Source organism: Saccopteryx leptura, chromosome 8, assembly GCF_036850995.1.
Source record: "Saccopteryx leptura isolate mSacLep1 chromosome 8, mSacLep1_pri_phased_curated, whole genome shotgun sequence".
Classification (NCBI taxonomy): Eukaryota; Metazoa; Chordata; class Mammalia; order Chiroptera; family Emballonuridae; genus Saccopteryx; species Saccopteryx leptura.
Window position 1 is genome coordinate 30697679 of NC_089510.1, and position 144179 is coordinate 30841857.

Here is a 144179-nt window from a genome sequence, read left to right on the forward strand (position 1 = left end):
GCCTCGGCCCGAGGTGTAGAGGTTGCTGGTTCAATTCCTGGTCAGGGCACGTGCAGGAATGGCTTGATGTTCCTGTCTCTCCCTTCTGTTCTCACTGAAATCAATTAAAAAAAAAAAAAGCCCTGTTTTCTACTGGTTCAGGTTGCTAGATGACAATATCCTCTTTGCTGGATTCCTTATTGCCAGTTCTTTCCCTTATAATCCATTTTATACATTCTGCCAGTCTGATTTGCAAAACCATAGATTTGATCACATCAACCTTTACTCAAAACTGAATGACTATCCATTGCTTATAAATCTAGACTAGTCTAGATTCAGTCTCCCATCCGAGCTCTAGCATTCTCTGGGTCTATCTTTGCAACATTTTTGTCCTTTCCTTTTACTTCAGTCAAACTCACTGTTAATTTCACCGTTTACACTTTCCTTAGGTCTATGCTTCTTGTTATTCCGTCTTAATTACCGGAATACTATTCTCTACACATTCAAATCCTGTCCATCCACTTCATTGAAATTAGTTTAAAAAAACCACAACTACTTCTTTATCAGATAGAATAATTTAAAGCTCATCTCAAATGTCATATTCTTTTGAATTCCTTTTAGCATGCTGGGTAGTATTTTGTGGTTTTTGTCACTTTTTACCTTATATAACTGATAATATGCACATCATTTTCACTACTAGAACTCACTGCCTACCTAATCTTTGTATCTCCTAACTTCTCCCACAATGCCTTGCAGAGAGTAGTCTCGGGAAATAAGAGAGAGGTTTCTGAATGTTAATCCTTGAAATTACTAGAAAGCCCCATTATAAAACAATATACTTGAAACAAGACTATCAAGGAAAGAATTAGAATTGATTGACAGGAGCCCAAGTTTCACACTGAGGGGGTGGGAAAGCTCTCTGATGTATTCTTGCAGATAACAATGAGATGAGTAAATGTAGTGTTCCTCCCACCTGGGCTGGAGGAGGAGTTGGGTTCAGTTCTCTGTCATTTGTGATGCCGCATACACAATTGAACACAGTCACTTAGATTTTTGCACATTTCATAATAACTGCTTTTACTAGAAAATGTTTAAATTTTTGTATTGACTTGGTTAGAATACACATTCAGAAATAAATACAGTTTAACAGTGTTGGAGAAGTTTGATGAAGTCAGTGTATTCCTATCTATCTTTAAACCATGATGTAAAGTTCTACGGTGAAATCAGAGAGTTATTAGTTACAAGTTTAATAAATGGAGGGGAGCATAAAGTACTTTAAAGGGTATAAAAATGAAGGTGTCTTTTATTTCGAAGGCATATTCATCAAGAAGTAACTTTTCATCAACAGGGAGTTTTACCATACATTTTCAATCAGGCCTTGTTCCCAAAGAACTCTGCTTAATATTATGCAATTCTCTCTTGATTACTAAAATAGTGTTTATTTTGATTATTAGATGTATGTGTAATAAGCAATTTATTTCTTTTGAAGAAAATAAGATTTCTGGTTTAATGAATAATTTTTATGTTTTACATTATTCTTAATAATTACTTATTTATCAAAAATCTTTAAATTTTGTCCCACTGCTCTTAGGATAGTTTACAAACTCTTTAAATGGCTTTACTCTTTCACTAGCAATTTCTATACTTCAGACACGCTGGCCTTTGAGTTTGTTTCAGTGAGCCATGCCTACGGTAGTTCAAAAACATGACCCTGTAATTCTTGGATCATCCTCTCATTGAAAAAGAGTTTCTCTGTCCTCTTCCCTTGAATCTAGGCTGGCTTGCCATTGCTTTGACCATTAGAGTTTGGTTGAAGTGATGCTATGAGGTCATATAAGTCTATATGCGACTTCAGATTGTTTCTCTTGGAACATTTGGTTTTAGAATACTCGCTTGTGGGATGGTTCACTTCATAACCCAGCTGCCATGCTATGAAGCCCAGGCCACATGGGGAGGCTATTTGTAATTGCTACAGTCACAATCCCAAGCTAAGCTCCTAGTTGACAGCCAAGATCCTCTTCCAACCATGTGCATCAACCATCTTGGATGTCTAGCCAGCTGAGCCTTCAGACGACCGGCCCGGCCACTATCTAGCAGGCGTCCCCAAACTACGGCCCTGCGGTTCCCTGAGGCCATTTATCTGGCCCTCGCTGCACTTCCGGAAGGGGCACCTCTTTCACTGGTGGTCAGTGAGAGGAGCACTGTATGTGGCGGCCCTCCAACGGTCTGAGGGACAGTGAACTGGCCCCCTGTGTAAAAAGTTTGGGGACCCCTGACTGTAACCCCATGAGACTGCAAGCAAGAACCATCCAGCTGAGCCCAATCACCCTACAGAACTGTAAAAGATAACACACTGTTGCCTTTTGCCACTACATTTTGGAGCCATTTATGATACAGTCACAGTATCTAGAACAATGCTCTTTCCTGCCACAGGCTTTCCAAAGGTTTCTCCTGTTTTTCTAATACCGCCCCCCCCAGTCTCCTCCCTACTTTTTAACCTAATTCCTATTTATTTTTCTTTATTGTTATTTTTTTTTTTGTATTTTTCTGAAGCTAGAAACGGGGAGAGACAGTCAGACAGACTCCCGCATGCGCCCGACCGGGATCCACCCGGCAGGCCCACCAGGGGGCGACGCTCTGCCCACCAGGGGGTGATGCTCTGCCCATCCGGGGCGCCGCTCTGTTGCGACCAGAGCCACTCCAGCGCCTGGGGCAGAGGCCAAGGAGCCATCCCCAGCGCCCGGGCCATCTTTGCTCCAATGGAGCCTTGGCTGCGGGAGGGGAAGAGAGAGACAGAGAGGAAGGAGAGGGGGAGGGGTGGAGAGGCAGATGGGCGCCTCTCCTGTGTGCCCTGGCTGGGAATCGAATCCGGGACCTCTGCATGCCAGGCCGACGCTCTACCACTGAGCCAACCGGCCAGGGCCCCTATTTATTTTTCTAATCAAACCTTAGTGTGTACTTCCTTAGCAAAGGTTTCCCTGGTCTTTTTTGGGGGTTAGCTCTCCCTCGTGTTTTCCACAGCACTCTGAAGTTCTTGAACACCATGCAGTCAGGTCCACGGTGGAGAGTGACTCTATTTGTCATCACTCCTTTTAAACTCCATGAATCCTCTCCTCGCAAATCATAATAAAATCTAAGGTAGGTGTTGGGGGTCACTTGATAATGAAGTTCAGTCTCATCTGATAATCACACTCCAGGCCAGTTAATGGAATATTAAAACTAAAACACCAAAGTTAAAGCTTCATCCTCCTGGCTTGGGCTTGCCTCTGGCTGGGAGGCCTCCAGTAGGGGCTGGGACTTGGTCAGCTTCTTCTTTCTGTTCTCAGTCACTCTGTTCCACACAGTTACTGTTTCTGACCCCTCTATGGTCAAACTCTGGGAAGAGTAGATTAGGGAAAAGTACTCATATCTGTGGCTGGTACAGTTGTCGTCTCTCCTTAAGGCTATAGCATGCCCACACACAATTGTAGACTCTCTTAAGGGACACTTTTGGGAGGTTCTCAGAGACCTTCTCTCTGTAGACTTTTAGACTGAAGTTCTTTTAACAAGTGAAATCTGTGTCTCTTCTTCAGCTCTCCCCTTGGAATCCCTGGGTTCCTGGCAGGCTGGTTCCTCTGTGTCAGGGTCATATTACACTCAGGCTGTTCAGGAGTTCTCTTTTACAGGGACCCTTGTTCAGCCCCTCCTATGGGAACGATACTTAGCCCCCAAGGAACGAGAGGAGCTAATGGACACCTGGACAGTAAGAATGTAGGTTTCTCCCAACTCGCCCTGGGGTATTGCTGCTCCTCTGCTTCAGGCCCATCTAGCTAAGTGATTTCATCTTTAGACTTTTCATAGTTGCTTTATTTTAGTTTATTGATTGCTTTTGATATGTGCCTTGACCAGGCAAGCCCAAGGTTTCGAACCAGCAACCTCAGCATTCCAGGTCGATGCTTTAGACTTTTTTTTAGAGATCAGGCATCTTTAGACTTTTCAAGAGAGACTCAGATTTTCTTCAATGGGTTTCTCAAACTCCAGGGTGTGTGTCAAGCTCTCTGAGTAAAGCCTCTCTCAACTGTCTTAGGCGACTAAGGGGGAGGCAAGCCCCCTCATCGCCACAGTAGGTGGCCCTAGGGGGAAGCCCATAACCCTCCAGCCTATCTCTCCAGAGAACGTCTGTCTTCCAAATCTCCAGCTCGGATCAGTTCCCAACGCATCCTTGAGGACAATGTTGAGCTAGTAAAAACAACAAGATCCATTTTTAGATAACCTTCTGCAAATCCTGCACAGAGGTCTAACATCTCAATTTGGAATGTGAAACTTCTGATAAAATTAAATTGAGATATCTAGAGGAATTATATTTAAATCCAGTTAAATATCAGATTGTAATAATTTTTGTTTAACATCTTTTTCCACTGGGCTACTTAAAACTCCTGATAGTAGAATCTTGTCTGGCTTCACCAATAGCACCCAGTGCTTATTTTATTATATAAGCCTCGTATATAATAAAATGCTCAGTGAGTATTAATTGAATGGTGCATGATACATTTTAGATTTAGATTATGAAGCTGACTTTTTGTTCTTTGTGAGCTAATCTTTTTTTTTTTTTTTTTTGACAGAGACAGAGAGAGAGTCAGAGAGAGGGACAGACAGACAGGAAGGGAGAGAGATAAGAAGCATCAGTTCTTCATTGCGGCACCTTAGTTGTTCACTGATTGCTTTCTCATATGTGCCTTGACTGGGGGCTACAGCAGACCGAGTGACCCCTTGCTCAAACCAGCAACCCTGGGCTCAAGCTGGTGAGCTATGCTCAAGCCAGATGAGCCCACGCTCAAGCTGCCGACCTCAGGGTTTTGATCCCGGGTCTTCCATGTCCCAGTCCAATGCTCTTTCCACTGCGCCACCCTCTGGTCAGGCTGAGCTAATCTTTAACTCTGGTTACCCACAATGCTCATTTTTCAGATGTAAGTACATGAACCTACACATAACTAATAAATTTTGAGCTTCCTTGTTTCCTCCCACCAGTCTTCAAACAAAAGTTATTTTCTTGTATCTTTCCTCAGGAGAGGAGTAATCCTTCTACCTCAAAAGTAACTATTTCCCTTTAAGCAGGGACTACATATTTAAATATGAAGTTAATTAAATAGACAATAATTAAGAGAATGGGGAGTATTGTGGTGAATAAAGTTCTGTTTAGTTTATTGTGTCAATTATATTGAATGCACTATAAATACCCTTTACCAGTGGCCCCCAACCTTTTTTGGGCCATGGACTGGTTTAATGTCAGAAAATATTTTCACAGACTGGCCTTTAGGGTGGGACGGATAAATGTATCACGTGACCGAGACAAGTATCAAGAGTGAGTTTTAGATGGATGTAACAGAGGGAATCTGGTCATTTTTTAAAAATAAAACATCGTTCAGACTTAAATATTTATATAAATAAAATGGAAATAATGTAAGTTATTTATTCTTTCTCTGCGGACTGGTACCAAATGGCCCACGGACTGGTACCGGTCTGTGGCCTGGGGGTTGGGGACCACTGCCCTATACCACTCACTCTCTTTCCTTTTTAATAGCCTGCATTAGATGAATTTCCAGGAAGCAAGGCCTCTGCCATTCTTCTTAGTGTGTGTCACCCCATGGCATTCCCCACACTAAGAAACTAAACTCAGCACATACTTTCCTGGAGATGACAGTAAGAAAGATAACTCGCTTCACAGGAGGGGACGAGGGGGACACATTGGAGAATATTAGAAAAGAGGACAGCCCTCAGGTTGCTGAGGAAATTAGGCCAAAGATTTCATCTCTTTGGTGCTCATTGCTTCTGCAAGAATTCTTATCATGAGAAGTTTCAGTCTTAATTTGTGTTTCTTGAGGTGCTATAAGACTAAGAGAGTGCCGGGCGATGCATTCTCTGGAGTGTGAACTCCCAGTTTAGTCAACATACAACTGAGAGGATAACTAGTTTCAGGGCCCTCTTCTCTCCCACTTTTATTTTAAGTGAGAGGAGGGGAGATAGTGAGACAGACTCTCACCTGCACCCCACCTGGGATCCACCTGGTAATCCTGTCTGGGGCTGATGTTTGAATCAACTGAGCTATTTTTAGCACCTAAGGCTGACACTTGGACCAACGGAGCTATCCTCAGCACCCGGGGCAACACTTGAACCAATTGGGCTCCTGGCTGTGAGAGAGAAAGAGGGAAAGAAGGGGGAGAGGGATGGGAAGAGAAGCCGATGGCTGCTTCTCCTGTGTGCCCTGACTGGCAATCAAACCCAGGACATCCACAAGCCAGGCTGCACTCTGTCCACTGAGCCAGCTGGCCACGACCTCTCCCACTTTTAGTTCTGCTTTCTGTACAGCCTAGGGTCACTCATGTCAGGCTGGCCCTGGCTTTCTAGGAGATTCACATTTGGAGCATTATCTAACCTCTGGTGTGTGAAAGTCATGGCTTCCTAGATTTGTGCCTCATTCCTGAGGGCTACTTTCTCCTGAATAGCTAGCAAAATAGCAACTGAATTGACTTGTACTACTGAGATAAGGAGTCACAGCTTTCAAGCAAGTTATTTTCATTCTAACTCCTGGACTTTCAAGACCTTAATCATAATATTTTATTCTTGTTATTCTCTCTTCCTTTCTGCTTTTCTTCCTTTCTCAATATAGTTTTTGAGCATCTCAGCTGGTGCGAGGCATTACAATAAAGCCCTGGGGATGCTCATCGGACCCCTGCCCTCATGATAGTCGTGGAACACGGGTTGCCGCTCAGAACAACAACACAAATCTCTTTCTTTAATGTGAAAGCATAACACATTTCATTTTTGAGTCCATGAATAATACTCCTAGTCATCAATCATGCTCTTACTTGCTCATTTGGCAAGAAAAGTAGAATCTAATAAATGTGTTTGTCATAACATTCTAATGGAGGAATATGCCATTGCTATAGAGATGAAGAAATATTTTAACCAAGAGAATAGTTTGGAGTCTCTCAAATTACATTACTTTGTTTACTCATAGAGCTAGTCTATATATAGGTAGCCTACAGGGACGAATAAATAAACCTTGTCCTGTTGTCCCCAATTGTGGTAACCTCAACTAGTTTATGTTCCAGATTTGTTGCAAACATGCTGAACGTCTGTGCTCCACACATCTGTGCAGGTGGCATACCAGCTTGGGTGTATACACTCCCCATGTCCTAACCTGCCTATCAGGGTGTCACAGCCAAAGGGGGTTCTTTTCTCATGTTCCCTCTCTGTTTATGATGAACTAGGTCAACATAGGTACATTTTTCTGCATAATATCAGGTTTAAAAAAATTCCCAGAAGTTTATTGTTATAATAGAAGGTTTGGGGTTTTTATCTCAGTCAATTTTCCTTTTTTCATATATGTTCTTTTATACTTATTTTCCAAAGGGGGTATTAAAGGAAAAATGCCTATAAATAATATCAATATATAATAACTCATTTTTTAAAAATTAACATACTGATTTGATAATATACTTTTTTCCACATTGGGATTTGGCTTTATGAAAGGTAATTAGCCTCTTGTTAATACAGTAAACAGGACTAACTAGTTTTGTGTTCTCTGTCTCTTGGGATTGAATTGATTCACCAAGGAAAACAAAACATAAAATTGTAATACAAAGAGATGAAGATAATTTAAAGTAAGTAAAATAGAAAGTTCACAGTTAATAAAAGGATAACATAATATTGTTTAAAATACTTACTGTTGTGTCACTGTATTTCTATGAAGTTCATACCTAAACCTCCTGCCCAATAAAACTGAAATAAAAAATTTAAAAGTATACAGCTCAATAGTCAACTATCTACTGCAGCAATTTTCAACTGGTATGCTGCAGAATTTTTAAAACATGCACTACCTGACCTCTTTTTCCTTAGACTGTCAAAGTAGAAAATGACAACAGCCTAAACAACCATAGCCATCCTTTGTGAATGAATCAAATTATACCTTTCTTTGGTCAGTTAAAAAAAAAAAAGTATTATTTTTTTTTTTTGGTGTGCTGCAGAATTTTAGAAATCAGTTTATGTATACCAAGAGATGAAAAAGTTTGAAAATTGATGGTCTACTGCAGGGGTCAGGAAACATTTTGGCTGAGAGAGCCATGAACGCGACGTATTTTAAAATGTAATTCCGTGAGAGACATACAACAACCCGTGTACCTTATGCATTATCCAATAAAAATTTGGTGTTGTCCTGGAGGACAGCTGTGATTGGCTCCAGCCACCGGCAACCGTGAACATGAGTGGTAGGAAATGAATGGATTGTAATACATGAGAATGTTTTATATTTTTAACATTATTTTTTTATTAAAGATTTGTCTGCGAGCCAGATGCAGCCATCAAAAGAGCCACATCTGGCTTGCGAGCCATAGGTTCCAGACCCCTGTTTTACTGTATACGGGTTTCCTTTCAAAACCTAAATTAATGAACTTAACTTATCTACTATTAGTTATTTCTGCTTTTTAAATAACCCACTCTATTTCTGACTGTAAATCAATGGGTTAATAATGATCCCTTCTGGGCATTTTTGGTCATTTCTCTCCTTTTTACTATTTTCACTATAAGAAGTGAGCTGAGGCAGTAAGATATTGTTCAAATCAGCATATTTTATAGTTTATAACATCAACTTGGTAAATGTTTTTTTATTTTTTTATTTTTTTACCGCAAGTAACTATTGAAATAGTGAAGAATGAGGAGAGGCAATATTTTGTAACACAAGGTTACACATTCTAATGCTCAGAGGGGCCAGACAGGTGGCATAGAAAAAAACTAATTGTGGCCAGATCTTCTTACTTTTCAAGAGAAGTTAAAACTGGCTTTTATAAATATTCTTCTGATTTTAAATCTTGGAAATTAATTTTTTTAAAAGTACTATGCTGTTCTACCTTGCATGAGCGAAACTAAATTCTATGCGATAATTGGATGATCGTTTGTGACTTCTCACGTGATAACTGAGACTATCTATGGGTTTTGTACTTAGCCTGGGGTGAAATCACAACAAATATTACTGTGGGACATTGAGAAACTGCCTCAACCATAAAGGGCTTAATTTTCTTACCTGACACATGGAGACAACAATAGTACCTCTCTCACAGTATTTTGGCTTATTGGGGGGGGGGGGTGGTAGTTAAGGATTTCAGAAACTGAAGAGCCAACCAAACTTGCAGTCTACTGCTTTATTTTTTTCTTTTTCTGAAGCTGGAAACGGGGAGAGACAGTCAGACAGACTCCCGCATGTGCCCGACCAGGATCCACCCGGCACGCCCACCAGGGGCGACGCTCTGCCCACCAGGAGGCGATGCTCTGCCCCTCTGGGGGGTCGCTCTGTTGCGACCAGAGCCACTCTAGCGCCTGGGGCAGAGGCCAAGGAGCCATCCCCATTGCCCGGACCATCTTTGCTCCAATGGAGCCTTGGCTGTGGGAGGGGAAGAGAGAGACAGAGAGGAAGGAGGGGGTGGGGGGTGGAGAAGCAAATGGGCGCTTCTCCTATGTGCCCTGGCTGGGAATCGAACCCGGGTCCCCCACACGCCAGGCCGACACTCTACCGCTGAGCCAACCGGCCAGGTCTACTGCTTTACTTTTTTTCACAACGTTTATTCAGGGGAAACAAATTTTACAAAGAACAAGTGAAGCATTCCTTAACCTTCTTTCCTCAAACCTAGCCTCTGATGTACCCTCTCCCCTTGCCTTCTCATTTTGCTCAATTCTTCCTATCCTCTTGGAAGTTGTGATGATCAGCACAGTATATTTCATTTCACATGCTCTTCTAGAGTGTGATGTTGACACCCTTCCCCTTCAGAGGTCTATGTCCCCTCTCCTTGAATGTGAATAAAATGTTGTGACTGCCTCTATGATTGAGGTATGATAAAAGTGTAAGTGCTGTTATGTAACTTCCAAAACTGACCTTCAAAATGCGGTGCCCTCTGCCTTGTTCTCTTGGTACCTTGTTAACCACACTGTAGGGCAGGGATCCCCAAACTATGGCCCGTGGGCCGCATGCGGCCCCTGAGGCCATTTATCCGCCCCTGCCACACTTCCAGAAGGGGCACCTCTTTCATTGGTGATCAGTGAAAGCGCGGCATCGCTCACGTACAGTACTACTTCTGGTGACGCCGGGTGCACGCATCACGGCTCCGGAAGCGCATCATATCACTTGTTACGGCTAGCAGTGACAAATATGGAACCAGACATTGACCATCTCATTAGCCAAAAGCAGGCCCATAGTTCCCATTGGAATACTGGTCAGTTTGTTGATTTAAATTTACTTGTTCTTTATTTTAAATATTGTATTTGTTCCCGTTTTGTTTTTTTTACTTTAAAATAAGATATGTGCAGTGTGCATAGGGATTTGTTCATAGTTGTTTTGTTTTTTTTTATAGTTCGGCCCTCCAACGGTCTGAGGGACAGTGAACTGGCCCCCTGTGTAAAAAGTTTGGGAACCTCTGCTGTAGGGAAACCCAGGTGTATTTGTTTCCTTGGGCTGCCGTAACAAACCATCACAAAGCGAGTGGCTTTTCTCCCAGCATCTCCCTTAGTGCTTCGCATGTTGTGACCCTCAAAAAAAGGTTTACCAAATGGAAGGACAGGTTCTTGTACATCTGGAAAAAATGAACATTTATTAAACTGGAGAACAAACAGGGAAATGGATAGAAAAATGAGGAAGAGGCTATGTTTTATAGTCAGTTGTAGGTGAAAATTAAAATTGCCATTATTATTTTCTAAAGAAGGTGAGACGAGACACATGGAAGAGATTGTACCATAAAATAATCTGAAGTTAATTTTTTAAAAGTACTATAATAAGTATAGATGGCAAGAAAAAAAAAAAGAGTCATAAGCCAGAGGGAGATCATGAGGGAATACAAAGAAACTGATCTTTGCTGATAAACCACAGAGTGCTTGGTTAGACAGAGCTATAGTTAAAAGCTACAAGTGGTGATTAATATTTTTTTATGTTTAATGTTATTTTTAATTAGATTTATTGGAGTGACATTTGTTAATAAAATTATATAGGTTTCAAGTGTAAGATTCTATAACACATTGTATTGTGTGTTCACCACCCCAAATCAAGTCTCCTTCTGTCACCGTTTGTCACCCCAGTACCCTCTTCTACCTCCCCCACCCCCTTTTCCTTTCGGTATCTATCACACTATTGTTTGTATCTATGAACTTTTGTTGTTTATCTTGTTTGTTTTTTTATTGCTTTCCGTTTTATAGCCCACATATGAATGAAATAATATGGTTCCTGACCTTTTCTGTCTAAATTATTTCACTTAGCATGATATTCTCAAGACCCATCCATGCAATTGCAAATTGCAGTATTTTACCTTTTCTTATGGCTATTACAGGTATTTCATTGTATACGTGTACCACGTTTTCTTTATCCAGTCATTTATCAAAGGATACTTCAGTTGTTTCCATATCCGGGCCACCGTGAATAATACTGCAGTAAACATAGGGGTACATATATCTTTGAGAATGAATGCTTTCAAAATTTAGGGTTAGATACCCAGAAGAGGCGTTCATTGCTGGGTCATATGGTAACTCTATGCTTAATTTTTTGAGGAACCTCTATACTGTTTTCCATAGTGGCTATACCAATTTATATTCCCACCAGCAGTGAACGAGGGTTCCTTTTTCTCCACAAACTCTCCAACACTTGTTATTGCTTGTCTTGTTGATAACAACCATTTTGACAAGTATGAGACGGTATCTCATTGTATTTTTTTTAAAGCAGTTTTAGCTTCACAGCAAAATTGGGCAGAAGGTACAGAGGTTTCCCATTTATCCCCTTCTTCCCACATATGGATTGCCTCCCCCATTATCAACCATCCCTAACCAGAGTGGTAACATTCATTACATTTGTTGACATATTATTATTACCCAAAGTCCATAGTTTACATTAGAGTTCACTCTTGATGAGGTATTTTCTTTGGGTTGTGACAAGTTTATAATGGCATGTATCTGCCTGACCAGGCGATGGCGCAGTGGATAATGCTCCAACCTAGGACACTGAGGACCTAGGTTCAAAACCCCAAGGTCGCTGCTTGAGCGCAGGTTCATCTGGCTTGAACACAAGTTCACCGGCTTGAGTGCAGGGTCGCTGGCTTGAGCATGGGATCATAGACATGACCCAATGGTTGCTGGCCTAAGTCCAAAGATTGCTAGCTTGAGCCCAATGGCTTGAATCCCAAGGTTGCTGACTTGAAGCCCAAGGTCACTGGCTTGAGCAAAGGTTCACTGGCTCTGCTGTAGCCCCCGTCCCTGGTCAAGGCACATATGAAAAAGTAATCACTGACCAACTAACATGCTGTAACTATGAGTTGATGCTTCTCATCTCTCTCCTTTCCTGTCTGTCCCTGCTGGTCTCTCTCATAAAATATATATATTTTTTATTATATATAAATTTATATTATATGTAATTTTTATATATAAATAATTTTATATATAATTTTATACATATAAATAATTTTATATAATTATATATACTATATAAATAAAAAATATAAAATATAAGCATATAATGTGTATATATATATATAAAGTGACATGTATCTACTAAAGTAGTATGATACATGAGTATTTTCACTGCATTAGAAGTCTTCTGTTACTCATATTCATCCATACTTTCCCCCAAACCCCTGACAAATACTATTTCATTCTCTTCAAGTTTTTTACGTTTTCCAGAATGTCAAAAAGTTGAAATTATACAGTATATAGCCTTTTCAGATTGGCTTCTTTCACTTCATAATATGCATGAAAGTTTCCTCCATATTTTTCATGGCATGATAGTTCATTTCCTTTTAGCACTGAATAATATTGCATTTTCTAGACATACCACAGCTTATTTATCCATTCATCTACTAAAGAACATCTTGGTTGCTTCCAAATTTTGGCAGTTATGCATAAAATTGTTATAGACATATGCAGGTTATATGTGGACATGTTTTCAGCTCCTTTGGGTAGGTAACGAGGAGTGTGATTAGGTATGGTAAGAGCATGTTTAGTTTTGGAAGAAACCAAACTGTCTTCCAAGGTAGCTGTACCATTTTGCATTCCCAGTAGAAATTAATGAGAATTCCTGTTATTTCACATCCTTGCCAACATTTGGTGGTGTCAGTATCACAGATTTTGGCCATTCTAATAGGTTTGTGGTTACATAAGATGTGGAGCATCTTTTTATATGATTATTTGCTATTTGTATATCTTCTTTGGTGAGGTTTCTGTTACGGTAATTGGCCTATTTTTAAATGGGGTTCTTTGTTTTCTTTTTTTAGATTTTATTTATTGATTTTACAGAGAGAAGAGGTAAGGGGTGGTGGAAAGAAAACGATCAACTCATAATTGTTTCACTTTAGTTGTTCATTTGTTGCTTGTTATATGTGCCTTGATCTAGCAAGCCTGGGTTTCAAACTGGCGACCTCAGCATTCCAAGCCAACACTCTATCCACTGTGCCACTACAGGCCAGGCAATAAAACGATTTATTAAGGGAACTACTATTGTAAACAAAATAGCAGCTGCAATATCTTTTTCTCCTTCTTCAAGCAAATTTGGTCTAATGCACAGGAAAAAAAAAATCCATAGAATAACCAAACAGACAAAAGTGGGATGCACAGGTAAAAAAGGCTTTGACCCTTCCCTCTTTGGATTTCATTTTGAAAACAGTAAAGAGAACATTGAGATAAGATATTAAAACACTACCTATGGTGAAGATTTGAATTGGGCCTGAAACGATAAACAATACTAGTTCATTGACATAAAGGTCAACACAGGAGAGTCTGTATAAAGGAAGAACATCACAGTAAAAGTGGTTGATATGAGTGGATCCTAAAGAAAACTAACCTAAAGAAAGACCCTATAGGAATCATGGAATTCATATTTCCAGCTATTTAGTTCCTCTGTGGACATCTAAGTTAGAGTTGCTTAGACATCATGGTGTGGTACCGCAGTGGTCTGCATGTGGCCACATAGTGATCATAGGCCATTGCTGCCAGGGAAAAGCAGACTGCAGTTTCAACAGTGCGAATGAAATAAAATTGTGCCATACATTCATAGAGGAAAACCATTCTGTTCTCAGAAAAGAAGTCCCCTAACATCTTAAGAGTAATAGCACAGGCACAGCAAGAATCCAAAAACGTGAGGTTGTCCAGAAAGATGTATACTGGGGTGTGAAGATGATGCTCTTTTGAAATGAATATCATCAGGCCAAGATTTCCCAGCACAGTGATCGGATAGATGACAAAGAACACCACAAAGAGAAGGGTGGTCTATAAATCTAGTGAGGATAAACTCATTGTTCATGGTATGATTTTCTTTAGCCATTCCTGACCTCTCTGTTGATAAAAAAAAATTGTGGAGAAATGAGATACTAATTTATAATATGCTCAATTCAACTATATATCTCTTTCTAGCCCAGAAAGATGACGAGAATCTTCCATAATGTTTTCACGGGTCACATGGATTTTGGTGTATAACCAATTCTGGGAAAGTTTCAATTTTCTGAAGCTATTACCTTTTTAGCTACTTATTTAACATTTTTTCCCTCATAGTTTCAAGAAAAACATCAGATTAGATGCACAAAGATGACTTTTGAGGTCTTGAGAGAAGTATGTATTTTTCTATATGGGTTCTTCTATATGGTTTAGGTAAAGCTGATTTATAATTTAAGTATCAGCAGTTGATATCAGTGTTTCTAAACAATTTCAATAACTGTATATACATTCTGATTAACAGTGTTGTTTAGGGTGCACAATGTGGTGTGCCAATGGTACTATATTGAATTGTATACTTGAAACTTATATGGTTTTATGAACCAATGTCATGCCAATAATTCCAATTAATTTATAAAAAACAATTTTCATACACCCATGTTCATAGCAGCATTATTCACACTAGCCAACTGAAATGTCCACTGATGGATGAACAGTTGAACAAAATGTGGTATATACACACAAAGGAATATTATTCAGCCATAAAAAAGAATAAAATTCTGATACATGTTAAAAGATAGATTAACTTTAGTGACATTATACTAAGTGAAATAAACTAGACGCAAAAGGACAAATATTGTATGGTTGCACTTACATGGATTAAATTAGTCAAATTCATAGAGACAGAAAGTAGAATGGTGGTTGTCAGGGAGGGAGGGAATGGTAGTTATTGTTTGGTGAATATGGAGTTTCGGTTTGGGAAACTGAAAAACTTCTGGATGTAAATAATGATAATGGTTGCACAATCTGAAGGTACTTAATGCCACTGAACTATATATTTAACTATGGTTAAAGTGGTAAATTATATGTTACATATATATTACCATAAGAAAAAATGTTTTTTAAAGATTAGATTCATTTGCATATTCTTAGAAGTTTCTATTTCCAATGCTAGATAAGTATACATTTTAAAATGATTAGGAACAAATGAGGACTATTTATATTAAGGGGGTGGGTTTGGGGAGAGGGGGAGAGATGTGGATGGAAATAGGGAGGAGAAAGAGAAAGGAGAGGAGAGAAAAAACGAAAAAGCTACATTAACAACCTTCCAGGTTATTTATAATACTATCTATGCATGCAATATAAAGTTATTCATGTGTATAAAAAAAGTTAAAGGCCTGACCAGGTGGTGGCACAGTGGATAGAGCGTCGGACTGGGATGCAGAGAACCCAGGTTCGAGACTTTGAGGTCACCAGCTTGAGCGCAGGCTCATCTGGTTTGATTAAAAAATAGTGTTTATTTAGAATATGTAATGCAATAGCAAGGTTGCTGGCTTGAGCAAGGGGTTACTCAGTCTGCTGTAGCTCCATAGTTAAGGCACATATGAGAAAGCAATCAATGAACAACTAAAGTGCCACAATGAGAAACTGATGATTGATGCTTCTTATCTTTCTCTGTTCCTGTCTGTCCATATCTATCCCTCTCTCTGATTCTGTCTCTGTAAAAAAAAAAAAAAAAAAGTTAAAGAAATTTAAATGCTACCAAAAGAATTTGGAGAAAGCACAAGGGTTAAATATTGGTAAATTTCATTATTTGTCAAAAACACCATGAATTTCAAACATGAAACAGAATTATTATAATAAATATGATAATATTTCTATAGTTTTATTCTATATAGAGCTTATATGAATTAGAATAATCACTAAAAATAAAAGACAGGAATAATAAAATATCAAAAATACAATTTTTTAACAAATTAAAAGTGTTTGACTTTATTACTAATTAGAGAGGCATCATTTGAAACACTTATGAGGAAAAATTTATTTTTCCCATCAAAATAGCAAAGAAATGATATATAGTCTTGTCTAAAAGACTAAAATTGAAACCCAAATGCATTCCTGTCAGAAGTATAAATTGGTGAAATTATTGGAAAGTAATTTGGTAATAGATTAAGGAAATTTTTACATGTTCATACCCTGTGACCAGTAACCATGAATCCAGCAGAAGAAAGTAATTAGAACCTCAAAGAAAGATTTACATATAATAATGTTCATTGTAATGTCATTTATAATAGTGAAAATTTAAAAACACCTACATGGTAAACATTTGGTATAATCATTAAAAATAGTTTTAATTTAGAATATGTAATATAATGGCAAACTAGACATAATTAAACATTATGTAAAAAATATAAAGTTTTATGTACACAATCATTCTAATTTCCTGAATAAATATTTATATATAAATGTAAAGAAAAGGAAGCACAGAAACCCATCAAATGTTAATACTATTTTTCTCTGTGCAATGGAAATTATAGATCACTTTTTTCCTTTGTATTTTCTCTATTTCAAATTCTCTACAATGAGTATTACTTTTACAATCAGAAAATAATTTTTTATTTAAATAGGTAAAATTACATGCTCTTTGGTCTGCTATGTTTTATAACTTGATAACTCCACAATAACCATTGGGGATTCAACTAACAATTAATATATTCTGCACTTTACAATTTTATAGTAAATAACATTACATTTGATTTATCAAGGAGGTGTCATCCCTATGATAATGGCATTTATTCACAGTTATAAATCATAATAGTCTGCTGACAATCTTGCATACATCTTAAATCACTTAGGAACACAATCACATCTTGTGGCAAGGCATTTTTTTTTTTTTCAGAGACAGAGAGAGTCAGAGAGAGGGATAAATAGGGTCAGACAGACAGGAACGGAGAGAGATGAGAAGCATCATCAGTTTTTTGTTGTGACATCTTAGTTGTTCATTGATTGCTTTATCATATGTGCCTTGGCCGTGGCCCTTCAGCAGGCCGAGTAACCCCTTGCTCAAACCAGCGACCGTGGGTCCACGCTGGTGAGCTTTTGCTCAAACCAGATGAGCCCGTGCTCAAACTGGCGACCTTAGGGTCTTGAACCTGGGTCTTTCTGCATCCCAGTCTAATGCTCTATCCACTGCGCCACCGCCTGGTCAGGCATGGCAAGGCATTCTTAAAGCCACTTATCTCTATGTAAAACAATAACTCTTTGGTGTCTAGTTTTACTCTTTTGAATGTTGTGTTTCCATGATATTTTAAGATGCTATGATGCTCAACTCACATTTATTAAATTTTCAGTTTTTTTTAAACTTTAATTATGTATCTCTTATATTTTTCTTTAAAGCTGGAATTCTAATTTATTGGGGAATGCTATATTTCAACCTACCTTGTTGTAGTTAATTCAAGAATCATTTATTTATTGACCTGGTATTTATTAAATGCCTGCTCTGTGCTAAATACTTTCTCAAAAAACCAGTTGACCCTCCTAGACATTCCCCCCTTGATAGTTTCCTGAATATTCATTGCCCACAACTACTCCATATTCCAGGAACGGAGGAAAAACATTTTAGAGAGCTATGGAATGATCTCTTCCCTTTTGGCTTCATTACTGACTTTAAATCTTAGACTATTTGGGACTGATTCTTTTAGGAACAGTACTTTAAAATGAACATTTGAAATCTATATAAGTATAATTTGAATAATTTTTTTCATTAAATGCCTTACAGTTACCAGCTTGAAGTTAAATTACATGGAAAGATTTCTTTCAGTTTTCCTAGTTGATCATAATCAAACAGAAGTAAGTTTACATTGATATTTAATTTCTCTAAAAATCAAGAGAGAAACTAGAAAGCTCCCTAAAATTACTTCAGGAGTTTAAAAGAATGGTTTGAAATTATATTTCTTCCTCATATAATTTGTTTAATACATAGGGAATCTCCAACACATAAGTTTTAAACACCATTTCAACATAGAGGTTAATAAACTATTTCATCTGTTAATATGTAAACTATATGGTAAACATTATTCAAAGAGGTTTCCAAAACCTCACTAGTGTCTTCTGTTATTACTACAAAAATATGCCTTTACTTATTTGTTTCTGGTAAATTTAAGCTTCCTTTGAATTCAGAAGCAATACAAATGCATTATAATAATTTGACTAGTGCTTACACAATAGACTTTAGGTTAAAGGAAAGAATTAAAGGAACTCAAAAAGTTGAAAACTAAGAATTGTAAGGTGCAAAAAAACTCCCCAAATATTGTAAGGAAATAAATGTTCTTGAAGTTTAATAAATATTTTAAATATTTTCTCACCTGGATTTCCCTGTTAAGTTTTAAAGTCTGGTTGGTTGCCTCACGTTGGTTTTTAAAGTAAATCCAGCAACAAGTCTTTACTTTCTTGATAGTTTTGGAGAATATTTCTACCAACAGGTCAGTGATAATATTTATGTCATTGGTAGAGAATGGTTGAAATATTTTTAAATATTCTAAGGGGATTTACTTGGCATTGACATCAGAGTCTAGCCTGAGAGACCTAATTTTCTAAACATTACAAACATACTAAATTGGAATAATTAAATGTATCCTTTGAGACCTAAGGAGTAAGGCAAATGCCCACATCTAAGCAAATTTTAAGGGCCATGTTTTGACTTTAATTCATTTGAGTTAATATCATTTGTCTTTCTCAGCAATCTGAATATAAAGTCTTAAGTGGGAATAAAACAATTCCCACTAGTTTGGCTAGCAAAGGCTTTGTAGAGGAACCGGGAACTGAGCTAGGATTTGTTTCCTCAGAGGAGAGGTGTGATGTGAACAGAGCTCATAAAGTAGCACCTGTCTCACCTTTTAAAAAAAGTCATTATAGTCTGACTGGGTGGTAGCGCAGTGAATAGAGCATTAGACTGGGATGTGGAGGATGCAGGTTCAAGACCCTGAGGTTGCCAGCTTGAGCTCGGGCTCATCTGGTTTGAGCAAGGCTCACCAGCTTGAGCCCAAGGTCACTGGCTAGAGCAAGCGGTCACTCAGTCTGCTGAAGGCCCACGGTCAAGGCACATATGAGAAAGCAATCAATGAGCAACTAAGGTGCCACAATGAAGAATTGATGCTTCTCATTTCTCTCCCTTCCTGTCTGTCCCTCTCTCTGTTTCTGCCACAAAGTAAATAAAATTAAAATGCTTTAAAAAAAGTCATTATACAATTTCTAGGATCTTCCTTTGAAATTACATTTATAATGCCTTTAATGTGATACTGTACATACCTTTACATTTTTCTTGCTTCTCAAAAGACTTCTTTTCTCAAAATACTTTTTTTTTTTTTTGTATTTTTCTGAAGTTGGAAACGGGGAGGCAGTCAGACAGACTCCTGCATGCGCCTGACTGGTATCCACCCGGTACGCCCACCAGGGGGCGATGCTCTGCCCATCCGGGGCGTCGCTCTGTTGCGACCAGAGCCATTCTAGCGCCTGAGGCAGAGGCCACAGAGCCATCCTCAGCGCTCGGGCCAACTTTGCTTCAATGGAGCCTTGGCTGAGGGAGGGGAAGAGAGAGACAGAGAGGAAGGAGAGGGGGAGGGGTGGAGAAGCAGATGGGCGCTTCTCCTGTGTGCCCTGGCCAGGAATCAAACCCGGGACTCCTGCATGCCAGGGAGACACTCTACCACTGAGCAAACCAGCCAGGGCCTTCAAAATACTTTTTTATTTAGGGCTCCTCCATAACTTAGAGTGTTATACATTAACATTGCTCATCAATTTCAGGTTTCAATTTGTTTTGCTAATTATCTTGACTTTTCTAACTTTACATCATTTGAGTTCACTTTATTTCATCATGTTCTGCATTCACCATATACCACCCTTAAGCCAAGTCCTTCTGTTCACAGTTCTCTGAATAAGTCACTTTCTTGTTCCATTTGGTGTCTTTTACCTTATCTGTATTACCTTTAACATGTCCCTCCATTTACTCAAATCCTTCTTTAATGCTCTAAGGTCTGTCCAACTTCCTTAGGACAAACACATGGGTCTACTACCCAAATTCCCAAGCTGTTATTACCCATATAACACTTTTAGGGTTTCAATCTTTGCCTTGTATGGTCCGCTAGCATTTCATGGATGTAAGTCTTATTCTCCAAATATCAGGATTATGCATATTTCTGAGATGTACTCTGAGGACTCAACAAAGAACAAAGCAGAAAAAAAAAATCCCTGCCCTCAGAATTAAACTCTAGACCAATGTGGCTATTTCAGGAGAGGAACACAGTCCCATGATAATGCAGACAGGACTAGGTCTGTGCTGATATGGCACCATGGGGAAACTTTCTCCCATAATGAGAATTTGTGAAGACTTGTTGGGAAAAGGGTCCACCAAAGGAACTGTGAAAAAATGATGAGTGTGCTCCTGGCTCACCTCTTATCCATGAAACCATGTGGGATCAGTGAAAGAATTATAGAGTTGTGAAAAATATCATGTGGCTCATTTCTTTTTATTCTAAATTTCTTACATATTTATGAACATTTTTATTCTTTCTTAAAATATTTTAAAAGTCCTATGCTCAGTACTACAAAACAGCTTCCATTTATTGCACCACTTATTCACACATTCACACAGTAAATACTTTACAGTGCCCACTGTTGGAGGAGGTCAGAGGATGTCACACACCCCTGCCCGGGTGAATCTACAAGCTGGACCTGACTTCTCACCTCTTCCCCTGTCTTTGGAATGTGTATTCTGCCCACTGTTCTCACAGTGAGAGATTTTCTCAAGGATGGATCTGAACACATGACTGAACGGAGATAAGGCCTCTATAAAACTTGGAAGATTCTGGCAGGCAGGTGTGGAGATTACTCGCCTTGCAGCTACTCAGGACAAGCCTGGTAAGTAAGTTCCTTTACTTATTAAAACTTCCACCTGCCAGGTTGGAGCAGTCAGCCTCTTTTTTTGGTTTCTTTTTGTCTTTCGTGTGTGGGAGCCTGTTTGAGAACCAACAACTTGAGTGTCATCATATTTATAGATTCTGTTTCTATGGACCTTACATTCTTAGAGGAGCTTGGGGAAGCAGATAATCAGTCCATATATAAGAAAAATAGCCAAAACTAGCAAGTGTATATACTAATGATCAAATTGAACAAAGTGATAAAGAACACCTGAGTTACTCTAATTCAGATGGTTAGAAAAAGTCTATAAGAAAAGGTGAGCAGTCAAGCCGAGACGTGAGTAGCAAGAAGCCACACGTGGCAGTTTGGAAAAGAATGCAGTCAAGACAAAGGAGAGGTAGTGAAAATTCCTTAAGGCAGAAATAAGCTTTGCTTGTTCGAGAAACCCATAAAAGGCAGTAAAAGTAGTGGGTGATGAAATTGAAAAGTTGATCTTGTAGGGTTTGTAACATAGAGTATGGAGTTTGCATTTTATTTTCCACGCAATGAGAAGTGTTGAAAGGGGGCATTACTTTTTTACTGCTATTGTAACAAAGTGCCACAAACTCTGTAGTTTAAAACAACATGAATTTTACTTGCTCATAGTTCTTGAGGTGAGAAGTCCGAAATAAGCCTCTTTTGGGCAAACATTAAGTTTGTCAACATTCCTTTTGGAGGCTGTAGGGGAAAATCTATATCCTTGCCTCTTCCAGTTTCTGGAGTCTGGTCTAATGATCACCTTCTATCGCCAAATGCTGGAGTGGCCAGTTAAATCTTTCTCACTCTGATTCCAGCTCTTTTGCTTCCATTTTCAACATTTAAAAAAATGACTTTGGGCCCACTGAACAATCAAGGATTCTTTCATTCCCCCTTGCCATGTAACATAGCATATGAAGAACCGAGAATTTAGGAGAACATCTTTGAGGGGGAACATTATTCTGCCAACCAAATAACATTACTTTATTTACATTTTAAAAAGGAACACACTTCCAATTGTTTAGAAAATACACCATGAAAGGCAAGGGTGGAAGTGGGGAGACCAGCAGGGAGGATATTGCAGTGGTACAGAATTAGGGGATAGTAGTGGACATAAAGAAGGGCAGATGGAGTTGGGATGATTTTGGAGGATGAACCAATGGAATTTGCTGATGATTTACATTTGAGAGGGAGATGTGAGAGGATAAAGACAGCTAGCAGGAAAACTGCCTAGATTTTTAGCTGTGAGCATATGAGGAGAAGATGTTAGCATTTATTGAGTTGAAGGAGACTAGAGGAGGAATGCTTTCTTGTGTGGGAGAAAGGTCTGGATTTAGAGATATGTTTTAATTTATCCATGTTGTGTTTGTGATGCTTATCAGTTATCTAAGTTGAGGTGTCAAACAAATAATTAAATATAAAAGACAAAGCTAAATATTAGGAAACATTTGTGCATATATAATATATATATATGTATTATATATACATATATACACACATATATATTTAAAAACTGGGAACTGAGTAAAATAATCTAGGGAGAACAGGAAGGCAGAAAAGAAGAAGGTACAGGAGAGAAGCCTATAGGACTCTGGTTTATATTAGGCCATATTATCTAGCATACAAATGCCTGATGGGAGTAGAATATAGTACTGTAAGAATTATAGAAAGTATCCTAAAAAGATGTGGTCAGAATGCCAAATCAAAGAGCTTAAATTTTATTTAGTAGGCCCTGAATAAATCGTCAAGGGCTGATGTTATCAAATCTGAGTTTCAGAAAAACAATTCTGTCACTCATTGCTTTATTCTCTATGTTACATTTTTGCATGATGGTATGATGATAAGTTACTTAACAAATGTTTGCCCCTTATGTACCATGTATGATTAAATATATGGAATGAAGAATAACATCCTAAACTGAGATTGTTACAGAAAAAATAACAACCAATAAACAAGACCATCACCCAAAGTCAAATAATTTTCAGTCGCCATATATTTGTTGTTGTGTGGTGAGCACATTTGTGGTTTTTATTTGTTTTGTTCTTTGTATCTGGTCAGATAACCCCGTTGAGTATTCCCCTGCAGTGGAGGTTTTCTTATGATAAATTCTCTCAGCCTCTGTATGTCTGCAAAAAGTTTTATTTCTCCTTTATATTTGAAGGATAACTTTGATGGATATAGTGTTCTTCGTTGGTAATTCCTCTCTTTCAGAACTTTGAATGTTTGGGTCTACCCTCTTCTGCTTGTAGAATTTCTGCTGAGAAGTGTGATGATAACCTAATGGCCTTCCTTTATATGTTATATTCTTCTTTTCCCTAGCTGCCTTGAGGATTCTTTCTTCATCATTGATTTTTGACAATTTTATTATGATGTGCTTTGCAGTAGGTCTGTTTAGGTTGAGGTAACTCAGCATTCTGTTTGCTTTTTAGATTCGAGGCTCTAACTCTTTCCATAGGGTTAAAAATTCTCATCAATTTTTTGTTTGATTAGGCTCTCCATTTCCTTCTTCCTCTCTTCTTCTTCTCATATACCTCTTATTTGTATATTGCTCTTTCTGATAGAGTCAGACAATTCTTGTAGAGTTCTATCATTTTTAAAAAATTTTCAAGTCTCTCTCCTTTTCTGTCTGTGGTATTTCTAGTTGCCTGTCTTCAATGTCACTGATTCTTTCCTTTATCTGGCTTTTTCTATTAGTTAAACTTGCTACCCCAGTCTTCAACTCATGTATTGAGTTTTTAATCTCTGTTTTTAAAGTTTCAGTTTCCTTGGTGAGGTATTTGTTTTGTGTTCTGAGCTCATTAAGTTGCCTATTGTTGTTTCTTCACATCTTCTTGAGTATTTTCAGAACTTCAATTTTGAATTCTCTATCATTTAACTCCAAAGTTTCCATGTGATTAAAACTTTTTTTTGGAGATTTTTTATTTTCATTGTGAACTACATCTCTGTCTTTTGTAGTGATGGCATTCAACTTCCTCTTCCTTGATGGCATTTGAAAGTGATATTGTTAGGAACTTAAAAAAAAAACTAAAAAAATGAAAATTAAAAATTAAAAAAATACAATAAAAATTAAAAAAATAACAAGTAAAAAATAAAAACCACAGAAAACAAAGATTGAAAACCAAACACCCTCAAAAAAGAAAAATAAAAAACAAAAACACCCATAAAAAATTTAAAAATATAAAAATTAAAGAAAAGGAAATTTTAAAAGAGAAAAAAGGAATAAGGAAAAAAGGAGAAAAAGGAAAAATAAATTTTGGTTTTAAGAGATTACTGTTTTCTTCTAATAGTTGTTGCTGTACTACATGTTTTAGCTCTGTGAAATTTCTGGGATGTCCTCTGCTGAGATGTTGCTGTTGCAATGATGTAGGTGGGGCATGTTGTGAGGGCTTTATGGCTTCAGCTTTATGGCTTTGGCTTTTCAGCTTTAGCAATGGCAATCTCAGGCCTCTGGGTGCTCCTTCCCATGTCTCAACAGACCTGGGGACCAGTTTCAGAGCACTTCTGTTCTTCAACGGAGAGAGTGGCTCTGGAGAGATAGCTGTGGGAGTCTGTGTCTGCCACTCTCCATACTGCAAGGTGAGGAAGGCAGGATCTAGAAGGTGGGGGGAGGGTGCTGCACTTTAGTTTTCTTTATCTCTGCCAAGTGGGGCTTCAGGCAGACCACGGGAACACTGGCTGTGACCTAGGCTGCTTTGTTTTAGTTTCTCCCCCTCTGCCCCTCTATCTCACCTTTTCTTCCAGCTAAAGAAGACTCAGGCACTCCAGGTTTCTCTCTCTATCCCCTTAGACCAGTGCTTGGAAAACTCATTAGTCAACAGAGCCAAATATCAACAGTACAATGATTGAAATTTCTTTTGAGAGCCAAATTTTTTAAACTTAAACTATATAGGTAGGTACATTGTTATTATAACCTGTGTACCCACACATGGTATTTTGTGGAAGAGCCACACTCAAGGGGTCAAAGGGCTTCATGTGGCTCACGAGCCATGGTTTGTTGACCCCTGACTTAGACAAAATCCAGAGAGCCCAATCTTCCCTCCTCCCCATAGACTGGTAGAGAGAGAGAAAAAAAAACAGTCATTCTGGGTTTGTCTCCCCTCCAGAGCCCACTATGAATGCGTTTTACCTTCCACCCCCCTTTTCAACCCATCCCACCTTCAGTTTCTTCAATGTGCAGATCTTTCAGGCATGCCTGTGAGCCCAGCTGGAGTTCCTTTGCTGCATCATTGTTGCTCAATTTGTTGAAATTTTAAGGGGAGAGATCAGGAGTATCTCTCACACTGCCATTACTCTTACATCCATGTGATGGGTACACAACACAATCAACAGCTCAAATGCTATAGAGACGTTCACCTGAAGCCTATGCACTCTTATTAATCAACTTCACCCAGTAAATTTAATTTCTAAATAAAAAATAGAAAAATAAGTAAAGCTGATAATAAAAATAAAACATTTTAGTAAAAAAATACCCATTTTACCTAGAACTGGTTGAAAGAAGTAAAGGGATTAAGTAGAAATTGGCAGTTACAAAATAGTCATAGTGATATAAGCACAGCACAGGGAATACAGTCAATAATACTGTAAAAATTCTGTATGGTGTCAGGTGGGTACATGAAATAATGGGGCAGACATTTTATAAAGTATATGTTGTACACCTGAAACCAATACAGAATAATACTGAAAGTAAACTGCGATTGAAATATGAAAAATAAATAAAATAAATTCACTCATTTTCTTTCAAATTAGGGTAAAATATGAACTATATTTATATGCAGATTTACTGCTATGTACAATCATGGTTCATTAAACAAACAAGACAAAAATCCTTGCCCACATGAAGCTTATAATTTTGTTGCTGTACATCCTATTAAAGAATATATCAAAAATAGAATCCCAGTAACATTAACACCATATTCCACTAAGACAATTTTTAATGATGGATATTTTCACTTACCTCAGAGATTTCAGATGATCTTCATATTTAAAAAAAAAACACTAATGAATTTGAACATCTACAAACTGAAACATAGTGCTCACAATAATTATGGTAGACAGAAAACCAGGAGACTACAATGGGTCACTTAAAATTGTATTTCAACACCATCAGGACAGCCCATTTCAACTTGCAACGCAAAAGCCTAACAATTCAGGGAGTGGTTCCACAAAATTTGTTGAGGGAGAAGTCATTGCAGGAAATCCCAAAAGTAGGTATCAGTCTCCAATGATATAAAGACCAGTAGGATGGACACCAAAGTATATAGTTTTCCTATGGATCACAATAATTTAGGTCTATGATATGGGACTCCCATAGCTCAGTGATACCAGGCAACACTCAAAGATCAAATTAACACTTATAACATGGCATTTGTTATGTCAACTTTTGCTCAGTTAAAGATGATGTCTTAGGATATGTTCTAACTTGAAAGAAGGCAAATATGATATAACTAACCCCTGAGGAGTGGAAGCACTAATATTGCTTGAGTACCTACTGTGTACCAGGAACTGTGGTAGGCACTGAGTATATAAGATACAGTGTGAGAAATTCTGTAACAGCAAACACTGAACCATAGCAATAGCTCTTAGCTTGAACACTGCTAGAAGTCTTTTTTGTATACTAATCTTTCCTAAGATATCCATATGAGGCCACAGCCCATTTTATAAATGATAAATCTGTTTCAAACAGCTAGGAAAGACCCCTGAGAATGAGTGGCACTGGATGGAGGCTAGGGTTTTCTGATTGTAGACCAGTGTTCTAAGACCTTAAACTGCCTCCTACTCTAGGAAAACAAACTCAGAGTCACATTTGAATTGCCAGCAAATGGTAGCTTGTAACTTCAAGATGTTAACAGTGATGAAGTTTATACAGCATTTTCTGTGTGAGCAAAGTATCTTTACAAGCATTAATTTTATGTCCTTCGCAACCACACTATAAGGTTGTTTCCTCTTTTAAAAAGTAGAAAAGTCTGTAATGGGGTTACGTTGACATTAATATGCTATCAGACCCAGGTATACAAAATATTTTTCTTGCAAAGATATTTATATTCTACTCACAACCTTATTGTAAAATGAATTCTGGATTCAATTAAACACCAGCCTTGAAAACAAAAGTGTAAGTGAAAATTAGAACTACCTTATGACCCAGCAATCCCTCTACTGGGTATATACCCCAAAACCTCAGAAACATTGATACGTGAAGACACATGTAGCCCCATGTTCATTGCAGCACTGTTCACAGTGGCCAAGACATGGAAACAACCAAAAAGCCCTTCAATAGAAGACTGGATAAAGAAGATGTGGCACATATACACTATGGAATACTACTCAGCCATAAGAAATGATGACATCAGATCATTTACAGCAAAATGGTGGGATCTTGATAACATTATAAGGAGTGAAATAAGTAAATCAGAAAAAAACAAGAACTACATGATTCCATACATTGGTGGAACATAAAAATGAGACTAAGAGACATGGACAAGAGTGTGGTGGTTACCAAGGGTGGGGGGAGGGAGGACAGGGGGAGAGTTAGGGGGAGGGGGAGGGGCACAGAGAACTAGATAGAGGGTGGCGAAGGACAATCTGACTTTGGGCGAGGGGTATGCAACATAATTTAATGACAAAATAACCTAGACATGTTTTCTTTGAATATATGTACCCTGATTTATTAATGTCATCCCATTACCATTAATAAAAATTTATTTAAAAAAAAAAGAAAATTCCACACTGGAATTCATGCAAATAAATGAAGTAACAGTGTTAGACATGCATCTAATCTCTTGTTGTATATACAGGGGTCCTCAGATTACGACACAGTTCCATTCCTATGCGTGATGCAACCCGAATTTTGGTGTAAGTCGAAACACCCTAGCTTAAGTCACTGACCTATCCTAACACAGTTGTAAAACCATAATCTAGAACATAAAAACACAACTAAGCCACAGAAAAAGGAAAAGGACATTAATATACTGTACTGTACTGTACACCATACTGTAGTAACAGAAAAAATGACTCATGTCTCATTTTTTAAAAGTCTTTATGGAAGTGAGCATTATAAACTCAAAACATTGTATGTCAAAACTGTCTGCTATAAGCATTATGAAAGTTATACATTCATAATAAAAAACCATGAAATAAATGTTTTTATTTGTACCAGCAAAACAACAACAACAAAGACCCTAAATTTAATATGATAAATGTTGATTTGCTTTTCTGGCCATACTGGACTCATTGATCAAAAGTTGATAGTCCTTATTACAATGCCAAGCATACTGTTAACAAGCAATAGTAAATTAAAGCAGTATAAGTCTTCATCCATGTTTGCTGTGTCTTCTCAATATACTGGGAAGCAGTCATGTAAACAAGTAATTAAAATGCAAAGTGATAGAATCTTAGAGTAGAAACAGGCACTCAAAGCAGATGGGAATGACTTAATTTGCTTGGAGGTGTTAGAAAAGCTTCTGTAACAAAACTGCCTTTTCCATAATAAAATAACACTCTAATTTGTAAGTGGAGAACAAATCTTGTGGGCCAAGCAAATCTCCACAGCCTACAAATCTGTCCCCAAATACTTATTTTTCCCCTGGGGAAGTAGTCCGCCGCTGCCAAAGCCGTGGGGACTGCAAGAAAGCATTGCTCTCCCATTCACTCTGGGCCAGACGATTCCCTGAAGCACAGAGAAGATTAAGAGGGATCATCTGTACATTCCTTTTCCAGACATGGAGATTACTACAGGAAACAAAAATATGTAGTGCTATGCAACTAGAAGAGCAGTTCTCAACCCTTTCTGTCCATTGAGAAAGCAAATTGACAGACGATGTTGACTGTGACACATGTAATGAACAAGAAATTTTCTGCTGGCTTAGTTATGATTCTTCTTCATTTTCTTCCCATTCAAGATAGCATATCATTAATGTGAAGGAGTGAGAAAGGTATTATTAAGATAATCTGTAATCTACTCTAGTTACATAAAAAAGTAAATCACATTAAATTATGGTACTTTATTATTAGGACTGCATTAATTACCAAGTATCTCATAACTGATTGTGACAGATCAAGGTGCTGAATAGTTTGAAGGCTGCTGATCTTGACAATCTGGTTCACATGAATGCATTGCTCGTATTGTCTTTATGATTCCCTGTAGCAAGGCTATCCCTACCTATCTCCAAATCTACCTCTGAGAAGCAGATGCTGTCTTTTCCCAGTCACCTAGAAATCTAGGCAGGGCTCAGCCCAAGGAAATCCGTTTCCAAGAGTGTGAAAGACAGAAGACTGGATTCTTATCTGAAAGCTTCTGTCTGCCTCCTGATTCATCCTAGGAATGCTTACTCCTTCCGGGGAGCTTCCAACCTTAACTACAAGGATATGATATAGCCATATTCTCAATAGAGCAAGCATATTAAAACATTCTACAATTAGGCCCAGCATATATGTGTGTGTGTGTGTGTGTGTGTGTGTGTGTGTGTGTGTGTGTGTGTATCCCCTCACAAACATTAGGGGATATTTCAAAATGAATATAAAGGGATAAAATATCCCCCAGTGTTTGTGAGCAGTATAAATATAAGAACCATGTGTGCGCATGCACACACAAGAATTAAAAAACAATAAAGGGTGTTTTATTATAGATTACTCAGGGGAAGACATTTAACCCCAACATTAAAAGATATGTACTCAGCTTGACCAGTGCTGGCACAGTGGATAGAACATCAGCCTGGTGCACTGAGTTTCGAGGTTTGAAACCTCGGGCTTTCAGGCTTGAGTACAGGCTCATCCAATTTGAGCATGGGGTTGTCAGCTTAAGCATGAGATCACTGACATGACCCCACGATCTCTGGCTTGAGCCCAAAGGTCACTGGCTTGAATCCTAAGGTTGCTGGTTTAGGCCCAAGGTCCCTGGCTTGAGCCCCCCCCACCCCCCCCCCCGGGCCAAGGCACATAGGAGAAGCAATCAATAAACAACTAAAGTGAAGCAACTCTGAGTTGATGCTTCTCATCTCTTTCCCCTACTTCCTGTCTCTGTCTTTCTCTAAAGATAAAAAAGAGAGAGAGCATTTATTATGGAAAGGTGAAGTGGGTGAGCTGTAAGAACATATATAAAAGGGTCGGCCCATTTCTGGAGGAAATACGACAAGTTCAAGGTACTGAAAGAGGGTCAGCATGGCAAAGCGAGTTAGGGAGACAATGGTAAAAGGAAGGGTAGAGAGGTGGGCAGGGGACAAGTAATGTGGAGGTATTGTAAACAATATTACAAAGTTGGGTTTTCATTCAAACAGCAATAAGAATCCATAGAAAGTTTTTATAAAGAAGCTGACATGATCAGATTTACATTTTATAACTTAATCCTTGCTAGAAGCATGAAGAATAGATTGGAAGCTGGCCTAATTGGATGTAGATTAACTATTGAAATTGCCCAGGAAAGTGATCATAGTGACCCAGACTAGGTGGTACAATGAGTGAAGGGACAGATTGGAGAAATCTTTAGGAGGTAAACTGAGAAGAACTTCATGATAAATTGAATAGAAGGTTCAGAGAAGGGTCTAAAAGTCTGGCTTAGTCAACAGGGTGATGATGGCAATCATTGAGACTGGAAATATTAAATAAGGATAGGGAAATTAAATAAGGGAAAGGGGAGAGAAGAAGATAAGTTTAATTTCACATGTGCTTCATATGAGGTGCCTTAGAGACTTCTAAAAGAAGATGTCTAATTGGCAATTGTATATAAGGATCTGTGGCTCAGAGGAGAGGTCTGAACAAACAATTATATAAAGATAGATATTTATGTGTCAATTGTAGAGGTACTTTGTGAAGCCAAGAGAGAGGATATAGGTGATTAAGTCTAGAGCAAGATTGCCAATAAAAATATAATATAAGCCACATATGTAACAGAGAATTTTCTATTAACCACATGAAAAGTTTAAAAAGCATATAAATTTAATTTTAATAATGTATATTTTATTTAATAAAATATATCTAAAATATTGTTTTAAACATATAATCAATATAAAATTATACATAAGATACTTACTTTTTCATACTAAGTCTTCAAAATCTGGTGGTTTTTTTTTTTTAATACTTATAGTCCCTGTAATTCAGACTAATTTAAGTACTTAATAGCCATGTGCTTTGTGGCTAGCAGTTGAATAGCACAAGTCAGGAGAAGGGCGGAGTGAGGGAAGAGAGGAGATGGAGCAAAGGGGAAAGGAAGAGAGCTAGCATGATGTAGTAAAGGCCAAAGGGCTAGTATTTCTAAAAAAAATTCTTTTTAAATAAAAATTAGTGGTCAAAAGATTCAACTGACTTCAGACTTTGCCACTGTAAAGGTGTTTTTTCCTAAAGGAGAAAAGTTCTGTCTTATTTTGGAAAACTTTAATTGACCTCACAACTCTTTAGTTGCTATCTGTTTTTTTTTTTTAATTTTTAGCATCAAACTTCTTAAAAAGCATTCTGTACTTGCTGTTTTCATTAACTCTCTCTAATTGCCTGCAACCTACATTTTGTAAAAGCTGCTCTCCCCAGTGATCTGTCCACCAACCCCAATTATCCTCCCAGAACATCTGTTCTCTTTGACCTAGCTAAAATATTGAAAAGTTTAATCATTCTTTCGTTCTTAAAACTGCTTCTTTGCATCTCAACGTAGGCATTTTTTTCTTGGCCATCTCTGATCATTTCTGCTCTCTTAGAAATTAGTAACGCACAACTGGATGCAACGTGGCCCCCAAGTTTTCCTAATCACTCCACATAACTGATGTCTGTGGGGTTATTTTCACAGTAGCTAATCATCTCCTCAGACTAGCCATACACGAAAGGGAAATCACCTCGTCTTTAAAGAAACTTTTCCTCCTCGCTCCCTTAGGCTGTCACAGCATGTGAAAGAGACTGGTGAGGAACAGCATCCCTGAGAAAACAATACATAAATGGAGCCCTGGAGGTACATAGAGTTAACCAGATAACAGGGGCAGAAGAAAGGGAACAGTATTTCAGCTTACAGATGCCATTTGCTTACTCAAATATCCTCCCACGTTTTATGAACAGAATGTCAACTGTCTACTAAATGACATCTTCTGAGCTTGTCTCTTGGAATAGGCAGTGAGCAAGTCAAACATGATCCCTGCCCTCGTGGAGCTTATCCAGTGGCGAAGAGAGACATATTAAACAAATCATTACAACTATATTAAGTGCGGTGAAGAAAAGTACAGTAAACTATGAGTACCTACAATAGGGGTCTTACCCTAGTCTAGGCATGGGCAGAGAAAACAGCACATACAAGGGGTCCTCAGATTACAACATAATTCCGTTCCTACGACAGTGACATAACCCAAATTTTGGTATAAATTGAAACACACCCTAAGTCACTTACCTATCCTAACACAGTTGTAAAATCATGATCTAGAACATAAAAACACAACTAAGTCACAGGAAAAGGACATAAATATACAATACTTTACACTGTACTGTAGTAACAGAAATAATGACAAAAAATGAATGTAAACAAAAATTCTTTATCTTTATTCTTGTGGTGGGCGTGCACACTGGAAGGGGCATTGCAAGATGGGAGAGAGTGATCTATTGGGAGGAGGAAGCTGGAGAGGCAGGAGAACCTGCAGAAGGTGCTGGAGATACTGGGTCAGGTGAATCAGGATTGTCTAAGGAACATGCAGGAGACGCTGGAGATGATTCTACCCATAATGAGGAGGGAGCAAGCCTCCCTTCTGCTTTGAGAGAGGAGAAAGCAGAATACAGGGAAAGAAGCCAGTAGGGATAACTGAGTCAGCCAGTTATAAATTAACTACATCCCATAGTTCTCTAAATGGTTGCTTAGAGCCGCTTGCAACACAAGAAAAGCAGGATCTGTATGTAGCTATGACCAGTGATCTGGAAACCCTTTCCTCTTTACTGACCCCACTGAAACTCCCCCTCCTCTCTCCCTGAGTCCTGGGAAACCTTAAACAAAGGAATAACACACCCATTGTTTAGATACTGTAAAGGTATATAACTTGTAAGAAAATCTAATTCAAGGAGCTTGTGCTTTGGTGCTACTAACCCCACCCACATGCTTCACTGGCTACTAATAAATTCTCCTTCCTCCATTAATTTAAATAATTCTCCTTCCTCTCAGTGTGTCCTCCATCAGGGTCGTTTTCCTGCAGCAGTGCTACATATAGGTGTTTCATCTTGAGAAGCAGCTGATGTAAAGGTACAGGAACAGTTGCATGCTTCTACCTTCTTAAAGAATTGTTCCTGGCTAGTGTGGAAGGTTGATAACTTCTTCTCTTCCAAAACCAGCCTATAGCATTGCAAGGCATTCATAACAGCTCTGTAGACCTTACTGAATCTGTCATCTCTGGGGTCCTCAGTCTGAAATTTTGCCAACTGATCCTCTACCATAGAAAAACTTTCTGCCCAACCCTTGGTAGTAAATCTCTTGGGTTCTAAAGTTTTGAGAGTATACAAATTACCCAGATAACAGGGGAAGAAGTGACAAATGGCATTTATGCCATAGCATTTGCAGTCTCTGAGTTGGAAAGTAGCCTAGTGGGTTCTGGAAACTATAGCAGAATAAGTTAGGGGAATAGTGGTTGTCAGTGAGGCTAGAATTGGATCAGCGTTCAGCTGTTATAGGAACAAGATTCACAAGTATAACCTAAGAGCAATGAGGAGAGTTTTCATATCCCCAGATTCAAACCTTCAGGGCTATGCAGAACACCTGACATTACCTCACTCCTCATATCCATCTTGTCATCGAGTTGCCATCAAGTTCCATGACTTCTTCTCTTACAACACTTCTCATGTTGGTTCCTTCTACTACTCTAAGGGCTGTAGTCTGTGATTCTCAGCTCGTGTTTTACACTCTGCACGAGGGTTCCACAAACTTAGTTCAATAAGATCAATTTTGATCAAATTACTTTTCCATATTTTGATTCATATGTAAATTTGACTTTTTCTGCATCTAACCATTCTGAGATGGTACTATCCATCAGATGCAATATTAACTGAGAGGGTCTTGTGGAAGTGTAGATCAGGATATTGTTTGCAGGAAATAGATGGTTAAAAGTGTACCATTAATTCTGAACTGGAACCACAGAAAATGTAAAAATTTTGTCTCATGAATATGAAGAGAGCTTGGTCAAACCAGTGGAAGCTCTTACACAATTTTACAAGAGAAGAAGGCAAGAAATATTTGTTGACTAAATTTTTGTGCTTTGATGGTTGTAGGAGGAATTTAGGCCCAAAGTATTTCAAGGTTCTTCAGTAGAGAAGCCATTTGGCTGTGGACTTTTATTTTAGGGGAAGTTTTTAATGGTTGTTTCTACTTTCTCTCTGCTTATGATTCTATTTAGGTTTTCCACTTCTTCGTGACTCAGTCTAGGAAGACTGTATAGTTCTAGGAATTTATTCATTTCATCTAGATTGTTGAATTTGGTGGCATACAATTTTTAATAGCATTCTACTATAATCCTTTGTATATTTATGATATCTGTGGTAATTTCTCTTCTTTCATTTTGGATTTTGTTTATATGGTCCTTTCCCTTTTTTTACTTAGTGGGTATAGCCAGGTGTTTGTCCATTTTATAGATCTTTTCAAAGAATCAGCTCTTCATGTGATTATAGACATGACCCCATGGTCACTGTTTGAAGCCCAAGGTTGCTGGATTGAGCAAGGGTCACTGGCTCAGCAAGGCACATATGAGAAAGCAATCAATGAACAACTAAAGTGCTGGAACAAATAATTGATGCTTCTCATCAATCTCCCTTCCTGTCTGTCTGTCCTTGTCTGTCCTCCTCCTCTCAAAAAAAGAGAAAAGAACCAGCTCTTTGTTATATTAATTTTCTCTATAGTTTTTTTGTTCTCTATTTTATTTAGTTCTACTCTAACTTTTACTATGTTCTTTCTTCTATTGTATATGGGTTTCCTTTGTTCTTTGTTTTCTAGTTTTTCAGATATGATGTTAGGTTGTTTCTTGATATATGCATGTAATGATATCAACTTCCCTCTGATTACTGCTTTTGCTAAATTGCAAAAGTTTTGATATTTCATGTCATCTCATTTGTCTGTATATATCTTTTGATCTCTGCTTTTATTTCTTCTTTGACCCAGTCAATTTTTAGAAATATGTTGTTTAATTTCCACATTTTTGTGGTTTACTTTACCTCCTTTTTCCAGTTGAATTTTAACTTCAGAGCATTGTGGTTTGAGAATATGCTTGGTATAATTCAGTCTTCTTAAATTTGTTGAGATTAGTTGTATGGCCCAATATATGGTTTATTCTTGATACTGTTCCATGCACATTAGAAAAGAATGTATAAACTGATGTTCAGGGATAAAATAGTCTATAAATATTTATTATTATGTCCATTTGGTTTCATGTGTTGTTTAAGACTGATATTTCTTTATTGATTTTCTTTTTGGATGATCTATCTAAAGCCTTCAAAGGTGTGTTGAGATCTCCAACTATGATTGCATTTTTGTGTTTTTATTTTTAGATCTGTAGTAGATGCCTTATATAGTTTGGTGCTCCCTGATTTGGTACATATAGATTATAAAGTGATATATTTCTTGATATAATGTTTCCTTTACCATTATGAAATGTCTGTGTTTGTCTATTGTTACCTTTACTGTCTTGAAGTTGATATTGTCAGATATCAGTATGGCCACACCTGCTTTTCTTTGGGTATTATTTGCTTGGAGAATCCTTTTCCCATCTTTTACTTTGAATCTACCTCTGTCCTTGCAGCTTAAATGTGTCTCTTGAAGGCAGCATATGATTTGGTTTTGCTTTTTGATCTAATCTGCTGTTCTGTGTTTTTTTATTGGTGAGTTATCCATTTACATTTAGAGTAATTATTGATACTTGAGGATTTTCTATAGCCATTTTACATTTTGTTCTCTGGTAGCACTGTGTCTCCTCTGGTTCTTTTCCATTATGTTTCTGTCAGTTGTTTCTGTTTGGTGGTATTCTATTCTTTTTTCCCTTTCTTTCTTTTTTTTAAGCCATATGTTTCAGTTTTTTTTTCATGAGTGGTTATTGTTAGGTTATTGAGAATAAAAATTTCTTATATACAAGAGCCCTCTGTCTTATTAGTGCTTCTGCACTCTATCTTCCTTTTTTACTTCAGATATTTATCATTTCTTCTTTTATTTTTTGTTGCCACAGATTATCCTTGCTCATATTGTAACCTTGTTGGAGCTTTTACTTATAGTTTTGACTTGTTTTATTCTTTGTATCTGATCAAATAACCTCCTTGAGTGTTTCCTGCAGTGGGGTTTTCTGATGACAAATTTCCTCAGCTTCTATAAGTCTATGAAAGTTTTTATTTCTCCATCTTTGAAGGGAAATTTTGATGCATATCATATTCTTGGCTGGTAATTTCTCTCTTTCAGTACTTTGAATGTTTGGGTCAACTCTTCTCTGGTTTGTAGGGTTTCTGCTGTGAAGTCTGATAATAACCTGATGGGCCTTCCTTTATATGGTAAGTTCTTTTTTTCCCTAGCTGCCATGAAAATTCTACCTTTGTCATTAATTTTTGACATTTTTATTACAATGTGCCTTAAGAAAGTCTGTTTGGGTTGAGGTAAATCAACATTCTATTTGCTTCTTTGAGTCCAGGATCTAACTCTCCATAAGCATGGAAATTCTCATGAATTATTTGTTTGACTAGGCTCTCCATTCTCTTTTCCCTCTCTTCTTTTTCTAAAATATCCATTATTCTTTTTAATTTTTTTAATTAATTTTTAGAAAGGGAGGGAGAGAGAGAGATAGAGAGAGAAAAAAGAGGAATAGTGAAGCATCAACTCTTATTAGTTGCATCCTATATATGCCTTGACTGGGCAAGCCCAGGGATATTCATTATTTTTATATTGTTCTTTCTGATAGATTCAGAGAATAATTGAAAAGTTCTCTTTCTCTCCCTTCCTTAATTCTTGAGTCTCTCTCTTCTTTCCTCTGTATCATCTCTAGTTGCCTGACATTGATGTCATGGATTTTCTCCTCTATATGGCCTGTTCTGTTAACTAAAATTGCTAGCTCATTTTTCAATTTATGTATTGAGTTTTTCAGCTCTTTTTTTTTTTGTTATCTTTCTGAAGCTGGAAACGGGGAGGCAGTCAGACAGACTCCTGCATGCGCCCAACCGGGATCCACCCGGCACACCCACCAGGGGGCGATGCTCTGCCCATCCGGGGCATCACTCTGTCGTGACCAGAGCCACTCTAGCACCTGGGGCAGAGGCCAAGGAGCCATCCCCAGTGCCCGAGCCATCTTTTGCTCCAATGGATCTTCGGCTGCGGGAGGGGAAGAGAGAGACAGAGAGGAAGGAGAGGGGGAGGGGTGGAGAAGCAGATGGGCGCCTCTCCTATGTGCCCTGGCTGGGAATCGAACCCGGGACTTCCACATGCCAGGCCGACGCTCTACCACTGAGCAAACCAGCCAGGGCCTTTCAGCTCTGTTTTTAAAGTTTAAATCTCCTTGGTGAAATATTTATTGATTTTCAGAGCTCATTATGTTGCCTATCAGTGTTTTCTCATGTGTTATGCTGAGTATTTTAAGAACTTCAATTTTGGAACAGTGGATTACAAACAACAGCTGATACCAATCCCAGAAGACTTAGAAATAACACAACTGAAAATTGGAGGCAGACAACACCAACCCTAGACTCAACCAGCTCTACAAACAACACACCCAAACACACAGACATAATGGGAAGACAGAGAAGTGCAATCCAAATGAATCAACAAGAGAAACCTCCAGAAAATGAACTAAGTGATATGGAAATAACCAAACTACCAGATGCAGAGTTTAAAATAAGGATTATTAGAATGCTGAAAAATCTTAGAACAACAATAGATGGATACAATGAGCACAGAAATAAAGAGATTACAAGCATTAAAAAAACATTGAAATAATAAAGAAGAACCAGTTGGAAATAACAAATACAATATCAGAAATGAAGACTACACTAGAAGCAATTAATAGCAGGCTGGATGAAGCAGAGGATCAAATCAGCGACTTATAAGACAAGATAAATGAAAACACAGAAGTGAAGCAGCAAAAAGAAAAGAGGTTGAAAAAAATCTGAGGAAACTCTAAGAGAACTCTGTGACAACCTAAAGAGAAACAACATTTGCATCAGAGGGGTTCCTGAAGAAGAAGAGACAGAACAAGGAACAGAGACCATGTTCAATCAAATCATAGGCCAAAACTTCCCTAAACTGATGCAGGAAAAAGTCACACAAGTTCAAGAGGCACAGAGAACTCCATTAAAGAGAAACTCAAAGAAATTTATACCAAGACACATCATAATTAAAATACCAAAGCTAAGAAATAAAGAAAAATATTAAAAGCTGCTAGAGAAAAAAGGTTATTACCTACAAAGGAGCCCCCTTATGGATAACATCTGACTTCTCAACAGAAACCATTGAGGCCAGAACAGAATGGCAAGAAATATTCAAACTAATGCAGAACAAGAGCCTACAACCAAAACTTCTTTATCCGGCAAGGCTATCATTTAAAATTGAAGGAGAAATAAAACACTTCCCAGACAAAAAAAACAAACATTAAATTCAAGGAATTCATTACAACCAAACTAATGCTGCAAGAAATGTTAAGGGGCCTCTTGTGAACAGAACAAAAAGGGAAACAAATATAGTAAAAGAGGAATAAAGCTTTAAAGAATAAAATGGCAATAAACAATTACATATCAATAATAACCTTAAATTTAAATGAATTAAATGATCTGATCAAAAGACATAGGGTAGCTGCGTGGATAAGAAAACAGGACCCATACATATGCTGTCTACAGGAGATAAATCTCAAAACAAAAGATGCACATAGACTGAAGGTAAAAGGATGGAAAAAATATTTCATGCAAATAGAAATGAAAAAATAGCTGGGGTAGCAATACTTATATCAGACAAAATGGACTTTAGAACAAAGGCTATAGTAAGAGATAAAAACGGTCACTACATAATGGTAAAGGGAGCAATCCAACAGGAAGATATAATCATTATAAATACCTACACACCTAACATAGAAGCACCTAAATATATAAAGCAGGCTTTGATGGATATAAAGGGCAAAATCAACAGCAATCCTATAATAGAAGGGAATTTTAATACCCCACTAACATCACTAGATAGATCCTCAAGACAGAAAATTAAAGAAACAGCAGGCTTAAAGGACACACTAGATCAACTGGATTTAATAGATATCTTCTGAACCTTTCACCCTAAAGCAGCAGAATATATATTCTTTTCAAGTGCTTATGGTACATTCTCTAGGATAGACCACATATTAGGGCACAGAAGTGGTCTCAATAAATTTAAGAAGATTGAAATCATATCAAGCACTTTCTCTGATCAGAACTGCATGAAACTAGAAATCAACACAACAGAAAAACTGAAAAATTCTCAAACACATGAAAACTAAATAGCATGTTATTAAATAACAAATGGATTAACAATGAGATCAAAGAAAAAATAAAAAAATTCCTAGAAAAGAACGGTAATGAGCATACAGCAACTCAATATTTATGGGGCACAGAAAAAGCAGTACTGAGAGGGAAGTTCATAGCATTACAGGCACACCTTAAGAAGCTAGAAAAAGCTCAAATAAACAACTTAACCTTGCATCTAAAAGAACTAGTAAAAGAACAGCAAGTAAAACCCAGAGCTAGTAGAAGGAAGGAAATAATAAAGATCAGAGTGGAAATAAATGACATAGAGGCTAAAGAAACAATACAGAGGATCAATGAAACCAAGAGCTGGTTCTTTGAAAGGGTAAACAAGATTGATGAACCCTTAACCAGACTCACCAAGAAAAAAAAGAGAGTAGACTCAATTAAATAAAATTAGAAATGAGAGTGGAGAGATAACAACTGACACAACAGAAATACAAAATATTGTAAGAAAATGCTATGCCAAAAAATTAGACAACCTTGGTGTAATGGACAAATTCCTTGAAACATATAATCTTTCAAAAGTCAATCTAGAAGAAACAGAAAACCTAAACAAACTAATTACAACAAATGAGATAAAAACAGTTATCAAAAAGCTCCCAGCAAATAAAAGCCCTGGGCTGGATGGCTTCACAGGTGGATTCTACCAAATATTCAAAAAAGAACTAACTCCTATCCTTCTCAAGCTATTTCAAAATATTCAAGAGGAAGGAAGACTTCCAAGCTCCTTTTATGAGGTGAGCATAATTTTGATTCCAAAACCAAGCAAAGACAACACAAAAAAAGAAAATTGTAGGCCAATATCCCTGATGAACTTAGATGCTAAAATCCTCAACAAAATATTAGCAAGTCAGATCTAGCAATATATGAAAAAAATTATACATCATGATCAAGTGGGATTCATTCTGGGGAGGCAAGGTTGGTACAATATTCATAAATCAGTCAATGTGATTCATCACAAAAAAAAAGAAAGGAGAAAAACCACATGATGATTTCAATAGATGCAGAAAAAGCATTTAATAAAATCCAGCACCCATTTATGTTCAAAACTCTCAGCAAAGTGGGAATACAGAGAATATACCTCAACATGATAAAGGCCATCTATGACAAACCCACTGTCAACATCATAATCAATGGGCAAAAATTAAAAGCAATCCCCTTAAGATCAGGAACAAGACTGGGGTGCCTCCTTTCACCTCTCTTATTCAACATAGTACTGGAAGTCATAGCTACAGCAATCAGACAAGAAAAAGAAATAAAAGGCATCCAAATTGGAAAAGAAAAAGTAAAATCATCATTATTTGCAGATGATATGTTACTGTATATAAAAACCCTAAAGTCTCAGTCAAAAAATTACTCAACTTGATAAATAAATTTAGCAAACTGTCAGGGTAAAAAATAAATACACAGAAATCAGAGGCATTTTTATACACCAACAGCAAACTGTCAGAAAGAGAAATTAAGAAAACAATCCCCTTCACTATTGCAACCAAAAAATAAATTACCTAGGAGTAAATTTAACCAAGGAGGTTAAAGACTTGTACTTAGAAAATTATAAAACATTAATAAAAGAAATCAAGGAAGATACAATCAAGTGGAAGCATATACCGTGTTCATGTTTAGAAAGAATAAACATCATTAAAATGTCTATATTACCCAAAGCAATTTATAAATTCAATGCAATACCAATTAAAATACCAATGACATACTTCAAAGATATAGAACACATATTTCAAAAATTTATATGGAACCAAAAAAGAACACGAATAGCCTCAGCAATCTTGAAAAAGAAGAATAAAGTGGGAGGTATTACACTTCCTGATATCAAGTTATACTACAAGGCCATTGTACTCAAAACAACTTGGTGCTGGCATAAGAACAGGCATATAGATCAATGGAACAGAACAAAGAATGCAGAAATAAACCCACATCTTTATGAACAATTGATATTTGACAAAGGAGGTAAGAGCATACAATGGAGTAAAGATAGTCTCTTTAACAAATGGTGTTGGAAAAATTGGACAGTTACCTGCAAAAAAATGAATCTAGACCACCAACTTACACCATTCACAAAAATAAACTCAAAATGGATAAAAGACTTAAATGTAAGTCGTGAAACCATAGCATCTTAGAAGAAAACATAGCCTGATCTGTGGTGGCACAATGGGTAAAATATCAACCTGGAATGCTGAGGTTGCTGGTTCAAAACCCCGGGCTTGCCTAGTCAAGGCACATATGAGAGTTGGTGCTTTCTGCTTCTCTCTCTCTCTCTCTCTCTTCTCTCTAAAATGAATAAATAAAATCTTAAAAAAAAGAAAAAGAAAAGAAAACATAGGCAGTAAGCTCAGTGACATCTCTTGCAGTAATATATTTGCTGATTTATCTCCACGGGCAAGTGAAATAAAAGACAGGATAAACAAATGGGACTATATCAAACTAAAAAGTTTTTGTACAGCTAAAGACAATATGAACAGAAGAGAAAGACAAACCACACAATGGGAGAACATATTTGACAATATGTTTGATAAGGGGTTAATAACCAAAATTTATAAAGAACTTGTAAAACTCAACACCAGGAAGACAAACAACCCAATCCAAAAATGGGCAAAAGAGATGAATAGACACTTCTCCAAAGAGGACATACAGATGGCAAACAGACAGATGAAAAAATGTTCATTATAATCATTAGAGAAATCCAAATTAAAACCACAATGAGATATCATCTACACCAGTCAGAATGGTGCTCATTAACAAAACACACAATAGGTGCTGGTGAGGATGTGAAGAAAGGGGAATCCTCCTGCACTGCTGCTGGTGGGAATGCAGACAGGTGCATTTCCATACTGTGGAAAACAGTATGGAGATTTTTTAAAAAATTACAAAGGGATCTGCCTTTTGACCCAGCCATCTCATTTTTAGGAATATATCGCAAGAACACCATATCACCGACTAAAAAAAGGAAATGCACCCCCATGTTTATGGCAGCACTGTTCACAATAGTGAAGATCTGGAAACAGCCCAAGTGTCCATTAGTGGACAAGTGGATTAAAAATGGTGGTACATATATACAATGGAATACTATGGGGCCATGAAAAAGAAGGAAATATTACCTTTTGAAGCAACATGGATGGACTTGGAAACTATTATGTTAAGTGAAATAAGCCAGGAAGAGAAAGAAAAATATCATATGACCTCACTCATTTGAGGAATCCAAGGAGCAATGAGAACTGAGGAATGGAATTGAGACAGAGGAGGGATCAAAAAGAGCAGAGGAAAAGAGGACAGAGGGAAAGGGGATGATAGGATGGGATAATCCTGAAGGGAAGGGGGAGATTGCTGTAGGGAGGGGGGCAAGGGAGATGTTGAGGGGAATACAGAGGTGGGGGGATACATTCGGGGTGACTAGAATCTATGTAAACATAACTAATTAAAAAAAAGAAAAAAAGAACTTCAATTTTGAATTCTCTCATTTAACTCAACGTTTTTATGTGTTAAGATTGCTTTCTGTAGATATTTTTAATTCTCTTTTTGAACTGAATCTCTTGCTTGAGTGCCATGATATTCCTTTTATCTACCCTGAGGTCATTGGAGAGTGGTATTGTTAAGAAATCAAGCAAAAAAACAACAACCAAAAGGTAAAAACATATTTAAAAATACAATTATGTTAAAATTTTAAACTACAGAAAAAAATCTACAAAAAAAAAAACCCTCAAAAAAAACAATAATCAAAAGCAAACAAAACAAACAACAAAAAGCTAAAGAAATAAATTAGAAGAAAAACACTTCTGAGAGGTTTTTCTATCTTTTTCCAGTAGGTGGCACTGGATTACAAGTTTTAACTGTAAAATTCCAAGCTGAACTCTGCTTAGAAGTTGCTGTTGCAAAGATGCAGGTAGGACTACAGTCTCAATGATGAGTGGGACTTGTTGTGAGGGCTTTATAGTTTTAGCAATAGCATCTCAGGCTTTCTGTGTTTTCCCCTGCATTGCAATGAGCAGAGTACCAAACACAGAGCTCCTCTGTTCTTCAGCTGTGGGGTATATATCTGCCACTATCCATACCAGGAAGAGGAGAGAGGTGGTATCTGGGAAACTAGCAGCCCACACTTTGTATTTTTGTGTCTGTCCCAGTGCAGGCTGTGGTCAGATTGTGGTAACACTGGCAGTGAACCCATGCTCTGCTGCTTTGGTTCAATATCACACCAAATTCCCCCAATCTCTCTGCTCCTCCTGGCAGAAGAAGACTGAGTCACTCCAGGTTTCTCTCCTTTCCAGAACCCCAGCAGATGAAAGCTCAGATAGTTCAGGCCTCTCCCCTTTCTGAGTGCTTCTTATCTTCTGATTCCTGACTTTTATCCTTCCCAACTTTTATCAATTGGGTGCACTAATCTTTCAGGAAGACCTGCAAGCTCAGCTGTGGTTCCTCTTCTGAGTTATAGCAGTTTAATTTGTTGAAATTTCAAGGGGAGAGATCAACGGTATCTCTCATGCTGCCATTACTCCAACATCATCCCCCTATGTCTTTAGATGGGAGCATTTAATCCATTTATATTTAAGGTTATTATTGATGTGTACTTATTTATTGCCATTTTATTCTTTAAACCTAAAATCTTTTTCTCTCCATTTCTTTTTTTCTTTCCTCCTCCTCCTCCTCTTCTTCCCCTCCTCCTCCTCCTCCTCCATCTCCTCCTCCTCTTCCTCCTCCTCTTCTTCTTCTTCTTCTTCTTCTTTGTACTTTTCTTAAATGAGAATTGGGGAGGCAGAGAGACAGACTCCTACATGAGTCCTGCTGGGATCCATCTGGCAATCCCACTAGGGAGCAATGCTCTGCCCATCTGGGGCCATTGCTCCATTGCAACTGGAGCCATTTTAGCACCTGAGGTGAGGCCATGGTGCTATCCTCAGCGCCTAGGCCAACTTAATCCAGTGGAGCCTTGTCTGTGGGATGGGAAGAGAGAAATAGAGAGAAGGAAGAGGGTAAGGGTGGAGAAGCAAATGATCGCTTCTCCTGTGTACTCTGACCTAGAATCAAACTCAGGACATTCACACACCAGGCCAATGCTCTACCTCTGAGACAACTGGTCAGATCTCTTTTCCTCTTCTTACAGCAGGACCTTTCACATTTCTTGCAATACTGGTTTAGTGGTAATGAACTCCTTGAGCCTTTTTTTTGGTCTGGGAAGCTCTTTATTTTCTCTCTTTGAATTTTAAAAGATAGCTTTGCTGGATAGAGTAGCCTTGGCTGTAGGTTCTTGTTTTGCATAACTTTGAATATTTTTGCCCAATCCTTTTGGCCTGAAGTATTTCTGTTGAGAAGTCAGATGTCAACCTTATGGGGGAAGCTTGGTAGGTAATTAATTGCTTTTCTCTTGCAACTTTTAAGATTCTTTATTTATCTCTTAACTTTGGCATGTTAATTATGATGTGTCGTGGTGTTGGCCTCTTTGGGTTCACCTTTAATGGAACTCTCTGTGCTTCCTGAATGTGTGTCACTTTTTCCTTCAATAGGTTGGAAAGTTTCAGCTATGATGTCTTCAAATAAGTTCTCTATTCTTTGTTTATTCTTTTCTTCTTCAGGAACCCTATGATGAGGATGTTGGTTTGCTTGGTGGTGTTGCAGAGGTCTTTTAGATTTTCCCCCAGCCTTTTTGAGCCTCTTTCCTTTTTGCTGCTGTACTTCTGTGCTTACATTTATCTTGTCCTCTAAATCACTGATTGGATCCTCCACTTCATCCAACCTGCTGTTGATTCCTTCTAGTGCAGGCTTTATTTCAGATATTGTATTTGACATTTCTGACTGGTTATTTTTTTTATGATTTTAATGTCCTTTGTAATGTTCACTTGTATCTTTGTTTAAATTCTCATTGTGATCATCCATTCTTACTGTAAAATCCTTGAGCATCCTATTAACTATTATTTTAAATTCTGCATCTGGTAGTTTGGTTGCTTCCATTTCATTTAATTCTTTTTCTGGGGATTTCCTTTGTTGATTCACTTGGGTTATATTTTTTTGTCTGCCCATTTTGTCTGTATTAGAAGGCTTTGCTCTGATTCCCAAATTTGTTGTGATATTTTTATGAGAAAGTTGGGCTCAGTGGTACAAACTTCCAGGAGAACTGAGTTCTTTGCTCTAGGAATGTTTCTTGAGGCTTCTATTTACACTCTGTTTTATGTGAGTTTTGGATGCTGTTGCTCCTTTTGTGGGTGGAGTTAACTCTTCAATATGGCTGGCTCTAGGAATCAACCTTGATCACATGTATTAGATACTATACAGTGTCAATCTTCTGGGGCATAGTTACTCTCAGCAGGGTCTGGTGCCTAGCATACTGCTAGTGTGGCTAGTTGAGTCTAGTATTGGTGTGGTCTGACACCCACTTCTGGTTGTGTGAGTTTGGGTCCTCTTAGGCAGGCTTGGGTGCAGACTGATGTCAGATATTGTTTGTAACCCACTCTGGGCTATCTGTGTGGAGCTACCACTCTGTTCACTATTTGTGTCTGCCTTTCTTGTGCCTGGTGGTGTGTGGGAAAGGCACACAACCTTTGTATGAGGATTCACTTCCACCTGCTTAGAGCTGACAGCAAGTCCATAAAAAAGCCTACTAACTGCCTTAAGATTTGCCTCCACTTTTCAGCTGCTCCACTTCTTCTTGCAGCTGCCTGGTCATCCCACAGAGACTTCTGTAGAAAGACTATAAGTGAGCTCAGACTGGCCTTACCCCACCAACTCTTTCAAGCTTGGTGGATTAGGACAACTGAGGTCAGGAGGACATTAGAGGACACCTACTTGGGAAGCCTCTTGGTCAGGAGCTTAGTATAAGAAAAATGGCCCCTAATCCATAGCCTAATCCCTCAGTCACTGTTGGATACTCCAATTCTATTTCCTTCCAGAAAGGTGAGCATCAGGTTCAGGTTGGATGGGGTCAACTGTCCCTTCTGCAGAAGTTCTTTTAGCTGAGGAGCCCCTGGTCTCAGGGAGGAAGATTGGGAGAGCCTTCCACTGTGGCTGTTGTGACCCTTCCCTCAGATGGCGGCAAAGCCCCTTATCTGGTCCCAACAATAGGCTCCAAGAAACACACCATGATGTCTGTGTTCTCTCCTTTCTTCCTGTGGAGCTTAACCCAGTGGAGCAGGTTATCCAGGACTTGGGAAGACTGGTTGTGAGGCTCTCTTTTGTCCAATGTATGCAAGCTGCTGTGCAGATGCTGACCGCAGAAAGTAGAATTTGCCTCAGCTGCTTTTGATGCCTGCCAAGCTCTCCCTTTGGATATGCTTCTAGTGATGCTCATTGGGTCTTTCTCTGATACTGTCTGTAGCTGACCACTGGATGTGATGGTTCTGGGCCTCTTAAGAGGAAACCTGATAAAGACTAGTGTAAGACACTGCCCATGACTGGCCCTCACCAACTTGTCCAGTCTAGCCGCAAAGTTTGTGGCTGCTTCTGCTGGGCTTAGTTGCACATGGAAGGACCAAGCTGCACACCTAGGTTGGCTTTTACTAGCACCAGGCCTGGGAGCAAGTCAACAAAAAAACCCAGGTTTCCCTGAGATCCTTCTCCTGCTGCCTCTGTGTGCTAGCTGCTTGGAATTCATCAGGTATCAAGAAAGGTGGTGGGTGTGGTTCCCACCCCAGGGCCTAGGTGTTAGTTTGTCCTGAAGTTTTTCACAGACCTCAGTAGGGTGTGGCCACTAGATAGATGGTGGGTATGGCCTCTGACCCCAGAGATTTTGTCTACCCACAGTCTGAACAGTTTCTACGAAATCTCCCATGGGGGCAGAAGCACAAGTCATATTCTTATGAAAGTGGGGGGGGGGAGAGAGAAGCTTCACCCTCAATGCCAGACAACTGAGTCACAGTCACCCCTTGAGTCCTTTCAGCTCCCTGCTTCCTGGCCAAAGCTGCTTACTTCACAACAGAGCCCAACATCCATAGGGTGGGGCAAAAGAGACTCCTGAGGGTGGGGCAGTTGCTTTCCCTCAGGCTATTGCTACAAGGAGGAAACTGCTCCACCCAAGAAAGATGGAGATTTCAGTATTGGAAAATGATTCAGCACAGGGGTTCCAGTAGCTTTTCCCCACCATGTCTCTCCCTGAGTTGCCAATTTCACACTCTCTTCATGCAACTCTAGTCCTCTCAGCCATTCCTCTGCTGGAATTCTGGGTAAATGGCTGTGAATGAGATTTTCTGCATTGTCCCTTTAAAAGGGTGCCTACATCTCTGAGATCTCCTATCTCTTTCTTGCAGACAGAAATCTTGCCTCTCTTCACTGCCAAATGTTAAATGGAAACCTCTTCTAGACAAAGGTGTCCAGTCTGGAGATTAGGACTGACACTTCTCAGGGAAAACTTCCCTACAGCTGACAGTCCTTCCCGACCCTGCTTGCCTCTGAGAGTGGAGGCAGCTCTTTTCGCTTCTCTGTCCTTCCTACCGGTCTCTATGTGACTTCTTCTGTGAGTCCTTGGTTATAGTCTCCTCTTCATGTACTCCTGACTTGGTTTGTCAGGATGATTGTCCTTAAATTTAGTTATGGCCCTGGCCGGTTGGCTCAGCAGTAGGGCATCAATACAGCATATGGAAGTCCCAGGTTTGATTCCTGGTCAAGGCACACAAGGTGAGGCGACCATCGGCTTCTCCCTCCATCCCCCTTCCCTATCTCTCTCTTTTCCTCTTGCAATCATGGCTAGATTGATTTGAGTGTGCTGGCCCTGGGTGCTGAGGATGGCTCCATTGAGCTCCTACCTCAAACATTAAAAGTAGCTCAGTTGTGAGCAACCCCAGATAGGAAGAGCATGTGGGCCCCACATGGGGATTGTTAGGTGGATCCCATTTGGGGAGCATGTGGGAGTCTGTGTCTGTATCTCCCTTACTCTCACTTAAAAAAAATTTGTTATAACTTTAGTTTGATCCTGAGAGGAAGCAAGTAGAATGTCTATCTGCCTACTCCATTGCCATCTTCTAAGATCTCATAAAAAAAAAAAAAGAGAATGAACCCTGAAAACTATCTAACAAGAAATTAGCACAGGGAAGTCTCAGCAGGACAGCTGATCCACTGGGCCCAGTGAGCTATCTCTTTAGACTGGACCAGGAGAATAGATGGCACCAGAAAAAAAGACTTTAAGATAAAAAAGAACAATAGACTATTTGACACAGTTTAGTTTTTAAGGAAGATACTTAGTAGACATATGATAGATCTAACTGAACAAATGGAAAGATAAAGTTTTATAAAATATTTTTTAAATCTCAGAAAAATTATACAGAAAAGAAAATATAAGTATGGTATGCTAGTTGTTTCTGTGGTGGAAAGTAATTGCAGGTCCTTAAAAAAAAACACCTGGTTATCAAATTATTGAAAATTGTGATATAACATTAAGGGTGAAAAAAGTGGGAAGGGGCTAATAAATCAATAAATATTTATTCACCATAAAAGAAAGTTAATTAATATGTCTAGAGTCGATACTAAGAAATATAAAGGTAAAATTTTCTTTTCTTTTCTTTTCTTTGTATTTTTCTGAAGTTGGAAATGGGAAGGCAGTCAGACAGACTCCTGCATGCACCCGACCGGGATCCCGGCATGCCCACCAGGGGGCGATGCTCTGCCCATCTGGGGTGTTGCTCTGTCACAACCAGAGCCATTCTAGTGCCTGAGTCAGAGGCCATGGAGCCATCCTCAGCACCCGGGCCAACTTTGTTCCAATGGAGCCTTGGCTGCGGGAGGGGAAGAGAGAGACAGAGAGGAAGGACAGGGGGAGGGGTGGAGAAGCAGATGGGTGCTTCTCCTGTGTGCTCTGGTCGGGAATCGAACCCAGGACTCCTGCATGCCAGGCCAATGCTTTACCACTGAGCCAACCGGCCAGGGTCCTAAAGGTAAATTTTTATGAAATAGCTAAAACAATTACAAAGTGGCTATAGCTAAAATGAATAGGTCTTGGTGAGCAGAAGACTAACCATTTTAGAAGGCAATTTTTCTTACAATTTTAAATATTGATTTCTGAATAAAAATTAAAGAGTAAAAATAAAATAAAAGGAGAAACAGAGAGGCAGACAAGTCTGAATCATGTGATAATATGCAGATGAGAGGTGATGGCAGTATGGAATTGTGTGAAGGTAGTATAACTGGAGAGATTTAAGCACATTCCAGATATATTTTAGAGACAGTTTACAGATCCTGTGGAAGTGTGGATGTGGTAGCAGAAGGAGATGAGGAATGACTCCTAACTTTTCCTTGCCCAGCTAGTTGGAGGCTACTATCATCAAGATGGAAGAGATCAGGAAAAATCAAGTTTTGGGGGAAACTCGAGAGTTACTTTTTGATCATGTTATATTTAAGATGTCTTTGAGACATTAAATAATTATGTCAGCTGAACAGTTATATATATGCATATGAAGATTAGAGGATATGTCTGACCTTGAAATATACATTTTCAGTCATCTTCATACTGATGATATTAAAAACCATAAAAAATATATGGAGTCACATAAAAAGAAAGACTAGAAAGGATAAAATAGAGAATCTTATATTTGAAACTTATATAATCCTAACATTCAGACTATGGTGCGAGGTAGGAGAATCTTTCCAAATCATAAAAGTCATTATTGCTTAGTTTAATTACATCTTAAAATGTCTCTCTTTCCTACTAGTATATAAGTGTAGATATTGGAGCTTTCTGTTTTTGTTGAGCAAAGTAGATAGTCTAGAAATAAACCTCTCTGCACATGCAAGTGTCTATGAGTGTATGACTGTGTATGAATAAAAAAGAGTCAAAAGAAATCAACAAGTAAATTAGTTAGTTAATAAATGCTTTTGAACTACTGGCAAGCCATTAAAGAAAATGCAAAATTTTAATTCTCACTTCACAACATTCTAAATGCATCCCAGTTGAATAAGAGTGTTATGTATAAAAGTTTCAGCTATGGAAAAATAAAAATAAAAAGTATGTTTACAAAATATCTCTAAGTGAGGGGAAACATAAATTTTACCATAAATGAAAGAGATAAATAGCTAACCATTTTATCTAAGACCATTCACTTATCAATCCTTTCTTCCTCTTACTCTTCTTAGGTCATACGGAGTAATAAAATATGGATAACCAGTTTTTTTAATTGATCTATTTATTGATTCTTGCTTTAAAATCAAATCGTTTTAACTATTGGAATTTATCATAATTTTAATCTGTATACATCAAGTTTATTTGTTTTATTGATTATTAATCTTCTAGAAAAATTTTAGAATTATTTTGCCAAGTTCTCAAAGAAAACCTCTCCGGATGTTTATCTGAGTTAAATTAATCTGTCGATAATTTGTGGAGAAAAAAGCCAACTAAAGTTTTATCTTCAATTCATGACATATACTAATAAATTCCAAGCAGAACCAGGAGTGAAGTGCAAAATTTAAACCATCAAAAAAAGAAACAGAAATATAGGAGGAGGAGGAAAACAAGGAAGAGAAGGAGGAGATAAAAGAGAAAAAGAAATATTGATTAATAGTATATCTCAGATTAATAAATGCTAAGCAAAAGGGAATAAAAGATTATATAGTATAAAAATAAATATGAGCATATAAAATTTAAATTTTTATGAATTATAAGTAACAAACAAATATTAAAATAGTCTTAGCACACAGAAATTATTTGCCACAAGTAGTTTCAACACTTTAGTCTGTAAACAATGATACAGATGAATTAGGAAATAACAGGGAGACTTAAAAGAAGTAAACAGATAAATCATAGAAGTGAAAATGACCAGGAAATACATAAAATATTAATTAATTTTATTATACTTAAAAATATACAACAATAAAATAGTGACTTCATTAATGTTTTTAAATGCTTATTGAATATTTACCATGTAAGTTGCTGTTCTATATTCCATAATACATAAAATGATTGACACTTGAAATAAGTAAAAGACCTCAATCATACTTCTGGTTAAAGTAGATCTCAATCTACTGCAGCCAACTTGTTATATTTTATTGTTAACTATTTTACTAAATATATATCTGACTCTGTGCGTGTGTGTGTTTCTTCTCATTTCATTTTCTTTCCCATTCATGGGTCTTATGTAGATTAAACTTGATTACTTTCTTTTTTACTTTTTATTTTTAACTTCATTATTTTAAAAATCGATACTGCAATTATTTTGCTTTTAGTCTTTCTCCCCCAAACTAATCTTAATGGGTCTTCCAGGTCAGTTTTCTGAATGAAAATGACCAGATACCTACCAAAAAATTTTAAGTGTTTCAAATACTCTACATAAGATTAGATATAACATCTTCCATTAACTAAGCAAGGTTAATCAAGGCAGACTCTTCTACACATTTAATCATTTAATTTTGATTCTGTTAACTTGTTGAGGTTTAGAACAATAGTCTGACACAGTTCTATAAAAATAATGAGAGTTGGTAATGAAAGTTACCATTGCGTTTCCTCCTGCTTGGTAATGGTAAAATTCAGATTAAGATTCGCTAGACAATTTTTAAATTCCATTTATATAGCCTTTTAAAAAAGCAGTCTAAGGATTTAGAGATTATTATTATATATAAAAACATATTTTCTTGTTCTATGTCCCTTATCTATGAAGCCATTTAAATAAATTAAAATGTTTTCCATTGAAGATGAAGTTCATTTAAGAATATAAATCCTCATAATTTTTTTCAGAACATTTATCACCTCCTTATTTCTCAGGCTATAAATAAAAGGGTTCAATAAAGGAATTACTATTGTATAAAAAATTGCCACTGGTATATCTTTATCTCCTTCTTCGAATGGTCGAATATACATGAGAAGACAAATGTAGAATATTGAAACAGAAAGAAAGTGGGATGCACAGGTAGAAAATGCTTTACCTCTCCCTTCTTTGGATTTCATTTTGAAAACAGTAGCAAGGATGTAAATATAAGAAAGCAAGACAGTGGCAATGGTAAAGATTTGAATTGGCATTGAAAAAATGTATATCATTAGTTCATTGATGTAAGGGTCAGTACAGGAGAGTCTGTAGAGTGGAAGGATATCACAAAAGAAATGATCAATTTGATTAGACCTGCAAAAAGTTAACCTTAATAGAAGCCCTGCATGGATCATGGAATGCAGGTTACTAGCTATGAAGGTCCCTAGCGTCATCTGAACGCAGAGGTTCTTTGACATCATGGTGTGGTACTGCAGTGGTCTACATATGGCCACATAGCGATCATAAGCCATTGCTGCCAGGAGAAAGCAGTCTGCAGTTTCAGCAAGGCAGAGAAAATAAAACTGTACCATGCATTCACTGAGGGAAATCTTTCTGTTTGTAGAAAGAAAGTTCTCTAACAACTTGGGGGTAATGGCACAGGAACAACAGGAATCCATCAGAGCCAGGTTGCCCAGAAAGATGTACATTGGTGTGTGGAGATGATGCTCTATAAATATCAGTGCCACCAGGCCAAGATTACCCACTAGGGTGATGAGATAGATGGCGAAGAACACCAAAAACAGGAGGACCTTTAGTACTGGATGATCTGTAAATCCCATGAGGATGAACTCAGTTGTCAAGGAGTGATTATCCTTTGCCATTCCTGGTTTCTTAGCTGAAATAGAAATCACAGAGAAATGAGAAGCTAAAGTAGAGTGGTCTTAATTCTTCCCTCTAATATTTCCATGTGCAAAAAAAGAAAAACAAAAAACTCTCTAATCTTCTGATGCTGTCTCCTGAAAACTAGCACACACACTGTAGATGAAATCTATGAGAAGAAAGTATTACAGATAGTGTACACAAGAATGTCTAGAAATGCTTTTGTGCATTCACAGAACAGAATTAATCCTCTAGTGAATTGTCCAATACTGATGTGAAAATTCCTAATCTGTGCATATAAATTGGCATTTGCAAAATTAAAGATTTTTTTATGATGCCTTTTTATCTAGAAAAACAATAAACAAGTTTACATTACTTTCCTATGGGACTAATGTGGTGTTTAGAAAATAAAAATGGGTCTTTAGACAATTTAAATGTCTAATACTAAAAACTGCACAGACTCACAGTGAGTTTTTAAAGTGAGTTCTCTAGCTTACTATTCCTTCACAGCTAAATATATGAAGGGATATTTTAAAGAGAGACCCACTGACCTGTGGTGGCCCAGTGGATAAAGTGCCAACATTGAGGTTAGAAACCCTGGGCTTGCCTGGTCAAGGCACATATGGGAGTTGATGCTTCCTGCTCTCTCTCTTTCTCTCTCTCTCTCTCTCCTCTTTAAGATAAATAAATTTTAAAAATCTAAAAAAAAAAAGATGAATAGGTATTTATTTATTTATTTATTTTAGATTTTATTTATTCATTTTTAAAGAGAAAGGAGAGAGAGAAGGGGGGAGGCACAGAAAGCATCAACTCCCATATGTGCCTTGACCAGGCAAGTGCAGGTATTTGAACTGGCGACCTCAGTGTTCCAGGTCGATGCTTTAGCCACTGTACACCACAGGTCAGGTCAGAGTACACTGTTTTTAAAACATATTTTGGTTAGTATTTTTTCTGTTTCTTATCATCATCTGCACTGAATTTAATATACTGTTTTTCTGTTTGCTCATATAGTATAATAAGGTTTTCTGGAGTCTTATCACTAGAGAGTTATGATCCAATTAATAAAACAAGTTTGCCCTTTATATATTTTAGGTCCATAACATTAAAAAAAAACCTTTAGAATTATAATATTTTGGAAAAACTTAGTAAAAGTATGCAAAGACAGCTTCTTCTTATTATTTTAGCAACATATAATGGTAAATAAATTGAAAATACTTATATGGACTCTGTTTTACTTTTTAATAATCCTTATTTTATGTAGATGATAATGGATCAGAATAATGAGTAAAAACTCATTCTCTTTCTCCCAGTGAAAAATACAAATTATTCAACTGAATTAGAAATTAATTTTACTCTTCATTCCATGTTTATTTTATAGTCGTTTGTCACCTTACCTGTAGACTTACTGATATGACGATGGTATTTTGAACTCAGAATAGGGTAGCATGCTCCACTGTACTATTTCATTATGACTTTCCACAGCGTCTTCAGTTTAAAGACAGGCCAAGAAAATATTTAAGTGGGTAAAATGCAAAACCAATAAAAATGCGGAAGCATTTAAATGCTTTAATACATATAAATTAGTATTTAATACATATAAATTAGAAATCAGTCCCTATATTTTGAATTTACTGACTGACATTTTATAGTAGCTGATTGATCACCTGATGCTGTTTGTTTTTAAAGAAAGAATAAAAATAACAATCTTTAAAGCATTTGGGAATAAATTACGTGAATCTTGGACACCATCTCTACCAATAGGTCAGTAATAATAATTAACGTTAGCCTCAGGCAAAGTTAAACATTGCCATTGATTCTAAAGGGATTTCCTTGGCATTGGCATCATGCTGTTCCAGCAGAGACTCCTGACCTGAGAGACATGGTTTCCAAAACACAAGTTAAGCAAAGAACAACAATTAAAGATAAATGTCCTTTGAGATTCTGGGGTTGTCAAATAACCATCACTAAAGTCACCTAAGAACCTTATTAATATTTTACACACTTGAGATCTCTCTGTCTCTCTTACTCTCGCTCTCTCATCTTCTTCATCTGAAAAGCTTGGTGGAGAGAAAAAAGAATCCTACTGATCACTTAATGGAGAAAGTGGAACTTAATCCAAAATATGAAGACAGATTTGGATTTGTGGGAAAGATGCAAAAATGTGGTTACATTTTTCTCCTTTACTTTTGATGGATCTGACCATCCTATAGAGTCATCCTGTAAAACAACTCTGATATTGTGTTCTCTAGTTTCACTCATGCATCATAAGAGAGCTTTCTAATTGTTTTCCCATATCCACCCTTTTTCTATTATAGATATGCTCTAATGGACTGGAAATGTTTTTAGCTCCTTTTTACTTTTCCAAACCAATTATTCGTCATTTATCTTAGTACTTCAAGGCCTCCATGGATTGGGTTTATTTTACCTATGGCTTTATTTTCTACCACTAATCTTTCAGAAACAATCTCCAAAAATATATCCATCAATTCTCTATTCCTTGATGCCCTAGATTTAAATTCTAAGATTATTTGTTCAGAATCTACTTTTAATGTAAAGTATCCATGCTCTTTTTAACCTATTCTTTTATCTTAATCCTATTTAATCTTTATATGAGGTCTGATTCTCTTCATGAAAACATCTTCAACTTTCAGATCAACAAAATAATTAACTGATGGCTTTGGCTGGTTGCCTCAGTGGTAGAGCATTGACTCAGTGTGTGGAAGTCCCGGTTCGATTCCTGGTCAGAGCACACAGGAGAAACAACCATCTGCTTCTCTCCCCTCCTCTCTCTCTCTCTTTTCTTCTCTCACAGCCATAGCTCAGTTGATTCAAGCACATTGGCCCCACCCGAGGATGGTCCATGCCTCTGCCTCAGGATCTAAAAATATCTCGGTTGTAAATATTGGCCCCAGATGGGCAGAGCACTAGCCCCAGACAGGGGTTACCAAGTGGATCCCAACTGGGGAGCATGTGGGAGTCTGTCTATCATTCCTCCTCTCACTTAATTTAAAAAAGTATTCTATTAAGACAAAATAGAATTCTATAGACTTCTCATCAAATTGGTCCATTGTTTAGTACAAAAGGACTTCACTGGCTAACCAATCATCACATGGGAAGATATCAGGTCAACCTAATAGAAAACCCACAGGGAAAGATGGAAAGCTGCTCTCTCTTCAATCCGGCTACACTCACAATTACCCCAAACACATCATTGTTGGGAGATCATAGATCAGGTTTATGCCACCTGACCAGACTGAAAAGACCAACCACTTCAAAATCTGGAGGAGGCTTGCTTCTCAGAAAGAAGTGGTTCCCTTAGGGATGGGGTACACATGAAGCTGGACAGGCAAGAGTGTCTCAACATGCTGTTGTAGAGGCTCGAGCTTTGATCCCCAGGAGCCTTGGCACAATTAGCATAGCTAAGAGCCCCCACAAGAGCCCTAGAATCAGGAAGGATAATAAAATGAAAGATACACACTGATTCTAAATATACATTTCTCACAAGATATGCTCATGCAGTTATTTAGAAAGAAAGGTTATCTAAATACAAAACAGGGACCAATAATACAGAAATCTCACATTTTACAACTCCTAGAAGCTATTAAATCACCCTCCTCAAAATATCACATTTCCCCATGTATAAGACGATCCCATGTATAAGGTGCATCTTAATTTAGGAGCCCAAAATTTGAAAAAAAATGTATTATGTAAAGTTATTGAACTCATGTTTTATTCCTTATAAAATTCATACAACTCCTCATCACTGTCAAAACTCCCATCCATTACCTTGTCATCTGTGTCTGATGATGAATTACTGTCTTCATATATTGCCTCATCCTCAGTTTCATCTATGGCATTTGAAATGCCACACTTCTTAAATGACTTGACAATGATCTCAATCTTGATATTACCCCAGGATCTTTTCACCCAGGTACAAACTTCTCCTATAGTTGATTCCTTCACTCTTCCTGCTGGTGTCAAATTGTCCCCAGAAGACTTCATCCATTGGTTCCATTCATCTCTCTTGGCAGCTGGAAAGGGTTTGTTAATGCTGACATCAAGCGGTTGGAGCTGGGACGGCAAGCCTCCAGGTATGATGGCAAGTTTTGTTTTTTGCTCTGCAACACTCTTCTTTGCATTTTTTGTTATGTGTGCTCTGAACTGACCAAGTACCGATAGAACAGGTTTGAATAAGAGCCCACCTGGTCTCCTTCTCCAAACTTTCTCAAACCAGATCTTCATCCCATCCTGATCTATCCAACCCTTGTCATGAACGTGGACAATCACTCCTCGAGGAATGTCTTCTTTTGGCATTGTTTTGAGTTTGAAAATCAGCATAGAAGGCAGCTTGGTTCTGTCAGCACAACAAGCTAGAACAACTGTATAATGGCTCTTGTCATGTCCACTTGTCTTCACAGTTACAGTTTTCACCCCCTCTTTATCAATGTTTCTGTTACTTGGAACATGAAATTGAAGGGGGACTTTGTCCATATTTGTAGTCTGTCCCAACTCAAACTGATGTGTCTTCTGACACTTGCTCAACTTCCTCGTTTGGACTCAGTAATGACCAGGAGATGTTTATGTGGGAGTGAAAACTGACCCTGTTGTACTTTCTGTTCTGGCCTGTAGGTCAACATTCAAAGATTCCAAGGTCTTTTTTGTTTGGCTTTTCTTCCCAAGTCCATTAAGAATGGTTGACAAGACTGTTTTGAAGACTGATGCACATATTCACTGCTGTCATGAGATGCCTCCTGCTTTTGAAACACATGTCCCTAAATGAAGATGGAGCGAGTTCAAGCTAGATCCTATGCGATGTCTTTGGTGTTACATGGAAAGAAGTTTTCACCTTGCAACCATTCCTTAAAAAAAATTTTATTTTTTGCAAAACTTCCTTGATTTGAAATATCTATTACTTTAAATATCTAAAACACCTCAGAAATTTTTAGAGTAAGCTTTAAGTTTAGAGCCAGAAAATAAGCTTATATGCTAACTAGATAGTTTGCCTATTGCTTTTAGAGCAAAAGCGGTTTGATTCACTTTATGAAAAATTAAATATTATTTATTAAAATGTAGTTGAAACATTGCTCTTGAACCAAGTTCTGTGTCTTGTCATTCATTGTCCTGCACCTATCTTGGGAGTATTCAGTGAGTTGAAATAATAAAGAATGGAAACTGATTTAAACCAAACTACAGGACTCAGACCTAAATGAAACTTCCAGTGTTCACCATTACATTTTATAACAATGAACACAATGCCTGGCACATAATTTTTAAAAATAGCCCAAACAGTTAAGAACTATTGTGTGCCTTCTGTGTGCTAGCTGTATAACAAATGCTATACAGTTACAAGCTTACATAATTTACACAACAACCACATAAGGTAGGTACACTTATTCCCAATTGACAAAAGAGTAAACTGAAAGAGTGAGTGTAATTTGCCAAAACCCTCACAGCTCCTAAGAGATAGAGCAGAGATTTGACAACAAGCCGGTGATTAGCTATTATATCATCTATCCTTCCAGTATGATAAGTATTAAATAAATATCTGAAGAATAAAATGTTAAATATGTCTTTAGAATCATGCTTCCATGAGGGGTCAGGAAATCTGAATACTATTCCAACTGGTGGTTGCTATAACTGGTGGTGGTTGGGCACATGCTCAGAAGCCAAGTGTAGAGACTCTTCACAAAGTGCCCTGTGGCCACTGCCAAGCCTTCCCCAGGTACTCCCTACTCTTCCCTAAGTCTTTGCACAGTCTTTGTAGGCTTCTCAGAGTACTCACAGAATAGGACCTTGACTAATTTTACTCCCACCCCTGCATCCTGGCTATGTTCAATATTCACACACACACACAAAAATGCCCTTGTGGAGTAGACAATTTGGTTTGTTCCTATTGGATAAGCCTAATTAAATTACTATCATTTCCCTCTAAAACTAACCTCAACCATTTTCTCCCAGAGATAATTACAAAGCAAATCTTTTAGTGTTTGACGGAATCTGTCAATGAATACCCTTTCTCTCCAAGCTCTGAACCAACTGAAAAACTAAAACAAAGGATTCAGACAAATGCAGACTAAAACACATACCCATGCACCCAACTACACACACACACATACACACACGCACACACACACATTTTATTAGTGGCTGAGCTAACATAGAGAATATGGTTGCCTTCTGACCTCCTGAATTGGACAGATTGACCACAGTAGGCATTTATCACTAAGCTACCACATAGCTGAGAACAGTAGAAAATACAAAAATTCTAAGGGCAATTTCTCTTCCAAAAGAAATCAGAAAGAAGGGGCTGGACACAGAATGTATAGATTCTGCTTCCAGTTTCATCGACCTGGTCAGCCACTCCACCTCTGCAGAATGAAGGAGGAGGCGGTGCCAGGCTAGGAGCGTTAGAGCCAGGGAGAGGGAAGCCCTGAATGTGGAGCAAGACACCAGGAGGGAAAAGAAGTTCTCTCTACAACAGTCACTGTCACTCACAGAGAGCTCAGTATGCACCTGACGTCTTCCGAGGGTTTTGCCCTCGGTAGCTCGTGCAATCATCCCATGACCTTTAGGAGCTCAGTACAATCACTTCCCCAATTCACAGAGAAAGTACGTATGGAGTTTAAGGAATTCAGACAAGTTACTCAAAGTCAATGTTAGATGTGATGACACTGGGACTCATATCCTCTAAAGCTCATTCAATATAATTTGCGACGATTTTTTAATTCTCTAGATTTTATTTAGGAAATCTCAGCCATCGACAAAGAGGAGGATACACTCCACAAATGGTCGTCACTGTCAGTGTCTGACTAGACTCGTGCCCTGGGGTGTGAACATTCTCATGTGGGGACAGAACCCTGAACACAAGGCACTGAGATGTGACATAACCCCGGCAGCAGGCATGGTGTATGGTGCCCTCATCAGCAGGATGCCGCTGTGCCCAGGACTCTTCCTTCATCTGAGAGAATGATGCACACACTTTGACCTGAAGAGGGCGCTTAGTTCATTCCCAGTGGGCTCTTCTGAGAAAACCCAGTGACCCGCTGCTCACAAAGCCCAGAACATTGCTCTTAAAATGTTTAGATAAAAAGTTTTCCTTACTCCTTTGACCTTTGGAATGTTTTCTTTTTTTAATTAAGCTTTTAATTTTTAGTTTTTATTTTTCTCCAGATATTTAATCTTCTATATTCTATGTTAGTCTAACTAACGAGAAACCAGAAACTTTAGAAATAAAGAGACATACTTTCTGAAGGTGATTCACGGCCTGAACAATGACAGGGAAGTGCTGGATCATCTACCTGCAAGTTACGTCAGTGAGCTAAACAAATTCCCATTTCCTTTCCCGACAGTCCCCCTATCGTAAAATTACCCTCTGTATCATTATTGCAAGGCAGTGGAGCTACGTGCTAACATCCCCCCACCAGCAAATAAAAGCCCAGTCGAAAGTTCACTCAGGGAGGCCCCAGAACTCTGATGCTTCCTCCCCTTTAAAACCAAACCCTCCTTAATGGGGAAGGCCAGTAATTAATAGTCACAGTTTTCAGACACATGACTCTGAAGTTAGCCAAGACTCCTGATCAGCTCATACTCTGCATCAGGAATAAATGTCAGAAAACTATACTAGGAGGTCCTCTCAATATTACACAGCACGCAGCCTTCACCCTCTCTATGTACTTTCTGGAGGGAAGCAGAATAGGGAAGTCTTAGCTAAGCTATTCGATTTCTGACTCTACAAGAACTCTTAAATAAACTAGTCCTTTTCCTATTCTAAAATATTCCAAAACCACTTCCTTTTGCATGAGTAGCTCTTCCAGCTTTCTTCTCTAATCACAAAAATCTAGAAAGGAGGAGGCTAGAGCTAGACGTATGTAGTCTAGTTTTTTGAGACTGAAGGGGCTCAAAGACTCACTGAGCCAAAAGGCCTCTAACCTGCCTGGGCCGCTGAGGCCAGCTGGAAGTTTGAAAACCAGTCATGATCTGGGAAACCATAACACACTCCAAACATGCCCATAATGTTTCAGCCTTTCCAAACACATTGGACTGATATAGACCAGAGCTAAGAGCCAGGCTTATCTTTCCACAGGTACCTATTAAACAGGGCAATTAATAAATAGATAAGGTCCGCACCCTGTCTGAATGTACATTCTAGCTCTCTTGCTTACTGTTGGGATGTCCTTGAGCAAGTCACTTTATTTCAATAAAGCTGGGTGTCTTCATCTATAAAATAAAAGAAATAATATTTATCTCATAGAATTCTTGCATAAGCAAGTGAGAAATTGTATCTAAAAGCATTTGACACAGCATGTGGATTACAGAAAGCTCTTGATAAATGGTTATTCTGATTATATGTATTATTCTATGATCACAGAGGTATAGCAAAACAGTCTTTGTCTCAGCCATTAATTTTCTACAGTAATACCAAAGGATAGGAAAGTAAATTTAAAAATTTCAGCTCAACCTTTCTCTAATCTCACCATCATCTGCTTATAAGCATCCAGGCTTTTATTTCCAATTCAATTTATATAGTTTCTGCTAATTATTAGGCACTGGGGTAAGGACTGAGGAGAATAAAGAGAGAATGTAAGACTCAAAAGTTTGTTCTTTTGGCTTCTTTGTGTATGCAACGGGTGTTTTCCTATACTTGTATTTGTGGGGTTGAAGTCTATTATTTAGTGCAGTCAGTTTCACAATAATGAATATGTATATTATAAATGTTCTGCCCTTTCTGCCACCTTTCATAATCATAAGACATTTTCATGAATAGTAGCTAACACTTCTTCCAAAGATCAGCTTCTCCATCCAGTGGTCTGAGTATAACTGAAGTTTGAAAGTAAGAGAGCAAACCCCAGCCTATCCTTATATAAAAATGGCAGATTGATTCCCAACCCTTACCCCCATGGCTTGACTCTCTTGACCCATAAAAAGCCTTTGCACAACTTTGGAACTAATAAAGCCACCCACGGGGCAACGTACAGGTTGTTGGCTCAAGTGACCCCACTCAGAGTTTGACAGGGATTAATTCACACTGGTGAGGAGTCAACATCAGCCATACTCACTGGCTAAACTCCCTTGTCCATTTTGTCTTTCCTCTACGATGTGAGAGAGCCTGCTTCTCTGCTGCTGACCTGCAGGTAGCGCAGAAGGTACAGAGGCACTTGAAGAAATCCCCCACAGACAGAGACTCAAGTCTAGAGAGCAGCTACAGGGGCGAGAGTGATGTGGGATGGGTCTGGCATGGCACAGCTAGTACCCCAGTTTCTCTAGAACTGTTTCTTCCAAGCCCCCTTCCCATGCTGCTCCTGACTGTTGTAGCTATGACCTCAGTGGTACTCTAGGACACGACATAAAGCATTTTGCACTTTCTTTTCTTCTAAAGATTTTATTTATTGATTTTACAGATACAGGAGAGCGGGTTATGAGGGGAGTGAGACATATAGTTGCTTCAGTTTAGTTGTTCATTGCTTGCTTGTTGCTTGTCGTATGTGACTTGACTGGGCAAGCCCAGCGTTTTGAACCTGTGACCTCAGCGTTCCAGGTCAGCGCTCTATCCACTGCGCCACCACAGGCCAGGCAACATTTTGCACTTTCTTTTATTTCCAGGAGCTCCATGAGGGCAGGCTCGAATCTGCTTTGCCCACCACCGAACCCGCCATTTCCAGCATACAGACTTGCTGAAGAAATGGAGGAGGAGCAAATGAGTGACCAAACTGGAAACAACTATTAAAAATAAAGATAATACCAAAAATTTATAATTTTTGTCCCCAAATTTATTTCTTTTTTTAACCTCATTTTTCTATTGAGACATGATTCATATACAGTAAAAATGCCCCTTTTTGGTTTACAGCTCTATGAAGTATGAGAAATGCATGCAGTCAGGTAGCCACCACCACAAAATACAGCCGAACAATGAACCGAATTCCTTCCTGAGTCCTGAAGGTCAACCCCTCCCTCACCCCTTCTCCTGGCCACCACTGCTGTGTTTTCTGTTCTTACGGTTTTGCCTTGTCTTGACCCAAATATCAGAACAAGGTAGACTTTACGTCTGGCTTCTTTCACAAAGCATCACTTAGCAGAATTTGAGATTCAGCCATGTTCTTACATATACCAGCAGTCCATTCTTTTTTATCACTGGATAGTATCCCATGGTGTGGATGTAACACCTGAGCTATTCAGCTCTTTTTGTGGGACAATTGAAAGTAAAGCAGCTGTAAACATTTGCATACAGGTTCCCTGGAGGTCTTCCTCTTCTGTTTCACTTGGATAAACATCTAGGAGCTGGATTGGTACATTGTATGGTAAGGCTATGTTTAAACTTCATAAGCAACTGCCACACTGTTTTCCCATCAGCAATGCATGAGACTTCCAGGTGCTCTGTCCCCCTTGCTGCCAGTCGGTATTACCACTTTCTGTATTGTTCTTGTTTTCAGTGTTAGCCATTCTAATAGGTGTGTAAAGGTGTCGCTGTGGTTTTGATTTCCATTTCCTGATGACTCTAGTATTGAGCATCTTTTCGTGTATTTATTTATCATCTATATATTTTTTTGGTAAAGTGTTTAAATCTTTTGCTCATTTTCTTATTGGATGTCGTTTACTTCTTAGTGAATTTTGAGTCTTCTTTATATATTCTGAATAAAAAAATTTTAAATCTGATGTATGTTTTGCTAATATTTTCTACTGGTCTGTGGTGTGACTTTTAACTATTTTTAAACTTCTCCTGTTTTAAAATCAAATTCGCCCCTCTCACTTTCCGAAGCTACAAGGTGGTTTAATAAATTTAGGTGTCTGAGGGGAAAATCGCATGATCTCTTTGTAATTGTAGATGGGGTTTCCCGAGGGGATCAAAGCTCTCGATGACCAATGACTTCTGGCTTAAACCAATAGCCTGGTTCTTTCAGGCACTGATATTTTAGGAAGTTAAGCACGTGTGCACCTCTGACTCTCCTCCCCTGGGCTCCTCCTCCCTCCACAGAGAGACACTCTTCTCCTTTTAGCTCTCTCTCACTGGTGGCCAGAGCAACGCAGCCTCACCTGTGAGTCAGGGGCTGTCCTGGGAGCGAACAAAGCAGGCTAAGGGGAATGCACCCAGAGGTCTAAGAGAATGGGGAACTCTCTGCTGAGGGGAAACAGGTGAGTCCAGACCCCCTTGGAGGGACCAGAGGTGATGGGTCTGCTTTGGGCAGGAGGTGGGGGTTAGGAATTGAGTAGGAACTGACATGGCTCCTATGTGCCTGACACCAAGCTTATTCCTCATAGAGTTGGCCTTCTCCCAAGAGTCACAGTGTGCGGCTGGTGGAGAACAGCTGAGAGGGGAGGACTTTATCACGGGAGGCCTGTGCAATGGCCCACCCGCCGCAGAATGGGACAACTTTCTGAGGCCCAGCAAGGGATGCTCTCCTGAGCCCTTCGTGTACCGCTAGAAGCTCAAAACCACCACTACCTTTTTAATCACGAAGTTTAAAATATAAAGCAAGCTTCCTGCCATTATGAGGTCCTGTCTGGCATATTTTCTGCAACAGATAAGCAGAGGTCATTGGAATTGGTAGAGAACTTGCCTTAACTTTTCTGGACCTCAGTTTCTTCATGGGACAGTAATATAATACACACCTTGGAGGGTTCTAGTGTGTGTGATGTTGGCGTAGTGCCTGACACAGTGTAGGGTTCAATTATTAGAAGATACTGTTTTCTTGGACCATCATCTTCATTAACATCAAAGGAGCTGTTGTAAAAATTAGTATCACCTAGTACCAGGGATCACCGTGGTACGAAGTGAGATGGTCTAGGGAAAATGAGCTAGCAGAGTGGGAGAGGGTGCCTATAGAATTATGCTTGATGTCCCTGGTCCCACTTCCTCAGTTCATGCTACTGGGAGCCAGAACACAAGACCCCAAATGCCACCTGCTGAAATGCGGCTTTACAAGCCTATGGACCAGCTCCTGTCCCTCCCTGAGTGTCAGTTAGTGCTGTCTGACACTTTCTGTCCCACATCCTCAGTCTTTTGTCAGTCTGCAACTAGCATTTTTCCATCAAATTATAAATCCTTATTTTTATTTCTAGATATGTGTTCCTCAAATGTAGAGACTATTTCTTACTCACCCTTGAATTCCTGTGTCCTAGCATTGTTTATGGCATCTAGAAGGCACTCATTAAGTGTTGGATGACTGATTGGACCCATAAAGAATTAACTGTTGAGAAGAAAGATAAAACATAATACAGAGTTGATGTGTCTAAGAAAGTCATGATTGACGTCACATTTGTAATTTTGTTTTTTAAAACTTTGGTGTGGGGGTAAAGAATTTTTACATTAATACATGTAAAAAAATTGGAAAATACGTAAAGTATAAAGAAAGAAATAAACTAGTAAATCACAGTTATAACTATTGATAATGTTAGGTACATTATTTTATGTTAATGTGTTTTTTCAGGCATTTGTACTTCTTCATCTGAGAGAGTCAGTAATATCTTTACCTCATTTTTGTTCTAGATTTTGGTCTACTTTGTTTTATTGGTAGTAAAATCTATTTGTACTTTGAAGAAACTAGTTTTACTCATAAATATTACAAAAAATATTGTTCTAGTCTGTGTGCCTTGTGCCATTCAGACCTTTTATGTTTTTCTTCTTATTATTTTTTTTTTCATTTTTCTGAAGCTGGAAATGGGGAGGCAGTCAGACAGACTCCCACATGCTCAGGACGGGGATCCACCTGGCATGCCCACCAGGGGTCGATGCTCTGCCCATCTGGGGCGTCGCTCTGTTGCATCCAGAGCCATTCTAGCACCTGAGGCAGAGGCCACAGAGCCATCCTCAGCGCCCGGGCCATCTTTGCTCCAATGGAGCCTCAGCTGCGGAAGGGGAAGAGAGAGACAGAGAGGAAGGAGAGGCGGAGGGGTGGAGAAGCAGATGGGCGCTTCTCCTGTGTGCCCTGGCCGAGAATCAAACCTGGGACTCCTGCACGCCAGGCTGATGCTCTACCACTGAGCCAACCGGCCAGGGCTTCTTATTATATTTTAAACACAATTGAATTAAATTTAGAATGCTTTTTTGTTTCTACCAATTTGTACTTAAAAATTTTCCCCACCCCAAGATAAGACAAATTCATACTCTCCTTTCATATGGTTGTGTATTGCTCCAGATTTAGCCCCATACCTTCAATATATGGTGTCAGTTAAAAATATGTCTTCCAAATAGTTAATAAGTGGGTCTAGCATCTTCATCCTCATGCTGACTTAAAATGTCTCCCTTAATAGAGTTACAAGTTTTATATTTACTTGGACCTGATTTTCAACTTCACTCAGTTTTCATACAATCAGCAACCCCCACCCCCGCCATGTCTTTCCAGATCAAATTTGTTACAAAAACCGGGAAAGCCTGATCTGTGGTTGCGCAGTGGATAGTGTCGACCTGGAACCCTGAGGTCGCTGGTTCAAAACCCTGCACTTGCCTGTTAATGCTTCCTGCTCCTCCTCCCTTTCTCTCTCTCTCTCTCTCTCTCTCTTTCACTCTCTCTCCTCTCTAAAATGAATAAATAAATTTAAAAAAAAACAGGAAAATTCCTCATGGTTTTGGGTAGAATGACACCTACCCCTTCATGAGAGGAGCTCAGAATCTTAGAGGCAGGAATATGCTAAAAGGAAACCCACTTTTTCTCATTTACTGGATAGGAGTCTTCAGACAAGTTGTCTAATTTTTTGGCTTCAAGTTTCTTCATTGGTAAAAAAATAGAATCATAATATCAACATCATAAATTTATTCTGGGATTAAATGTAATATAACATAGAAAAGTATATGTTTTATACATGATATCTATTTCATTAGTAGATGTATAGTGTGTATTATATAATAAGTAGTATATATGGCATATATATGCATGTGTGCATATAGTAATAATGTCTAATTGTTACTTTTATTTTTCCTATAACCCCAACGCCAAACAAATGAAAAGATGGTTGTACAGAAACCCACATCAAATACTAAAACTATTTATTATTTATTTATTTATTTATTTAAAGCTTTCTTCCTCTTACATCCTGTGTTCTCTGTGTTGGTGCTCTCTGTGAAAGATGGAGATCTCCATGAGACCAAGCCAGTGCCCTTCCCCATTCCTGTGTAGAGTCCCTGAAACTGCGCCAAGCAGATAGGCCTGTCTAGACCCTGATATTCTCAGGGTCATCGTGGGGATTCCTGGACATTTGGGAACAAAGGCTTTTGGATTGGTTGTGCATAGAAAACATTGGTGGGCCATTTCTATGGTAATGGAGAGGATGTTACATCAAAGGTTGTCGTGTATTCTTTAGGAGGGTGTTATTAAAAGATGTGAGGGCAACAAGGGGAAGCCAAAGTGATCTGGGGTTCTGACACACACAGCAGAACTAAGGAAAGCAGGAAAAATCATAAAGAGAAGTGGGAATCTTGGAAACAGCTCATTCTGGTCTGTTGAGTTCTAGGTGGCAGCAGAACACTCAGGAGCTACCCTGGAATCTGAGAGATCAAAAGCTCAAGCCAGGAACACCCAGGTGAGAGCAAACCCACTGAGCCTCTCCTAGCCTTTGCCCGGAAGAGTGAAGTCAGTCAGGTCCTGGACATCACAGACCCCACCACAGAGGGCCCTGTTTAGACTCAGCAGCAGTTGTAATGATAGTAAATGCAGAGACAAGACAGAAGACAAAATCATTTTGAACCTTTGGACAAGAGATGTGCCATTTTGCTGGAAGCTTAGTGTAACCTGTGACAACACAAATGAGATTCCTATGTTCTATTGTCTTTTTGCTTGTCTATCTCAAGTACCTTTGTGTTCAAATTCCATCCTGGCCTTTTCATTTAAACTTTAAGGGGTTTTACTTCTGAAGTGACAATATCCCCTACATCACTGCAATTGTTGGGAAATTTGTGGAGAAAAACACTTGTGATTACCTTAATGCTGTTAAACCAAGACTTCCTCACCAATCCATCCTAACAGGGCCTTCTGAGTGCCGGGGATCGCTAAAATTTGAAAGCAGAGCCCCAGGGTCCAAGAATCCCAAAGGGTGGCAAAGCCAGCTGTTCTGTGGCCCATAGACTTACATGTACTTTCTCCATGGTTTCAAGGAACGGTTTTAGAAGAACATCAATTAAGAAGCAACCACTGAGCCAAATCCTGGTTTAGGAGCTAGGGACCCAGAGACTACCCCAAAGAATGTGCGTTTCTTCACCGCAAGCTAACGAGGTATCAATGAGCACATGTTAATGCATATACTCCAGAAGATAAAACAGGCCAGAAGGACCATGGGCATTCTAACAAGGGAGAGACTGGGTAGACTGGGAGCCAGGCAAGCTTTGTGCAAGAGACAGGGAATCTTGAATTGCTGGCCCTTAGCCTGGTTGTCAGAGATTCGTCTGGCTTCTTTCACAAAGATTATCTGAACCCATCCCAAACCCAAACATCCTATTTGAAATGCAAGAATATATTGCAAGCCTGACCTGTGGTGGCGCAGTGGATAAAGCGTCGACCTGGAAATGCTGAGGTCGCCGGTTCGAAACCCTGGGCTTGCCTGGTCAAGGCACATATGGGAGTTGATGTTTCCAGCTCCTCCCTCCTTCTCTCTCTCTGTCTCTCCTCTCTCTCTCTCCCTCTCCTCTCTAAAATGAATAAATAAATTTAAAAAAAAAGAATACATTGCAGAAAATTTGAGTGGGGTTTAAAAATAGCTTTAACCCATATTTAACTTTATTTGACTTTCAGAAGGTAAGCAGTATAAGTGTCCTCATTTTATATTTTAAGAAACTGTGGCTTATGATGTACAAAGATATTGATCCAGTAACTCAAAATTGATTGTCTCCTTTCCCTCACTCCTATATCTCTTCAGAGAACCTGATTTCTTAGCATTGGTGTGATTTGATGGTTTTTTTCCTGCTGTTTCTTTAGTCACAGAAACAGGAGATATAAACAAATGGCTAAAAGAACCTTATATAAAGCCTGAAGAGGAGGAAGAACTACAGCAACATTTCTCAACCCCAAAGGCTCTGATGGTACATTGACCCTAGAGACCGTCAGAACTGTCAGTCACCTGGCACCCCTAGCCAAGGTCACGCACGAGCAGCCTTGCCTCCACTGCCCTTCCTGAGGAAACTCCCCGGGAAAGCTCACAGGGAAAGATGTTTTGAGGTGGTGTTTCCAAATGTTTTTACATAGTGTTATTAGAACATACAATACTTTATAAAGGGCGTTTACATTCAACTATGTAGGATTTGACGGCACCTCATTTTCAGAAAGAGGCCCAGAAGGGTACCTTAGACTTCAGCCTAGATATCCAACTGCAGGGAGATTCTGAGTTTTTCTGCCATAAAGAGTACACAGCCCTGTTTATCTCGCTATGCCTCGGGGCCAAGGGAGCAGATTTGATGATCTTCTGGATCAGTTAGAGCTGCTCTGTTCTTAGCTACTATTCATTTATCAAATATTTACCTAAAATATTGTACATCTGCTATGTGCCAGGCACCGTGGCATATGTTGGTGATGCGGACCATGTTAAACAGATAGATATGGCCCCAACCTTGTGACGCTCATGGTCAGGTGTGGGACACAGACAAGGGAGCAGGCAGTTGTAACGTGGTGGGTGTAGGAGAACCCAACCTTGTGACGTTAACGGTCAGGGGTGGGACACAGACAAGGGAGCAGGCAGTTGTAACATGGTGGGTGTAGGAGAACCCAACCTTGTGACGTTAACGGTCAGGGGTGGGACACAGACAAGGGAGCAGGCAGTTGTAACGTGGTGGGTGCAGGAGAACCCAACCTTGTGACGCTCACGGTCAGGTGTGGGACACAGACAAGGGAGCAGGCAGTTGTAACATGGTGGGTGCAGAAGAACCCAACCTTGTGACACTCATGGTCAGGTGTGGGACACAGACAAGGGAGCAGGCAGTTGTAACGTGGTGGGTGCAGAAGAACCCAAACTTGTGACGCTCACGGTCAGGGGTGGGACACAGACAAGGGAGCAGGCAGTTGTAACATGGTGGGTGTAGGAGAAATCCAGAGTGCAGTCGAATCCTGTGAAAATACTGCCTAACCTGTATTTGGAAGAATTTTCTAAAATGTTACACTCTTATGCCTTGATTTCCTGGAGATAACTCTTGTGTCCTTCATCACAAGGGCCAAGTAAATCCCTGGGATGGAGGCTGAGCAAGCCCCTCCCTTTCTCAGAGAATACAGCAGGAAGTGTCTCCCCAGATTAGGAATTGATAGTGTCACCTTCATATTTCCAAGCCAGTTAACGTCCTGGAAGGACGAAGATATTCTAGCGTGATAGATGAGTCCAAGGCACCTAGAATGAATACTCTCATGGAGGGGAAAGAAAAGACTTCTAAATGGCAAAGGGGAGAGAGTCAGCCTAACCAAGCTGCAGAAACCTACCTGGTGATCTGTGTTCTTTCTCAGCTGTTTTAGATGCTGGGACTGTCACAATGCTGAAGGGTGTTTCTGCCTTCCGTGGTGAGTAGAGTATTGCTTTCAGGAGTTATTTTGTTAAGTGTGGTTTCAGAGTGGTATTTGCTCTAAGTTATCTGTGAACTCCCTGCTGTCTGTGGCCACAACAGAAAACTGCCGCTAGCCCCGACAATTGTCTGAGAGTCAGTCAGGGAAGCGATGTCTTAAGTTTGCTGAAAAACAGGAACCATAGTCTCATGGGTGGTATGTGCACCTCCAATGGGAAAGCATCAGGAGCAGGGATGAAACGGGCTATCAGTGCAGAGGAAGACCCCTTACTCCACTACAACACCCAGACTCTCCATGCACATAAGCACACCTTTCTGACCCTTGCACAGGAAATTTGTAACTAGGGTGATCGTATAATTTATCAAAACTGGGAAACCTTTGAGAGTGAAAGGGATGTAAAAGTAGCTAAGAGTCACTGAGTGATTGGTAATGACATTAACTAAACTATCATAGCAAACCAAGACATACAGTCGTTCTCCTTAGAGCAGGTGTTCTTGACTCCTGAGATGATAACGAGCTTCTATTATACTTATATTGTGTTTTGTCCAGGAGATCATCTATATACAGTGGTCTCTTGTCTATTGCGGGGCTTAGGTTCCAGAACCCCCCACAATAGGCGAAAATCTGCAAAGTAGCGACCTTATAGTTATTTTATTATTTATATTTATATTTAGGCTTTATAAACCCTCCCCACACTCTTATAAACTACTCCCACACTTATTTTGCTTATTTTACCACAAAAATAATTAAAATAATAAATATATAAAAATATTTATATACAACAAAAACCCGCGATATAGTGAAAAATCCATGATACAAAATAAGATATATACAATTTAAAAAGCCACAATACAGTGAGACTGTGAAAAGTGAACCATGATATGGCAAAGGATGACTGTATTGTAATTACCTCTGGGACATATAATCATAATAAGCATATGGGACGCATCTGTTTGCTTGTGTGTTTGGAGATCAGAGATTGGGGTTAGAGTTGGGATTGGAAATAACCCTGGCTCCTTAACTCACATCATATGGAAGAAATTATGTAATATTTTGTCAGAAAAAAAATCTCCAAAAATGTTACGTATAACATCACCATAATTCTCCATCTGTAACTCAATTTCTTGTCAGTCTTAGAAAAGGGAGAAGAGAGAAGAGAGAGAAACACACAAAGAAGTAAATTCTGTTTGGTCTCTTTTATTTTTGCTTTTTTTCTGTCTTATTTCTCTATGCTGAAGGAGCAATTATAAGAGACCTATAACTTTAACAAATGAGTGAGTGAAAAATAAGCTTTTATAGGGAATATCATTTTGAATACAGAAACAGCCAATTTACTTCCCTTTTCTTTTACAGGAATAAAACACACATTTTTAAAACCAGGCAAGATTTCCCCCCAAAAAGTAAGTTATTGCTTTCACATCATTTTCACTTTTGATAGACTGACATGTCCAAACTGCCCCTTCTCTTTGTTCCCAGAGCTCCTTGGACATATTTCTGTATAAAACACACCCATTTTGCTGCTTTTTGCCTGATTGCATGTCTCCCATTCCCCGTTAGACTGTGAGCTCACTGAACCAGGGATAGGCTTATTGGTCGCCATGTCCTTCCATGAGTCCCTGAGGTTGGCCTAAGCAGTTAATTGGGACCAGTAAACGCGGAAGGTGGAGGCCTGAGGCACTCAGAAGGAGCAGCAAGAAGGCTGGCTTGGGCAGAGAACACAGAGGAGGGGCAGGGCCTGGTGGTCAAGTTTAGGAATGGGGCTTATGCCTTGAGAACTGCAGAAGGTACTGAAGAGTTTTGTACAAAGGGCAGGTACAGTCCCATCTGCATTGAAGACATCACCCAGGCTGCTGTGCAGAGAACAAATTGTGGTGGCGAGTGGCGAAAGCAGGTGGTGGAAGGCCACTCGGGGGCTAACGCAATGAATGGTCTCTGGAGACAGAACAGGGCTGAAGTCAGGGAGAGAGAAGAATCTGAGACAGGTATCACCTGTGAGAAAGAGAATAAGAAAGTATAGGCCTGCAGACAAGCCACTGCCTTTGCCTTCCAAGGTTTAAGAGGACAGCCTAGTTCATTCACTCTGGATCTTAGAAATTAACCCTACAAGGTGTGTGAATGAAAAATACAGCCCTTCCACCTCTGGCCATTTCACCCAGGGGTACTATAGTTCCTAGGAAATCCTAATACGCATCAGAACAAAATATGGTAGAAAGAAGACCTCGTCTGCTGAAGCTCACAACCCGTTGTCTGTGGTGATGATCAGAGGAGTCCTGGGCGGCCATGGGGCTCTACGGAGATGTGAGCATCTGGGGTGTCAGTCTGCAGGAAAGGACAGCCACACACGGAGGATCAGGTGGCTCACACGCGCTCACCCACCTCCTGTACAAGGTGCAATCATGAGACTTCCTGTGAAAGCTCTGATTCCCTCATTGAGCTGGTGTGTTTGTAAGGGAGTAGAAAGTGTATTGTGTGCCTCTTTGCTGAATGGCCAGAGCCATGGCTTTTAAGTAAACTAATCTTTTAAGAAAAATTGGCCCGATAGCCTCCTGTGCTAGCCTGAGAGCCCCTTAAGTACAGGAACTCTTTCTGATTCTTTGTCTCATCAACACCTGGTACAGAGCAGGCATGCAATGAATTTTGTGTAAGGAAGGAGAGAGGAGGGAAGTGTTAGTTCTTAATTGAAAACCCACTGAATATGTCACCCTCCACTCAGTCTCTCGGCCGGAGCACAGCTCTGGATGTGTCTTGTTTGGATGGCCGTGTCATTCCCCAAGGACGTGCTGTAGGTCAGGATAGCCTGATGAGAGCTGTTCCTTGGCTCTCTGGTCGCTTGTATCCCAGTCCCCATCAATCTCCCCATGAGCTGTTACTCATTGAGTGTATTTTCTTTCTCCAGGTGGAGGAACATTATCTGCTACCAGCCAGGTAACGTGAACATCTCTAAGCCTTTTACTGAGTTAGTGGTAGAAATGTAGACACCCCAGATGGCAGAAGTTGGCCTGCAAGACCTCTTCTGACTCTACCATGAAAGAGTAGGTGCTCATGCTCATAAGCCCAGGGACATATGCATGCCTGGTGGCAGAAGCAGCAGCGACCTTAGTTGTACTATTTGTTGAAGAAACTAATATTAATTGAGCACTTCTTTTTGCCGGGCAGTGTGCTGAGCACTTTGTGTGCACCGTCTTTCATAACTCTCACAACAACCCTTTAGGATTGGTAGATTGTTGCTATTATTTTCCCCATTTTACAGGTGAGAAAACTGAGAGATTAAGTAAAATATCCCAAAGCCAGACAGTTTTCAAGATGGCAGAAGCCTGATTCAGAACCGAACCAAGCCTCACTCCCAAATCCATGTTATTTTCCTGTGTGCTTTGCTTTTACTCTTCTGAAGTTTCAGTGAATGAGACCTTCTCTTGCATTGTTTCCCTTTATATTGATGCAGATATCTCTAGAATGGGTGGTTAAATATCACCACCCAGTCATATGCAGGCGTCATCACAGTGTTCTCTTTTAAAAGAGTGGGTTGCTCTGGGAATTACATGGAATGGTCAGGGGTCACTCTGGAACCCAGGGCAGAGAGCATGTGCCTGCGTGGGCTGAAAATTCTAGGCAGCAGGAGCCCTCTGGCTGTCTGAGCTAGGTGTTGGGGTAGGGGCAGCCATTTAGGAAAAAGGCCAAGGGATGGAGGGGACGTGGTCTGTGGAAGACAGACTTTGCCCATGGTCGAGTTTATGTTGCCACTGAAGTGCAAAGAGAACGACAAGGGGCCAAGTCTTGATGACGGTCTCCTTTGACCAGCAGGAGAATGCTAACCAGAGCTCCGCAGACCAGCTGTGCTACGCCCTCGTCAATCACAGCGTCCTTGGGAGAAGGCCATCAGGGAACTCTGCTGAGGAGCTCTATGAGAATGTTCCCCCCCAGGCTGAGAGGCCCGGAGAGCCATTGGGAGGAAGCGAGGCTGAGTACTCACTTCTCCATGTGCATTCCACCCCTCAGCATCCACCTTCCCCGGAAGATCACTATGAACTTCTCATGCCCAGTAGAATCCCCTCTCACACCCTGCAACAGCCCTGTCCACTTATACCCCCTGCTGAGGCTCAGTTTTCCCATTTATAATGAAACAATTGGACCAACGTGTGTTTCACACCAGCAAATAAAAGCTGGGGGTGGAGGGGGGTCTCTGATTACTCCCCCACCAGCTTTTTTTTTTTTTTTACAGGGGTCTCAGTAGAACATGGTTTACAAACCACAAGGCTTCTTAGATACTTCTCAATAATTGACATCCAAAAATCAACCAACTATCCTAAACACCACTCATTGAGAAGGGAGCGGCCATATTTGGTTCTGAGTAGCTTTGGAAATGGGCTGCTCTGCTCAGGGGCAGGAGCGGCTCCCTGGCCCCCTACACTATGCAGATCACAAAGGGTTCTTTCTGCTCCTCTGTCCAGGGTTTTCCTGTGAAATGTCCACACAGTTGTCTCTGAAGTCACAAGGACTCCTTACCCATCATAGTAAGTGTACCCAAGGAGGAGTCCGCTCACTCCACGTGTGTTTGTGGGCCCAACTCCTCACTCATAGCCTTCCAGGTGGGCACCTGTGTTCCTCTCACTCCAGGCCCCTAAGTGGTGTCCCCTGCATAGTGTGCTGTGACTTTCTGGCCCTGGTGGTTTGGTCGGTTACATGGGTTGAATCAGTAAGTCCCAAGCCAAAATTTTATGTACTTTTTATATAATTTTAGCCTATTTTTAGCTTTGCATTTAAATCTTAGTAAGAAAATCATAGCATCAGTTGATGTTAGAGTAGGATGATCTTTGGAGATCATCTAATCCCGCTATCATTAATGTTAAATAATTGTGGTACATACTGTCGGTCCTGGGGGGAAAAAAAGCTAAAAATACTTATTTTTGTCCTTAACATTTTTTTTTGTAGACCCCTGCCTTAAACAATCAAAATTGAGATAAATTAAACAGAAATGTGCTTGGGTATTTATTGATGTAATTCATAAAAGCTGGTACCAATAAAGTGGTATAGAAATATTAAACCACAAATTAGATGAGTGAGCCCAATAACAATGAATAAATTAGACTGTTTCTATATTCACATGTGTTCTCAACTTCCTGTTTTTAACTCATGGCCATTATCTTAATTTTAGGGATTTTAAAGTAAGAAGAAATTTGTTAAGACAGGCAGTAAACATATGTGTTTAATTATTGTTTTATTTTCCAAACTCACCAAAGTTAACTAATCTTGTTACTTAAATGCTCAAAGTGCCCAATTAGGATGAATCCAGTGGCTTGAGGTTGGATGTGACAACAGTTTTGCTGACACTTCAGCCAGTGAATGATCTTCAGCTGAAAAGGCAATCACATCTTAGTATCTTACCCTCTGCTGAATTCCTATTTTTTGAAGAATTCTTTCACATGGAACCCTAACTTGGACCCTTGGCCAAGATTCACAGAAGTTCAAAAGGCAACGTGGGTGGTGGCCGGGAATACTGTACAGAAGAAGTACAGTATTCTTAGAGCACAGAGTGTGGACTCTAGGGTCAGATAATAAACTATTTAAATCCTGGTTCTATTTCTTCCTTCCTCTGTGATCTTGAGCATGTAACTTGGAGGCTCAGCCTTTTCACTTATAAACAGGAAGATGACATCTAATAATATGCAAATCATGTATCACAGACCCTGAGTAAGTGCTATCAAAGAGCCAAGGGAAACACAAACCTTTATGATGTGTAGAGAGAACTGCATGCTGGTGTGCTGGGTGGTCCAGGTCACCCCATGTCACCCCCCGCTCTTCCAGCAGGCAGAAACACGGAATTCCCGGGCTTATGCCCGAATTTCCCCCTTGGATATTGAACTACTGTGGAAGCTGATGGGCTCAAATATTCTTCCTACAACACGTTAAGTCAGGGGTCCCCAAACTACGGCCCACGGGCCACATGCGGCCCCCTGAGGCCATTTATCCGGCCCCTCCGCACTTCTGGAAGGGTACCTCTTTCATTGGTGGTCAGTGAGAGGAGCATAGTTCCCATTGAAATATTGGTCAGTTTGTTGATTTAAATTTACTTGTTCTTTATTTAAAATATTGTATTGTTCCGGTTTTGTTTTTTTACTTTAAAATAAGATATGTGCAGTGTGCATAGGAATTTGTTCATAGTTTTTTTATAGTCCGGCCCTCCAACGGTCTGAGGGACAGTGAACTGGCCCCCTGTGTAAAAAGTTTGGGGACCTCTGCATTAAGTTATATTTGTTTGACTCTTATCCCATGAAAGTATCACCTGTCTGAAATAATATATGCTACTTATCAGCAATGCATTATGTATAAATGCTTAACCAAAGAAAGTTGTTTCTATAATGAAATTTCAGGGATTACGAAAGGAAATTATTTTTGAGCAAGAGAGCCCTTTAGGAGCACTTTGAAAACCCTACAATGTCTGTATATAATACTGATCCTTTTTTTTTTATAGATTTCGGGATTTCTGGTAAAAACTGTTGCACCCTCTTCAGAGAAAACGCACACACACACATACACACAATATTTGTACACAATTTCAAGGGCTTGGGGATGCAACCCTTTATTTAAAGAATTTCTGTCCTTGATTTAAAAAAAAAAAAATGAGGCCAACTCACAAATACATCAGAAAACTTTCATACCCAATGGTGGTCTCAAAACCATACACAACCCAAGTTCCCAGAGGCACATTTTATGCAGCTACTATAGGCCCTGTGGTTTCTGTTTGATGTTTATACTCGCATCTCTAAGTGATCCCTATTCTAAATTTTATTTAGAACAGAAGAGAGGTACAAGAAAAAGGCAAAGATAGGTGAGGGAAATCTACCGTTGACAACAAATAAAGTCCAATGCTGATGTTACGAGGACGACCTTGGGTGACAAGTGCTACAACTATTCTCAGGGATGAAAGGGCATAGGCAGAACGAAAAAGGTGAGGCCCAGGACTCCACAGAAGCCTTCAGAGAATAGGAGATTGTTTCCATTTCTCTGACTGTGTTCTCTTCCAAGCCAGTGTCTTGTGTTCAGAAAGCAACCTGAAAGCCGCTGATCTGAGCATGTCTCAGTTATGCCAACTGTTAAATGGGTCAGTATTATAAGTACCTGCCCCTTTCCTACAGAGACGTCTTTTGCTAGACACGTGGGGAAGGACTGAGCATCCTCATAATCCCAGAGAGTCTTTTACAGTCTGATGATCACACTTCTCAACTCATCCCTTTCGCCTCTCCACCTCTGCTCCTTCTGGATTCCCAGATATCAGCCAAACCTGAACTGAGCGTGACCCTGGGACGCCCATCAGGGTGGGAAGCCACTAGATGACACGTGTGTGACCACCCAGTGGGCTGAGCTTTGCTCTCCAAAACTGGGGAGCTCTGGGCTTGTCCTCCCACCTCTCCAGACCTTGGTCTCTTAACTGTAGAGGAAGGGACTGCCTTCAACACTAAGAGGAGAAAAGTATTAAAGGTTGTCTCTGGATGCAGCTACAGAAATGCAGTAGTAGTGTGAATTAACTTATTTTAAAGCAATGGAACAGAAAGGGGAGCAGAGAAGGGAAGACTTAGGGAGATGTCTCCCATTTGTCTCAGCACTGGTCAGACTCTGAATAAGGCAGAAGTTTATGTCTGGAGGCCACATCTAAATACCTAAACAGGAAAGGAGAGAATGTGCACCTGGTCCTAATAAGACACCAACACTCGTAAAGAAAGGCAAACCTGAGCCCTAGCCAGTGGCGCAGCGGACAGAGCATCATCTCAAGTGCCAGGGTCAGTGGCTCAACCCCGAGTGTGCCAATTTGAGCCTCAGTCAGGGCAAGTATGAGAAGCAATTGATGGTGTACAACAAAGTCGAATGAGTTGATGTTTCTCCCTCTCTCTCAAAATAAATAAATAAATAAATAATTTTTAAAAAGCAAACCCATTTATTGAAATTCCACCACTGCCTCAGGGTCAGTTTATGTTCTACTCCACAGGCAAATTTTTTTTCAAATTAAACTATACTGGCTATTCATTTCCTAACCACCCACAAACCTATAGTTTGCCTTTATTTAATTTTAACAACTGACTTGTTCTTTTGTTGTTTCTTGTTTCATCTGTGCAGAGCATGACTCCCTATAAGACCAGAAGTTCTTTCTCTTATTATTGTCTTCTTCACTGGTGTCACCTATAGCCTTTTGCAAAACTCACCTTTAAAAGGTCTACAGAGCTAAGTTAAATTGTAAGGCAAAGAAGAATCAAACACGTGGATAGAATTTTAGTTTGGGTTGGGGGGCATTTTCCCCTGATCTGGCTCTATCCTTTCTGTCTATATCTAAGGGACTTCCAGAAAAGTCCAGTTTGTTTTTGTTCTTGTTTTTGTTTTTTGAGAGAGGCAGGGAGAGAGACCGGAACACCGAGCTGCTCCTGTATGTGCCCTGACTGGGGAGTCAAACCAGCAACCTTCGGGACGGGACGACACTCCGAGCTATCGGGTCAGGGTTTAACTTTTGATTTTTTAAAGAGACAGGGAGAGAAAGGAGGAGAGAGAGGAGGGGGAAGGGAAGCATTTGTTGTTCCACTCAGTTGTGCATTTTTAAGTTGCTTTCTGTGTGTCCTACCTGGTGATCGAACAAAAGACCAGTTTAATTTCACAAATCTTTCAGTTACTTCAGAGATAGTTGTTAAAACCTTATTGTGCACCAGGCTTTATGCTCACCGTTACAATGTGTGTTGACCAATAAATTCACCTCTAATAGCAGAACAGTGTATATGTAAGTGCCAGTTTTTCCAAACCCATCAAGATGCTTTAGTCACGGTTTCCAGTTCTTTCCGTATCACTTGGGCCGAAGAGTCCACCCAATGGAAAATTCTATGACTTGCAAGTGGTTTAAACCCAGGACGAAATATTTGCATCTTGGTGTTTTCCAAAGGAGAAGGGAAGATCAAAACCAATGCTGCCCTGGCCCCAGATACGAACCAATCCTTCCTTCCAGCCCCAGGCCCCTCAGACAGCTGGGCCTGCCAGAGAGGGCTCTAGAAAGAAGTGGAGGGGGTCACACTGAAACACAGCGCAGAACTCAGCCCACGCCTCTCGGTCTCATTCCCTCAGAAGGGGAAGCTGTCCTCAGGGAAACCAAACGATCGCTTCCCACAGTGTTTACCGCAAAGCAAATACAGACCCGAACCACAGCCCTGGAGAGTCAACACCAGTGAAACAAACGTAAATGCGACAATGCAGAGGCAAAAATAATTTATTGTAAATATTTTAAAATCCTTTTCTTTTAAAGTTCTTCATTATTTTCTAGAAATGTACAAATACACTAAAGTTTACACTTGACGTGTAAAAGATAAAGAGGAAGAAGGATAATTCACCTGTTTCATTAGTTTGAGGAACTATCCTCAAAATGAGACACTGAGTTACAGTAAATGTATCTTCTACTTAAATAAGAAATAAAGTTCACATTATCCAGAGTCCTGGGTCCTAAAGAGCTCAAGGCAAATCTACCTGAGACAACACTCAGACACATCTCCATACACAGCTGCCCTCATCCTAACTTCCACCAAGGCCATTCGAACTGATATATTAGGGCTAGGGAGCTCTCATTATAGGACCACAACACTCTTTCTCCTGGAAAATTTCCAGCCAACAACTTTCCCAACAAAACCAATATTCTGTTCCCTCATGACAGGCAATTCTATATCTGCAAATGACCCATCCAGTCACTAATGCTCCCTCCACGCTGCAGAAGAATTGGCATTAAGCTCCCAATAGTTTGGTTCAGAGTGGTTCTTCTTGTTTCCCAATCATCTTCGATAAGATCCACAATCGGTGCCTGAAGACACCGAGTCCCACAGGAGGGCCTGTAGCAGATGGTAAGCAGTCTGAATGATTCCCTGAGGGAAGGCTGTGAAAATACACATGGAAAAACTATCCCAAATGAAAGCAGTGTGCTCAAAACTCACAGGGAACAGCCTGATCTGTGGTGACGCAGTGGATAAAACGTTGACCTGGAATGCTAAAGTTGCCAGTTTGAAACCCAGGCTTGCCTGGTCAGGGCACATATAGAAAGCAACTACTATGAGTTGATGCTTCCTGCTTCTCTATTCCTCTATCTCTTTCTAAAAATCAATAAATAAAATAAAATAAAAAACCTCACAGAGAACCATGTTTTTAAAAGAGGTGTTCATGAGTCACAGGAACAAGGAGGAGATGAAAAATATTAAAAAACATATGTCTTGGCCCTGGCCAGGTTGCTCAGTAGATCAAACATCACCCTGGCGCATCAAGGTTGTGGGTTTGATCCCTGGTCATGGCACAAGAAGCAATCAGTGAGTCCTCAACTAAATGGGAACGAGTTGATGATTTTCTCTCTCTCTCTCTCTCTCTCTATCTCTCTCTCTCTCTCTCTCTCTCCCTTCTTCCCCACCCTCTTTCTCAAATCAATGAAAACATTAAAAAACCACACACACACATGCACATCATACACATCTTATTTCTGCAGCTATAGATAACACAGTAACACTGGATGATGTGTCTGCCTACAGCTGGTGTGCTAAGAAATGTAGCTATAAGTCACGAAAGTAGACACAGAGCTGTGCTGCTTTGCTCTTGCAAAGTGCCCTCCTTTTTCTCACAGGCTTGCTTAGAGGTAGATTAAATATAATGATGAGTAGGAGGAGGTTTCAGTGAGCCATTGGCTCAGTTCTCCTTCACCTGCTGCCTCCTTTCCCTGTGCTCTCTCCCCACACAGGTTGGAGGGGTCCTGCCCGAAAGCCTACCCTGGCACTAAAGAGAAAGTGTCCGCATGTGGGGGGGAACAGCTAGTGCTTCAAGAATAGCAGTGAGCTCAAGTGCAAGGTCTTCCCTGTCCCGCTGGCTTTCTGCCTCTATACGAGTGTAACCAGGGCAGCCCTGGGGTGCTGTGTTGCTGGACATCATAACTGTGCCATCAGGAGAAAAAGGACCGTGTCCAGGCCTCAAGCCATTTCAAGTGCTTCTACATTATTTCACAGTATGTTTTCTGTAAAATTGAATGACTTCTCTTCAGCCCACAACTCAGAGGACGACTGCTGTCAGATGCAGACTGGCCAGTACCAGTTCAATCTGAAAAGAAAATACAGACAAAAGATGCTAAATTAAAAAAATATAAATGCTTATTTTAAACATGTCTGTTTTAATTTGACTTTATTTGGTTTGAATATGTACTTATATAAAATTGGAATATTTGTAAATTCCTTTACTCTTCAATCAACACACACACACACACAACTCTGAATCCTTTACAAAAGGCAAATAACACATTGTTTGCTCATTTTTTTTATATAATTCATGATAAATAACATTTGACAAGGCCTTTTGGATACCAAGTACATTTTAACATCCAGTCTTTTTTCATAATCTCACTGTAAAAATACTTCTAATATTTCAGTTTTTAAAAGGTGCACAACATACCGTGAGAAACTCAGATGAGGGAAGGGGTTGGTCTCCACGCAGGGAGCTGGGGACACTACACAGAGAACACTTATGCTACCACAGGCTGCGCACAGTTGACATTTGGGTCTGGGTAGTTCCCTGTAGTAGGGAACACTGTAAGATGTTTAAGAAGATTCCCTGGCTCACCAACATACACTTCCAACTGTGACAATTAAAAAATGTCTCCAGAGCCTGAATGGTGGTGGTGCATTGGATAGAGCATTGACCTGGGATGCTGAGATCCTAGGTTTGAAACCTCAAGGTCACAGGCTTGAGCAAGGGGTCACAGGCTTGGCTGGAGCCTCCCAGTCAAAGCACATATGAAAAGCAATCAATGAACTACTAAAGTGACACAACTAGAGTAATGCCTCTCATCTCTCTCCCTTCCTATCATTCTCTCTCTTGCTCTCTCTGTCTCTCTCTCAAAAAAATAAAATAAAGTCTCCAGACATTGCCAAATACCCCTGAGGTGGGTGGGGAGGTACAAAATTGCCCTTGATGAGAATTAGTGCTCTTTGGCTAAACTCTCCAAGTTCTCTGGAGAAAGTATAAACAATCAGAATGCGCTCCCTTGCTACCCCGGTTCCTTTCAAGAATGGAACTCACACTGGCTTCTCTGCCAACAGCCGGCTCATCAGCTAACCCCTAAAATGTATGAACAAGATTCACTGCTCTCCCTTCTGGAGATTTTTCCTCTTCTCTGTGGGTGAAGCACAGAGTGCATTCCCAGCAGCTGTGGCTGATGCAATGCTGTGAGAATACTCCAGCTCCCAGAACCCTCCTGGGCACACCCAGGAAGGAAGCTCGCCCGCTATAAGGAAGTGACTCAGCCCCAACCACGCAGCTCCCTGATCTTTTCAGCCATTGGCTATGAAGGACATGCTGTAACACCCTATAGGCTGAACCTGTGTATATAAGCTAGTTTACTTCCTGAATAAAGTAGATCTGCATCACTGAACCTGGTCGCCGGAGTTGGGTCTCTGCGTCTCCATCGTCCTCACCCCCAGTGAGACTTGTCCACACTTCTCTCTCACACAAATCCGTTTTTTGCCTTTGCTGCTCCTTACTCTACTGGCTGACTCCCTCACCCGTTAGAAACCAGCACAAAATAGCCAACCCAGAACCAAAATAGCTCATACAGACCCAAATAAACCACTGTTTTACATCTGCAAAGCAGATTTCTCCTCCGGGCCCCACCCATACATAAGGTGAAGGAGCTCAAAGACGGGAGGGGGATGGGGTCAATGCATTAAAAATAATTCCTTTAACCTTGAGGGTATTATGCTAAGTGAAATCAGTCAGATAAAGACAAATACTGCATGGTCTCACTTATATGTGGAATCTAAAAAAAAAAAGAAGATGAAGAAAGAAAAAGAGCAAATGGTGGTTGGGTATGTGTTTGGGGGAGGAATTTGGGTGAAGGTGGTTGTTGGGCAGGTAAAATATATTATGCTCACTTTGTTAAAGATGGCGCTGCCCATGTGGAAGCCCGTTGCCCAGGTGATTGCTTGGGATGGGAGTGATTATGATAATATGTGTTGGGGGAGGGCTTTCGCGACAAAAGGTTTTAAAAGGAAGAGAGATCACATTGTTCCGGGGAGAAGAGTGATTATGTTCTAGGAGGAGCTCATGCTGTAGGAGAGAGCAGAGAAAGGCCATGTGGAGGAGAGGAGAGGCAGCCAAGATGGCGGAGTGCTGAAGGAGAAGCCAGTTTGTGCAGAGAGAAGGAGATGGGGAACAGAGGTGAATAAGGCTGGTGAGGAAGAAACCTTTGATTCTAGTAAACTTGAATAAGTCAGTGGCTTTGGGAGCCTTGAATGGAAAGGGAAGTGTTTTCCCACTGTGTGTATTTCTTGCCCGCCAGGTGCAAGCTAGGACTAAAGCTAATGGCCCACCAGTTCTTGACTCTGTTGTTTTATTACTGTCTGTCCGAATCAAATACGAACCTGCACGGGCTAGGCGGCTGTGATGGTGGCTGTGGCTACTGGCTTTACAGTGGTTAAGAAGGACAAACTTTTAGTTATTAGATAAATAAGTTCTGAGGATATAACATAGAGCCTGATCACTATAGCTAACACTGCTGTATAGTACATTGAAGGTTGCTAAGAGGGTAGACCCTAAAAGTTCTCAGTACAAGTAAGAAAACTTTTGTAGTGTTAAAAAGAAACCGACAAATCCAAATGAAGTCACTTTTGCCAAGCCCCACCAAGACTTACTGCCTGACTAAGCACTTGCGATGTCAACGTTTCTCAGAAAGGGCTGAAAACGAATCAGCCTGAACTTTCTGGTCAGCACTAGTGAGGTCATCTGCCTGATAGAACTCCATCTTCCCCTGCCTTTGTTCTTTAACAGTAACCATACGAGGTGAAGGATGTTAACTGAACGTATCGTGATAATCATTGTACAATATATGTGTCCGGTCACTATGCTGCTCACCTTAAACCCACAGTGTTGTAAATCAATATCTCAATGAAGCTGAGAAGAAAAGATAAATATTTAAAAATTCTCTTCTGATTTTAATATTAAGGGATTTTTTTTTTTTTTTTTACATTTATAAGGCAACAAAATATGCCTGTGGCTAGGTCAAAGAGTCACTGTATTTCCAAATTAGAAAATGAGAAATACACACCAAATACCCCAGGAATGCAATTCAGAGCCTAACTTAAGGTTCTGACTCTAAAGTACACACACATACAAACCTCAAAGGAACCACAGGCTGGTCTCAGAGAATCCGTAGGATCCCTGAAATCGTAAGATTTCGTGTAGGGAAAGAGCCATGTGCTTTTTTTTTTTCTGGGGAGAAGATACTTGACTGTTTTCAAATTCTCTAAGCCTTAGAGTCTAAGGGGTATTGTATATTGTATTAATAATTTTTAAGAATCTTTGCTCAGCACAGGAGTGGGATAAACCACCAAGCCCACCACGCACGAGCCCGGGACCAGGCCTAGGCATCCACAGGGTCTCCCCAGGTCCCCGCCAGGGGCCTCCGCCCAGCCCTGCCACAGCCGCCGCCATCTCTTTGCCTCTCAGCTTGTCCCCTCCCTTGGCCTACCTGCCTCCTCTGGTCCTTTTCCTTCCCCACTTCCCAAATGATCACTGTGTACTCTTCCATTTGAGAGGGAACTGGCAGTCATCTTCCTGAAAGTCTTTAATGGCTAAAATACTGCACAGATATGCTCTGGATTCTGGAAAATGGATGTGGGCCCACCAGAGGCGCCCAGAAGAAATGTCTGAGGAGCAGACACTGTCGAGCTCGTGCCACATCCCTTGGGCCAGAGACACAGTCTGGACCTGCGGAGATGTCTCTGAGGCTGTTTGGCTGACTTCTCAGGCCTCAAAAGCAACAGGCCCTTTCTCATACTCCCCACCTCCTAATCCCCTTAAACCATTTCTCACCCTCTTCCCCCCACCCTTACCCACATCTGAAAAGACCTGGTAACCGCAGTATTAAGAGGGCGCTCATAAAATCAAGACCAGGGACATCTCAGCAGCATGGTCACTGCATCTCATGCAGGACAGATGTCCCTTCTCTCACCTCTTTACACAGGAAGGAGTCATAGGTATTTTTCTTTCTTCCTTTTAAAAATTCTTGTAAAGGGTGCATAACACCTTCTTTCCACACATGTGTGCTGTCTGCCTGGCCCACAGACATACTTTATTTATTCAAATGTTCTGTGAGGAAATTATTCATTTATGAGACTTTCCAGTGAGCTGAAATTTGGCCTTCGAATATCATCCTTTCTATTCATTTGGGGAAAAGACGGCTTTAAGAACCGCTTAATATAATTTTCCACGTTCTCAGCCTTGAATTAGTTTATTCCCACCTCCCATCATCAAGAAATGTGCCATCATAATACGCCTGCTCTCATGCTATGAAGCCTCACGAGGGCTTTGTAATCTCTGTTCCTCTCTTGTGATGCTAGGCTGCTGGCAGTGTGCCTGGTGCTTACCACATCTCCTTCTTATTTTCCTTCTTCATTCACCCAACTAGTATTTACTACTACTAATGTGCAGAGAGTGTTTCTGATGGTTGGTACATAAGAAACAATATCCCAAATTGTTGGCATTTGGGGTCAACGAGAGCCAGTGCACCCCCAAGGGAGGAACCGGAAGTGGGAAATGAGAAGAGATGGAGAGTAAAGGCCAAAGCTTCAGCACAGACGCAGCGGAAGGACATTCCAAAGCTGTGGGCGCTCCGCCCCCCACCTTCCTTTTTGCCAGGTCTTGTGCAAAGTGTTAAAGTTCTCCTGGCAAGCTGAGTGTCTTCTACGCGTATTAAACAACATATCAATTTTCTTGTTCTGTTTTTAGTTTTAAAATGGGATGAGTAAACTTATTATAATTTTCTAAGGAAAGAGATTCATTTGCTTTGTTATGTCCTTCTATTACTTTCTTAATAAACTCAGTGGCCTTCAACAGAAAGAGAGACAAGTTTCCATACTGAGATAATCTTTCAATGACTTAGCTATACTGTTTGTTTCAAATTTCTGAACACTTCTCTTGTGAAACCATGCTGTTTCCATGAAGGTCACAGTCACACCTCAGCTATTGCGCACTGGGTTCCAGATCACTGCAGCAGAGAATCACAACAACGTGAGCTGAACTCTATGTGCTCGTGAGGGGTCTGCCTTCAATTTGTAACAAATGCAACACCCGTGAAGCACAGTAAAGTACAGCGGAATAAAGTGAGGTAGGCCTGTACTGATGACATGAAGTGGAATATGGGGCTCAGCGTGTGGGTGAACTACAACAGGGAAACATTCAGCAATCCTCATCTTCACAGCTGATTATTTCCATGATTTTCCCCAGCTACTCGGTCTGATCATGGAGGGCAGGGACCGGGTAAGCTCCGCAGAACGTGAAACATCACTTGCACAGAAATCAACACAAATCATCCGTCCCCACTCTGGCTCACTTGTTTACTATCACAATTCTGTCTTCTTAACTTGCTCGACTTACCGTTGAGCAAGAGGGACTTTGGATCAAGCCCCAGAGCCTCACAACCAGGCAGGTTCTGATCGTGGAAATCCTGCAGCAAAATGCCCCGCACCAACTCCTCATTCATCACGTACTGCATAAAGCTGTCGTCCTCCGATGGAACTCCAAACTGCAGGTGGTAGCTTACTGTGGCATTTTCCCCTCTGAAAAGCAAATGAAACACATCGTCAAACAGAACAGAATCGCATTGCAACTCCAGAAAATGGTTTTGGCATTCCTATTATTATCATTTTTTTTAACTGCTGCATGTCCTTCCCAATACAAAAGAGCAAAGGGTATGGTGTCCTATAAGAGTCCTCTTCCATACATTTAGCACAAAAATTCAGGTAATCCTCACTCCTTCTACCTAGTACACATCTCCTAGGAGTCCACTGAGAGAGCTATTTCAAGGAAGATCCAAGAGCTGGCACATTGTCTGCCCCATCACCAGCCTTTTGACCCCCAAGGCAGGCCAGGGAAGCCCTGTTCTCCTTCGTACTCCCTTCTGCACGTGCTCACATTGCACCCTTTCCTGCCCAACACGTGCGCATTAGTCAGAGCTATTGGCTCTAGCTAGTGCATTATTGTCAGTCCCAACCCATTACGCAATCCCACCTGCTCCAAGCCCGTAAAAGGAGGCTGGATTCCTGGAAAAGCGCTTCAGGCTCGGAACATCATCTTTCCCTCAACCTGTCTCAGTCTTTGAGTTGCAAGTTGGGGCAATGCATGGAGGAAAGCACGCTGGGTCTGATTATGCACTTTTTCCTTTTCTGTTGGTGTTTTAGCACCAGTGGTTTATGATTAAAACAAGCAATGTCGAGGAAGTCCTCTTACTCAGCCATAAAAAAGAATGAAATCTTACCACTTGTGACTACATGGACAGACCTAGACTCTAGGTCCTAGAGGGTAGTATGCTACTCAACGACTCAGTCAGAGAAAGACAAGTACCATATAATTTCAATTATATGTGGAGTCTGAAGAACAAAATAAACAAAAAGAAAGTAAACAGACCCACAGATACAGAGAACAGACTGCTGGCTGCCAGAGGGGAGGAGGGTCGGGGGCTGGGTGCAAAGCTGAAGGGACTAAGAAGGACAAACTGGCAGTAATAGAATAGTCATGGGGTATAAAGTGCAGCACAGGGAATACAGTCAATAATACTGTAATAACCAGGTATGGTGTCGGATGGGTCCTGGATATACTGGGGGGAGTGCCTTATAAAGTATATGATTAGCTAACTACTATACTGTAAGAAATAATACTGCATGTGAACTGTAATTGAAAAATAACATTTAAAAGAAAAAATAAGTCATCATAAGATAGCATACTCATAGGAATCCATAAAGACGGAGAACAGTGTTGCCAAGGCAACCTGCCACTGCATGTGTTTTCAGACATCATGTCCATTTTATTCCTACCCCGCTGTGCTGCCACCTGCTTCACAGGCTCCCCCGCCCCGGACTACTCATCTATGGCTTGAGAAATGTATGGTTAGAGTGGAGGAACCTCAGTGGTACACTGCCTTCGATGGTCACATTCCAGGGATATCGCAGGAATAGGAGATAACGTAGATTTTGCTCTAACAATACAAAAGGATAATCAAATGGCTCCTCTATACAAATATGTCCTTTTGTATAAATGTCTATTGATGTAGGCAAAAATATTAAATATTAGGAGGAAATTTTAAAAGAATACATATATATGTGTAGGTACATGCTATACATGTATAATATATAAAGTAGGTATGGTAAAGACATGTATAGAAGGAATCACACCAAACTGTTGATGGTTCTTCATTTTGTAGAAGGGAGAGGAATTCACTAAGTGTATGGGACTGATCCGCAAACAGTGTCTGGGGATAGGAGGGCAGGGTGGAGAACAGAAGGTAGGCTTGCCCTGTAGTATATGTCTCTATATTTTTGATATTATACAGTATGTCTGTAAAGTCATGGTGCACTTTTATTTATTTAATTATTTATTTATTTATTTATTTATTTATTTATTGTATTTTTCTGAAGTTGGAAACGGGGAGGCAGTCAGACAAACTGGCAATTTGTCTGACCGGGATCCACCCGGCATGCCCACCAGGGGGTGATGCTCCGCCCATCTGGGCCATTGCTCTGTTGCAACCAGAGCCATTCTAGCACCTGAGGCAGAGGCCATAGAGCCATCCTCAGCGCCCGGGCCAACTTTGCTCCAATGGAGCCTTGGCTGCAGGAGGGGAAGAGAGAGACAGAGAGGAAGGAGAGGGGGAGGAGTGGAGAAGCAGATGGGCGCCTCTCCTGTGTGCCCTGGCCAGGAATCAAACCTGGGACTCCTGCACGCCAGGCCGATGCTCTACCACTGAGCCAACCAGCCAGGGCCGAGTCATGGTGCACTTTTGACCGGTCACAGGAAAGCAACAAAAGACAATAGAAATGTGAAATTTGCACCAAATAAAAGGAAAACTCTCCCAGTTTCATACCTATTCAGTGCAGTTCGATGTGGGCTCACGCACAGATTTTTTAGGGCTCCTTAGGTAGCTATCCTGTATAGCCTCTACAGACTCGTCACTGACTGATGGCCTACCAGAACGGGGTTTCTCCACCAAACTGCTGGTTTCCTTCAACTGTTTATCCCACAAAGTAATGTTATTCCTATGTGGCGGTGCTTCGTTATAAACGCACCGATATTCACATTGCACTTTGGTCATGGATTCGAATTTAGCGAGCCACAGAACACACTGAATTTTTCTCTGTACCGTCCACATCTCGACTGGCACGGCCATGGGCTGCTCCGCTGTATACACAATGTTACATCATCATCTGCACATACACACATGCTGCCACATCATCCTACAGAAACTGGGAGGGTTTTCCTTTGATTTGGTGAAGATTTCACATTTCTATCGTCTTTTGTTGCTTTCCTGTGACCCGTCAAAAGTGCACCATGACTTTATGGACACACTGTACAAGGAACATGGAATCCTGTATTATTTGTGTTCCTTTAAATCACAAGCCTTATTTCACATGGCTTCTATCATTCACATCACATCACTATCTGAGATCGATTTCTGTTTCTACCCTTAGCTCATTTCAGCATCCGAGTTATACAGGAATGGGGTGTCGGGGACTGCCTTCTCTCTTCTGTGACTTTGTTGAGTCATCTATAGTAATTGGTTTGAGCTTGATTGTTCTGTGTAAAATGAGGGAGTTGAGCTAGTTCCCTCCCAGCACCGACTCTGCAATGCTCTCCTTGGTTCCCTTTGTGCTTTGAGACTCAGGAAGTCCTTCTGGGCAAGTGGTGGTGTCGCTTTCCATATTCTCCACATTCTTACCTGAAGTCCACTCTCTCCACAGAAGTAAAATAACGACTCAGAGCTGGAGACAAACTGTATACATCTGTGAGCTGAAACAAACAGGAGCAAGTAAAACAACCATACACATTACTTATGTCTTATTGCATTATCACCTGACAAAGCAAAACCACTCCTAGACGAAGGGGATTCCATGTTAGCTAGAAATGAACTTGTCCAGAGACTCTGGATTAAGAAGCAGAAAGGAGTGGACCTACCGCCAACCAAAAGTCAAGTTCACACTCACTTAAACGAATTTCATTTTATAAAGAAGAAGAGGCCAGATTGGGATTTTCAACATGTCTTATGTATTGCACTGATACATCGCGGTCTGACTGATGAGAGTGGGCAGCAGCCTGAGTCCACGCAGACCCAAAGGGACACGGGACAGAGAGAACCCTGCAGCCCTGGGAAGACTGCAGCACAGGCCCCTCAGGGCTGCACAGCACGGGCAGGGGCTCTTCCCTCCTCTCTCCAGAGCCCCGCTGTGAGAATCAGCCATACTAAGCCACAGGTAGGGCACTTACCCTGGAAAATGAGACCAAGTGTATATAATTGTAAAGATAATGAAGTTCTTATTTCAGGCATGAAATACTGCCATCATAAAAATTAATGATACCTGTGTTCCCACTGTCCAGGTTTCTTTCCTCCACATTTTACCATATTTAGTTCAGCCTTTCACTCCAAGAAACAAAACAAACCCGAAGCTACTCTTCCTACACACAATTCCATTTTCCCTCTGTGGGTCAAATAAGTGTGCAAATATGATATGTTTGCTAGCTTATAGTTTGCATTTAGGTGTGGGAGACAGGCTGTAAACCAGCAAAGTCATTACAGCCTAAGGCTTAGTTTTAAGACTAAGCCTTTACCGCCCTTTAAATACTAAGATCTTTTCAAAACTAAGCTTTTCCCCACATCTTTGTCTGTTGCAAGATGTGGGGTGGTACACTGTCATGAGGAATCCCATTTATGCCTCAGATAAGTGACTTTGTATCAGAGACTTCTTTATTTATATACTGGCTTAAAGGTTTTGATTTCTACACTATAAAAAGGGGCATACCAGGGGCTCACTCTCTCTCGGTTCCTGAAATTAGCATTGCAAAGAAGCAGCCAAGATGGCAGGATGCTAAAGGAGAAGCCATTTGTGCAGAGTTTCTGCAGAAAGGAGATGGGCAACAGAGGTGAATAAGGCTGGTGAGGTAGAAACCTCTGATTCTAGGAAACTCAGGTAAGTCTGTGGCTTTGGGAGCCCTGAATGGAAAGGGAAGTGTTTTCCCACTGTGTGTGTTTCTTGCCCGCTGGGTGCGAGCTAGTATTAAATGTAATGGCCCACCAGTTCTTGGCCCCGTTGTTTCATTACCGTCTGTCCGAATCAAACCTGAACCCACGTTGGGCAGGTGGCTCTGATGGTGGTCATGGCTACTGGCCATACACCCTCCCTCCCTCACCTAGTGCTAGCTGTTGTCCTTTATGTATCCTCATGCATGTTTTACGAATATAATACTTCCTGGTGTAATCATAACAATACATAATTTAATTTGTGTTTTTATTAAAATAAAAGGTACCATATTGTACATATCTTCTATGACTTGGTATTTTTGCACTCAAAATTATGTTTGAGATTTACCCATAATGGTACATCTAGATGAAGGCCTTTCACTCTAACTCCTGCTGCATAGACTCCATTAAATGATTGTACCAACTTTTCCATTCCCTACTGATGGTCAGGTGCATTGTTTCCAATTTTCTCCTACCACAAACTATGCTGAAGTTACCACCCTTGAATATCTCTGCCTCTCTTCACATACACCTAAGAGTTTCCCTTGGGCAGATGCCAAGAGATGGACGTGATGGGTCCACGAGTAGGCACAGCTCCAACTGAACTTAATTTTGCTGAACTGCTCTCCATCTTCCTCTTCTTCCAGGAGTGGAAGAGTAGTCTGTTTCCCACAGCCTTGTCAGCACTTTGTGTTAGCAGAGTTTTAGATTTTTGCCAATCTGAGAATATCACATTGTGCTTTACATTGTTTTAATTTGCATTGTCTTGCTTACTAGTGAGGTTAAATACCTTTTTGTGTGTTTATTAACTCTATGAGATTTCTCATCTTTGAATTGCCTATTATCATAGTTTATCTTTTTCTTATCCATCTGAAATGATTGGTGTTATATTCTGGATACTAGCTGTTGGTTGTATGTTAAAAATATTTCTCCTAGTGTTTGATTAGTCATTTCATTGTGTTTCAGAGATGTGAATCCTAACCTAGCAGTACTCAAGGGAGCACGTGCCGGTTGGGCAGATAAAATATATTATGCTCACTTTGTTAAAGATGGTGCTGCCCACGTGGAGGCCGTCACCCAGGTGATATTAATGTGTGTTGGGGGTGGGCTGTGGGGTGGGCAGGCAGGATCCTTGTAGCCTGGGGCTTGGTTTTGGGATTAAGCCTTCCCCACCCTTTTTGATGTGGGGTGGTACAATCCAATTATGCCTCAGATAAGTGACTTTGTATTAGAGACTTCCCTATTTTGTATATTGGAATAAGGTTTGGATTTCTACACTATAAAATGGGGGCAGAACGGGAGCTTGCTCTCTTGGTTCCTGAGATTAATATTAGAACAGAGAGCAGAGAGGAGAGTAGAGAAAGGCCACGTGGAGGAGGCAAAGAGAAGCAGCCAAGATGGCGGAGTGCTGAGTGAGAAGCCAGTTTGTGCAGAGTTTGTGCAGGGAGAAGGAAGGAAATGGGGAACAGAGGTGAATAAAGTCTGGTGAGCTAGAAACCTTTGATTCTAGGAAACTCGGATAAGTAAGTAGCTTTGTGAGCACTGAATGTGAGTGGGTTTTGGAGCCCAGTGTGTTTTTACTTGCCCGCCGGGTGCAAGCTAGGATTAAAGATGATGGCCCACCAGTTTTTGGCTCCATTGTTTCTTTACCGACTGTCCAAATCCAATGTGAACCTGCATGGGCCAGGCGGCTGTGATGGTGGCCATGGCTACTGGCTTTACAGTGCCTGAACATATTTATATTGCATTTCTTTTAAATTTACATTTTAAAGTTATATGCCTTGTTCTTGGGCAGACATATTCTAGCATAAATCACAAGGGCTGTCATCTTGGTTAACTTAATTTTGAAATGCCAGGAGTGTTGAGCAAATGAGTTTGTAAATTATGTATTTTTTTAATTTGCTCACTTTTATTGTTAAAAATGGCTCTGGGCAGCGCCAGATATGTGATCTGTGAAATTGCAAATTACCTTCCTGCTTGGGAAGGGCCATTGTCTTGTTAATGTTTGCTGGAGGAGAGGTTTTTGTACCAGAAAGTTTTGAAAAGAGGAGAGAAGAAGAAGAGGCAAAGGAAGCCATATTTGCAGAGTGTGAGAGAGAGAGAAGGAAGCCATGTTTGCAGAGTGAGAACAGAGAGAATGAAGGTGTGCATGCAGATGGGAACCAGAACTGAGGGCTTTTGTGAGCTACACTGAGACTGGTGGGGCCTTTGATTCTAGGAGAAACCGGAGAAGATTCTCCTGGTTGTGGAACCGGAGAATGTATCAGTAGCTTTGTGAGCTCTAAATGAAGAGGGCAGTGTTTTTCCTGTGTGTGTTTGCTCGTCGGCTGGCACGAGTCTTGAATAAAGGAATGGCCCACCATTTTTTGGCTCCACTGTTTCTTTACCATCTGCCCGAATCCAATGGGAACCTGCATGTGAATGGCCACAACCGTGATGACTACTGGCCATACACAGGAGTAATCCTCTTTTTCAGACCCACAAGGAGCATATAATCTAATCAACTATTCTGTAATCCGATCACAGAGATTTCCCTGTCTTGCTTTCTCCCACCTTCATGTAATCTTTCTAATGTTTCCTCCTTAATTTCAATGATATGAAACCACAAAACAGCTATTCTCAAGAGCATCTGAGATCTTGCTTCCCAGCATGATGTCAGTTTACTTCAAATAAACTCATAAAAATTCTCTACAGTTTGGATATTCTTATGTAGACACCTTCCTTCCAACCTTCTCTCTTCCCTCCCTCCCATCCTTCCTTTATTAATCCTTAGTACCTAGCACTGTATTTTGCACATAATAGGCTCTCAGAAAAAAACTCATGTTAAATATTAAGAGATGGAGTAGTGTACTAGATCACTTTCAGTGTCCATTTTAAGATTCTTTTTGGTGGCTGTCCCCAGCTATAATTAGGACATATTTATGTCCTAATTATTTACGTATTTGGGAGCTGCTAACCACATTACCTACTTTGAGTCCCCCCAAACAGGAGGGCTCCTCACCCCTTGCTCTGGTGTCTGCCATGCTGTGCCTATGAGGCTGAGCACAGACTGAGCTAGGGGCCCAGCTTCCAGAGTAAGAGAAGTACCCTTCCCTCCATTACCAGAGGAGCCATCCTTCACTCCGGCACCAAGCACATGCACATAGCTCACGGTTGGCTTTCGCAGAGTAACGGCCCCGTCCCTGAGAGAACCCTCTGGCAATGACAGGACCTAGGAAAACTGTCTTCACAAAAGCAAGACAAAAGAGAGGACAGAGTTTTCCAATATCCACTCCCATTTACCTTCCAGATCCAGAAACTTCTGGAAACTGGCTTAAGTGGAAGTAAGGGGGGTTCTTGACCTGACAATATATTTCCAAGTTCCTTATTTTTGTTCCTGAACATACTGTATGCAGTTGGGAAGCTGGGGAAGGGGAGGAATCTTTTTACTTCACTGCACCTGATTTTATCATCTGTAAGTCAGATAATTAAAAAAAAAACAATAGAGATGCAACATGGCCCCAGCAGCAGAGGCATCTGGGAAATGCTGTGCCCTGTGACTCTGCAACCTCACACTGGGGTGACTGCTCAGGAAGCCAGAATACTGCCACCCAAAGACAAAGCGCGTGTCCAGGAGGGAGGTTAACGAATGTATAGAGAGTAATAACAGCCTGATGGTATCTTTTAACTTAGAAATGCATTGTTCTTTCTGGTGGGCTACATAACTACCCACCATATGGTTTTGCTATTAACCCCCTATAAAAAGGGACCCCGTTCTGGGAGGGGTGTGGATCTTGCCCAGTCTGCCACCATCAGAAGCAGCTGCTGTGTCGTGTCTGTAAGTTTCTCCTATCAAAGCTCTTATGAATTTGAATAAGGTTACATGCCAGTTCTTTAGAATCGATCCTGAATATAGACTTTTGGGGCTTTCTTGCAACAAGATTCTTTTTTAAAATTTTTAAATTTTTTATTTTTTATCTAAGTGAGAGCAGGGGAAGCAAAGAGGCAGACTCCCACATGCGCCCTGATGAAGATATACCCAGTAAGCCCCGTATGGGGTGATGCTCTGTCCATCTGGGGCATTGCTTCGGTGCTTGGCAACTGAGCTATTTTTAGTGCTTGAGATGGAGACCTCAAAGCCATCCTTAGTGACCCAGCCAAGTCATTTGAACGAATCCAGCCATGACTGTGGGAGCAGAGAGAGGTGGGGGGGGGGAGAAGAAAAGGGGAGGGGGAGGGGTGGAGAAGCAGATGGTCAATTCTCCTGAGTTCCCTGACTGGGAATTGAACCTGGGACATCCGCAGGCAGGGCTGATGCTCTACCTTTGAGCCAACCAGCCAGGGCCAACAAGACTCTTTCTATGCGTCTCATACGCACCTGTAGGTATACAGGGAGAGCACAGTGATTCCCGTTTATCAGGGAAGTAACCCACTCAGAGGCCTGTGGATTTGGCCCAGGAATTATTGCCAGTCCTTTGCCTTTACACAGTGGTGAGCCAAAAATACCACAGAATCTGCTCATGTCTGGCTCTATGTGAGAGACATGGGTCTTAGGTGATTAACATCTATTTCCTTTTGACAGAGAAAGTCCAGTCTGGAACAGGTGACATGTGCAGTTGCTGATTTGTTTTGTTTCTGCTCAGCAAATGCAAAACCCCTCAGCTAAGAAAGCAAAGAGGAAAGCAGCACGGGGCTCTGCACTCTGCACATTGCTCTGGAAACAGCGGGGAGGGAAGGAGGAAAAGGGAAAGACAGGTAAGACAGAAACAAGGAAGAGAAGGAGGAAGAGAAACTGGGAGTAACCCTCGGAGAGTACAAACTCCTGTGATCAAGAAGCAATCGTGGCGCTGGCCGGTTGGCTCAGCGGTGGAGCGTCGGCCTGGCGTGCGGGGGACCCGGGTTCATTCCCGGCCAGGGCACATAGGAGAGACGCCCGTTCGCTTTTCCACCCCCCCCCCTTCCTCTCTGTCTCTCTCTTCCCCTCCCGCAGCCAAGGCTCCATTGGAGCAAAGATGGCCCGGGCCCTGGGGAGGGCTCCTTGGCCTCTGCCCCAGGCGCTGGAGTGGCTCTGGTCGCAGCAGAGCGATGCCCCCGAGGGCATGCCGGGTGGATCCCGGTTGGGCGCATGCGGGAGTCTGTCTGACTGTCTCTCCCCGTTTCCGGCTTCAGAAAAATACAGGAAAAAAAATAAATAAATAAAAGAAGCAATCGTGTTACGCCCCTGGGGAATCAGACTGACTGTGGGCTGACTGAGAGGGAGTCGCCTCCTCCGGGAGCTTTGGTAGGAATCAGATGGAAGCCACATAAAGAGGACTCACCCCATGTGACCTATCACTGCAAAGAAGAGCACAATGGACAGCAGGCGGGCCCTGCTTAGATTTTCTTACCAAAAACTTTTGTTGGCCCTGGCTGGTTAGCTCAGTCGGTTAAGAGCATCATCCTGAAACAACAAGGTTGTGGGTTCGAACTCCAGTCAGGACACACACGGGAAGCAAACAAAAAATGCACAACTGAGTGGAACAACAAATGCTTCCCTTCTCCGTCCCCTCTCTCTCCCTTCCTCTCTCTGTCTTTCTAAAATCAATAACAATTAAGCCCTGGCCGGATAGCTTGGTTGGTTGGAGCATCATCCCAGAGCATGCAGGTTGCCGGTTCGATTCCCAGGTCAGGGCCCATACAGGAGCAGCTCCTATGTCTCCCCCCACCCCCCAAAAAAAACAAAACAAACAAAAAGAACTTTTGAGTCTGTCTCTGAACCACCTTGTGTTTGACAGGATGACCAGGACTGCCCCAGCCAACCACATGGTCTGGCTGCAGAGCATCCATATTTCACAGAGGGCTCGCTCTCCTGAATCCTGCACTCACCCACAGGGCCACTCCCCCCCCCCCCAGGAGCCTGGGTCACACTCTGCCTCAATCCCACCCTGTCGGTCAAATAAGTTTGTAAATATGATGTATATGTTTGCTCGCTTATAGTTTGCATTGGGTGTGGGAGACAGGCTGTAAACCAGCAAAGTCATTATAGCCTAAGGCTTAGTTTTAAGACTAAGCCTTTCCCACCCTTTTAATACTAAGATATTTTCAAAACTAAGCTTTTCCCCACACTCTTGACTGTTGCATGATGTGGGGTGGTGCACTCTCATGAGGAATCACAGACTTCCTTATTTGCATATTGGTTTAAAGGTTTTGATTTCTACACTATAAAAATGGGGCAGACCGGGCTCTCTCTCTCTCTCTCTCTCTCTCTGTTCCTGAAATTAGCATTGCATTGCAAAGGAGAAGCAGCCAAGATGGCAGAGTGCTAAAGGAGAAGCCAGTTTGTGCAGAGAGAAGAAAATGGGGAACAGAGGTGAATAAGGCTTGTTGTGAGGTAGAAACCTTTGATTCTAGGAAACTATTCAGATAAGTCAGTGGCTTTGGGAGCCCTGAATGGAAAGGGAAGTGTTTTCTCACTGTGTGTGTTTCTCGCCCGCCAGGTGCGATCTAGGATTAAATGTAATGGCCCACCAGTTCTTGGCTCCGTTGTTTCATTACTGTCTGTCCAAATCAAATGCGAACCTGCATGGGCCAGGCAGCTGTGATGGTGGCTGTGGTTACTGGCTTTACAACCCCCAACCAGCCATATGTCCTACTGAGTGAGAAGTCCTCTTTAATATCACCTGAATCTTTCCTCTTCCCCCGACATTGCCCTAGTTCAAGGCTCCCACATTCTCATCTGGACTCCTGCAAAACGCCTTCTAACTGAACTCTACATCCAGTGTTTTCTCACTTATCCAGAAGGGTTAACATGAAAGTGGACCGTGTCGACCTGCAGCTTAAAATCTTTTAGTGTTTTACCAAAGAGTAGCAAAACCTTCAGGATCTGACGCTCCCTTCCTGTTTGGCCTCAGCTCTGCAAGGCCCCACCACATAGCTTGTGGAGGCCATAGTACACTGCTGTGCAGACCCCATCCCAAGTACCACCTCCTCCAGGAGGCCTTCCGAGTCTCCATGCCCACCTCAGGTTATCTGGATGCCCTTCTTTCGTGGCTGTAGAACACACTGGACATAGCTCAACAATAGAACACATCGCAGCATTTTATACTAACTATCTACTTAATTGCTTGCTCCACTTGGGCTGTGAGCCCCCACTAACAGCACCAAGTGTGTGGCCCTGGCACTTGGCATGTTGTCGAGCACATCACAGACCCTCGATGAAACTACAAGTTACATTGAATTTAAGAGCACTGAAGAAACAGAACACTGTCCTGCCTCCAGGATGCATTTAGCTGGAGGCCAGAGCTCTTCTCTCTGGTTTTAAAAGACAGAAAATTCATTTTTCAGTTTCTGCCAAAATCCAGACCCCCCCCTCCAAAAAATATTCCAAGCTTGAAGCTACTTCCTTTGCAGCTCTGCACCAACTTTTGTAGCAGAACTCAGAACTCGTATTCTTACGGCAAGAACTCAGTTAGCAATGTGTAAGGTCCATTACCCTTTCCAAGAGCAGGTGAGGCAATTCCTCTTCAGTAACACACTCCTCTGGAATCTTTAGCATGACCAAGAATGTTCTATTCGATGAGAGCTCAGGTATTTCATTTTCATCTTCATCGATATAAGTTCCTAAAGAGAGTGGAAGATGGAAAGAAAAGGTAAAAGTAAAGTAATGCACTTACTTATTCATTGGCTGCTACAGTTTAAAAACAAAACAATGAGCATCATCAAGGATAAAGCAAGCAGGAACAGAAATGCTTTCTCTCTTCTTATTGGTAAAACGGAATGAAGACAGCGTATTGCACCCATCGTGATAAAAATTTGGAGATTTCATGCCATAAGGGCTCCCGGATTCCACTGACGATAGACTGGGGGAAGGGCCGGGGGGATGAGCGGGAGGAACGTGAGTGTGTTGCGCTGACCTGGGGGGAAGGGCCGGCGGGATGAGCGGGAGGAACGTGAGTGTGTTTTATTTATTTTTTATTTATTCATTTTAGAGAGTAGAGAGAGAGAGAAAGGCGGGAGGAGCAGGAAGCATCAACTCCCATATGTGCCTTGACCAGACAAGTGCAGGTTTCAAACCGGCGACCTCAGCATTCCAGATCGATGCCTTATCCACTGCGCCACCACAGTGTGTTGCGCTGACCTGGGGGGAAGGGCCGGCGGGATGAGCGGGAGGAACGTGAGTGTGTTGCGCTGACCTGGGGGGAAGGGCCGGCGGGATGAGCGGGAGGAACGTGAGTGTGTTGCGCTGACCTGCAGCTTAGTTGTGTGCACTGGTGTCAAGGCCGGTGCTGGGGGACAGGGAGTGGGTGCAAGAAATCATCATTGACCAGACAGAGGGGGACTCAGATACAAGTGTGTGAGCCCATGTCTTGAAATCACCCAGGGAGACCCAGGATGGGCATGAAGTCATCACTCAAGAATACGTCCCATAGGAGAGGAATGTTGACACCCTCTGTTTGCAGAAGGGAAACCAAACTGTGCTCAGACTGCATTCCTGTGTGGCTGCTTGTGCTTTAAGGACTGAGCTCACTGATTTTTATGCAGTTAGAGCTAACGGAAAAACACACAGGAGCCAGGAGCCAGAAGTTGGCACTCATGGAACCAATGATGCTCCCGGTTTGCCTCGGCCTCTCCATCAGAGCCCACACCCAGGCCACTTCTCTGGCCCTGAGAAAGGTGTGGGTGGGAATCAGGTGTTCAAGTTGCTGTAAAATTCTCTCACAGTCCATGCTTCCAACCTAACATAATCAGCCTTTTTACTGGACTTTGAAAAGACCACAGTGGAGTCAACTCTGTGTTTCCGATGGCAGGTGAGGTGAAAAGACGTAAGAATTCTGCTTCTTACTCCCAGAGGAAGTCTGGAAACGTGAGGCATGAGGAGCAAGGGAACGGGCAGAGAAGAGTCAACAGAGCAAGCTGAGACTGGCAGCTTAGACGGGCCTCGCTGCTCAAGGCCAGCCTGGCGGGCCTCTGGGAGCCAGGGTTTCGGAAAGGTTCCCACCGTTCCCTGGTGAGAGCGGCTCACGGTGCCTCGGCTCTGTGCAAACAACGCGGCTTATGCTGAGCATCCCCTTTCCTTCGGGCGTCTGGAATTTTATTATGTGCCAGGTAGAGGCTGCCTATGTACCAACCCCAATAAAACACTGGGCACTGAGTTTCTAATGAGCTTCCCTCGTGGAAAGTCTTCAAACGTGACTCAACTCACTGCTAGAGGAATTGAGTGTGTTTTATGGGTCTGCACCAGGTGACGACTCTTGGAAGCTTGTGCCTGGTTTCTTCTGGATTTCCCTTTATATCCTTCGCTGTAATAAATCATACTCATCTCTACGACTACGTGCTGAGTCCTGAGAGCCCTCCCAGCAATCATTGCACTAGTGGTGATCACGGGGACCACAAACACAGGGGATTATCCCTGCATCTTTATTCGTTGTAAGTTATTACATTATTTTGTCTGACAGTAGTAGAAAACTCGCAAAGTAGAGGACACTGCACCAAAGCAAGATGCTAATAATTCTTTAATCAAGCGATTTCCCACCGTATTTTATATTATAAAGTTGAGGTCTTAATGAAAGGCCGTCTGTATCCTGCCCTTGTTGTCTGTTGCTCTCACTGCTTACTTGTCATCATTCTTTCATTGTTGTTGTGAACATATCAAAAGCCATTCCCCATGCGTTTGAAACGCCTTCCAAAGATTATTTTAATGGCCGCATAATGTTTATAACCGGCTTGCTCATTTTCTTGAATCTTTTAGCGTTTTTGGGCTTTCATTGCCATGAGTCGTGCTGCAGTGGACAGCCTGGAGCCCTGCACCCACTGCGTGCGTTTCCAAGGTGGACATCCCCGCCGGGGGAAGGAGAGGGGAAGCCGGAGGGTGGATACAGGATCCTCGTAACTGCTGAACTCACGGGCCCTGACCTAAACTTAGCAGTATCACTGAATAATGACTCTGTCCCTGGCTACACAGTGTTTGTTAAAACAATGACAATAGCAATGGGTTTACCTAGTCAGCAAAGGTTTTATGTCGCTCATGAGACTTCATCTGCGCAGCAGCACTTTCCGTACAGAGAAAATATTTAAATTTTAAAAAGCTTAAAACAGCCCTGGCCTGTTGGCTCAGTGGTAGAGCGTCGGCCTGGCGTGCAGGAGTCCCGGGTTCGATTCCCGGCCAGGGCACACAGGAGAAGCGCCCATCTGCTTCTCCACCGCTCCCCCTCTCCTTCCTCTCTGTCTCTCTCTTCCCCTCCCTCAGCGAGGCTCCATTGGAGCAAAAGATGGCCCGGGCGCTGGGGATGGCTCTGTGGCCTCTGCCCCAGGCGCTAGAGTGGCTCTGGTCGCGACAGAGTGACGCCCCGGAGGGGCAGAGCATCGCCCCCTGGTGGGCGTGCGGGGTGGATCCCGGTTGGGCGCATGCGGGAGTCTGTCTGACTGCCGCCCCGTTTCCAGCTTCAGAAAAAAAAAAAAGCTTAAAACACGAAAAGCATATTGCAGGTACACAAAGTCAGCTCTTCGGCTGGAACATAAGAAATGAGGCGGCAGAGAGAGGCCTTCAATGCCAGATGTCAGCAGGAGGTCAGGAGGTTGTTAAATGTCTCCCAGGAAGGAGGTGGAGGTAAATCTGGAGTGATGGCAGGGATGACGGGGAACCAGGAGAGAGTGGAGGCAAAGAGGTCAGTAGGTGCAAGATAGGGAGAGAGAGATTTTGACTGACAGCAGTGGAAGTGCATCATCTCTTCCCCAAACAGTTACGCTTTGCGTTCTGGGATGTGTGTTCTGTGTCCACCCCAGCCCGGTTGCGAACACCTCTGCCACCGCGCCTCAGCCTGAGAGCTACAGAGCCCTGAGACGTGGGGTTGAGGAGCTGGAGGAAGGGAAAGGAGAGGCGAATGACAAATGTAGTTCCTGAGGAACGTCTCTTCTTACTGAAGCCGGACAGCCACGGACACAGCCCCTGACTCTCTCGACAATGCCCTTTTCCCAGACAGCAGCGTTTCCCACGCAGTGCCCACAAGTTCTACAAACATTTCATTCCTATCAATGGGCTTGGTCATTAGGCAATGGCTGACTACTGCAGGCTGTCATCCCGGAAGTGCTACAGAGCTGCTGTGGGTGAGGCTGAGACCGTCACAGAGGGGAGCCCCGTCCCTGTCCCCTTTGTACCTATTGTGCCCCCCACTGCCTATCATGACTCTCCCATAGGTTCAAACCCCTGAGGGCTGAGGTGCCAAGTAAAATAAAAATATTTCCCTAATTTAAAAAAGGAAAAGTTTGAAAATCTCTCTTACAGCATTAACATTTTAAGAATACAATTTTTGCCCTAGCCAGGTAGCTCAGTTGGTTAGAGCATCGTCCCAAAACACTAAGGTTGTAGGTTCAATCCCTGGCCGGGGCACATACAAGAATCAACCAATGAATGCATAAATAATTGGAACAACAAATCGATGTCTCTCTCTCTCTCTCTCTCTCTCAAATCAATAAATGAAGAAAAAAAATTTAAAGAATAGAATTTTCTAACCAAAGAGAAAATAAAGTTTGCACTGCAAGTGTTGAAAAGTTCTTCCCTGAATACCGTCTGTGCCCTTGGATGTCCCCCAGGAACTGTTGAGGGAAATGGAATCCCTTCCTCCGCAGCTGCTCTTTGTGACTTGATAATTTTTAGAGAACAGAGGACAGCTCTTGAGTCTTGTGCTTTAGAATCCTGGATATTCAACCACCTAGATCTGTTGCACCACCTTTTGTTATAGGCCTGAGATGCCAACAGGCAAATCTGTCAACTTTGAGGATGGCACCACCTAGTTGTGATAGGACAAGACTGTGCAACTCAACCGCAGTTTCCACATCCACGTGTGGGAGTTGATGGGAAGAGGGAACATCAATACTCACACAAATACTGCTGTCCTCAGCATGACAGAGGAGGTGCAGCACCTCTTACTAACTTCTCCCCGCCTCCAAACCAGCCTATGCCTCAAAGAGTACCCATTCCGCCTCAGCAATGCCCTAACTAAGTAAACACAGTGCCTGCCAGAGAAACTCACATGCTAGCAATAAGAGACTGGCATGTGAACAACGCTTTCCTTTGCCTTCCGGGACACAGAACTTTGAGAAAGGAGCTGAAGGGGTTGGGAGGAGGAGGAACAGGAGATGAATGGCAAATGCAGTTCCTGAGGAAAATTCCCAGTCTCTAGAACAGCGGTTCTCAACCTTTCTAATGCCGTGACCCCGCAATACAGTTCCTCATGTTGCGGTGACCCCAAACCAAAAAATAATTTTGGTGGCTACTTCATAACTGTAATTTTGCTACAGTTATGATTCGGAATGTAAATACCTGATATGCATTATGTATTTTCCAATGGCTCTAAGGCAACCCCGCCGGGGTCGCGACCCACAGGTTGAGAACCGCTGCTCTAGAGAGACTCAGGGGCTCCCTGCTCTCAACCTATGACTGGGTTCACTGGGGGGGAGCCTGACTCTCCCCAAATCCTCGAGGGGCTGAATCACCCTCAAGAGCATCTGGCTCTAGAAGAGACCCCTCCCTTAATATCACTCTCACATATAAAACCACAGTTTTCTTCTTTCCTGTTTTGAAACTGAAATGATTGCCCACTGGAGGGTACTATTTTGATCATAAAAACCTTCATACTGATATCATTAAAAATTGGTAACTACATACAAGGCTTTAAAATGGTGGGGAAGACTACCATATGCAGTCATTAAAAAAAGAAGCTTTAGACTTACTGTGGTGATCATTTCAGTGTGTATACAAATAATGAATCGTGTTGTACATCTGAAACTTACAGAATGTTATATGTCAAGTATGCCTAGATTAAAAAAAATTTTTTAAAGATGTTCACAAATAATTTTTAATAAGTTGGAAAAATGATCTCAAAATACGTTAAAATCCTAAAAGGTTGGCCACAAGACTACAAAAATAAACAAACAAAAAACAAAATAACCTTATCTCAAATTGTTTTTAAAATGCAAGTGAAAAAAGAAGAAATATAACATCAAAATAGTAATAATATGGATTAGTTTTATGTGTAACTTAACATGTATTTTTATATTCACAATAAATAATCTTAAAATGAGATAATGTATATAAAATATATAGTTGGCATCATATAAATTTTTGTTTTGTAAATACATAAAACAAATACAATAAACAGTTATTTCAAAAATAAGTTCAAATAATGATGCCTTACTGGTACAAAGTTCTATAAAGTTCTGAAAACTTTCATATATATTATTCATTATTTTATCCTGCTAATAATATACCAGGTATATAAAATGAAGTATAATAAGTTTTACTAAATAAGCTATAAAAAAAGTCAACTAAGCAGGTTTAGAGACAGAAAAACACAAATTGGTGTTTAAATACATTAAAATTTTTTTTAAAACTTCAAGATCCAATGGCAGAGTTTTAAGTAAAAGAGTGGTGTCCATTCTACCTCCAGAGCTTATCAAACCAACAAACAAGAATCATGGATTTCTTCCACCCATAGAACATATTCCAAACCAGTTTTAAATTCAAAGTATAAATAATGAAATAGCAATGAGTACATATACCATTTCAGTGTAAGTCATAAGCATTAAACAAGTTTTCTTAAAATGCATGAATTTAGTCATGTGTTAAGTCCTCTTACCTCTAATGAGACATAAGCTGACGATGATCATTGCGATGAGGACTAGGAAAATGGAGGCGACGAGCATCCACAGTTGACATCTTCCGAACACATTCCTGTTACAGGAGCGCCAAGGGCTTTTCCGGTCGGCCTGGAGAGCAGAGGGGGACTGTGAGACAGGCGTGTGCTCTCAGCAGGCACGTCTGACTACTGAGTGTGGGCCAGGGACACAGCAGTGAAGGCAGCAGGTCCTGACCTCCAGGTGCTGTTCTACTGCGTCAGGTTTACAAAAGGGTAGAATGAAACTTCACAGCAAGGCAGCAAGGAAATGCCCTGAGGAGCCTGAGGTGGGGAAAACAGCTAGATTTCAAAGGATGGATAGAGAAAAGTACTCCAAACCCAGCAAAGAGCGTCCTTTATGTTGTCATGATGAAGGGCGCCAAGAGCCACATCTGATTGATTTTCTGGTTTCAGGGGCAAGTAATGAGAGTTAAGATTAGAATGAGTGAAAGGTTGGGACATATTTGAGAGGGTTATTTCAAAAATAAGTTCAAATAATGATGCCTTACTGGTACAAAGTTCTATAAAGTTCTGAAAACTTTCATATATATTATTCATTATTTTATCCTGCTAATAATATACCAGGTATATAAAATGAAGTATAATAAGTTTTACTATTATATGTTGAGAGCAGTTTGGGGTATAACAGAACGCATATAAATGAGCTCCACTTCAGGAAATAATGACTTGTGTCCAGCAGTCTAGCACCCTCAATGCCTCCTGTTCAGACGCTGCCTGGATATTGGGTCTCTAGCTGTCTAGTTCCTGCTCCCAGATCATCTGCCTGCTGTATTCCATCCGCCTGCTGGATGGGGTCCTGCTCATTGCAGCCATTCAGCTGCTGGCCGGCTGACTTTGCTTTCTCCGCTTTTCTCCCTTAGAGGCAGATTTTGCAAGAATCGACCACTTTCTCAGTTGGGCATTTTTTTTGTGGAGGAGCAGGGTTAAGGGAACGAAGAAGAAGGCACCTAAAGACTAGCAATGGCTGAAAGCCATCAGCACCCTGGGGCCTACAGGACCCCTGAGGAGGGTCCTCCTGAAGGGATCTGTAGTCAAATAAAGTTGCAGCCACGGTCAGAAATGCAGCCCAGCAGGGAGGAAGCAGAGAGAAATCCATATTCTCACCTCTGTCCCAACCTGCTAGTCCCCTGTCTTAGACTCCTATTGGAAACTGGTGATGGAAGTGGTGCATCTGCCTCCCAAGGTTCAGAGCAGAGAATGAATCCGGGTGCAAAGAGAGAAGCACCTGAATATATCCCTTTCCCTACAACAACCGCCACCTCGTCTCCCCTCTCAGACATCCAGTAGTCAGTAGCCCCCTCTGGTCTGACCAGATTCCTCTTCCTGGCAGGTGTTAGCCTAGCCCATTCTATCGCCACTCCCACTCCTTCTTATAGAATGTTTGCTCTGCTTGGAATGTTGTCTCCCACTCTAGCCCATGTTCTGCGTGGACAACACCATTTATCATTAAGCCCTGGCTGAAACGTACTTTTTCCACTAAACCTTTCCTGACTCCCCTCCTCCACCAAAAGTTATCCACACTCTTTTCTGCTACCAGTACCCATCATAGTTGTGCTTACTATGTCACATATTCAGTCCAAATTAATTCATCAAGTGCTCCTGAGTGCTTGCTAGGTGTCAAGCATTCTTCCGGGTGGCTTGAGATGTGTATGAAGAAATAACTAAATAAAACAAAATCACTGCCATTGTGAAGCTTATATTTAAAGAGAGGAACCAAGCTATAACATATCTAGAGTATCGGGAGGTAACGAGTGCTATGGACAAGAAAGTAAATTAGAGCAAGAGAGGCTGGAGTGCTGAGTGGTGAGGGTCGGGGGAGGGAAAGGGTTGCAATTATAAATAAGGTAATCAAGTTACGCCTCCTTAAAAAGGTGAAATAAATAAGTCCAGGGGACATAATTGATAATATAATATTGAGTATTGGAAAGTTGCTAAGAGAGTAGATCTTAAAAAATGTTTTTATAATGAGAAAAAAAATTGTAACTATATATGGTGACATGTTAACTGGACTTCCTGTGGTGATCATTTTATAAAATATCAACTAATTATGTTGTACACCTGAGACGAATACAATGTTATATATCAAATAGACCTCAATTTTTTTTTAAAGGTGAAATTTGAACAAAGAATTAAAGGTGGTAAGGGAGTTAGCTGCGCCGATTTCAGAAAGAAGAGGGAACTCCAGGACAAAGCACCTGATACTGGAGCCTCTTTGACTTTTACTGTCTGAGAATCAGGAAAGAGCCAGAATTGGCTAAAATGAAGTATGAACAGTAATTGTTTTCTTATCTGGCTTCTTTAGTGTTTAAACTTTTGGAGGTATCTATGTATTCCCCGTACCTAGCTCTACATCCAGCACAGTACCCTCTATACGTGTTGATTAACTTGAATGATATTCCCAGCAATGATGGTTTGCTAAGTCCAGGGCCCGAGATCTTGACTAGAAGCAGCAAGACATCTCACACCTGGACTCCCATGCTTACCCAGGGCCCAGATGGCCTTATCCGTAGTTTCCTCACTGATTGCAGGATCTCCGTTTCAATGGGAGGTTTCCTCCCTCATGTCAGATGGATTGCAGCTCTCTTCCAAGCTATCTCCTCTCCATGAACAGATCCCTAAAATCTTCACTCCCCCAAAGGTTCAAAAAGCTACTGTTTCCTGTCATAAACCCATTCTAACCTAAATCTCATGCCTTCTGAGTATGGTAAAGCAAGGTTTATGTTTCTGTAATCTAGATGACACTCCCAGAATTCCATAAGCCTAACCCCTGTACACAGTGGACATCCATATGGTAGTACCGGTTTTGAAGACAAGCAGAGTTAGAACTCACAATCTAGATGTTCTTGGACAAGGTGTTTCATGTGAGATTCCTTCCTCATTGCAAAATAATTCCTGCCCAGTAGAGGTGGGAGGATTAAATGAAGCAATTAAAGTGTTTATTACTGTGCTTGAAAAATAGCAGAGAGAGTAAATATTCCCTTACTTTCCATGACCATAAGTGTATTTGTAATGAATACTCACAACCAACCATTAGTTTACAGCAATAACCTTTGATTCTTTATCTTTTCTTTCTCTATTAATTTGCATTTCTGTCCTGCCATATTTTCTCAATCACTGGCACTTTCTGCCACCTCCCAATATTACCCGAACCACTTAAATTCTTACTTGAAACTTGTTCCTGATTTCTGTAACTGCAAATTTCTTAATCTCCAGACAGCTGACCTAGAATGTAGATGAGTGTCCCAACATCTACTTGAGGACTTTTTTCATCTGTTAGTCTGCAGAGCTCCACACAAATTACAAAAAACTGTTTCTTCCTGGAAGTGGAACTGAGTTTGAATTAAACAATCTTGCTGAAAGTTAAAAATAGTGAATAAGGAACCAAAATCCATCTGGAATTGTTTGTGGTATTTCTTCAAAATCTATTTCTATGGGGGGCTTTTAAAAGGGATTTGTTCTTTCATGAATACTTCTTTAAACATTTTTTAAGTGTGCTGTTCTTGCAAAATGGTTTTTTTAAATATAATTTAAAACTATTACTGAGTCAATTTCTTTAGTTTATTCAAGAAGCCAAATGTAAATAACACTAAAAAATTATAACATATTTGTTGCCAAGACTTTCTGACCAATATAAAATTTTCAATTTTGCTTTTTCTGTATAGTACTTCCTCTTTTTCATTTTTCTTCTTTAAGAGCAAATAATTTCCCAAATGGTTATTGAATAAATCAAAAAACAAACTAACATCATCAAAGTGACATCATCAAAGGTCCAAAGCATCTTATTATCTTCAAATAGATCTGTGCTCTTGAAAACACAACAGTTTGTACTCATATGTTATCAAATGGCAAGCAGTCCTACTTGAAACATCAGAAATTGGGTCAGCCACTCAGGCTAATTGAACGAAAACAGCTGAGAAGTAGTTGGTGGGTTTGTGATGTTTCACTTTGCAGTTTTCAAGGCATTTCTGAAGAAGGGTATGAGTCCCTACACATTCTCCCCAATAGTTGAGCACTTGGAAATGTTCCCGTTTTAGTGTAGGAGGGCCATTCCTCTCTGCCAACTAAATCAGTCTTAAGATTTGCCTCAATTCTCACCTCTGCAAGAATGAAATGGATATCCCCAGATAGTTCAGGTTCTCAAGGCACCTAGGTATGGAATAATCAAGTGAGAGAGATTGGTGTTTCTCAACCTTTTCCCCACCTCTGCACTGCTGAGGAATATGGTACTCACATCAACACCAGCAAGTGCTTAGAGTGGGTGCTCTGTGACTTGAAAAACCCTCTCTAAGTAATCTGATAAATCGTGCCAGCCCTCTTCCATCTCCTGATTGAGATCACACACGTATGCAAGGTTTTGATGTATTTTGTTGAATAGGAAATTTCCTTAGAAATGACCAAAAGTAAAAAATACAATTCACCCCATATCTAAGTTATAATACCAGGCAAAGTAAACATAGATGTTAAGAACTCTTTGCCTAATTTGCTCTTCTACACAGTAAATTCAGTGTCTGCTCCCTATCCTAGAGTCTGATTTGACAGCTTTGAGGAGGGCTTAGGCATCTATTGAGAATTACGGAAGTAGACGCTCTGTAATGTAAAGAGAAAAATTGTTTCAAATATTCTCTTTCTCTCTTTCCCTCCTCAAAAACCACCAAAATAACATATACTATTTACTTCTGTTTTTGTTTGGATATTTGAGGGATGAAAAGAAGTTAAAACAAAAATATGGTTAATTACATCTTTTTTAAAAAGCATACAATTCAGATAAAATCAAGTTATTCTCAAAGATATAAGAACCCAGTCCCTTTCTAAATAAACACAGAGAAGATGTGGCTGGTTGGCTCAGTGGTAGAGTGTCAGCCCGGTATGTAGATGTCCTGGGTCTGATTCTAGTCAGGCACACAAGAGAGGTGACCATCTGCTTCTCCACCCCTACATCCCTTATCTCTCTCTCTCTCTCTCTCATCCCCTCATCCCAACCATGGCTCGATTGCTTCAAGTGCATCAGCCCTGGGTGCTGAAGATGGCTCTGTGGAGCCTCCGCCTCAGGCACTAAAAATAGCTCGGTTGCAAGAGTAGCCCCAGATGGGGTTGCTGGGTGGATGCCAGTCAGGGTGCATGCAGGAGTCTGTCTCTCTATCTACCCTCCTTTCACTTGGAAAAGAAAAAAAATTAAAGAAAATAGAAAGAAATAAAAATATACTCCATGTTCATGGACTATAAGAATCAAAATAGTTAAAATGACAATATTACTCAAAGGAATATACAGATTTAATGCAATGTGCTTTTTATTTTATGATAATGTTTAAATCCTAATGACATTTTTTTAAAATTCAGATTTGTATAGAACCCTGACTTCAAATTATACTAAAAAGTGACAATAATCAGAACAGCCCTGAACTGGCAGAAAAACAGACACACAGATCACTGGAACACAATTGAGAGCCCAGAAATAAACTTTCATATACATAGCCAAATAATTTTTAACAAAAAGAAATCCTCATCAATAAATGGTGCTGGGAAAATTGGAAAGCCACATGCAAAAGAATAAAATTAGACTGCTCTCTGTTCCCATATACAGAAATTATTTCAAAATATATCAAAGACCTAAATATAAGACCTAAACCAATACATTACATAAAAGAAAACATAAGTACTAAAATTATGGACCTTGGTTTTAGAGGGATTTTATAAATTCGACTGCAAGGCAAGGAAAGTTTAAGCAAAAATAAATGAGTAAGATTATATCAAACTAAAAAGTTTCTGCACAGCAAAAGAAACAGTCAACAAAACAAACAGGCAACCAACCAAGTGGGAGAAGATATTTGTGAACCACAGCTTTGATAAAGGGTTAGTATCTAAAGTATATAAAACTTATACCACAACAGAAAACTCCCCAAACAATCCAATTTATAAAGAGGCAGAGATCCAAACAGATACTTCTCCCAAGACATACAAAAATAACCAATAGATATATGAAAAGTTATTCAACTTCACTAGCTATTTGGAAAATGCAAATCAAAACTACGGAGATACCACCTCACAGATAGAATAGAATGGCTATCATCAACAAGACAAATATCACTGGGGAACAAATTTATTTTCATTTTCTGTTACCTGAGGTTTTAGAGCTATTTCTATATATTTCTGCATCACTTATTCCAAATCTGAAATCCGTTTTTTGGTGCCTGCTCTATTTTTTATGCAATTTTAATTTCTTTTTGTTACAGTTAATGGCATGCATTGGTTTTTAAATTGGAATTAAAGGGCAACGACTCTTGGATTGAACATAACCATAAGGCAATTAATGCTTTACAAACAGCACTTTTACATAATTGTAGTTGTTTTTAAATGTAAAAAATTATTATTTGATAAAAACACCCTCTTATTTTGTTTTAAGATTGAATCATAGCTTCTTTGAGTAGGCATAAATGTAAGAATAGTCTTGACACCTTCTGTTATATATGTGGTTGTTATACACTTCAATGTCAAAGGCACAATATTTCATCATTTGTGACATGTGCATATATTGCCTATTTTCAAGTTCCCCTTGGCAATCAAGATAAGAATTGGGCTTCCCATATTGTGTATCATAATTGTGAGGAAATGCTTCATTATTGGACAAAAGGAAAACACAAAGGAATGCCTTTTGGTATTCCCATGGTTTGGCGTGAACCTAAGGACCACAGCAGTGACTGTTATTTCTGTCTGATCCATACAAAGGGCACCAGCAAGAAAAAATGGCATATGATCACATATCCTAATATTCCTTCAGCAATACGACCTATCCCATACTCTGAGACACTCCTGGTTCTAGTTTTCAATGATTTTATTTCTTCTAAGGATGAAGAAAGTGAACATGGTGCTCAAGTGTATTCTGATAAGATGCATGAGGAAATGGTTGTAGAATCTAAAGGGTCTTCTTCTGATGCCAAGCAGTCATTAACCCCTCAGCAGTTTAGCCAACCCGAATTGAATGACTTAGTAAGAATAACATAAAAATTGTCCTCGACTTTCTGAAGTATGAGGAGCATAACTGGATCATTTGTGTGGATCTTAAAATGGTAAATTTCCTACTAGACAACAGGGAGGTTTCACGAAGTATCCTTGCTTTCTGTGTTTGTGGGACAGCTGAGCTCAGAAGAAACACTGGACACAGAAGGAGTGGCCAAAACGTGAAGCTCTGGAAGTAGGGATGCAAAATATTGTGAATGAACCTGTAGTTAATTGAGACAGGATCATTTTCCCCCCACTTCACATCAAACTTGGCTTAATGAGGCAGTTTGTTCAGGCATTGAATAGAGAAAGTGAATGCTTTCAACATATTATTTCTGCTTTTCCTGCCTTGTCTTTTGAGAAGATAAAAGCTGGTGTATTCAATGGACCTCAAATTCGAACCCTTATACATGATGAAGAATTTGCCAGGAAGATGAATAAGGAGGAGAAAGCAGCATGGCAGTCTTTTGTGGCAGTTACAAAGAACTTCCTTGGCAATAAAAAAGCAGAAAACTATAAACTTCTGGTTCAAAGGATGCTGTTGGCTTTCCATGACATTGGATGTAACATGAGCATTAAGATTCACTTCCTGAACAGTCAACTTGATAAGTTTCCCAAAAATCTTGGAGCTGTTAGTGATGAGCAGACTACTGCTGGAACATCAAATGAGATTGTCCTCAACAAGTACACAAATGCAAGAGCTACAAGCACAGATTTTTGCCTGAATAGAATTTAAATAAGTTTTGCACAAATTTTATGTTTAAAATAAGTGTTTTAATATGTTCTGTTTTGAAATTGTAGACAAATTCTGATGCAATCATATCTTTTAGTGTATTAGTGTATTTACTGCATTATATAAATTATTATATTTTCACAAAGATGATGCTCAAGAAGACATTCTACTTCATTCTGTTAAACTAAATGTTGAAAATTTTACAATAAGATGAAAACCTAAAATCTTGAATTGCAAAAAACCTGTAGCTTACAGAGAAAAGCTAATGTCAGATTTGAGATCAGCACACTCGAATTAGGTAAGAACAAGTGTTTTTGTGGATGCAACAAAAATTTTGTTCAGTGTAATAACAAGTGTTAAAGAGATTGTAGAGAAAAAGGAACCCTCATACTCTCCTGGTGGAAATGCAAACTGGTACAGTCACCATGAAAAATAATATGGAAGTTTCTCAAAAAATTAAGACTAGAGATACCATATGAAGCAATTCCTTTTATGTTTATCTACTTGAAAACTTTGAAAATGTTTATTGCTGCCAATATATGCACCCCTAGGGACTGAGCATAGAAGGAAAAAAAAGAGGCCCTGGTTGGTTGGCTCAGTGTTAGAGTGTCAGCCCAGCGTGTGGATATCCCAGGTTCAATTCCCAGTCAGGGCACACAGGAGAAGCACCCATCTGCTTCTGCAGTCTCCCCTTCTCCTTTCTCTGTATCTCTCTCTTCCCTTCCCACAGCCAAGGTGGGAAAAGTTAGCCCAGGTGCTGAGGATGGTTCTAAGGCCTCCGCCTCAGAAGCTAGAATGGCTCTGGTTACAGCTGAGCAACATCCAGATGGGTAGAGCATTGCGCCCTAGTGGGCTTGCTGGGTGGATCCCAGTTGGGTGCATACAGGAATCTGTCTGCCGTTACTCACTTCAGAGAAATACAAAAAAAATTTTTAATTAATTAATAAAAAAGGGAAAAAACTCATGGACATAGAGAGCAGTGTGTTGATTGGGGAGGGGAGAGGTAGAGGTACAGGGATAAGGTATGGGGGGAATAAATGGTGAGGGACAGAGACTTGACTGGCGGTGGTGAACACACAGTTCAGTGTACAGATGATGTGTTGTAGAATTGTGCACCTGAAATTTGTATGATTTTGTTAACCAGTGTCACCCCAATAAATAGAATAAAAAGGAAACAAATTATATATTCACCCCTATGTTCATTGCAGCATTATTTATGGTAACCAAAACATGGAAACAAAGTTTGTTTTGTTAGATGATTGGACAAAGAAGATATGGTTCATATATACAGTGGAACATCACTCAGCCATAAGAAAAGATGAAACATTGTCATTTGTGACAACATAAATGGATCTTGATATCATGTTAAGTGAAATAAGTCAGATGAGGAACCACATAATTTCACTCTCATGCGGAATATCAAACTGAAAGCAACAAACAAAAACTCATATACACAGACAATAGTATGGTGGTTGCCAGATGGAGAGGGGAATGAGGGAGAGGTAGTGCCAAATATATGTTAATAGAAGATTTAACTTTGGGTGGTAAACACGCAATGCAATATTCAGATAATGTATTAAGAAATTGTACACCTGAAATGTATATGATTTTATTTAACGATGTCATCCCAATACATTAATTAAAAATAAAAGACTTCTGCACAGCAAAAGAAACAATCAACAAAATGAAAAGCAACCTATGGAACAGGAGAAATATTTACAAACCATATCTCTCATCAGAGGCTATTATCTATAATATGTAAGGAATTCATGTAACTCAATAGCAAAATAACATATAATTCCATTAAAAATTGGGCAAAGGCCCCAAATAAGTACTTTTATTTTCAAAAAATATGTAGAAATGACCAAAAGTTACACAAAAAGGTGCTTAATATCACAGAGACTTCAGTTTTGCCAAGAATTCTCTGGCTAACATTTGCTAGTGTCTTTCTGGGTACCAGGTTCTGTGTTAAATATTTCACAATGAATACACTTGTAAACTTACACAACAAAATCTGTAGTCAACATTATTCTCACCTCCTCCATAATTTAGAAATGAGACAACAGGCACAGAGAGTTTGTGACTTAGCCAGTCATATGGCTAGAAAGTGGTGCAGCATGACTTTACAAACAGAGGGTCTAAACCTAGAGTTTATGCACATCACCACTCTATTGCGCCATCACTAATACTTTTGTCATGGATAGGACCAATATTCTATTTATTATCCATCCTTATTCTAGGGAGATTTGGGGGGAAATTGGAGGTCTTAATGAACTTCTGAAGCAGATTTCTGTTAATACAATCTGTGGCCAGCTTTAAATTCAAATTAGATAAAGAAGACCATTTTTTTATCACCTAGAATTTGGGACTACTAAATATTTGTAGGACTACCAGGAAGATGGAGTGGAGTGTGGAATTAGATATGTAAGGGACAATAGCAAGTACTAATGAATCAGAATAAAAGAAGGGTTATAAGAAGTTTCAGAGAGCAACCATTACCACCTGCACGTTGCTCTAATGAGTCAACCTCAGCCTGATACCAGTTGAGAGGTGGAAGAATATGTAGTTAACTTGGCTTAGGGCCAGAGCAGAGACAGAAAATAAGCCCTTTTATGCAAGGTTATTTTTGAGTTTTATCAATGTTGTGTAAACACTATTCTCATTTGATGACAGCCATATTACCTTTCCTAAAAAATCCTTATGGATTTCCTAATAATGTCCACTGAGAATTGCAGGTAAGTAGGAATACATATTTACAATTACATAAGTTTTCCTATTCACAGTCTCTAAGCATAAAACTTTTAATAGAGTCTCTAGAGAGGACTTTCAGATTCATTATTATATTTTCAACAGAGAGCACTAATTGTTTATACATGTCCTCAAAGTAAAAGTATTAGCAGTTACTGTCCTCAGTGATTCTCAGGTGATGATTATTTTTCAAAGACTAATAATAGTTTCAGGAGGGGAAATATTTTTATTATTTCTTTACTGAGATATCATTGAAGTAACCCCTTCTTTTTGCTTTCTCTCTATCTCTCTCTCTCTCTCTCTCTCTCCCTCCCATCCCCTCTCTCTTAAATTAATCAGTAAATAAAAGTTTTTTTAAAAAAAATGACAGAGAAGTCACTGGGTCTTACGTATCAGATTCATTGCAACCACTGATTTATATTTATAATACATGAAAAATCAGTATAAATATTGGAGACTAGCCTAAAAGTAAACTTTGAGATAATAAATATAGGGGAAGAAAATTCAATTTGTTTTGGAAAGCTTTAATTCCATCCATTTTTAATGATTTATATTACAATAGGTATAAAGCATTATTGAGTGACTTCCACATCTCTTCTCTTCCTTTTTAAATCCCTTCTCTTCCCTGTTCCAATCTAAATAGAACAAATGCAGAGCAAACTTTTGGGACACCTTTGACGATCCAGTATGGAGTCACTGTCAGCCATGACGATTATGTCAGGTCCTATGTCAAGACTGAGGTAATGGGGTGTATAACAGGAGCACTCTAAGGAGGGGCCTGGAACACCCAAAACCTACAAGTCTGTATACTTGAATGAGAACTCTATCTGGACACCAAAATGAGTGGAAACTCCACCACCTGTGGGCTCTAAGAACTCAGAACATCTACCCCCCAATGCCAGAGCTTGACTATACCAGGGGTCATGCTCAGAGCCCTGCCAGACTTCCACTCCACCATCACTATAGCCCCCAATGCTCGCCTCTCCACCTGAGGACACTGCCAGTGACTGGGACTTGGTGTCCCAACTTTCTATTGCATAAGCTCCCCCGCTCTGTGTGTAACCCGCATGTGACTCTATTGACTTATTAGGGAGGTCTCTTTCAGTAAACTCAGCATTCTGAGTGACTTTCAGGGATGCTTCCTGGCTAGAAACACAGTCACTAGCTCTACCTCTGTCACTGTCCTGACCTAAATATTTCTCTCTTTTTCTCTCATCTTCTCTCTTTCCATTGTCCTCTTCTTAGTTGCTTTCCTCAGAGCTCCTGTCTGTCTTTCTTCTCCTGACTTGTCCCCAAGAGGGGGAGTGCAGCTAGGACGTGTTGACCTTCAATCCTGGTGTTTTACACAACTCTTTCAATCTTTGTATGGAAGTCCATGCTGGGTTTTGTTTCAAGGACAGAGCTAGCTGTTCTGGATCTGTCTTGGACCACATAAGATCATTTCCAGAGGGAGCTTGATCTAATTTAAGTGAGAGGAATAGGAAACACATTTATTTTTAAAACTTAAACAAAATAAACACAAGCCCAAAATGGTGTCACTCATTCTGAAAGCCCATGATACCAAACCTAGATTTACTATCTGATTTAATTGTCGTTTCAAACCCTCCCAGAAATATAATCCTAATAAACTAGACTGGAAATTTATGGACATGCACCATTAAGGTAAACTATCCATTCCCTTCCATCTCTCCCATAGAAAGAAGAAGCAATCTGCATGGTAAAAACCTTTCCTCTCTTCCCCCAAAGAAAAGACATCCTGGCCCAAAAATAATCCTTCCTTTTCTAATAACTCCCGTTCCCTGCCTTGCTTCCTATAAAACCTTCCTGATACAGGTGCTTGCCTTACCCCAAAGGAAGGTGACAGGACCTTAAATAATTCATTTTTTTTTAAAATTCTTAGTCCCACCCTCTTTCTGCCTATAAAAACATTCCATTTTGAACAGTCCTCAGAACACCCTTCTAGTGCTAGATGGGATGCTAGCTGATTTATGAATCAATTAGAGCCCATTAGATCTTCAAATTTATTTGACTGATATTTTTTAAACAGAACAAAGTTCAATAGCAAAAGAAATTGAAACCAGATAATTGCCAGCTTCTTCAGTTACAAGCTGGCAATTATCATATTGTATATCTAGCTGCCTATTTTACATTTCCATGCAATTATCTAGTAGAGATCTCAATTTTATCATGGCCAAACTCGAGTGTTCCTGCTACTGTCAACCCCCAATTCCATATATTTCTCCTACGTCTTCCCTATTTTAGAAAATGATGACTCCATTTCTCCAGTTATTCAGGCAAAACATATGTTCTGTTATGAAATAAATGTCAGCACTATTATCAAAATGTGTTTAAAATCCAACTTCTTTTGTCATTCCGGTGCAAACCTACCATTTCTTATTATTAATGCAAAAGTCATCTAACAAGTGTCCCTGCTTCAACACATGCACTTTATAGTCTTGTCTCAACGGAGAAGCCTGAGTTATAATAACAAGTACGTCACTCTGCTCAAAACTGCAATGGACCCACACTTCAGTTAGCATAAAAGTAGAAGTCTTTAAAATGGCTTATAAGGTTCTGCCTATTTTTCGCTAGGATACTTATTTCTTTTCTAATTATTGTAGTTGCTTCTTAATGTATTCTGTTCATTTGTTCGTTGTTGGATATAGTTTTACAATTATTCTCTCCTGGTTTCTGACCTACCTATTCATTTTCTTAATGATATTTTTTGATGAACAGAAATTTTCATTTACTATTTTTTAAATGGTGTTGTTTTCTATGTCTTGCTTAACAAGTTTTGCTTACCCACACTTCTTCAAGATAGCCTTCTGTGTTCTTTTAGAAGCTTTGTGATTTTAATTTTACATTTAAGTCTATGATTAATCATAAATTAACTATTGTGAATAATAAGAGGTAACAGTAAGCTTTATTTTTTTCTGTGTAGGTATCTGATTTTTAAGCATACTGACATAAAATATACTGAGAAAACTTTTCTTCCTCCATTGGAATGCTTTCAAATCCCACATATGTGTGAAATCATATAGTTTTTAGATTTTTCTGATTTACTTATTTCACTTAGCAAAATGTTTTCAAGGTCTATCCATGTTGTTGTAAATGACAACATATCAGTTCTTGTGGCTGAGTAGTATTTCATAGTATATATGTACCACATCTTCTTTATCCAGTCCTCTATTGAGGGACACTTTGGTTGTTTTCATATCCTGGCCACCACGAATAATGCTGCAATGAACACAGGGGTGCATGTGTCTTTGTGTACCAATGTTTTTGAGTTTTTCAGGTACCCAGCAGCAGAATTGCTGGGTCATCATGGTAGTTTAATTCTTAATATTTTGAGGAACTACCATACTGTCTTCCATAATGGCTGTACCAGTTTACATTCCCACCAGCAGTGAATGAGGGTTCTTTTTCCTCTGCAACTTCTTCAACACTTATTATTTGTCTTATTGATAACAACCAGTAATAGGTGTGAGATGGTACCTCATTATAATTTGGATTTTCATTTCTCTAATAGCTAGTGAAGAAGAATATCTTTCATATATCTCTATCTGATGTTTGTATGTCTTCATAAGAGCAGTCTCTGTTCAGGTCCTCTCCCAGTTTTTAACTGGATTGTTTGCTTCTTTGTTGCTGAGTTTTGTGAGTTCTTTATATATTTTAGATATTAACCCCTTGTCAGTATTGTTGTTTGTGAATATCAACTCCCATTTGGTTGGCTGCCCTTTCTGTTTTCTCATCAGTTTTTTTTGTTAGGCAGAAGCTTTTTAGTTTAATATAGTCCATTCATTTATTATTGCCTTTACTTCCCTTGCCTTTGGGGTCAAATTTATAAAATGTTCTCTATGGCCAAAGTTCATAAGCTTAGTACCTATGTTTTCTTCTATGTAATCTATTGTTTCTTATCTTGTATTTATGTTTTCTATCCATTTTGAATTAACTTTTGTGCAGGGCGACAAACTGTAGTCAAGTTTCATTCTTTTGCATGTGGTTTTCCCATTTTCCCAGAACCATTTATTAAAGAAGTTTTCTTTTTTCTATTGTGTATTTTTGGCTCCGTTGTCAAAGATTATTTCTCTATATAGATGTGGTTTTATTTCTCGACCTTCATTTCTGTCCCATTGGTCTGTATGTCTGTTTTTCTGCTAATATCATGCTATTTTTATTATCATGGCTCTGTAGTATAATTTGAAGTCAGGTAGTGTGATACCTCTGGCTTCATTCTTTTTTCTCAGGATTGCTTTGGCTATTCTGGGTCTTCTTTGGTTCCATACATACCTGCTGAGTTTCTATTCTATTTCTTTAAAAAATGACATTGTGATTTTGATGAGGATTGCACTAAATTTGTATATTTCTTTGGGTAATATGGGTATTTTAACTATGTTGATTCTTCTGATTCATAAACATGGAATATTTTTTCATTTTATTGTGTTTTTTTTCAATTTCTTTCAATAATGCTTTGTAATTTTCAGTATAGAGAGCCTTCATATCTTTTGTTAAGTTTATTCCTAGGTATTTTATTTTCTTTTTGCAATTGTAAAAGGAATTGTTTTATTTCTCAATTTATTTTCTGAAGTTTCATTGTTGGTGTATAGAAAAGCAATGGACTTTTGTATATTGTGCTTGTATCCTGTGACTTTAATGTATTTGTTTATTGTTTCTAATAGTTTTTTGGTGGAGTCTTAGGGGTTTTCTATACGTAGGATCATGTCATCTGTTAAAACTGATACCTTTACTTCCTCCTTTCCAATATGGATGCCTTTTATTTCTTTCACTTGCCTGATTGCTCCAAGACTTCCAGTACTATTTTGAATAAGAGTGGAGTTAGAGGGCAGCCTTGTCTTCTCCTGACTTTAGAGTTAAAGTGTTTGGTTTGCCATCATTGAGTGTGGTATCAACTAATGGTTTGTCATATACAACCTTTATTATGTTGAAGTACTTTTCTTTTATACCCATTCTATTGAGTGTTTTAAGTATCAATGGATGTTGTATCTTATCAAATGCCTTTTCTTCATCTATTGATAGAATAATATGATTTTTATTTTTTGTTATGTTGATGTGGTGTATTACATTGTCAATTTGCATGTGTTCGACCATACTTGTGCCTTTGGAAGAAATATCACTTGATTGTAAATTTTTTTTAATGTATTGTATTTGATTGACTATATTTGTTTAGAATTTTTGCATCTGTATTCATTAGAGATATTGGTCTGTAGTTTGCTTCTTTTTGTATTGTCCTTGCCAGATTTTGGTATCAGGGTTATGATGGCCTCATAAAATGTGTTACGAAGTATTGCCTCTTCTTTTATTTTTTGGAAGACTTTGAGATGGACAGATACCAAATCTTCGTTGAATGTTTGGTAGAATGCACTAGTGTAACCATCTGGCCCTGGACTTTTATTTTTGGGAAGGTTTTTGATAGTTGTTTCTATTTCCTCTCTGGTAATGATTTTATTTAGGTTTTCTACTTCATGACTCAGTCTAGGAAGATTGTATAGTTCTAGGAATTTATTCATTTATTCTATATTGTTGAATTTGATGGCATATAATCTTTCATAGTATTGTAGTGTAGTCATTTGTACATCTATAATGTCTGTGGTAATTTCTCTTCTTTCATTTTGGATTTTTTTATATGAGTCCTTTCTTTTTTTTTCCTTAGTGAGTCGAGCCAGGAGTTTGTCAATTTTATTGATCTTTTCAAAGAACCAGCTCTTTTTGTATTAATTTTTTCTGTAGATATTTTGTTCTCTATTTTATTTAGTTCTGCTGTAATTTTTACTATTTTCTTTCTTTTGCTGAATTTAAATTGCCTTGGTTCTTCTTTTTCTAGTTTTTAAAGATAATATGTTAGGTTATTTACTTGGGATCTCTCTTGTTTCTTGACATAAGCCTGTAATGACACAAACTTCTCTTTTATTCTGCTTTTGCTTTATCCCAGTTTTGGATAGATTGTATTGACATTCTCATTTGTTTATATGTATCTTTTGATCTCTGCTTTTATTTATTTTTTGACCCAGTCATTTTTTAGAAGTATATTGTTTAATCTCCACATTTTTTTTGTGAGTTTCTTTACTCCCTTTTTGCAGTTGAATTCTAATTCAGAGCATTTTGATCAGTGAATATGTTTAGTATAATTTCAATCTTCTTGAGTTTTTTTATGTTAGTGTTTTGGCCCAACATGTGGTCTATTCTTAAGAATGTTCCATGTACTGAAAAAGAATGTATAATCTGATGGTCTGGGTTGAAATGTTCTGTAAATGTCAATTATGTCCATTTGGTCTAGTAGTGTGTCACTTATTTTCTGATAGTTCTTTATTGATTTTCTGTTTGGATGATCTATCTAAAGATGTCAAGGGTATGTTGAGATTTCTAACTATGAATGTGGTGTGGGTTTTTTGTTGTTGTTGTTGTTTTTTGTATTTTTCCAAAGTGAGAAGCAGGGGAGAAGCAGACAGACAGACTCCAGCATGTGCCGACCAGGATCCACCCGGCATACCCACCAGGGAGCAATGCTCGGCACCTCTGAGGTGTTGCTCTGCTGCAATTAGAGCCATTCTAACACCTGAGATGGAAGCCATGGAGCTATTCTCAGTGCCCGGGCCAACTTGCTCCAATGGAGCCTTGGCTGCAGGAAGGGAAGAGAAAGATAGAGAGGAAGGTGAGGAGGAAGGGTGGAGAAGCAGATGGGCACTTCTCCTGTGTGCCCTAGCCAGGAATCGAACCTGGGACTTCCATATGATGGGCCGATGCTCTACTGCTGAGCCAACCAGCCAGGGCGAATGTAGTGTTTTTTGATTGTTTCTGTTTTGGTTCTGATGTCTTATATATTTTGGTTTTCCCTGATTCAGTGCATATATATTAAGAAGTGTTATATCTTCTTGATATAGTGTCCCCTTTACCATTATAAAATGTTTATCTTTGTTTCTTGTTACCTTTGTTGTCTTGAAATCAGTAATGTCCAATATAAGTATGGCTATATTTGCTTTTCTTAGGGTATTATTTTCTTGGAGAATTGTTTTCCAAACTTTCACTCTGAGTTTACGAGTTTACTTTTGTCCTTGCAGCTTAGATATGCTGCTGCTGGTCATAGAATGTTAGTAGTAAACAACTCCTAGTTCACTGAATCCCAGGCAGTGGAGTGTATGTCTAATGTTCCCAAGGATATCAGAGCTTTCACATAATAATTGAAAGCCTTATTATAATACACACCTTCTTCTGGTGAAAATTCACATTTTTTTAAAATTTTTTTTTATAATTTTATTTTTTTAATGGGGCGACATCAATAAATCAGGATACATATATTCAAAGATAACATGTTCAGGTTATCTTGTCATTCAATTATGTTGCATACCCATCACCCAAAGTCAGATTGTCCTCTGTCACCTTCTATCTAGTTTTCTTTGTGCCCCTGCCCCTCCCCCTTTCCCTCTCCCTCTCCCCTCTCCCCCCCCTCCCCGTAACCACCACACTATTATCAACGTCTCTTAGTCTCACTTTTATGTCCCACCTACGTATGGAATAATGCAGTTCCTGTTTTTTTCTGATTTACTTATTTCACTTTGTATAATGTTATCAAGATCCCACCATTTTGCTGTAAATGATCCAATGTCATCATTTCTTATGGCTGAGTAGTATTCCATAGTGTATATGTGCCACATCTTCTTTATCCAGTCATCTATTGATGGGCTTTTTGGTTGTTTCCATGTCCTGGCCACTGTGAACAATGCTGCAATGAACATGGGGCTGCATGTGTCTTTACATATCAATGTTTCTGAGTTTTGGGGGTATATACCCAGTAGAGGGATTGCTGGGTCATAAGGTAGTTCTATTTGCAGTTTTTTGAGGAACCACCATACTTTCTTCCATAATGGTTGTACTACTTTACATTCCCACCAACAGTGTATGAGGGTTCCTTTTTCTCCACAGCCTCGCCAACATTTGTCTTGTTGATAATAGCTAATCTAACAGGTGTGAGGTGGTATCTCATTGCAGTTTTGATTTGCATTTCTCTAATAACTAAAGAAGATGAGCATCTTTTCATATATCTGTTGGCCATTTGTATTTCTTCCTGGGAGACTTCTCTCTCTATTCATGTCCTCTTCCCATTTTTTTATTGGATTGTTTGTTTGTTGTTGAGTTTTATGAGTTCTTTGTATATTTTGGATATTAGGCCCTTATCTGAGCTGTTGTTTGAAAATATCATTTCCCATTTAGTTGGTTGTCTGTTTATTTTGTTATCAGTTTCTCTTGCTGAGCAAAAATTTCTTAGTCTGATGTAGTCCCATTCATTAATTTTTGCCTTCACTTCTCTTGCCTTTGGAGTCAAATTCATAAAATGCTTTTTAAAACCCAGGTCCATGAGTTTAGTACCTATGTCTTCTTCTATGTACTTAATTGTTTCAGGTCTTATGTTTAGATCTTTGATCCATTTTGAGTTAATTTTAGTACAGGGGAACAAACTGTAGTCCAGTTTCATTCTTTTGCATGTGGCTTTCCAGTTTCCCCAGCACCATTTATTGAAGAGGCTTTCTTTTCTCCATTGTGTGTTGTTGGCCCCTTTATCAAAAATTATTTGACTATATATATGTGGTTTTATTTCTGGACTTTCTATTCTGTTCCATTGGTCTGAGTGTCTACTTTTCTGCCAATACCATGCTGTTTTGATTGTCGTGGCCCTATAATATAGTTTGAAGTCAGGTATTGTAATGCCCCCAGCTTCATTCTTTTACTTTAGGATTGCTTTGGCTATTCGGGGTTTTTTATAGTTCCATATAAATCTGATGATTTTTTGCTCCACTTCTTTAAAAAATGTCATTGGAATTTTGATGGGAATTGCATTAAATTTGTATATTGCTTTGGGTAATATGGCCATCTTGATTATATTTATTCTTCCTAACCAAGAACAAGGAATGTTCTTCCATCTCATTATATCTTTTTCGATTTCCCTTAACAATGGTTTATAGTTTTCATTATATAAGTCCTTTACATTCTTTGTTATGTTTATTCCTAAGTATTTTATTTTTTTTGTTGCAATCGTGAAGGGGATTATTCTTTTGAGTTCGTTCTCAAATGTTTCATTGTTGGCATATAGAAAGGCTATGGACTTCTGTATGTTAATTTTGTATCCTGCGACCTTACTGTATTGGCTTATTGTTTCTAATAGCCTTTTTGTGGAATCTTTGGGATTTTTGATGTATAGGATCATATCATCTGCAAAAAGTGACACCTTTACTTCTTCTTTTCTGATTTGGGTGCCATTTATTTTTTTGTCTTGTCTGATTGCTCTGGCTAGAACCTCTAGTACCACATTAAATAAGAGTGGAGAGAGTGGACAACCCTGTCTTGTTCCTGATTTAAGGGGGAAAGCCTTCAGTTTTGTGCCATTTAATATGATGTTAGCTGATGGTTTATCATATATGGCCTTTATCATGTTGAGATATTTTCCTTCTATACCCATTTTGTTGAGAGTCTTAAACATAAAATTGTGTTGTAGAAAATTCACATTTTAATTTGTCACCTGCACCACAGTGCACCTCTGCACAAATTCACATGAGTTTTCCCATGTTACATAATAATAAAAGGGCAGCATTTGTGGCATCATAAATTGAGTCAAGGTGTAAATTCCTTTTTCAAAACAAACAAACAAAAAAACACGCCCCCCCCCACAATTGTTGCTTTGCAGTAGACAGAGTTTTGTTTACTATTGTCTCACTCTGTAATGTAGTAGCCTGATTCATATAAAACACACCGATTTCATTTCTAATGTTACTCATTTTCTTCTATACTTGTATGTAGTACTCTGGGTTTTGTTTTTGTTTTTTGGGGTTTTTTTAGAAATAAATTTTTATTTTAATGGGGTGACATCAATAAATCAGGGTACATATATTAAAAAAAAAACATGTCCAGGTTATCTTGTTATTCAATTCTGTTGCATACCCATCACCCAAAGTCAGATTGTCCTCCGTCACCTTCTATCTAGTTTTCTTTGTGCCCCTCCCGCTACTCTCCCCTTCTCCCTTCTTCCCTCCCCCCGCTCCCTGTATCCACCACACTCTTGTCCATGTCTCTTAGTCTAGTTTTTATGTCCCACCAATGTATGGAATCCTGCAGTTCTTGTTTTTTTCTGATTTACTTATTTCACTCCGTATAATGTTATCAAGATCCCACCATTTTGTTGTAAGTGATCCGATGTCATCATTTCTTATGGCTGAATAGTATACCATGGTGTATATGTGCCACACCTTCTTTATTCAGTCTTCTATTTTTTTTTACAGTGATTAAAGCCTTTAAGCAAACTCTTGTCCAATACAGCAAGAATCCATAAAAGAGTCATGTCCTTAACATGGTCACCAAGTCCAAGTTGGCCCCAACACTATGCCAAATCCCTGTAAAATGCAACCCAACCCCAGATCAGTCTGTTAGGAGCTGTCACAAGGAGCAGGAGTCCAGTAAAAAGTCCACATCCAGGAAAAGTCCGCATGGCACTGGAATTGTTGTCACAATTCTATACTTTGCAGCTCATGTCCAAGTCCCAATGACCACTGCTTCTAGCTGGTAATGATTCTGGTAGACTGGAAAAGCCATCTGCAGCATGTGTGGAGATGGAGCTTCTGTTCTCCTCTGCCTGGAGAGATGAGACCAGGTTGCTTTTCCCTGGAGCTCTGTGACTGTGTCTTGGTAAAGAGAACCTTGGGATACACTAAGCTGGGTGACAAAGGTAGATTCATAATAGAAGTTGGCAAAAGGGGGAAAGAGAGCTCTAAGGAGTAGGTCCCAGCCTGAAATATGAGTGGGGCATTGAGGTAGGAGGAATAAAGGAAACACTATATATTAAACAAAGCAGCAGAAAATAGGACTATCAACACCCACAACCGAGATCTTCGAAAGAAGAATAAAAAACCTGACTATTCAGGCAAGACATAGTTAAGTGGCCGTTGTGAAAATGAGATCAGTTTACCTGCTTCTTGGAAGAAATACCCTAGGCTCGTCCACAGTGTCGTAGATGGGGCCCACGGCCCTGGGCACCTTCAGCCTTCAGTGGCAAACTCCAGCATTCTGGGCAAGGTTAGGTCATAGGTGGCTGGAGCAGGGCTGGAAGAGACTGAACCCTCCCTTAGAGGAGTGAGGGGGAAGCCTACCTTCCAGTGTCCCTGTTTCCTTACAGCAGAGGCATGTAAGTCTGGCAGGCTTTAGCTCAATGACCTTCCTTTCCACTATTGAAGCAGGACCCAGACGGCATGCTATGAGACCCCTTTGGGGCATTGGACCCTTTAAGGGAGTATCCTAAAAGCTGGTAGTTCCCCTGATCTCTATTGGGCTTTTTCTGCCTCTTGGTATCTTAAAAGCCATGCTCAGAAGATCTCGCTGAGGAGTTTGAGGATCCCCATCCGCCTTTATAAATCTTTTGCATATATCTGGAGCTATTTGGAGAAAAGACAGAACAGTGTTATTAGCTGGATCAAGCAAAGGAGGTAGTAGTTTGCAGGAGAAAAAGATTTGGCATCTCCTGTTCATCAGCATTCAAAAGAAATTAAAAAAATTTTTTAAGTAAAAAGCATGATATGATAGACCCATAGGAGTTCCAGGATATGACTCCCCCCTTTTAAATATTTTAAATTGACCTTAAAATATTTGCTGGGTACACTTTAATAATACCTTGACTTTAAAGAATGTAAGAATGACAAAATACAGTAAATGCTTTTGCTCCATATGCAGGAGCATTGTCAGTTTAACCAGTTTAGGAAATCCAATAATAGAACAGTGTATACAGACAATGAGCTATAACATTCTTAGCAGCCTCTCCTGTTCTGACAGAGGTTACTATAAATCCAGAATATGTATCCACTGTAATGTGGACATAGGTTTGCCAAATGACAGTATATGAGTAACATCCATTTGCCAAAGTTGTCCTGGTATGGGTCCTTGAGGGTTAACTCCAAATGAAGGGGCAAATTGTAGTATAGGACCCCTTGGACAGGATTTCCCAATCTGCCGTGCTGCTTCCAAAGAAAGTTGAAACTGTTTACATAGGGCTGCAGTGTTCTGGTGATGAATAGTATGAATTTCTTGATCTGTCATGGTTGCTCCAAATAATTTTCTTTTGGGTAGCTTTATCAACAAGGGCATTCCTAGGCCCTGGCCAGTTGGCTCAGTGGTAGAGCGTCAGCCTGGCACGCAGGACTCCCGGGCTCGATTCCCAGCCAGGGCACCCAGGAGAAGCGCCCATCTGCTTCTCCACCCCTCTCCCTCTCCCTCCCCTCTGTCTCTCTCCTCTCCTCCCACAGCCAAGGCTCCATTGGAGCAAAGCTGCCCCGGGTGCTGCGGATGGCTCTGCGGCCTCTGCCTCAGGCGCTAGAATGGCTCTGGTTGCAACAGACCAACAGCCTAGATGGGCAGAGCATCCCCCCCCCCCCCCGGTAGGCATGCCGGGTGGATCCTGGCCAGGTGCATGCAGTGAGTCTGTCCAACTACCTCCCGTTTCCAACCTCAAAAAAATACAAAAAAAAAAAAAAAAAAAAGGCATTCCCTTGTGCTAAAGCTCCAGGGAGCATGGAGTGAGCTCGAGTATGTCCTATAAAACATGGAGCTCTATGTTGACATACAAATTTTTGAAGAAGGAGGAACTGCTGAAATAGTTCATCAGCATTTGTCCCTAAGACAACAGTCTTTATAGTGGAAACACCATAAGTAAATTATTTGCTGTCTGTATATATAGATTAAAGGGGGAATATGGCAAATACTGAAAAGCCATGATAATGGCATATAATTCTAGACTTTTAGCTGATTTTAAGTTGACAATTTCAGTATAAAATTGTCCATTGATTTGCAAGAGCAATTTGCCATTTAGTGGAAGTTTCCCAGAGCCATTGTTGTTGATCCTTTGAAAAAAGGAACAACAATAATTTTGAGGCTCAAAACCTATAAGCTGTAAGGGGCGCCTATGCCCCTTAATAATCCAGGAGGCAACAAGATAAAAATATGGAACTGTATTTCATGGGCTGTTAGATGGTTCAATGTCCCCAAGCTGTAGCTGCTCTTGTACCAACTGAGCAGCTGCCCTAAGTTTCTCCTGAGAAAGGTCCATTGGTCTACCCATACAGGACTATCTGATTTCGAAGTAATTGGGTCTGCACAATGCATTATTGAGGTAGCAGGAGCTACCAAGGCCCCTATGCTAAATTTTGATATCCTAATCCACACCTTCTAGTATTGGGTGCCATTTCTATGGGGGTGAGAATTCCTCACTGTTCTTTCCCTAGTCCCTTGGTGGGCAAAAATTCCTGATCAAGCATCTGAGTACTGACTAAACCATTAGGACTGACAAGCAATGCTCCCATATTTTTCAAAACATCTCTACCCCACAAATTAACTGGCCATCCAGGGAGCACATAAAGCTTAAAAAATCCAGAATGACCTTCTTAATCTTCCCAATGTAGAAAACTAGAACTTTGTTGAGGGGATTTACTCCGCCCTATACCTTGTAATTCTGTGGCTGCTGCATGAGTGGGCCAGGAAGGAGGCCAATGTAGCTTAGCAATAACAGATACATCAGCTCAGTATCTAAAAGTTCTTTAAATTTATGCTCATATATTGTTAGTTCCATTTCAGGGCGTTCCTGACCTATTTTTTTTCAAATCCAATTGGCAAAATCAGAGGAGCCAAATTACCAATTTGCTTGGGGCCCCTTTTGCAGGATGTGGCCTGAGAAGCAGAATTAGCCTCCTTATACTAATCTTCTCACTGCCTGAATTAGCCGTGAGACACATTCTTTTTTTTTTTTCCGATTAATTTTGATGGGGTGACATTGATAAAATTGTCTTCTGTCACCTTCTAACTGGTTTTCTTTGTGCCCCTCCCCTCCCCTCCCCCAACCCCCTCCCTCTCCTCCCCCGCCCCTATAATCCCAACACTGTTGTACATTTCTCTGAGTCTCATTTTTATGTCCCACCTATGTATGGAATCCTATAGTTCTTAGTTTTTTCAGATTTACTTACTTCACTCGGTATAATGTTATCAAGGTCCATTCATGTTGTTGTAAAAGATCTGATGTCATTATTTCTTATAGCTGAGTAGTATTCCATAGTATATATATATACCAAAGCTTTTTAATCCACTCGTCCTCTGACGGACACTTGAGCTGTTTCCAGATCTTTGCTATTGTGAACAATGCTGCCATAAACATGGGGGTGCATTTCTTCTTTTCAAACAGTGCTATGGTGTTCTTGGGGTATATTCCTAACAGTGGTATAGCTGAGTCAAAGGCATTTAGATTTTTAATTTCTTGGGAATCTCCATACTGTTTTCCACAGTGGCTGCACCAGTCTGCATTCCCACCAGCAGTGCAGGAGGGTTCCCTTTTCTCCACATCCTCGCCAGCACTTATTCTGTGTTGTTTTATTGATGAGCGCCATTCTGACTGGTGTGAGGTGATATCTCATTGTGGTTTTAATTTGCATTTCTCTAATAATTAGTGATGTTGAGCATTTTTTCATATGCCTATTGGTCATCTGTATGCCCTCTTTGGAGAAGTGTCTATTCATTTCTTTTACCCATTTTTGGATTGGATTGTTTGTCTTCCTGGTATTAAGTTTTACCAGTTCTTTATAAATTTTGGTTATTAACCCCTTATCAGATGCATTGTCAAATATATTCTCCCATTGTGTAGTTTGTCTTTTTATTCTGTTCTTATTGTCTTTAGCTGTGCAGAAGCTTTTTAGTTTGATAAAGTCCCATTTGTTTATCCTGTCTTTTATTTCACTTGCCTGTGGAGACAAATCGGCAAATATATTGCTGCAAGAGATGTCAGAGAGCTTACTGCCTATGTTTTCTTCTAAGATGCTTATGGTTTTATGGCTTACATTTAAGTCTTTTATCCATTTTGAGTTTATTTTTGTGAATGGTGTAAGTTGGTGGTCTAGTTTCATTTTTTTGCAGGTAGCTGTCCAATTTTCCCAACACCATTTGTTGAAGAGGCTGTCTTTACTCCAATGTATGCTCTTACCTCCTTTGTCAAATATCAGTTGTCCATAGAGCTGTGGGTTTATTTCTAGGTTCTCTGTTCTGTTCCATTGATCTGTTCTTATGCCAGTACTAGGCTGTTTTGAGTACAATGGCCTTATAATATAACTTGATATGTGGAAGTGTGATACCTTCCGCTTTATTCTTCCTTTTCAAGATTGCTGAGGCTATTCATGTTCTCTTTTGGTTCCATATTAATTTTTGGAATATGTGTTCTATATCTTTGAAGTAAGTCATTGATATTTTAATCGGTATTGCATTGAATTTATAAATTGCTTTGGGTAATATAGACATTTTAATGATGTTTATTCTTCTTAACCATGAGCACGGAATATGTCTCCACTTGTTTGTATCTTCCCTGATTTCTTTTATCAATGTTTTATAATTTTCCGAGTACAAGTCTTTAATCTCCCTAGTTAAATTTATTCCTAGGTACTTTATTTTTTTGGTTGCAATGGTAAAGGGGATTGATTCCCTAATTTCTCTTTCTGACAGTTCATTGTTAGTGTATAAAAATGCCTCTGATTTCTGAGTATTGATTTTATATCCTGCCAATTTGCTGAATTAATTTATCAGGTCTAGTAGTTTTTTGACTGCGACTTTAGGGTTTTCTATATACAATATTATATCATCTGCAAATAATGATAGTTTTACTTCTTCTTTTCCCATTTGGATGCCTTTTATTTCTTTTTCTTGTCTGATTACTATGGCTAGGACTTCCAGAACTATGTTGAATAAGAGTGGTGAAAGGGGGCACCCCTGCCTTGTTCCTGATCTTAAGGGGATTGCTTTTAACTTTTGCCTATTGAGTATGATATTGGCTGTGGGTTTGTCATAGATGGCCTTTATCATGTTTAGGTATGTTCCCTGTATTCCCACTTTGCTGAGAGTTTTGATCATGAATGGGTGCTAGATTTTATCAAATGCTTTTTCTGCATCTATTGAAATTATCATGTGGTTTTTCTCCTTTCTTTTGTTTATGTGATGAATCACATTGATTGATTTGCGAATATTGTACCAGCCTTGCCTCCCAAGAATAAATCCCACTTGATCATGATGTATGATTTTTTTCATATATTGCTGGATCCGGTTTGCTAATATTTTGTTGAGGATTTTTGCATCTAAATTCATCAGGGATATTGGCCTATAATTTTCTTTTTTGTGTGTTGTCTTTGCCTGGTTTTGGAATCAGAATTATGCTCACCTCTTAAAATGAGCTTGGAAGTCTTCCTTCCTCTTGAATTTTTTGAAATAGCTTGAGAAGGATAGGAGTTAGTTCTTCTTTGAATATTTGGTAGAATTCACTTGTGAAGCCATCAGGCCCAGGACTTTTCCTTTTTGGGAGTTTTTTGGTAACTGTTTCCATCTCATTTGTTGTAATTGGTCTGTTTAGGTTTTCTGATTCTTCCAGATTAATTTTTGGAAGATTATATGTTTCAAGGAATTTGTCCATTTCACCTAGGTTGTCTAGTTTTTTGGCATACAGTTCTTCATAGTATTTTCTTACAATATTTTGTATTTCTGTTGTGTCAGTTGTTATTTCTGCACTCCCGTTTCTAATTTTATTTATTTGAGTCCTCTCTCTTTTTTTCTTGGTGAGTCTGGTTAACGGTTCATCGATCTTGTTTACTTTTTCAAAGAACCAGCTCCTGGTTTCATTGATCCTCTGTATTGTTTCTTTAGCCTCTATGTAATTTATTTCTGCTCTGATCTTTATTATTTCCTTTCTTCTACTAGCTCTGGGCTTTACTTGCTGTTCTTTTTCTAGTTCTTTTAGATGTAGGGTCAAGTTGTTTATTTGAGCTTTTTCTAGCTTCTTGAGGTATGCCTGTAATGCTATGAACTTCCCTCTCAGGACTGCTTTTGCTGTGTCCCATAAATTTCGAGTTGATGTATGCTCATTATTGTTTGTTTCTAGGAATTTTTTAATTTCTTCTTTGATCTCATTGTTTACCCATTTGTTATTTAATAACATGCTATTTAGTTTCCAAGTGTTTGAGTATTTTTCAGTTTTTCTGTTGTGGTTGATTTCTCGTTTCATGCCATTGTGATCAGAGAAAGTGCTCGATATGATTTCAATCTTTCTAAATTTGTTGAGACCGCTTTTGTGCCCTAACATGTGGTCTATTCTAGAGAATGTACCATGAGCGTTTGAAAAGAATGTATATTCTGCTGTTTTAGGGTGAAAGGTTCGAAGATATCTATCAAATTGAGTTGATCTAATATGTCCTTTAAGTCTGCTGTTTCTTTGTTAATTTTCTTTCTTGAGGATCTATCTAATGATGTTAGTGGGGTATTGAAATCCCGTGCTATTATAGTACTGCTGTTGATCTCACCCTTTAAATCCATCAAAGTCTGCTTTATATATTTAGGTGCTCCTATATTAGGTGTGTAGATATTTATAACAGTTATATCTTCCTTTTGGATTGCTCCCTTTATCATTATGTAGTGACCTTCTTTATCTCTAACTATAGTCTTTGTTTTAAAGTCCATTTTGTCTGATATAAGTATTTCTACCCCAGCTTTGTTTTCATTTCCATTTGCGTGAAATATTTTTTTCCATCCCTTTATCTTCAATCTATGTGCATCTTTTGATTTAAGGTGTGTCTCTTGTAGACAGCATATGTATGGGTCCTGTTTTCTTATCCATGCAGCTACCCTATGTCTTTTGATCAGATCATTTAATCCATTTACATTTAAGGTTATTATTGATATGTAATTGTTGATTGCCATTTTATTCTTTAAAACTGTATTCCTCTTTTGCTATATTCCTTTTCTCCTTTGATCTGTTTACAACAGGTCCCTTAGCATTTCTTGCAGCCTTGGTTTGGTTGTAGTGAATTCCTTGAGTTTTGTTTTGTTTTGTTTGTCTGTAAAGCTTTTTATTTCTCCTTCAATTTTAAATGATAGCCTTGCTGGATAAAGTAGTCTTGGTTGTAGGCTCTTGTTCTGCATTACTTTGAATATTTCTTGCCATTCCCTTCTGGCTTCAAGCGTTTCTGTTGAGAAGTCAGAAGTCATCCTTATGGGGGCTCCTTTGTAGGTGATAGTCTTTTTTTCTCTAGCAGCTTTCAATATCTTCTCTTTATCACTTAGCTTTGGTATTTTGATTATGGTATGTCTTGGTGTTGATTTCTTTGGGTTTCTCCTTAATGGAGTCCTCTGTGCTTCCTGAACATGTGAGATGTTTTCCTGCCTTAATTGAGGGAAGTTTTCATCTATAATATGCTTGAACAAAGTCTCTATCCCTTGTTCTTTTTTTTTCTTCTTCAGGAACCCCTATGATGCGGATGTTATTTCTCTTTATGTTGTCACAGTGCTCTCTAAGAGTTTCCTCAGACTTTTCTTTTATCTGCTCTGCTTCCGTGCCTTTATTTAATGTGTCCTCTAACTTGCTGATTCGATTCTCCGCTTCATCCATCCTGCTTTTAATTCCTTCCATTGTGTTCTTTATTTCAGATATTGTATTTGTCATTTCTGACTGATTCTTTTTTATTATTTCAATGTCCTTTTTCATATTTGCTATCTCTTTATTTAGGTTTTCGTAATCACCATCTGTTGTTGTTCTAATATCTTTGAGCATCCTAACAATCGTTATTTTAAACTCTGCATCTTGTAATTTGGTTATATCTGATTAATTTAGGTCCTTTTTTGGGGATTTCTCTTGGTTCATTTGTTTTGCATTTCTCTGCCTCTGCATTTTCTCTGTATAAAGGAAGGTTTTGGCCCCTGGAGTCCACTGGGTATGGCCTCTGTTCCCTAAATATGGCCTGTCTGCAGGCCTGCCACCCCCTCTTCTGTTACTGCCTATGGCTTTTGGGTTTGGGCGTTGCCGGTGCCTGCCCACTGGGGCTGTTGCTGTGGTTTCTACCTCTCCTTCACGGGAGTCGCTGTGCTCACATGCTCGGGTGCACAAGCCTTGGTGGCCTTGGCCTTTGCTCCGCCCCTGTGGGTGGCATTATGCTCAGTCCTGAGGGCACTGGAGAGCACCTTTGCTCAGCTGCAGGTCTCCGCCTGTTTCGGGGCTTTCTCCCACCCTTGCAGGAGGAGCCCGCTCATGGAACGGCTGCTAGCCTTGGCTCTACTGGCCAGGCAGGACTGCATGCCCATGCTCAGCTCAGTAGCAGAACTCCGCCTGTTCTGGGCTTTTGGCTCCACCCCCGTGGGAGGAGCTGGCTCCCAAGTCAGGCCACAAACCTAGGTTCCACAGGTGGGGCAAGGCTGTGCTCCTGCGCCCTTGCTCAAGGGCTGGTCTCCACCCCTTCCAGGGTTCCCACCCTTCTCCTGTGGGCTAGGCTAGATTACAGGCTGCCGGCAGCTGGGCTTGACCGCTTTTGCACGCCTACTCCTCCCCAGCCGGGCAAGACGGAGCTCACACGTGGGCCAAGTGGAGGCCAGCAGGCTTCCACCCCTTCTGACAGAACCACCCCTCTGCATCCCGCTGCTACCCACCCTCCAGCGAGCCCTCAGCCATGTGGGGTGCGGACACTGCAGCTCAGACCCTAACACTCACTACTGTAGCCCCGAAAGCTTCCTCCTTCTAAGCGACTCTGCTCTGAGTGCTGTGGGGGAGCTTGTTTGGCTGCTCTCCTGCTTCCCTTTGCTGGTATTGCTGTTTCCAGGGGAAATATTCCCTTCAAATTTGGGGCGTGACTCGATCCAGGGGTTAGGCTGGTTGTCTCCCAAAATGTTTCTCCCTGTGCCTCCTAGATTACACTCTCTTCCTGCTACTCTCCTCTCTCCCCATTCCCTGGAGCCCCGGGTGAGTGGTTGTGAGAGAGGTTTTCTGCATGGTCCCTGTTGGGCAGACAAAATGTATTATGCTCACTTTGTTAAAGAGGCCGTTGGCCAGGTGATATTAATGTGTGTTGGGGTGGGCTAAAGGCTGGCAGAATCCTTGTAGCCTGGGGCTTGGTTTTGGGATTAAGCCTTTCCTACCCTTTTTGGTGTAAGGTGGTACAATCCTATCATGCCTCAGAGAAGTGACTTTGTATTAAGAGACTTCCCTATTATGTATATTGGATTAAGGGTTTGGATTTCTACACTATAAAATGGGAACGGAGCGGGAGTTTGGCTCTTGGTTCCTGAGGTTAGCATGAGAGAGCAGAGAAAGTAGAGCCAGCAGCGGAAGGAGGCCACGTGGAGTAGGCCAGGAGAAGCAGCCAAGATGGCGGAGTACTGAGTGAGATGCCAGTCTGTGTAGAGTTTGTATCTGGGATAAGGATGCAGATGGGGAACTGAGGAGAAGAAGGCTGGTGAGCTAGAAACCTTTGATTCTAGGAAACTCGGATAAGTCAGTGGCTTTGTGAGCACTGAGTGTGACTGGGTTTTGGAGCCCAGTGTGTATTTTTACTTGCCCGCCGGGTGCAAGGTAGGATTAAAGGCTATGGCCCACCAGTTTTTGGCTCCATGGTTTCTTTACCGACTGTCCGAATCCAATGCGAACCTGCATGGGCCAGGGGGCTGCTGTGATAGTGGCCCCAGCCCTGCCTGCTGGCTTTACATTTGGCGTAGTCGGCAGGATTCGATACAGATCGGCAAGGAGCCTTTGAGCAGTGGAGTAGAGGACTGGCTAGTGTTAGGGTTCCCCATGGCTGTCCTTTTGGGGATTTTAGGCTGGCTGACTTTTACAGCCATGTGTGAGGAAACTGAGAGCTCTGTGGAAGAGGTTGCCCGGGACCTGCAAACCGAGCAGCGGAAGGAGGTGGAGCAAACACAGGAGAAACCGATGCTGACCCTGGAGCTGGAGGAAATGCTGGAGGAGGAGGCCAACCAGGTGATCGAGATTCGCCTGGAAATGGAGCAAACGCTGGAGGAGGATTCAGAGGTTCGTGAGTTGCAGCTTGCCCTGGATGTTGCGGAGAGCCAGCAGCAGCAGGAGGCCGGGGCTGAGGGTGAGGCTGAAGCTGAGGCCGGGTCCGGAGCTGCAAGGTCTGCGGAGCAGAAGGTGGCGGCAGCCCAGGGTTCGAGCCCAGCAGCAGGAGCTGATGTTTCCAGTTCCTCTTTGGAGGATGAGGAGAATCGGGCTGGAGTTGCAATCCGCAGTCTCCATAAGATGAGAGCCCAGCTGGAAGGAGCACCTACTATGGCCCCGGTAGGTCTGCGATTTGGGGACATAGGGCTGGACATGCTTTCCGGAGCAGAGATGGAAATGTTGACTGCCATTGCCACGTGCTCCTCTTTGGGACAGTGTAAGACCTGCCAGGACGGCAGGGATGAGGGGGGTGGCTGATGCCCCATGTGCGTGGACTGATTTCCTGGACTATGACCGGAGTGGGCATTGGCTCCTTTGTTGGATGGACTTTCGGATTACGGATTTTGGACAATGTAAAATACCCTGATGGGGGTGGGGGATGGCTTTGCTGGAAGCACTCCCCTACCCCGGGAAGCTTTTCCCGTGGCTAGAAAGAGGCCAAGGACATTTTGCGCTTTGGGCTAAGTGCTCAGAGACTGGTGAAGTGTACCTTTGTAATTGTTGAAACTGTATGATTTTTGCTGTTGTGATTTGTGTAATGTTCTAATTTCCTTGCACAGGGATGCCGGTGGTATAAATTGTGGGTAGTAAAGTGAGCATAGGGGTGGATTGTTGGGCAGACAAAATGTATTATGCTCACTTTGTTAAAGAGGCCGTTGCCCAGGTGATATTAATGTGTGTTGGGGTGGGCTAAAGGCTGGCAGAATCCTTGTAGCCTGGGGCTTGGTTTTGGGATTAAGCCTTTCCTACCCTTTTTGGTGTAAGGTGGTACAATCCTATCATGCCTCAGAGAAGTGACTTTGTATTAAGAGACTTCCCTATTATGTATATTGGATTAAGGGTTTGGATTTCTACACTATAAAATGGGAACGGAGCGGGAGTTTGGCTCTTGGTTCCTGAGGTTAGCATGAGAGAGCAGAGAAAGTAGAGCCAGCAGCGGAAGGAGGCCACGTGGAGTAGGCCAGGAGAAGCAGCCAAGATGGCGGAGTACTGAGTGAGATGCCAGTCTGTGTAGAGTTTGTATCTGGGATAAGGATGCAGATGGGGAACTGAGGAGAAGAAGGCTGGTGAGCTAGAAACCTTTGATTCTAGGAAACTCGGATAAGTCAGTGGCTTTGTGAGCACTGAGTGTGACTGGGTTTTGGAGCCCAGTGTGTATTTTTACTTGCCCGCCGGGTGCAAGGTAGGATTAAAGGCTATGGCCCACCAGTTTTTGGCTCCATGGTTTCTTTACCGACTGTCCGAATCCAATGCGAACCTGCATGGGCCAGGGGGCTGCTGTGATAGTGGCCCCAGCCCTGCCTGCTGGCTTTACAGTCCCTTTAAGAAGAATCCTGGGTCTGATAAATGAGACTCTTTCTCACAAACAGTATCCTGACTTGTTTCCAGCTAAATACTGTCCTTATGCTTCTTCTGGGCTCTGGGGCTGCAGGCTGGGGCTTTTTTCCTGGGGCTCAGGACCCTCCCCTCTCTGCTAAACTCACTTACTGCCATGCGAGTCTCTCCCGGCTGCTGTTCGCTCTGGGGAGCTGGGCAGCCCTCTCCGCGTTTCCGCTTTTCCTACCAGTCTTGGTGTGGCTTCTTCAGTGTTCCTTGGTTGAAGAGTCCTCTTAGTTTAGTCCAAAGTTGGTTTTTCCAGATGATAGTTCTTAAAATTAGTTTGTAATCTATTTTGGTTCTGGGAGGTGGATGTTGGTACGTCCGCCTACTCCAGCGCCATCTTGTCTTCTGGGTTTTGGTTTTTTAAGTCACTAAAATGCAAGATTTCATTAGCATTCTCAAAATATTTACAACTGAAATTTTACTTTCTAAGTCTGTAGACAAATCAGTTGCCCATGAAAATCTATGACAATTGGACACCCTCTAGAGGCAGTGTGGTATCTCCTGGTCTTCTTTTGCTTGATAATTAACTCTGAGTAGTAAGTTCTTTTTATGCTCGCTGACCCCTGAGAGTGAGATTTTTTTCAAAAAATGAAATTAGTTACAGTTACAGTTTTATTAACTTAAAATCATATTTGTTTGATAACCAATTTATGGAAACAAAAAGAACATACATTTGCCTTTTTTTAATGTTGCCCTACACATGTACGATCATACTCTGGATGGTCAGGAGGCACAAGAATGCACATGAACATTTGTACTATTCAAAGGGTTAAATTCCTCAAGGTATGCTGTTCCATTGTTTTACATTCTGGGCCAGCATCAGTTGAATATCACTGCAGACTGTCAAATATTGTGAAACCAAAAACAGCACTTCAGAAAGTATATTGGTGCAAAAACAGTAATAAATATTGTGGCTCTGCAAAGCTAATTTAACACATTATAATGCTCTTCCATATTTCTTAAAATTCATGGCAGTGTCAGACAAAACATAATAAGACTTTGATAACTCGAGACTCGTTTTGATTACTGGAGTTTCATTTTATGTTGCTAAGAACCAGGGGTAATTCCAGATTGACTAATTACCCTTTTGAAAGGAACTCATTTTGTCCCCAAACAAAGCCATTCCCACCAACACACATACATACACTGTGGATTTATCTTCATATTTTAATGGGACTGGGGTGTTGGGGTCAACTGCAAAGAGACCACTTTCTGAATGCTGCTATCTACAGTTTTTTGTTTGTTTTTTTTTAAAGGTTACCTTTCCAGGTAGTTCTTTTTTTTTTTTTTAATTTTATTTATTTATTTTTTACAGAGACAGAGAGTGAATCAGAGAGAGGGATAGACAGGAACAGATAGACAGGAATGGAGAGAAATGAGAAGCATCAATCATTAGTTTTTTATTGCACGTTGCAACACCTTAGTTGTTCATTGATTGCTTTCTCACATGTGCCTTGACCGCAGGCCTTCAGCAGACCGAGCAACCCCTTGCTGGAGCCAGCGACCTTGGGTCCAAGCTGGTGAGCTTCGCTCAAACCAGATGAGCCCGCACTCAAGCTGGCGACCTCGGGGTCTCGAACCTGGGTCCTTCCGCATCCCAGTCTGACTCTCTATCCACTGCGCCACCGCCTGCTCAGCTGCTATCTACAGTTTTTAAACCCTCCAGAAATGTAGCCCTCCAACCCGCTGAGAGCTACGTGAGCTGCGTGGAAGAACTGCGCAAGACACAAAACTGTTGTCAAGAGGAAGAGGGAGAGGCAATTAAGAGAAACTAACCTCCCAAGTCCCCTTCTCACAGAGCTTTTATTGATCAGAGACAAAAATGTTTTTACAGAAACAAAGGTAGCAGGAGTGCAGGGCAGGGAGATCAGGTGATAAGGAAAAGAATGACTAATGGACTTTTTGCTGATATGGAAAAAAGGCTAGTTTTGGACAGTACATTTTTTTTCTTTTGTTAATTAACAAGCACAGAGAAAGGGGCAATCTACACACCTCTAGGTTAATTTCCTAAAGCCCATTCACATGCATTCTTTTGTATTTACTCAAAGGTCACTCACTCACACTGTTTCTTGGTGTTTGCACAATTTATTGTCCAAGTCTTTCTAGCAAGTCACAAACCTTTGATAGACATTAGAGTTTCCAAATAGTTTTTAGATTCTGCCAGTGCAATATTTGTTTAGAGAGAAAGCTTTCTGGTGTTCCTACTTGTATGGCTAGTAGCCGCGGCCATTGAGGCCATTCACATGCAGGTTCACATTAGATTCAGGCAGACAGTAATGAAACTGCGGAGTCAAAGTGGGTCATTCTTTTATTCTAGCCTTGCACCCAGATGGCAAGAAACACACAGAGAAAAGACACTTCCTTTTCCATCCAGGGCTTCCAAAACCACTGACACATCTGAATTTTCTGAGAATCAAAGGCCCCCCTCCAGCTCAGTCACCCCTGGTTCCTCATCTGCCAACATGGCTTTTTACTGTTATAAAGTACCAAACCCCAGATTCTGAAAGGCATTGTACCTCATTTTATTGAGTCCATATAGAGACACCCAGTCCAGATAAATTTTGAAGAGTTTTTTTAGAGGTGGAGATTTATTTATTTATTTATTTATTTTTCGTTGCGACACCTTAGTTGTTCATTGATTGCTTTCTCATATGTGCCCTGACCACGGGCCCTCAGCAGACCAAGTAACCCCTTGCTCGAGCCAGCGACCCTGAGTTCAAGCTGGTGAGCTTTTTGCTCAAGCCAGATGAGCCCGTGCTCAAGCTGGCGACCTCGGGGTCCCGAACCGGGGTCCTCTGCATCCCAGTCCAACGCTCTAAGCACTGCGCTACCTCCTGGTCAGGCCAGAGGAGGAGATTTATTAAATATGCCGGCTGCATATGGTTGACACAGGGCATCTGCAGGCCCAAATTGTGCAGTCCCAAAAATAGTTCAGGGGCTGCTTATATACCCCTGATTACACACGGGTGGAGGAGAGCATGACATCACGGTACAACTGGCAACATTTGTTTAGGGGATACACAGAAACATTAAAACTCTCAAGGTAACACAATCAAAGACATTTACAAATCTTTCAGGGCTCCTCTTCCCTCACTAGGTATTTTACTCTCAAGATTCCAGGAAGGGGGAGGAACTACAGTCAGTGCAAGGTGGTATGTAAATTCTGCCTCCTATTGAAAGAGAAGAAGTTTCTAGGTTAACCTTTATTTTAGATTTAAAACTGAATAATCCATTGTTCTTGCAAGCCAGAAACTTCTACATTCATTAGCATAACAGTGGCCCTTCCCAAGCAGGAAGGTAATTAACAGTTTCACCTGACATCACCATTCATGTTGGCAGCGGCCATTTTTAACAATGAAAATGAGCAAACTCCAAAAATACAGATTTTACAAACTTATTTGCCCAACACTACTCTACCACCTTCCCAGGGTCCTTTCCTGTTACTTAAAAATTTATTCAAACAATCTCTGTCATTTAATGAGAGTACTTAGTCCCTATTTATCTTCAATTTAATGATTAAGATTGGCCTTATGTCTAACATTTTTCTAGTTATTGTATTTTTGTAACATCTATTTTTTCTATACTTTTCTGTTTTATTTTGTGGGGTTTTTTTTTCAGCATTACAACATACATTTTAACCTTTTTTTCCAAAGTTTGCTTAAAATTAGTATTTTACTATTTCACACACAAATTGAACATTATGCAACCATATAGGTCAATTTATATGCTTCCTGGCCCTTAAGGCGTTGTTATCATATGTATTACATCTGCATATTTTATAGCTTCAATATAAATAATAATTTTTACTTTAAACAGTCATACATATTTTAAAGAAATTAATAAAAATGTTATTTTTATTTATCTACAGAATTTCTTCTGTTCTTTTTTTTCTGAAGATCCAAATTTCCATCTGTATTTATTTTCCTTCATTCTTAAAAAGTTTCTTTATCACAGTGATAATAATTGTAGAGTTTCTTAGCTTTTATTATATAAAATCTTTACAGTGCTTTTATTCTTGAAATGCATTTTTGCCAAATATAGAATTCTCAGTTGACATTCTCTTTTATAACCTCAAAGATTTTTTTCTATTGTCTATTGGGATGTATTGCTTCTAATAATCAGTGATCATTTGTGTTTTTGTTTGTTTGTTTTAGTGATTGTTTGTATCTTAGTTCCCTTATAGATGCCATTGTCATGGACTATACCTCAAAGTTTATTGCCTTCTCCATATTCAGGATAATTTAATATTTTAGTTCCATAAGTCTGTAAACCTTCTAAACAGTTCATTAATATGTCTAGTATTGTAATAAATCTTGAGTAATTTTATATTATAATTAATAATAATACAACAGAAATCATAGTAACAATCTCAAGAGAAATAATGGGAACTACCAATATCTTCAAGGTGAAAAATAATTTATTTATGTGATACTCCTTCTGTATAAGATTGAAATGAAACAAATTTTCATTAAATGTCTTTGTCATTAGGAAATTTACTTGGGTAAATACAAAATATTTTTACCCTTTGTTTATTTTTGGTATATATTATTATGTAGTACAATTTTGTACAAAAAATTAAAAAATTTATCAAAGTTTTGTATTTCACAAGAGGTTCATGCTCATATAAACAACTTATCTTTTACTGATTAGGCTGGACCAAACTCAGAATGAATTAAGAGAGTAAAAACTTTGACTAAAGGGATCACAACAGATCACTACATAGGGATTATAAAATGTGTGGATTTAAAAAATTTTGTTGAAGAATGACTAGAAATGAAATGTAAATGTGTGTAGTATTTTTTTTAAAAAAAGCACTTTTATATTATCTTCTTTAATTCTTCTAACAGATCTTAAATGATACTGTTATTTTTCTCATTTAACAGATGAGATCAATTTAGGCTTAAACTTTTCCAAAGTCACACTACTTATTATATCTAGATATTCAGATTCTTAATATAATTATCTTTCTATCATTTTATTAAACTTAAAAAATGTATAGAAATCAATTTTTAATAATTTATAAAAATCAATTTTAAGCTGTTGTAATTTGTTGATTGGCTGACTAATTTTTGGATTCTGTGGTACTTCCCTGATGGTGGCAGTATCAATAAAGTGGGGGTTCCTGAAGACTACCTGTTTCCAACAGTATAAATTATAGACTAATCTAATTCCCGTAGGACATCTTAAAATTCATTCCTGCTCTAATTTGTACTTAAATAATAGGAAGCTTGACTTTTCACTGCAAATTTTCTTTACTATGAGGTACTCTGTGCTTTTTCAAATATCTATTTTGTTAAACCAAAGTAGTTTTGGGATAGCTATATTTGTAATTTTCATATAGCTATATTTATGATTAATGTTTTTGTTAATTATATATCTATGTACTACATATATTGATACATAAATATACCCATATACATATATTTATATATTTACCTATATCCTAACAATAACTGATTTAGATATTAAAATAATGTCAATAATATGGGACCCTTGTAAAGTTTTCTAATAGTATAAAGTTATAGAAATGCATTCTAAAATACACTGTCACATTTTGACATAGAAAAGAGAAACCACTATCCAAATGTCAAGGAGTAAAGCAGGGAATTAAATGCTTTAAAAAAACACTGGAAAGGCTGGAGGAATGTAAGTCTGGGTCTAACCATTAGTATTAATTTTCAAGTTCACAACTCTTTTGCTGCATCGAGAGGTCAGAAACTGTTCTTATCAACACTACCATGGCTCCAACCACGCCAGCATTTCACTCCCACAGAGCAGATTACTAGACTATGGTACAGGGAAGGTATCCACTAACCCACTCATATTAAGCCTGCTTAAGTGATTGCACTATAAGAGAGAGATGGATTCTGTTGTGTTTTTCTTTAACATAAGTTTGTCAAATAAGACTCTTAAACCATGTATAAAGCACTAGTTATTAATAAGTCTCTATAAAGAAATGTGTTCGCTTTGTAACAACTCACTACAGGGAAAAAGAGAAAGAAAGAAAAAAAGAAGGAAGAAAGGTAAAGAAGAGGGGAGGGGAGGGG

At 40.1% G+C, this 144179-nt stretch overlaps 2 protein-coding genes, 1 long non-coding RNA gene and 2 pseudogenes across 3 annotated transcripts; 2 read left to right on the forward strand and 3 right to left on the reverse strand.

The window, feature by feature from the left end:
- Positions 1–13384: 13384 nt before the first annotated feature.
- LOC136380025 (olfactory receptor 5K1-like) lies at positions 13385–14299 on the reverse strand (annotated as a pseudogene).
- Positions 14300–51594: 37295 nt separating this feature from the next.
- On the reverse strand, positions 51595–54619 carry LOC136379768 (olfactory receptor 5K16-like). Its single transcript, XM_066347310.1, has 2 exons — positions 54497–54619; positions 51595–53118 (listed from the first exon to the last, which is right to left on the reverse strand). The coding sequence occupies exon 2, from the start codon at positions 53102–53104 to the stop codon at positions 52178–52180; it is 927 nt and encodes a 308-aa protein (XP_066203407.1). The 5' UTR covers positions 53105–53118; positions 54497–54619; the 3' UTR covers positions 51595–52177.
- A 9474-nt stretch (positions 54620–64093) lies between these two features.
- LOC136379806 (uncharacterized) lies at positions 64094–70565 on the forward strand. Its single transcript, XR_010746803.1, has 3 exons — positions 64094–64229; positions 67545–67613; positions 70511–70565. It is a non-coding gene; the product is annotated as an uncharacterized lncRNA (long non-coding RNA).
- Positions 70566–74344: 3779 nt separating this feature from the next.
- On the forward strand, positions 74345–74734 carry LOC136380026 (germinal center-associated signaling and motility protein pseudogene; annotated as a pseudogene).
- Positions 74735–79707: 4973 nt separating this feature from the next.
- LOC136379656 (TPA-induced transmembrane protein-like) lies at positions 79708–105352 on the reverse strand. The gene is made up of 5 exons (XM_066347138.1): positions 105209–105352; positions 99067–99194; positions 90321–90391; positions 86987–87168; positions 79708–81658 (listed from the first exon to the last, which is right to left on the reverse strand). The coding sequence occupies exons 1-5, from the start codon at positions 105273–105275 to the stop codon at positions 81654–81656; spliced, it is 453 nt and encodes a 150-aa protein (XP_066203235.1). The 5' UTR covers positions 105276–105352; the 3' UTR covers positions 79708–81653.
- Between the last annotated feature and the right edge of the window lie 38827 nt (positions 105353–144179).

What these genes read in the sequence shown, in the direction of transcription:
- LOC136379768 (XM_066347310.1), bottom strand. Translation starts at nt 53,104, where the DNA reads ATGGCAAAGGATAATCACTCCTTGACAACTGAGTTCATCCTCATGGGA.
- LOC136379656 (XM_066347138.1), bottom strand. Translation starts at nt 105,275, where the DNA reads ATGCTCGTCGCCTCCATTTTCCTAGTCCTCATCGCAATGATCATCGTC. An exon ending in CAGCTTATGTCTCATTAGAG is followed by an intron (nt 99,195 to 105,208) that starts GTAAGAGGACTT and finishes CACTCTCTTTAG; the next exon opens with GAACTTATATCGATGAAGAT. An exon ending in CTCACCTGCTCTTGGAAAGG is followed by an intron (nt 90,392 to 99,066) that starts GTAATGGACCTT and finishes TGTTTGTTTCAG; the next exon opens with CTCACAGATGTATACAGTTT.